Raw genomic sequence first — 138,446 nt, 5'->3', positions numbered from 1 at the left:
CAGAGGTTGCAGTGAGCCAAGATCGTGCCACTGCGCTCCAGCCTGGGTGACAAAGTGAGACTCCATCTCAAAACACAAAAAGAAAAAGAAGTACAAGGGCGACAATTCTGAAAATGCTTTCATGGTAACACTGAACAAGTAAGTGCATGTGTTGTAGATATGAATAACTAGGTTTCATACTGTGGGGGGAAAAAGTGACAAATAAGTCAGGTACTGCTGCACTGAGGTGATCAGTATGAGCTCAAGTTTATTTTAATAAATGGATAAGAAAATAAATACAGATATGTGACCAGGCACTGTGGTTCACATCTGTAATCCCAGCACTTTGAGAGGCCAAGTGGGAGGATCATGAGGTCAGGAGATCGAGACCATCCTGGCCAACATGGTGAACGCTGTCTCTACTAAAAATACAAAAATTAACTGGGCCTGGTGGCACATACCTGTAATCCCATCTACTTGGGAGGCTAAGGCAGGAGAATCGCTTGAACCAGGGAATCAGAGGTTGCAGTGAGCCAAGATCATGCCACTGTACTCCAGCCTGGTGACAGAGTGAGACTCTGTCTCAAAAAAAAAAAAAAAAAGTTGGGCACTATGGCTCACGCCTGTAATCCCAGCACTTTGGGAGGCCAAGGCAGGAGGATCACGAGGTTAGGAGTTGGAGACCAGCCTGGCCAATATGGTGAAACCCCGTCTCTACTAAAAATACAAAAAAAATTAGCCAGGCAAGGTGGTGCATGCCTGTAGTCTCAGCTACTCAGGAGGTTGAGGCAGGAGAATCGCTTGAATCCAGGAGGCAGAGGTTGCAGTCTGCTGAGATCGTGCCATTGACTCCAGCCTGGGCAACAGAGCAAGACTCCGTTTCAAAAAAAATTTCTTTTTTAATTAGAATGTAGTGATGGTTGCACCACTCTGTAAAATACACTAAAAACCGGCCGGACGTGGTGGGTCACGTCTGTAATCCCAGCACTTTGGGAGGCCGAGGTGGGCGGATCATGAGGTCAGGAGATGGAGACCATCCTGGCTAACATGGTGAAACTCCGTCTCTACTAAAAAAAATACAAAAAACTAGCCGGGCGTGGTGGCGGGCGCCTGTAGTCCCAGCTACTTGGAAGGCTGAGACAGTAGAATGGCATAAACCCAGGAGGCGGAGCTTGCAGTGAGCTGAGATCCGGCCACTGCACTCCAGCCTGGGTGACAGAGCGAGACTCCGTCTCAAAAAAAAAAAAAAAAGGCCGGGCGCGGTGGCTCAAGCCTATAATCCCAGCACTTTGGGAGGCCGAGACGGGCGGATCACGAGGTCAGGAGATCGAGACCATCTTGGCTAACACGGTGAAACCCCGTCTCTACTAAAAAATACAAAAAACTAGCCGGGCGAGGTGGCGGGTGCCTGTAGTCCCAGCTACTCCGGAGGCTGAGCCAGGAGAATGGCGTAAACCCGGGAGGTGGAGCTTGCAGTGAGCTGAGATCCGGCCACTGCACTCCAGCCCAGGCTAGAGCGAGACTCCGTCTCAAAAAAAAAAAAAATTTTTCTTAAATTAGAATGTGGTGATGGTTGCACCACTCTGTAAAATACACTAAAAACCACAGTTGTATATTTCAAATGTGTGAATTTGATGACATCTGAATTATACCTCAATAAAGCTGTTAAAATTATATTTGACATTTGTCAAGTGGTTAGTTCAAGGCAGAGCAATGTGCTGATCTTTCTACACCACATTACATTCCCACCCACAACATCATGTGAAAAGGAAAGGGACTTTTATGTCTCCATTTTATAGATGTCCCGGATTGAGATCTGAGAAGTTAAGCAAGTTGTCCACAGTCACAAAGCGATGGGGTGAACAAACTACAAAGGTCTGGCATTGGAGGCCTGAGGCCTGGCCACCTCGGGCTTCCCCTCCAGTCTCTTGCTCCTTCCTTGTCCTAAGCTCAGCTCACGGCACACTGCAATGATTATAGTTTCTGCCACACAAACGTTCTTTCCAGCCTCCAGGCATCTGGATTTGGATTTACTGGTTCAATCCTTCTGCCTGGCTGTTTTCCTTTTTCTTTTTTTTTTTGAGAGGGAGTTTCTCTCTTGTTGCCCAGACTGGAGTGCAATGGTGAGATCTCGGCTCACCACAACCTCCGCCTCTTGGGTTCAAGCAAATCTCCTGCCTCAGCCTCCCAAGTAGCTGGGATTACAGGCGTGTGCCACCACACTTGGCCTGTTTCCCCTTTTCTTCCCATGCAGCCTGTGAAATGAATGTCTAAGTGTGAGGGCACAAGAGAGAGATGCAGAAAGAGACAGAGATAGAGGAAAGGTGCCGAGTCCAGAGCTCCACATCTTGGCCTGGGAGGTGAGGGGTGCCAGGGGCACCTGGAAGGGTTGCTTGGTGGGAACTATCTAGGAAATGCTTGGCCACCGACCCCCATCTATAGCATTTAAAGCCATCTCTCTTCCTTGGCCTGGAATTTGAGCCGAGCTATAATTCAGGACACTCCTAGGAGGATGAGGTCTGATTTTCTCCAGGAGAATTCACCAGGCCTGGGGGTGAGCAGGTGGCAGGAGAGAAGCATGGCCCTGCCAGAGTCCCCTCACCACCTTGGGACAAGGTGGTCCCCTTCCCTCACTACCTTGCTGCTTTCTCTTCCTTTCTCCTTCCCAACTCAGAGCATAATCTCAGAGCCTTTTAGAACTTCTGATAGGCCGGGCACGGTGGCTCATGCCTGTAATCCCAGCAACTTTGTGAGGCTGAGGCGGGCGGATCACCTGAGGTCGGGAGTTTGAAACCAGCCTGGTCAACATGGAGAAACCCCATCTCTACTAAAAAATACAAAATTAGCCAGGCATGGTGGCACACGCCTGTAATCCCAGCTACTCGGGAGGCTGAGGTGGGAGAATTGCTTGAACCTGGGAGGCGGAGGTTGTGGCGAGCCGAGATAACACCATTGCACTCCAGCCTGGGCAAAAAGAGCGAAACTCTGTCTCAAAAAAAAAAGAATCTCTGATAAAACATACACTAGGGGCTGGGTGCAGTGGCTCACACCTGTAATTCTATCACTTTGGGAGGCCAAGGTAGGTGGATTGGTTGAGGCCAGGAGTGCAAGGCCAGTCTGGGCAACATGGCAAGACCCTTTCTCTACAAAATAAAAATAAATATTTTATATATATTCACTCGGCCTCCGAAAGTGCTGGGGTTACATGTGTGAGCCACTGCGCCTGGCCTTTTTTTGTATGTTTAGTAGAGACTGGGTTTCGCCATCTTGTCCAGGCTGGTCTTGAACTCCTGACCTGGTGATCCACCTGCCTCGGTCTCCCAAAGTGCTGGGATTACAGTTGTGACCCAGCACGCCCGGCTATTATTATTATTTTTTAGAGACAGGGTCTTGCCTTGCCGACCAGGCTGGAGTACAGCAGTGTGATCCTAGCTCACTACAGCCTCCAACTCCTGGGCTCAAGCACTCTTCCTCCCTCAGCCCCCTGAGTAGTTGGGACTACTCCCTATGCTTGGCTGGGCACAGCGGCTCATGCCTGTAATCCCACTATTTTGGGAAGCCAGGTGAGAAGATCACTGGAGCCCAGGAATTGGAGACTAGCCTGGGCAACATAGTGGGACCTCATTTCTACAAAAATACTAAAGAATTAGCCAGGCGTGATGGGGAGCGCCTGTGGACCCAGTTACTCAGGGGGATAAGGTGGGAGAATTGCTTGAGCCCGGGAGGCAGAGGCTGCAGTGAGCCAAGATCATACCGCTGTACTCCAGAGTGGCTGACTGAGCAAGACCATGTCTCAAAATAAATAAATAAATAAACAAACAAAGGAAAAAATAAAACCCATACTCGTTTAGCAATCACTCCCATTCCCCCACCTCCCAACTCACGGCAAGTGCGAATCTGCTTTCTGTCTCTATGGATTTGCCATTTTTTTTTTTTTTTTGAGACAGACTCTTTTTTTTTGAGTCAGAGTCTCGCTCTGTCGCCCAGGCTGGAGTACAGTGGCATGATCTCGGCTCACTGCAAGCTCCACCTCCTGGGTTCACGCCATTCTCCTGCCTCAGCCTCCTGGATAGCTGGGACTACAGGTGCCCGCCACCATGCCCAGCTAATTTTTTTTTTTTTTTTTTTTTTTTTTAGTAGAGATAGGGTTTCACCGTGTTAGCCAGGATGGTCTCTATCTCCTGACCTCATGATCCACCTGCCTCGGCCTCCCAAAGTGTTGGGATTACAGGCGTGAGCCACCGCGCCTGGCCGAGACAGACTCTTACTCTGTCCCCCAGGCTGGAGTGCAGTGGTGTGATCTCGGCTCACTGCAACCTCCACCTCCCAGGTTCGAGCAATTTTCCTGCCCCAGCCTCCCGAGTAACTGGGACTACAGGCACCCACCACCATGCCCAGCTAATTTTTGTATTTTTAGTGAAGATGGGGTTTCACCAAGTTGGCCAGGCTAGTCTCGAAAGCCTGGCCTCAAGTGATCTGGCCGCCTCAGCCTCCCAAAGTGCTGGGATTACAGGAGTGAACCACTGCACCCGGCCAAGGATTTGCCTATTTTCGACATTTTATATCAGTGGAATCATATAATTTATTGTATTCTGTGACTAGCTTCTTCCACTAAGCATAATTATTGAAGGTCAACTCACATTGTAGAATGAATCAGTACTTCATTCCTTTTTTTTTTGAGATGGAGTCTCATTCTTGTTGCCCAGGCTGGAGTACAGTGGCACGGCGGGATCTCAGCTCACTGCAACCTCTGCCTCCTAGTTTCAAGTGATTCTCCCTGCCCCAGTCTTCCGAATAGCTGGGACTACAGGCACACACCACCACACCCGGCTAATTTTTGTATTTTTAGTAGAGACAGGGTTTCACCATGTTGGTCAGGCTGGTCTCAAACTCCTGACCTCAGGTGATCCACCCACCTTGGCCTCCCAACGTGCTGGGATTACAGGCATGAGCCACCTTGTCTGGCCCTTTTTATTCTTTCTTTCTTTTTTAAATAGAGATGGGGTCTTGCTATGTTGTCCTGAACTCATGGGCTCAAGTGATTCTCCCACCTGTGCCTCCCAAAGTGCTGGGAGCTCACAGGACTGAGCCACCGTGCCCAGCCCAACTTCATTCCTTTTTATGGCTGAGTAATATTCCATTGCACAGACAAATATAGGACATTTTAGTTGCAGTCAAACTCTAAGTTCCTTCCTTTCTTCCTTCCTTCCTCCATTCCTTCTTTCTTTTCTTCCTTCCTCTCTCTCCCTTTTCTTTTCTTTTTTTTTTTTTTTTTTGAGATAGGGTCTCATTCTGTTGCACAGATTGGAGTGCAGTGGCGTTGTTATCATGGCTCACTGTAACCCCAAACTCCTCAGTTCAAGTGATCCTCCCACCTCAGTCTCCCGAGTAGCTGCAACTACAGGCATGTGCCACCACACCTGGCTAATTATTTATTTATTTTTTTATTTTTGAGATGGAGTCTTTGCTTTGTCACCCAGGCTGGAGTGCAGTGGCCTGATCTCGGCTCACTGCAAGCTCCGCCTCCCGGGTTCACACCATTCTCCTGCCTCAACCTCCTGAGTAACTGGGACTATAGGCGCCCTCCACCATGCTCAGCTAATTGTTTTTGTTTTTGTTTTTGTTTTTGTTTTTTTGAGACGGAGTCTCGCTCTGTTGCCCAGGCTAGAGCGCAGTGGCCGGATCTCAGCTCACTGCAAGCTCCGCCTCCCGGGTTTAGGCCATTCTCCTGCCTCAGCCTCCCAAGTAGCTGGGACTACAGGCGCCTGCCACCTCGCCAGGCTAGTTTTTTTGTATTTTTTAAGTAGAGACGGGGTTTCACTGTGTTAGCCAGGATGGTCTCGATCTCCTGACCTCGTGATCCACCTGTCTCAGCCTCCCAAAGTGCTGGGATTACAGGCTTGAGCCACCGGGCCCGGCCTTGTTTTTGTATTTTTTAATAGAGACGGGGTTTTCTGGCCAGGCGCGGTGGCTCAAGCCTGTAATCCCAGCACTTTGGGAGGCTGAGGCGGGCGGATCACGAGGTCAGGAGATCGAGACCATCCTGGCTAACACGGTGAAACCCCGTCTCTATTAAAAACTACAAAAAACTAGCCGGGCGAGGTGGCGGCGCCTGTAGTCCCAGCTACTCGGGAGGCTGAGGCAGGAGAATGGTGTGAACCCGGGAGGCGGAGCTTGCAGTGAGCTGAGATCCGGCCACTGCACTCCAGCCTGGGTGACAGAGCGAGACTCCGTCTCAAAAAAAAAACAGAGACGGGGTTTCACTGTGTTAGCCAGATAGTCTTGATCTCCTGACCTCGTGATCCGCCCGCCTCAGCCTCCCAAAGTGCTGGGATTACAGATGTGAGCCACCACACCCGGCCTACAACTGGCTAAACTTTTTGTATTTTTTGTAGAGACAGGGTTTCACCATGTTGGCCAGGCTGGTCTCGAACACCTGGGTTCAGGTGATCTACCTGTCTCAGCCTCCGAATTGCTGAGATTACAGGCATGAACCACTGTGCCCAGCCTAGACCGTTTTCTAAAGCAATGGCACACTGGCAGTCATGGTGGCCCATATCTATAACCTAGCACTTTCAGAGGCTGATATGGCGGGATCACTTGCCCCCGGGAATTCTAGAAGAGCCTGAGCAACATAACGAGACCCCCATCTCTACAAAAAATAAAAAGTTAGCCATGGTAATGTGCACCTGTAGTCACAGCTACTCAGGAAGCTGATGTGGAAGGATCACTTAAACCCAGGAGTTCTGGGTTACAGCGAGCCATGATCACACCACTACACTCCAGTCTGTGCAACAAAATGAGACCTTGCCTCTAAAAAAAAAAAAAGACAAAAGAAAAAGAAGGAAGAAACTCATTTAATTTTATTTATTTATTCGAGACGGAGTCTTGGTCTGTTGCCCAGCTGGAGTGCAGTGGCACAATCTCGGCTCACTGCAAGCTCCGCCTCCCAGGTTCAGGCCATTCTCCTGCCTCAGCCTCCAGAGTAGCTGGGACTACAGGCGCCCGCCACCACCCCCGGGTAATTTTTGTATGTTTAGAAGAGACCGAGTTTCACCGTGGTCTCAATCTCCTGACCTCGTGATCCACCCACCTCGGCCTCCCAAAGTGCTGGGATTACCAGCGTGAGCCACCGCGCCCAGCCAGTGAGGCCCCATTTCTAAAAAAAAAAAGGAAAACATTACCCAGGGCTGGTGGTGTGGTGATGGGTGCCTGCAGTCTCAGCTACTCAGAAGGCTGAGGCAGGGAGGATGGCTTGAGCCTAGGAGTTCAAGGCTGCGGTGAGCCATGTTCACCTTACTGCATTCCAGTGTGAGCGACAGAGCGAGATCCTATCTCAAAAAAGGTAGAAACAGGCTGGGCACGGTGGTCATGCCTGTAATTCCAGCACTTTGGGAAGCCAATGTGGGTGGATCACCTGAAGTCAGGAGTTCAAGACCAGCCTGACCAACATGATGAAACCCTGTCTCTACTAAAAATACAAAATTAGCTGGGCGTTGTGGCACATGCCTGTAATCCTAGATACTTGGGAGGCTGAGGCAGGAGAATCGCTTGAACCCAGGAGGCAGAGGTTGCAGTGAGCCGAGATCATGCCACTGCACTCCAGCCTGCGCGACAAGAGCGAAACTCTGTCTGTTGATCATACAGTGATCAATAGATCTGCACCCACAGTGCAGTCCATCTTTCTTTTCTTTCTTTCTTTTTTTTTGGGTTGGGGGGCAGCGGGGGTTAAGGTCTCACTCTGTTGCCCAGGCTAGAGTGCAGTGGAACACAGTTTATTGCAGCCTTGACCTTCTGGGCTCAAGTGATCCTCTTCCGTTAGCCTCCCAAGTAGCTGGGACTACAGGCATGCAACACCATAGCCAGCTAATTTTTTCATTTTTAGTTTTTGTAGAAATGGAATCTCCACGTTACCCAGGCTGGTCTCGATCTCCTGGGTTCAAGTAATTCACCCACCTTGGCCTACCAAAGTGCTGTGATTACCGGCATGAATTCACTATGTTACCCAGGCTGGTCTTGCAAACTCCTGGCTTCAAGGGATCCTCCAACCTCGCCCTCCCAGAATGTTGGGATTACAGGTGTGAGCTATCACGCCTGCCAAACAGCATACATTCTTTTTATTGCTTTAATATAAATGCAATTTTATTTCCCTTTGAAGGATACAATTGAGAAGTATAATTACTATGATGTATAATTTCTCCAACTGGGGGTAATTGCTTTTTTTTTTCTTTACTTGACTTTTTTTTTTTTTTTTTAGCCAGAGTCTCACTGTTGCCCAGGCTGAAGTGCAGTGGCGCAATCTCGCCTCACTGCAACCTCCTCCTCCTGGGCTCAAGCAATCCTCCTGCCTCAGCCTCCCGAGTAGCTGGGACTAGAGGCGCCTGCCACCAGGCCAGACTCATTTTCTTTTCTTTTTTTTTTTGAGACAGATTCTTGCTCTGTCACTCGGGCTCGGTGCAGTGGCACAATCTAGGTGCAACCCCCGCCTCCTGGGTTCAAGCCCTTCTCCTACTTCAGCCTCCCCAGTGCTGGGATTACAGGTGTGTAACACCACGCCCAGCTAATTTTTGTATTTTTAGTAGAGACGAGGTTTCACCATATTGGTCAGGCTGGTCTCGAACTCCTGACCTCATGATCCACCCACCTTCCCCTCCCAAAGTGCTGGGATTACAGATGTGAGCCACTGCACCGGGCCCTAATTTTGTATTTTTAGTAGAGAACAGGTTTCACCCTGTTGGCCAGGCTGGTCTTGAACTCCAGACTTCAAGTGATCTGCCTTCCTTGGCCTCCCAAAGTACTGGGATTACAAGCATGAGCCACTGCACCTAGCCTCCAGTGTCTGGGAATGTGCCGTTTGTCCTACCAGGGGTACATTTCCTTCCTCTCTTTTTTTGGCTCCTACTCATCCATTAGATTCCATGATAGACATTTCCAGCATAGACAACAATCCATTGAATGAAAAACTGCCATTTGCAGATAGCTGGCTCTCCTGACTAATTCTGACCATTGAAGTAGGAGTGAAGTGACATACATTATTCTATATGTCAGTCAGTTCTGAACAGAGGCATCCAAAAACTTATGCATGGCTCTCCTGTCTGCCTCTTGCTCCTCTGTCTGAAGCAGAGCGTTTCAGATAGTGCATCCACAAGATGATGGGAGACTTGTCATCCTGGGCTCCTGAATGACTGTGTGGAGCTGAGCCCCTGCCAGCCCATATATGATGCATTGCCTGAGGAAGAAATCAACTTTGATTGTGTTAAACCACTGAGCTTTGGGCTTGTTACTGCAGCAAATCTTGACCTATTCTGACTAATACAGAACCCAACTTAAATGTGGCTTCCTCAGAGAAGTCCTCCTGGATCACAGCCCCCAGACTCAGTTTCTTTCCCCTTTTGTAAGCTTGTATGTTCCTACTTGATTATTACTGCAAACATAACTGTGTAATTATTTGTGTAATGAGTTCATCAGCTCTATGCTCCACCCCATGTCCAAAACCCCAAGGGGAGACAACAGTGTGGATTTTCCATTGCTGCAGCCCAGACTCAAAATAGTGTCTGGTGCATAATAAGTACCCTGGATACATTTGTTGAATGAAAGTTTTGTGGTGGGGCGTAGTGGCTCATTCCTGTAATCCCAGAACTTTGGGAGGCCAAGGCAGGCAGATCACGAGGTCAGGAGTTCGAGACCAGCCTGGCCAATATGGTGAAACCCCGTCTCTACTAAAAATACAAAAGTTAGCTGGGCATGGTGGCACGCGCCTGTAGTCCCAGCTACTCGGGAGGCTGAGGCAGGATAATCACTTGAACCTGGGAGGTTGAGGTTGCAGTGAGCCGAGATTGTACCACTGTACTCCAGCCTGGGCAACAGAGTAAGACTCTGTCTCAAAAAAAAAAAAAAGAGAGAGAGAGAGTTTTGCATCCTTTCAGCCAAAGGCAGCAAGGCCAGGCACAGTGGCTCATGCCTGTAATCCCAGCACTTTGGGAGGCTGAGGCGGGCCGATCATCTGAGGTGAGGAGTTCAGGACCAGCCTGGCCAACATGGCGAAACCTCGTCTCTACTAATAGTACAAAAATTAGCCTGGGCATGGTGGTGCAAGCCTGTAATCCCAGCTACTCAGGAGGCTGAGGCAGGGGAATCACTTGAATCCTGGAGGTGGAGGTTGCAGTGAGCTGAGATTGCACCACTGTACTCCTGCCTAGGCAACAAAGTGAGACTCCATCTCAAAAAAAAAAAAAAAAAAAGCAGTAATTAGCAGGACTCATTTCTAGAACATCATTCATGTAACCCACAGGGTAATGGATGCGTGAGAGGCGGGACAGGATGACCCCAGAAACAGGGGAAGTTTGACAAGGAACATGATCTATCGTGAGAAAGTGCCTATCCATGTAGTTTTCGTTTTCTTAAAGGCTGTAATTTGTCCCAACAACTGCTCTGCCTGGGAGGGATTTCCAGGCATGATTTATTTCACTAAGAGGCATGGGAACTGGGTGGAGATGCACGGAAACATTTTTTGAATTGTTGAAAGGCCCAGGATAAAATTCATGCACAGACATCACAATGCAGTCAGTAGAAGGAAATGTTATCTTACTGGGTTCTACTCAAGGGCAGTTTTGAGTCAGTGCCCTAATGCCACCATACTGATTTGTTTTCTCAACTCTATTAGGGAATACTTGACATGTAATAAGCTGCACATACTTAAAATATTCCATAGTGGAACATGGGGGCACATGCCTGTAATCCTTGCTGCTCAGGAGGCTGAGGAGGGAGGATCACTTGAGCCCAGGAGTTCGAAGCTGCAATGAGCTGTGGTGGCACCACTGCACTCCAGCCTGGGTGACAGAGTGAGACGATAACAATAATAAAATAAATTAGCTGGCCAGGCGCGATGGCTCATGCCTGTAATCCCAGCACTTTGGGAGGCCAAGGTGGATGGATTACCTGAGCTCAGGAGTTCGAAACCAGCCTGGGCAACATGGTGAAACCCCATCTCTACTAAAAATACAAAAAATTAGCCAGTCGTAGCAGTGTGCTCCTGTAGTCCCAGCTACTTGGGAGGCGGAGGCAGGAGAATTGCTTGAACCCCAGAGGCAGAGGTTGCAGTGAGCGGAGATGGTGCCACTGCCCTCCAGAGTAAGATTCCATCTCAAAAACTAAAAATAGGCCGGGGGCAGTGGCTCACACCTGTAATTCTGGCACTTTGGGAGGCCAAGGCGGGCGGATCATGAGGTCAGGAGATAGAGACCATCTTGGCTAACACAGTGAAACCCTGTCTCTACTAAAAATACAAAAAATTAGCCGGGTGTGGTGGCAGGTGCCTAGTAGTCCCAGCTACTCGGGAGGCTGAGGCAGGAGAATGGCGTGAACCCAGGAGGCGGAGCTTGCAGTGAGCCGAGATCACCCCACTGCACTCCAGCCTGGGCAACAGAGCGAGACTCCATCTCAAAAAATAATAATAATAACAATAATAAATAAATAAATATAAAAAATAAAATAAATTGTCTGGGTGTGGTGGTGCCTGACTGTAATCCCAGCTATTGGGGGAGGCTGAGGCAGGAGAATTGGGAGAATCATTTGAACTGGGAGACGGAGGTTGCAGTGAGCCAAGATCGCAGCACTACACTCCAGCCTGGGTGGCAGAGCAAGACTCCATCTCAAAATAAATAAATAAAATAAAATAGTCTAGTCCCTGTACATCTTCTCCAACACTTGTTAAGATTGGTGTTTCTCATTTTAGAGGTTCTAGAGGATTTTGGGGGGTATCTGATTTCCTTGTTATTTTGAATTTCCCTGATGGCTAATGATGTTCAGATTTTTTTTTTTTTTCCCCCACAGAACCAACAAGTCCAACTTCTTTTTTCTTTTTGTAGAGACAGAGTTTTACTATGCTGTGCAGGCTGGTGTTCAACTCCTGGCCTCAAGCAATCCTCCCACCTCGGCCTCCCAAAGTGCTGGGATTACAGGTGTGAGCTACCAGGCCCAGTCTGTTTTGTTGTTGTTCTTTTTTTTTTTTTTTTTTTTGAGACGGAGTCTTTCTCTGCCACCCAGGCTGGAGTGCAGTGGCTGGATCTCAGCTCACTGCAAGCTCTGCCTCCGGGTTTACGCCATTCTCCTGCCTCAGCCTCCCGAGTAGCTGGGACTACAGGCGCCCACCTCGTCGCCCGGCTAGTTTTTTGTATTTTTAAGTAGAGACAGGGTTTCACCGTATTAGCCAGGATGGTCTCGATCTCCCGACCTCGTGATCCGCCCATCTCAGCCTCCCAAAGTGCTGGGATTACAGGCTTGAGCCACCGTGCCCGGCTGTTGTTGTTCTTAACAGAGACCAGGTCTCACTCTGTCACCCAGGCTGGAGTTAGTGGCATGATCTCAGCTCCTCACAACCTCCGGCTCCTGGGCTGAAATGATCTTCCCACCTCAGCCTCACAAATAGCTAAGACCAGAGACATGTGCCACCAAGCCCGCCTATTTTCTTTTCTATTTTATTTTATTTTTATTTTTTTGAGACGGAGTCTCCCTCTGTCGCCCAGGCTGGAGTGCAGTGGCGCAATCTCGGCTCGCTGCAAGCTCCGCCTCCTGGGTTCACGCCATTCTCCTGCTTCAGCCTCCTGAGTAGCTGGCACTACAGGTGCCCACCACCGCGCCCGGCTAATTTTTTTGTATTTTTAGTAGAGACGGGGTTTCACTGTGTTGGCCAGGATGGTCTCGATCTCCTGACCTTGTGATCCACCCACCTCGGCCTCCCAAAGTGCTGGGATTACAGGCGTGAGCCACCGCGCCTGGCCTATTTTTTTAATTTTTATTTTTGTAGAGACAGGGTCTCCCCATGTTGCCCAGGTTGGTCTCAGACTTGAACTCCTGGGCTCAAGCATTCCTCCTGCCTCAGCATCCCAAGTGCTGGGATTATAGTCATGAGCCACCGTGCCTGGCCATAATGGATATTCTTTTTTTTTTTGAGACAGGGTCTCTCTCTCTCTGGTACCCAGGCTGGAGTGCAGTGGTGCACTCACAGCTCACTGCAGCCTCCACCTCCTGGGCTCAATCCTCCCATCTCAGCCTCTGGAGTAGCTAGGACTACAGATAAGTGCTACCCTGCCCAGCTTTTTTTTTTTTTTTTTTTTTTTTGTAGAGACCACGGTCTCACTATATTGCCCAGGCTGGTCTCAATCTCCTTGGCTCAAGTGATCCTCCTGCCTTGGCCCCCCAAAGTCCTGGGATTACAAGTGTGAGCCATTGCACCCAGCTAAGTTTTGTTCTTACGGCCGACTTAGAGACTCACAAGCAATGACACAGCTGATTAGGAATGACGGTATGTGTGATCAGGTGGACCTGAGAACACACACAGGGTGACTTGCCCAAGCTGGAGGTCAGGACAGGCCTCTGAGCTGTGGGTGGGCAAGCTGAGGCCTGCTGGAGAAGAGGAAGAAACAGACTCCATTCATTTCCAGGCTTGCAGTGATTAATTAGCACAGACTGGGTGGTTTAAAACAGACATGTATTGTCTCACAGCTCTGGAAGCTAGAAGTCCAAAGTCAAGGTGATGGTAGAGCTATGCCCTGTCTGAAGGCTCTGGAGGGGAATTCATACTTGGGTCCTTCCTAGCTTCCCGTGGTTTTTTTGTTTGTTTGTTTGTTTTTGAGATGGAGTTTCGCTCTTGTTGCCCAAGCTGGAGTGCAATGGCACAATCTTGGCTCACTGCAACCTCCACCTCCCGGGTTCAAGCGATTCTCCTGCCTCAGCCTCCCTAGTACAGGCGCCTGCCACCATGTGCAGCTAATTTTTGTATTTTTAGTAGAGACAGGGTTTTGCCATGTTGGCCAGGCTGGTCTCGAATTCCTGGCCTCAAGTGATCCGCCCACTTCAGCCTGCCAAAGTACTGGGATTACAGGTGTAAGCCACCGTGCCTCACCCATTTGACAAAATTTTTTCAAATTAGTTATGCGTGGTGGTGTGCTCCTATAGTCCCAGCTACTCGGGAGGCTGAGGCAGAAGGATAGCTTGATTCTTGTAGTTGGAGGCTGTAGTGAGCTAGGATTACACCACTGCACTCCTGGGCCACAGAGAGAGATCAGGTCTCTAAAAATTAATCAGTTAATCTGCAAAGACCCTATTTCCAAATAAGGGCACATCCACAGATACCTGGGCTTAAGACTTCCGCATGAATATTTGGAGAACAGAGAATTCAACCCACAATCCAGGCTGACCTGTGACAGTGACAGTTATTTGGTATCCAAAGTGTGGCTACAAGTTTGATCTTGGAAAGCCTGGGACAGCCCAGCCAGGGGGTTCCTGAGGTGCAGGTGGCTGGTGACTGGCTTGTTTAAAGGCACAAACCTTGCGGGAGCAGGAGGAGGAAGACAGAAGAGGAAGGGAAGAAATTGTTGAGAGACCTGGGTCAGTCTCACCAGACTGAATGCAGAAGCCGAAGACCCCTGGCCCCTACACTGGGCTCAAAGTGGTCAACTCCACGACCAGGGGCGGTGGCTCACACCTGTAATCCCAGCACTTTGGGAGGCTGAGGCAGGTGGATCACATGAGGTTAGGAGTTCGAGACCAGTCTGCCCAACGTGGTGAAACACTGTCTCTACTAAAAATACAAAAATTGCTGGGTGCGGTGGCTCAAGCCTGTAATCCCAGCACTTTGGGAGGCCGAGACGGGCGGATCACGAGGTCAGGAGATTGAGACCATCCTGGCTAACACGGTGAAACCCCGTCTCTACTAAAAAAAATACAAAAAACTAGCCGGGCGAGGTGGCGGGCGCCTGTAGTCCCAGCTACTCGGGAGGCTGAGGCAGGAGAATGGCGTAAACCCGGGAGGCTGAGCTTGCAGTGAGCTGAGATCCGGCCACTGCACTCCAGCCTGGGCGACAGAGCGAGACTCCGTCTCCAAAAAAAAAAAAATTAGCCAGGTATGGTGGCAGGTGCCTGTAATCCCAACTACTCGGGAGGCTGAGGCAGGAGAATCACTTGAACCCAGGAGGCGGAGGTTGCAATGAGCCGAGATTATGTCACTGCACTCCAGCCTGGGCAACAAGACCAAAACTCCAACTCAAAAAAAAAAAAAAAAGTGCTCAACTCTAAGAGAGTGTGGTGGTGTGTGCCCATGGGAGGCTGAGGCAGGATCGTTTGAGCCCAGGAGGTCAAGGCTGCAGTGAGTACTGATTGCACTATTGCACTCCAGCCTGGGTGACTGAGACTCTGTCTCAAAAATAACACTAGGGCTGGGTGCAGTGGCTTATGCCTGTAATCCCAGCATTTTGGGAGGGTGAGGCAAGCGGATCACTTGAGCTCAGGCATTTGAGACCAGCCTAGGCAACCTGGAGAAATGGTCTCTACTAAAAATACAAAAAATAGCAAGGCATGGTGGTGCACGCCTGTAGTTCCAGCTATTTTAGAGGCTGAGGTGGGAGGATCGCTTGAGGTCAGGAGGTCAAGGCTGCAGTGAGCTGTGACCACACCACTGCACTCCAGTCTGGGTGACAGAGCGAGACCCTGTCTCAATAAAATAAAATAAAATAAAATAAAATAAATTAAAGTAAAGTAAAGTAAAAATACTACATTTTTAAAGTGGTCGGCCAGCCGCAGTGGCTCAAGCCTGTAATCCCAGCACTTTGGGAGGCCGAGACGGGCGGATCACGAGGTCAGGAGATCGTGACCATCTTGGCTAACCCGGTGAAACCCCGTCTCTATTAAAAAATACAAAAAATTAGCTGGGCGAGGTGGCGGGCGCCTGTAGTCCCAGCTACTCGGGAGGCTGAGGCAGGAGAATGGCATAAACCCGGGAGGCGGAGCTTGTAGTGAGCTGAGATCCGGCCACTGCACTCCAGCCTGGGCGACAGAGGGAGACTCCATCTCAAAAAAACAAACAAACAAACAAAATTAACCTAGCATGACGGCACGTGCCTGTAGTGCTACCTACTCAGGAGGCTGAAGAGAGAGGATCCTGGAGCCCAAGAGATTGAGGCTGAAGTAAGCCATGATCGCCCCACTGCACTCCAGCCTGGGCGACAGAGACCTTGTCTCTATTTCATTACATGTTGAGATGATAACGTTTTGGATGCATTGGGATATATGAAAAGAATTATTAAAATTGATATCACCTGTTTCTTTTTACTTTTAAAAAATGTGGCCATAGAACATTGAAAATTATATTTCATGTTATTCTTCTACTGGATTGTACTTCTCCAGTTTTTGGGTTTTTTTTTTGGTCTGTTTGTTTTTGGGTTTTTTGGTTTTTTTTAAAGGAGTCTCAGTCCTGTTGCCCAGGCTGGATTGCAGTGGAGCAATCTCAGCTGATTGCAACCTCCACCTCCTGGGCTCAAGCAATTCTACTGCCTTAGCCCCCCGAATAGCTGGTACTACAGGTAACCACTACACCTGGCTAATTTATGTATTTTTAGTAGAGACAGGGTTTCATCACGTTGTCTAGGCTGGTCTCGAATTCCTGACATCAAGTGATCCGCCTTGGCCTCCCAAAGTGCTGGGATTACAGGCGTGAGCCACAGCCCCCGGACTCTTCTCCAGATGTTTTTTGGCAAGATGGAATTTGTTTATAAAAATACCTTTCTTTTTTTTTTGAGACGGAGTCTCGCTCTGTCACCCAGGCTGGAGCGCAGTGGCCAGATCTCAGCTCACTGCAAGCTCCGCCTCCCGGGTTTAGGCCATCCTCCTGCCTCAGCCTCCCGAGTAGCTGGGACTACAGGCGCCCGCTACCTCACCCAGCTAGTTTTTTGTATTTTTTTAGTAGAGACGGAGTTTCACCGTGTTAGCCAGGATGGTCTCGATCTCCTGACCTCGTGATCCACCCGTCTCGGCCTCCCAAAGTGCTGGGATTAGAGGCTTGAGCCACCGCGCCCGGCCTTAAAAATACCTTTCTAAGCTGAATGTGGTGGTGTGTACCTGTAATCCCAGCTACTCGGGAAGCTGAAGTCGGAGGATTCTTTGAGCTCAGGAGTTGGAGACGAGCCAGGGCAACACAGCAAGATCCTGTCTCAAAAAAAAAAAAAAAAAAAAAAAAAAACCCAGCTAGGTCCTTCTAGCTGTTTGTGGATTTGAGGGGTCAGACGCAGCAGCTAAGAGACCAGGGACTGTGATGATGGATGCTGGACCCAGGAGGACAGTGGTGAGAATGAGAATAACAAGAACAGTCATAATTTACACTGACGTGGTGAAGACCATGTGCCTGGCACTGTTCTAAGCATTTTGCATAATCATTTCATCCTACTCCCAAACACTAGAAGGGAGTCAGTATCCCTACCCCATTTGGGAGATAAAGAAACTAAAGCAGTGGCCGGGCACTGTGACTCACCCCTGTAATCCTAACACTTGGAGAGGCTGAGGCAGGAGGATCACTTGTTCCCAGGGATTCGAGGCTGCAGGGAGCAATGATCACACCATCACACTCCAGCGTGGGCAACAGAGTGAGACCCCATCTCTCAAAGAAAAAGAAACTGAGGCAGAGAGTGGTGAGGTCACTTATCTGAGTAATTTGGCTGCAGAGTCTACACTGAGCGCGGAAGCCAAAGATCCCTGGCCCTACACTGGGCTCAAAGTGGTCAACTCCAGAGGAATGTGGTTGTGTGTGCCCATGGTCCTAGCTACTCAGGAGGCTCAGGCAGGATCACTTGAGCCAGGAGGTCAAGGCTGCCATGAGTCCTGATTGTACCACTGAACTCCAGCCTGGGTGACAGAGTGAGACTCTGTCTCAAAAATAATACAGCTGGTCACAGTGGTTCATGCCTGTAATCCCAGCACTTTGAGAGGCTGAGGAGGGCAGATTCCCTGAGGTCAGGAGTTCGAGACTAGCCTGGCCAACAGGGCAAAACCTGTCTCTACTAAAAATACAAAAAATTAGCTGGGTGTGGTGGCGCACGCCTGTAATCCCAGCTACTCAGGAGGCTGAGGCAGGAGAATCACTTAAATCCATGAGGTTGGCCGGGCGCGGTGGCTCAAGCCTGTAATCCCAGCACTTTGGGAGGCCGAGACGGGCGGATCACGAGGTCAGGAGATCGAGACCATCCTGGCTAACACGGTGAAACCCCATCTCTACTAAAAAAATCTACAAAAATCTAGCCGGGCGAGGTGGCGGGCGCCTGTAGTCCCAGCTACTCGGGAGGCTGAGGCAGGAGAATGGCGTAAACCCGGGAGGCGGAGCTTGCAGTGAGCTGAGATCCGGCCACTGTACTCCAGCCTGGGTGACAGAGCGAGACTCCGTCTCAAAAAAAAAATAAATAAATAAATCCATGAGGTCGAGGTTGCAGTGGGCCGAGATCGCGCCACTGTACTCCAGCCTGGGCAACAGAGTGAGACTCTGTCTCAAAAAAAAAAAAAAAAAGGGAATTGGGGTTGGATGCAGTCTTGAGGGTGGGGCCCTCGTGATGGAATTAATGCCTTGACAAAAAGAAGATACATGAGACCTTTCTGTCTCTCCACGTACCTGCACCAAAAAAAAAAGGTATGTGAGGACTGGGCACAGTGGCTCATGCCTGTAATACAAGCACTTTGGGAGGCCAAGGTGGGAGGATTCCTTGCACTCAGGAGTTTGAGACCAGCCTGGCCAACATGGCAAAAAGATACAAAACTGAGCAGCACATGGTGATATGTGGCTGCGGTCCCAGCTACTTGAAAGGCTGAGGTGGGAGGATCTGCTTGAGATCAGGATGTCTTTTCTTTTTTTTGACAGAGTCTCCTTCTGTTGCCTAGGCTGGAGTGCAGTGGCACAATCTCAGCTCACTGCAAGCTCCGCCTCCCAGGTTCACACCATTCTCTTGCCTCAGCCTCCTGAGTAGCTGTTACTACAGGTGCCTGCCACCACACCTGGGTAATTTTTTGTATTTTTAGTAGAGATGGGGTTTCACCATGTTAGCCAGATGGTCTCAATCTCCTGACCTTATGATCCGCCTGCCTTGGCCTCCCAAAGTGCTGGGATTACAGGCGTGAGCTACCGAGCCCAACCAAGACCAGGATGTCAAGGCTGCAGTGAGCCAAGATCATGCCACTGCACTCCAGTACTGGCAACAGAGTGAGACTGTGAGAAAAAAATAAAAATAAAAGAAGAAAGAAAGGAAGGCATGAGAGAGGATATAAGAAGAGAAAACCAGCTGGGCGCAGTGGCTCACGCCTGTAATCCTAACACTTTGGGAGGCCAAGGCAGGCAGATCACTTGAGGTCAAGAGTTTGAGACCAGCCTGAGCAACATGGAGAAACCCCGTTTCTACCAAAAATACAAAAAATTAGCTAGGTGTGGTAGTGGGCGCTTGTAATCCCAGTTACTTGGGAGGCTGAGGCAGGAGAATTGCTTGAACCTGGGAGGCAGAGGTTGTGGTGAGCCGAGATCGCCCCATTGCACTCCAGTCTAGGCAAAAAGAGCAAAACTCTGTCTAAAAAAAAGAGAAAAGAAAAAAAAAAGAAGAAGAAGAGAATCGCACCAAGAACCATGCTGGCACCCTGATCTGGGACTTTCTAGCCTCTAGAACTGTGAGAAACAAAGGTGTGTTGTTTCAGCCCCCAAGGCTGTGGTATTTGTCAAAGCAGCCCAAGGCGACAAAGACAGTAAGGTTGTGATAACTACTCCCATATGGGTAAAAAAAAAAAAAAAAAAGACAGGAAAGAGAAGGAGGCCAAGGGTGGAGATGGGGGAGAATTTTGAGAGTGGTAATCATCGTGCAAGGGTGATATTTGAATAAAGACTTGCAGCCAGGCACAGTGTCTCACGTCTGTAATCTCAGTACTTTGGGAGGCCGAGGTGGGTGGATCACTTGAGGTCAGGAGTTCGAGACCAGCCTGGCCAACATGGTGAAATCCCATCTCTACTAAAAATACAAAAATTAGCTGGGTGTGGTGGCACGTGCCTGTAATCCCAGCTACTCAGGAGGCAGGAGGATCACTGGTGCCCAGGAGGTCGTGGTTGCAGTAAGTTATGACCGCGCCACTGTACTCCAGCCTGGGCAACAAAGTGAGACCCTGCAAAAAAGAAAAAAAAAAAAAAGAAATAAAGACCTGAAGGAGGTGAAGGAGAGCCATGGTGAGAAACACGGTCCAGGCGGAGGGAACAGCAAGTGCCAAGACTCTGAGGTGGTACTGGATCTGTTGAGTTTGAGAAAGGGCGCACTTGGCTGGTTGCAGTGGCTCACACTTGTAATCCCAGCACTTTGGGAGGCCCAGGCAGGTGGATCACCTGAGGTCAGGAGTTCAAGACCAGCCTGGTCAACATGGTGACATTCCGTCTCTACTAAAAGTACAAAATTAGCTGGGTGTGGTGGCCCACACCTGTAATCCCAGCTACTCCAGAGGCTGAGGCAGGAGAATCGCTTGAACCTGGGAGGCGGAGGTTGCAGTGAGCTGAGATTGTGCCATTGCACTCTAGCCTGGGCTATAGAGTGAGACTGTCTCAAAAAAATAAATCAATAAATTAATAAATTAAGGAAAGAGAAAGGGGTCAATTGTGATTGAAGGGGTCTGGGAGGAGACGGGAAAAGAGGAAAGTCGGAGGTGACTGACCCTTTTGTGCCTTCTTCTTGGATCACACCCTCATTCAAATATTTCTCTTACTTCCTCCTAAGAGCTGAGGACGGAGCCCTGGGGCTGGCCACTAGAGGCCACCCTCTCCATGGCTCACAGGGTCACTGCATTGTCATCATGCAGTTGGCTCTCACTGAGCCCCAACTGTTCCTCAAATACCACTCTAAGCATTTTTCATGGATAAATTCAGCTCATTCCCATACATCTTTAGGAGTTAGATGCATTTAAACTGTTTTCCTGGCTGGGCGAAGTGGCTCATGCCTGTAATCCCAGCACTTTGGGAGGCCGAGACAGGCGGATCACCTGAGTCAGGAGTTTGAGACCAGCCTGGCCAACATGGTGGAACCTTGTCTCTACGAAAAATACAAAAATTAGGCCGGGCGCGGTGGCTCAAGCCTGTAATCCCAGCACTTTGGGAGGCCGAGACGGGCGGATCACGAGGTCAGGAGATCGAGACCATCCTGGCTAACACGGTGAAACCCCGTCTCCATTAAAAATACAAAAAAAACTAGCCGGGCGAGGTGGCGGGCGCCTGTAGTCCCAGCTACTCCGGAGGCTGAGGCAGGAGAATGGCGTAAAACCTGGGAGGCGGAGCTTGCAGTGAGCTGAGATCCGGCCACTGCACTCCAGCCCGGGCGAAAGAGCAAGACTCCGTCTCAAAAAAAAAAAAAAAAAAAAAAAAAAAAAAAGAAAAATACAAAAATTAGCTGGGCGTGGCAGTGTGCGCCCATAATCCCAGCTACTCGGGAGGCTGAGGCAGGAGAATCACTTGAATCTGACAGGTAGTGGTTGCAGTGAGCCGAGATCGCACTACTGCACTCCAGCCTGGGCAACAAGAGCGAAACTCCGTCTCAAAATAAATACATAAATAAATAAAAATAAAATAAAAAATAAAAATTGTCCCTGGCCAGGTGCAGTGGCTCATGTCTGTAATCCTAGAACTTTGGGAGGCTGAGGGTAATCGTTTCAGCCCAGGAGTTCAAGATCAGCCTGAGCAACACAGGAAGACTCTATTTCTACAGAAAAATTTTAAAAATTAGCCAGGGGTGGTGGCACGTGCCTGTAGTCCTGGCTACTCAGGTGGCTGAGGCAGGAGACTTGCTTAAGCCTGGGCAGTTGAGACTGCAGTGAGCCGTGATCAGGCCACTGCACTGTAGCCTGGATGACAGAGCAAGACCCTGTCTCAACAACAACCACCAAAATATGTTTGGGCCTTGCGAGATTAGAGAAAAAAAAAAATTAAACAATAAAAATAAAATAAAATATTTTTCTGTAGTCTCAGCTACTTGGGAGGCTGAGGCAGGAGGATCACTCGAGCTAAGGAGTTACAGGCCAGCCTGGGCAACATAGAGAGAGCTTGTCTCTATAAAAAGTTAATTGAGGCCGGGCGCGGTGGCTCAAGCCTGTAATCCCAGCACTTTGGGAGGCCGAGACGGGCGGATCACGAGGTCAGGAGATCGAGACCATCCTGGCTAACACGGTGAAACTCCGTCTCTACTAAAAATACAAAAAAAAAAAAAAACTAGCCGGGTGAGGTGGCGGGCGCCTGTAGTCCCAGCTACTCGGGAGGCTGAGGCAGGAGAATGGCATAAACCCGGGAGGCGGAGCTTGCAGTGAGCTGAGATCCGGCCACTGCACTCCAGTCCAGTCAGGGCGACAGAGCGAGACTCCGCCTCAAAAAAAAAAAAAAAAAAAAAAGTTAATTGATTACTTTTTAAAATAAAGGTTTTTTTCAGCCTTATTGAGGTATAATAGACATACACAAAACCATGCACATTTTAAGCATACAATCTGATGAGTTTTCACACCTGTGAAGCCACTATTACAGTCAAGATACTGAATTTATCCACAGAATAAATAAATAAATTCTATTTATCCACAGAATAAATAAATAAATAAATTTATTCCTGCCTGAGGTGGTGGCTCATGCCTGTAATCCCAGCATTTGGGAAGCTGAGGTGGGAGGATCTCATGAAGCCAGGAGTTTGAGACCAGCCTGGACAACATAGCGAGACCTCGTATCTACAAATAAAATTTAAAAAATTGACCAGGCATGGTGGCTCCTGTCTGCTGTCCCAGATACTCTGGTGGCTGAGGTTGGAGATCATTGTTGGAGGCTGCAGTGAGCTATGAAAGCACCACTGCACTCCAGTCTGGACAACAGAACCAGATCCTGTCTGGACAAAACGAACACTGAAAAAACCTCCCTGGCGCACTTTATTCATCCCTCCCTCCTGCGCCTGCCTACCCGTGGATTTTTTTCCCTGTGCATAATTCTCATGAAGATTCGTCTATGTTGTTACGTGTATTCCAGCCCTATTTTGCAAATGAGGAAACTGAGGCACAGCGGCGTGACTTGCCCCGGAAGTCACAGTAGTCGATTTGGTCCCAGCCCAGGGCGAGTTCTGGGTCTGCAGCCCGCGCAGGTGCGCTCGGGTGGCGGGGCGGGCGCGGCAGGTGCGCAGTCTCATCTGGACGCCTGCCGGGTCAGTCCTGGACCTAAGGGCGGGGCCAGGGGCGGGGGCTCCCCAGCTCTGCTGCCTCTGATAAGGGCCTGAAGGGACTGTCGCACTCCTGGCGGTGTGATAAGGCGGGCGTGGGGAGGCTGTGGGGAGGCGTCGGGGTTTGAGGTCCGCGCCTGCCGAACCAGGATCGGGGCAGGAAAGGCGGCTGGGGCGGGGAGAGGGCGGGGAGAGGGCGGGGAGGGGCGGGCCGTCTGGCTTGGCCACGCCCACCGTCATCCGGGGTCCTGGCCCGCTAAGATGGCGATGGCTACGGGAGCTGAAGTGGCGGCTGCTGCCGGGCCCGGGACCCTGGGGACGGGGGCCGAGTAGCGCCTTCCCAGGGCCCCGTGAACCGGCCGCGGGTCGCCCTTGGGGGGCAGCGACCACAGGCCACCACCCGGGCCCTCGGTCCGCCCTCCCGGCGCGTCCATGAACTCAGTGTCGCCGGCCGCCGCGCAGTACCGGAGCAGCAGCCCGGAGGACGCGCGCCGCCGGCCCGAGGCCCGCAGGCTGCGGGGTCCCCGAGGCCCAGACCCCAATGGTCTGGGGCCCTCCGGAGCCAGCGGCATCGCTCTTGGCTCTCCCGGGGCTGGCCCGAGTGAGCCGGACGAAGTGGACAAGTTCAAGGCCAAGTTCCTGACAGCCTGGAACAACGTCAAGTACGGTGAGGAAGGGGCCCGGAGATCGTGGAGGTATCGGGGACCTTTGAGGAAAACCAGATCCCGATCCTGCCAGTTATCCCACCCTTGTTCCCATCCTGAGTCACCTGTGGGTCCCCTCCCTGCCCTGCCCAGGGTGGACCTGTGGCAGGTCCAATAGACAGTGTTTTCAAGCTCCGCCCATTCCCCTGTGTGACCTTGGGCAAGATCCTTTCATTCTTGGCGCCTCAGTTTTTGCCCCTCTCTGTAAAATGGGTACAATAATCAGAACTGCCTTCCTTTATCCTGAATTGATGGTGGACACTCCTGTAAGTGTCACTGGGGGCCCCACCTCCGACTTAGAGGGCTGTTGCACGGAGTCCCCAGAGCCACCCCGGAGATAGGAACTAGGATCGTGCCCATTTCACAGATGGGGGAATGGAAGCGCTGTTGCTGTCATGCAAGTGCTTCATCTCGCTGGGCGCTGCCCCTACGTCTCCCCAGGTTGGGCGGTTAAAAGCCGGACCAGCTTTAGCAAGATCTCCAGCATCCACCTCTGTGGCCGCCGCTACCGTTTCGAGGGCGAAGGTGAGCTGGTGGTTGGGACCTGGGTTGGGGGAGGCCTCTCTGCCCGAGTGTCCCTGGTGGCAGCTGACAGACCCGCTCTTGTAGGTGACATACAGCGTTTCCAGCGGGACTTTGTGTCCCGCCTGTGGCTCACTTACCGCCGGGACTTCCCACCCCTTCCTGGGGGCTGCCTGACCTCGGACTGTGGCTGGGGATGCATGTTACGCAGTGGCCAGATGATGCTGGCACAGGGCCTGCTGCTACATTTCCTGCCCAGAGGTGAGCCATGGCAGGGAAGGTGTGCACTCGGAGTACAGGGTCAACCGCCATATCAGCAGTATTAGAATTACTTGCAAACTAAGAGTTCAAAGTCACGTTAGAATTGTGTGTCAAGTAAATTTTGGAGAGATGAGAGTTGTTTATAAGAGTTTCAGCCGAAACGGCGGCTCATGCCTGTAATCCTAGCACTTTGGGAGGCTGAGGCGGGTGGATCCCTTGAGGTCAGAAGTTCAAGACCAGCCTGGCCAATATGATGAAACCCCATCTCTACTAAAAATACAAACATTAGCTGGTTGTGGTGGCTGGCGCCTGTAATCCCAGGAGGCTGAGGTGGGAGAATCGCTTGAACCCAGGAGGCAGAGGTTGCAGCGAGCCGAGATCGCGCCACTGCACTCCAGCCTGGGCAACAAAGGGAGACTCTGTGTTAAAAAAAAAAAAAAAAAAAAAAAGAGTTTCACCGGGCACGGTGGCTCATGCCTGTAATCCCAGCACTTTGGGAGGCTGAGGCGGGTGGATCATGAGGTCAGGAGTTCAAGACCAGCCTGGCCAAGATGGTGAAACCCCATCTCTACTAAAAACACAAAAATTAGCTGGGTGTGGTGGCGGGCACCTGTAATTTGGGAGGCTGAAGCACAGAATTGCTTGAACCAGGAAGGTGGAGGTTGCAGTGAGCCGAGATCCGTGCTACTGTACTCCAGCCTGGGCAGCAGAGCGAGACTCCATCTCAAAAAAAAAAAAAAAAAAAGTGTTTTGGCCGGACACTGTGGTGCATGCTTGTAATCCCAGCTACCTGGGAGGCTGAGGTGGGAAGATTGCTTGTGCCCAGGTGTTCAAGGCTGCAGTGAACTATGATCCTGCCACTGCACTCCAACCTAGGTGACAGAATGAGACTCCAACAACAATAACAGGTCGGGTGTGGTGGCTCATGCCTGTAAGCCCGGCACATTAGTAAGCTGAGGCAGGAGGATCGCTTGAGCACAGGCGTTTGACACAGCCTAGGCAACATGACAAGACTACTGTCTCTACAAAAAAATGTTAAAAATTAGCCAAGTGTGGTGGCATGTGCCTGTGATCCCAATGACTCAGGAGACTGAGGCGGGAAAATCTGTTGAGCTCAGAATTTAAAGGCCATAGTGAGCAGTGATCGTGCCACTGCACTCCAGTCTGGATGACAGTGAGATCTTGTCTTTATTTATTTATTTTATTTATTATTATTTTTATTTTTGAGACTGAGTCTTCCTCCATCATCCTGGATGAAGTGCAGTGGAGAGATCTTGGCTCACTGCAGCCTCTGCCTCCCAAGTTCAAGCAATTTTGCCTCAGCCTCCCGAGTAGCTGGGAGGTGCCTGCCACCATGCTTGGCTACCTTTTGTATTTTTTTTTTTTTATTAGAGAAGGGGTTTCACCATGTTCGCCAGGCTGGTCTTGAACTCCTGGCCTCAAGTGATCCGCCTGCCAAAGTGCTGGGATTACAGGCGTGAGCCACCATGTCTGGCTGAGATCCTGTCTTTAAGTAACAAAAAGTAAATAAATAAATAAGGATAAGTATAAGTTTCAGGAATATGTAAATTCTGTTGAATTACGGGGTTCAGGAGCATTCGCATTGTGTGCGGTGCATGTGTAGATGGGACCTCTGCCCCCGACACACTAGCACTGTTTGACTATGTGCTCCATTCCACCAGACTGGACATGGGCCGAGGGCACGGGCCTGGGCCCCCCTGAGCTGTCAGGGTCAGCCTCACCTAGCCAGTACCGTGGGCCTGCCCGCTGGATGCCCCCACGCTGGGCCCAGGGTGCCCCTGAGCTGGAGCAGGAACGCCGGCACCGGCAGATTGTGTCCTGGTTCGCCGACCACCCCCGGGCCCCCTTTGGCCTACACCGGCTGGTGGAGCTTGGGCAGAGCTCAGGCAAGAAGGCAGGTGACTGGTATGGGCCATCGCTGGTGGCACACATCCTCAGGTGAGGGCTGCTGCAGGGATCACGGGAGTTGCTGGGTACCAGCAGGCACTCAGGCCTTCCCTCCTGCCCCCAGGAAAGCCGTGGAGAGCTGCTCCGAGGTCACCCGCCTGGTGGTGTACGTTTCTCAGGACTGCACAGGTAAGGGGCTGGAGCCAAGATCACGGGGGTCCCACCCTGAGCCAGACTCTGCCTCACCCGATTCTTAGAGTTCATCTTCCTCAGAGGCTGGAACAAGTTCTGGGGCAGAGGGACACTGGGGAAGGATGCAAGGCCCATGCAGTAGGAGATAGTCCCTCTTCTCCATCTCTCCCTCTGGAACAAGAAACTTTAAGGGCTTCTCCTCGAGTGATAGAATAGAGACATAAGGGTAGGTATGGTGGCACACACTGTAGTCCCAGCTACTCAGGAGGCTGAGGTGGGAGGATTGCTTGAGCCCAGGAGTTCGAGGTTACAGTGAGCTGTGATTATGCCATTGCACTCCAGCCTGGGTGACAGAGTAGGATCCTGGCATAAAATTAAAAAAAAAAAAAAAAAAAAAGTGGCCCGGCACAGTGGCTCACACCTATAATCCCACCACTTTGGGATGCCAAGGCGGGTGGATCACCTGAGGTCAGGTCACTCTGTCACCCAGGCTTAAGTGCAGTGGCACGATCTCGGCTCACTGCAACCTCCGCCTCCCGGGTTCAAGCGATTCTCCTGCCTCAGCCTCCCGAGTAGCTGGAACTATAGGCACACACCACCATACCAGGCTAATTTTTTTATTTTTAATAGAGACAGGGTTTTACCATGTTGACAAGGCTGGTCTTGAACTCCTGACCTCAGGTGATCCGCCCACCTCAGCCTCCCAAAGTGCTGGGATTACAAGCTTGAGCCACTGTGCTGAGCCCCTGTAAAATTTTTTTTTTTATTTTTTTGGAGACAAGGTCTCACTCTATCACCCGGGCTAGAGTGTAGTGGCACAATCTTGACTCACTACAACCTCCACCTCCTGGGTTCAAGTGATTCTTCTGCCTCAGCCTCCTGAGTAGCTGGGACTACAGAAGCATGCCACCATGCCCGGCTAATTTCTTTTTTTTTTTTTTTTGTATTTTTAGTAAAGACGGGGTTTCACTATGTTAGCCAGAATGGTCTCGATCCCCTGACCTCGTGATCCACCTGCCTCGGCCTCCCAAAGTGCTGGGATTACAAGCATGAGCCACCATGCCCGGCCACTCCTGTAAATTTTTTATGCAAGATTGTAGGTGTTTGGGACAAGATTCGATTTTCAGAGAACCACATCTCCAAAACGGGTCTAATCTACTTCTCTAGGAGCACGAAATGGGCTTATGTAGCTGCAAGGCAGGGGGCAGGAGAATGGGCCCAAGTAAACGGGACTGGAGGAGGAGGGACACACCAGGATGTTTGGTTTAGGGGCCGAGTGCCCAGTGCTCCAGTTTCTGTATTGGCAAACCAAGGCTGGAGTCACTGAGGACCTGTCAGGCCTGGGGCTGGGGAGGAGCTTGAGAGAATAGTCTCTACCTCTTTCCACTGTATATACTTTTGGTCTACATCCCAGGGCCTCAGTTGCCCATTCTGTAAAATGGGGATGTCCACACCTGCCTGTAGGTCCTGGGATTTTCTGGGGGCGTTTGGGGGGCACTAGAACTATAATTAGTGATGACAGTGTTGCCCACTGAGAAATTGCAAGGGCGAGGTTGAGTCCCTGGGGTTAGAGGGCCACGCTCGGGCTTGAAGGGTGGCAAGAAGGTGACCTGTTGCCGTCCCGTCCCTCCAGTGTACAAGGCGGATGTAGCACGCCTGGTGGCCAGGCCAGACCCCACAGCCGAGTGGAAGTCTGTGGTCATCCTGGTGCCCGTGCGACTGGGTGGCGAGACTCTCAACCCCGTGTATGTGCCCTGTGTGAAGGTAGGTTCAGCTGAATTCTAGTACACCTCCACCTGGGAGCCCTCCAGACTTGTTTAGTTTAGGTTAGGGCTGCTGTTTTATGCAGCCCTCATCCTTCTCTTTTTTTTTTTTTTTGAGACGGAGTTTTGTTCTTGTTGCCCAGGCTGGAATGCAATAACATGATCTCAGCTCACTGCAACCTCCGCCTCCTGGGTTCAAGCGATTCTCTTGCCTCAGCCTCCCAAGTAGTTAGGATTACAGGCGTGCGCCACCACACCCACCTAATTTTGTACTTTTAGTAGAGACGGGGTTTCACCATTTTGGTCAGGCTGATCTTGAACTCCTGACCTCAGGTCATCTACCCTCCTCGGCCTCCCAAAGTGCTGGGATTACAGGCGTGAGCCACGGCACCAGCCATCCCTTTTCTTTTTTTTTTTTTTTTTTTTTTTTTTTTTTTTTTTTTTTAAGACGGAGTCTCGCTCTGTCGCCCAGGCTGGAGTGCAGTGGCGCAATCTCGGCTCACTGCAAGCTCCGCCTCCTGGGTTCCCGCCATTCTCCCGCCTCAGCCTCCGAGTAGCTGGGACTACAGGCGCCCGCCACCGCGCCCGGCTAGTTTTTTGTATTTTTAGTAGAGACGGGGTTTCACCGTGTTAGCCAGGAGGGTCTCGATCTCCTGACCTCGTGATCCACCCGCCTCGGCCTCCCAAAGTGCTGGGATTACAGGCTTGAGCCACCGCGCCCGGCCTTTTTTTTTTTTTTTTTTTTTTTTTTTGAGACAGAGTCTTGCTCTTTCGCCCAGGCTGGAGTGCAGTGGCACAATCTTGGCTCATTGCAACCTCCACCTCCTGAGTTCAAGCAATTCTCCTGCCTCAGTCTCCCAGGTAGCTGGGACTACAGGCACGTGCCACCATGCCCGGCTAACTTTTGTATTTTTAGTAGAGATGGGGTTTCGCCATGTTGGCCAGGCTGGTCTCAAACTCCTGACCTCAGGTGATCCACCTGCCTCAGCCTCCCAAAGTGCTGGGATTACAGGCATGAGCCCCCGCGCCTGGCCCATCCCTTCTTTTTTGATACTATGGAGCACCTGCTATGTGTGCTCCCCACTGTCCCGACTGCTGGGGGTTCAGAAGGGAACAAAACAGGCAGGAATTTGGAGTGTGCCTGCTAGGAGCAGACATTCTGATGGGAGGATGCTCAGCAGTGGCTCTGTAACCAAAGTGGCATCACCACTTGGAATGAAGCCAGGCACAGTGGCTCACACCTGTAATCCCAGCACTTTGGGAGACCGAGGCAGGAGGATCGTTTAAGACTAGCCTGGGCAACATAGTGAGACCCCCATCTCTACACAATTTTTTTTGAAAACAGAGTCTCGCTCTCTTGCCCATACTGGAATACAGTGGCACCATCTCAGCTTACTGCAACCGCCGCCTCCCAGGTTCAAGCAAGTCTCCTGCCTTAGCCTCCCAAGTAGCTGGGATTACAGGCGTGTGCCACCATGCCTGGCTAAATTTTGTATTTTTAGCAGAGATGGGGTTTCCCCATGTTGGCCAGGCTGGTCTCGAACTCCCGACCTCAGGTGATCCACACACCTCGGTCTCCCAAAGCGTTGGGATTACAGGCATGAGCCACCGCGCCCAGCCTCTACACAAAGTTAAAAAAACAGTAACCCAGTGAAGGGCAGATGAGGGTAGCAGCAGAGCCTAGGAAAGCCCCTCTGCAGCCACCAGGCAAATGAGGAGCCAGAGGAGAAGTGCTCCAGGGAAAAGGAACAACAAGACAGAGACCCTGAGGCTGGAAAGTCCCCTGTGTATTTGCCTCCAAATAAAAGCCAGTTTTCCCAGTGGCCCACGGAGCCCGGCACTATGTGTCCCCACCACCTTCTTGAGGTCATCTCCCACCTTGACCTCATATCCTTCTCCCACACTCTGCTCCAGCCACAGAGGCCTTCTCACCTATTTCAGACACTCCTGCCTCAGGGCCTTTGCACTTGCTGCCCCTGCTGCTTGGAGTGCTCTTTCAGCAGTGATGCAGGTGACTTCTTTTGTGTGCGTGTGTGTTTTTTTTGTTTTTTTTTTTTTTGAGACGGAGTCTCGCTCTGTCACTCAGACTGGAGTGCAGTGGCACAATCTCGGCTCACTGCAAGCTCTACCTCCTGCGTTCACACCATTCTCCTGCCTCAGCCTCCCAAGTAGCTGGGACTACAGGCGCCTGCCACCACTCCTGGCTCATTTTTGTATTTTTAGTAGAGATGGGGGTTTCACTGTGTTAACCAGGATGGTCTCAATCTCCTGACCTCGTGATCCTCCCGCCTCGGCCTCCCAAAGTGCTGGGATTACAGGCGTGAGCCACCGCGCCCGGCTCCTTTTGTATTTTTTATTAGTTATTTAAATATTTGTTCGTTTATTTTACTAACACTAACCATCAAAAGAAATCCTTCAGCTCTTTCCATCATCTCTCAGTAGGGCCTATCCTGACTCTCTTGTTTATTTATTTATGATTGATTGATTCAGAGTCTTTGTTAGCCAGGCTGGAGTGCAGTGGTACAGTCTCACCTCATTGCAGCCTTGACCTCCCGGGCTCAAGTGATCCTCTCACTTCAGCTCCTGAGTAGCTGGGACTACAGGTGCACATACCACCACTCTCAGCTCATTTTTTTTTTTTGTAGAGACAGGGTCACACCATGTTGCCCAGGCTGGTCTTGAACTCCTGGGCTCAAGTGATCCTCCTACTTCGGCCTCCCAAAATACTGAGCTTACAGACATGAGCCACTGCTTGGCTCCTGTTTTAAAATATTTTTGCATGGGAGGTTTTCCAGTGAGAACCAGAAAACCTATGAGACAAATTCTAAAAGAGTGATAATGTTTGACCTCCTTACTTAAAATCACAAGGCTCCCTTCCCTCTTTTATTCTTTTCCATATAGTTAGTCACCTCTAACACATGAGATACATCATATAATTGACTGGGCATCGTGGCCCACGCCTGTAATCCCAGCACTTTGGGAGGCCGAGGCAGGTGGATCACCTGAGGTCAGGAGTTCGAGACCAATCTGGCCAACATGGTGAAATTTCGTCTCTACTAAAAATACAAAAATTAGCTGGGCGTGGTGGTGGGTGCCTGTAATCCCAGCTACTCAGGAGGCTGAGGCAGGAGAACTGCTTGAACCCAGGAGGTGGAGGTTGCAGTGAGCCAAGATCGTGCTACCGCAATTCGGCCTGTAATCCCAGCACTTTGGGAGGCCAAGGCGGGCAGATCACCTGAGGTTAGGAGGAGTTCCAGACCACCCTGGCTAACATGGTGAAACCCCGTTTTTATTAAAAATGCAAAAAATTACCCGGGCGTGGTGGCAGGTGTCTATAATCCCAGCTACTTGAGAAGCTGAGGCAGGAGAACTTAGGAGGTGGAGGTTGCAGTGAGCCGATTGGGCCACTGCACTCCAGGGTGGGTAACAGAGTGAGACTCTGTCTCAAAAAAAAAAATCATGTAATCGTCTTCCTTGTTAGTCTCTCACACTAGGATGTCAGCTCCTGAGGGCAAGGGTTTTGTGGTCTTGATCACTGCTGCCCTCCAGAGGCTGGGTTTTCAACGGAGGAGGCGTTTGCTAAGCGTTTGTTGAGTGGCTGCCTGACAGCACCTGCCCACCCTCCTCCCTGCAGGAACTTCTGCGTTGCGAGCTGTGCCTGGGCATCATGGGCGGGAAACCGCGACACTCACTGTACTTCATTGGCTACCAAGGTAGGCCCACCCCCTCCTCACTCCCCCCCACGCCCCACCGCACCCCCACTCACACCTGCACCCCCTGCAGATGACTTCCTGCTGTACCTGGACCCTCACTACTGCCAGCCCACTGTGGATGTCAGTCAGGCTGACTTCCCCCTGGAGGTGAGTGGGAGCCCCAGTGTGTGGTTGGGGCCTTAGCGGGTGGGCGGCAGGGGCCTCTGAGCCTCCCTCATCTGTCTGCCCCAGTCCTTCCACTGCACTTCGCCCCGCAAGATGGCCTTCGCCAAGATGGACCCAAGCTGTACTGTGGGCTTCTATGCTGGAGACAGGAAGGAGTTTGAGACACTCTGCTCAGAGCTGACCAGGGTGAGCAAGAGGAAAGCTGGAGTAGGGTGAGGGGGTCAGTCGGGCAGGGCTGGGGGTGAAAGAGAAACAGAGGCCTCGAGTCCAATAGAGCTGGGGTGCTGTTTCCAGGCTGGGGGTCCACCCCTGAAAAGGTGGGAATGCCAAAGCCAACTGTTAGGTCAAGGCCGTCCTGCGAGTTGAGGGCGTCACCCCTTGGAGGCAGCTGTATCCAGGGGCTCAAGTGGTGGGAAATCTCTGTCTCTTGGCCCTGCTGTCCGACCAGGGCTCTACCCTTATGGGGGCAAGAGATGGCCACCAGCCCTTCTGGGCACCCACCCTCTGGTCACTGGAAGGGGAATGTGGGTTTTGCAGCAAAAATCCCATGACTGTCAGTCTCTGGCCAAGCTGGGTCACATGCTCATGGCTGAGCCAATCACTGGCCAGGGGATGGAGGGTGCTGATTGGCTGCCCTGTCTTGGAGAGGTGGTCCTGAGAAGCACCTGCTAAATAAACCTGGGCTAAGGAACATGGCTTGGCACTGTTTGTGGCTGAGCCTGTCTCCCTCCTCCCGCCAGGTCCTCAGCTCCTCCTCAGCCACGGAGCGGTACCCCATGTTCACCCTGGCCGAGGGCCATGCTCAGGACCACAGCCTGGATGACCTCTGCTCCCAGCTCTCCCAGCCCACACTCCGGCTCCCTCGTACAGGGCGGCTCCTCAGGGCCAAACGCCCCAGCTCTGAGGACTTTGTGTTTTTATAAAGGGAGGGGATGAGGGAAAAGATGCAACACTATTTATTTTTTTATTTATGTCATGTCGAGTGTGGGATCTCGAGCTCTGGTAGTGAGAACTTCCTGTTCTCAGCCCCTCAAGCCCAGCTGCAACCAGTCTGGGGCCATTCAGCCAGGGACAGAGCCCATGCACCTGTCTCCCACCAGCGGCGCCCTCCTGGCAGGGTAGGGAGGGAGGACCCCGGACACCCTCCTCAGGGCCTGACTCACGTACTGTAGTTTGCACTGGACGCCCGGGCCCTCCCTGTCCCAAAGCCCCCTTGGGGGAACTGTGGCTGCTGGGGGCCAATAAAGTTGTGTGACTTGATCGTGGCTGTGGCTGGGCGCAGCGTTCTAAGGGGATGTGGGGTCTGGGAGGTGTCTCGAGATGAGAGTTCCAAGTCACGGGAAGTTTAAGTCAGCCTCAGTTTCCACATCCATAAAATGGGACGACTTCCTTACCCGCAGCTACACGTGTTTAATTTTTTTTTTTTTTTTAAGAGACAGAGTCTTGCTTTGTCGCCCAGGCTGGAGTGCAGTGGTGCAATCATAGTTCACTGCAGCCTCAAATTCCTGGCCTTAAGTGATGATCTTCCTTCCCCAGCCTCCTGAATAGCTGGGACTACAGGCATGTGCCACCACATTTTGTAGAGATGGAGTCTCACTGTGTTGCCCAGGCTGGTCTCCAGTTCCTGGGCTCAAGCAATCCTTTCACCTCAGCCTCCCAAAGTGCTGGGATTACAGGCGTTCCTGGCCACAGATGAGAGGTTCCCTGCAGCAGATGGTACTTGTGGGTGCGAGACCTGTCCAGGGCTTGATTTGAGGGGAGGAGCCTGAGGCCCCTGCCTGCTCCCAGTGCTCAGGAGCTGTTCTTGGGCCCCTGCTTCCTCCGCTGCCGGCCCAGCTGGCGGAAGTACAGCCGTTTGGGGTTGAGGCCAAAGGCCTGCAGTCTCTGGCGGCTGAACTCGCGTCCACCAAGCATCACAGTGGGACCCAGCAGCCGTGCCTTCTTGGCCCTCCTCTGCCTCTGGGGGGCTGGCTTCTTGTGGAGTGATACAGGGGCCTCCTCTTCCTGTGCTGGGGGACTCTCCGGCCGGGGCCGCTTCCCGCCAGCCCCATCAAGCACTGGCAGCTGCCTCTGTGGGCCGGCTTCGTCTCTCTGTGGCTTCCCTGTGGCTTCCGCGGGCGTCTCTGCCCTGAGGGAGAAAAGTCAGGGCTCAGCCCAGGCCTGTCAAGATCAGGCCCATTCCTGAGCACGCATGCCCCATTTTACAGGCAAGGAACAGAGGGGCATAGTGAAGCAGCCGTGCAGCGACCGAGGGCCTGCCTGGGATTCAAACCTGGGTCTTAGGCCACAGCCAGGACTTCTCTACGGAACCCAAAGGCTAGATTGTGAGGCTGAGGATTCTGGTATTTGTGCCTGGGCCTGCCCTAAACTAGTCACATCAATTAACTCATTTTAGCTTTTTTTTCCTTAGAGACAGGGTCTTGCTCTGTCACCCAGGCTGGAGTGCAGTGGCGTTACCATAGCTCACTGCAGCCGCCAACTCCTAGGCTCAAGCAGTCTTCTGCTTGAGTCTCCCAAAGTGCTGGGATTATAGATTGGAGCACAACCTGGCCTCATTTTAGCTTTAAATAAACTGTGCTTCTATCACCCCTGCCTTCTAGACTGGGTGAAAGCAATCTTAATAACAGCTAAGACCTATGGGGCATTTACCATATCTTAATAATTTTACGAGAATTAACTCATTTCATCCTCGGCAACCTGATAAGGCAGAACCGTCTCTATCTCCATCTTATGAGAAAGAGGCCCAGAGAGGGGTAGCGACTTGCCCAAGGTCACACAATGATGGTGCCCATGTAGGATTCTAGCGCAGGTCTCAGAGCGGGGGCGCTGCATTCCCAAAGTCATGTAACAAGAGGCTGACAGAGCCAAGACTCAAGCCTGGGCCTGGCTGGCTCCCACCCACGCTTCCCCAGCCAGCACTGCTTACTCTTCTCGGCAGAGTGACTTGAAGACCTGCCGCTTTTTCCATGAGTTCTGGGCCTTCTGGCTGTATGCCCGCTTGTCCTGCAGCTCCTCCTGCTCTGACCTGCAGTCAGATGCCCCTCCCTGTGTTAGGCGCTCTGGGAAGTACCCGGGGCTGCCCGCGCTGCCCTCAGCACACCTGGCCCCGCCCCGCCCCATCACCTGTACATGCAGGTCTTCTTCAGGGAGCACCACCGGTTCAGCTCCTTATCGTCAGCAGCAAGGATCTGCGTGGGAAGGGAGAGTGGGGACCTGCTGTGATATTCCCCAGGCGGGGTCTTCCCTGAGCCTAAGTCACGTCATTAGTCAAAACGGTAATGCTGCTACCACCCAGCAGGGCTGCCATGATGGCCAGAGACAGCTGATCTCTACAGAGGCCAATGTTTTTTGTAGAGGTCAGCAGATGGGGTAACCGAGGCTCAGAGAACAGATCCTTGCCCTAGGCCACGTGGCTGGGAAGTTGGCTGAATTGATTCCAGTTTGAGCTGTCACCCATACCCAGCCATGGCCTCAGAACGGGCAGGGGTCGCTGCCAACCCCCAGGCTTCCTAGTTACATATGAGGCTGTCATTCCCAGCCTCCAGGCCTGTTTCCAAACCTACTGGAAGGGCATCAGAAAGAGGAAGTGAGTGAATGCCGATGGTATAAGCTCAGTACACATCAGCTATTTTTACTGACCATGAAAACGGTCACGCACCTTCAGTTGTCATCAGTCAGGGATAGTAGGTGCCCGCAGCCTGGCAGTGCCACACACTTTGGTCTCATTTCTGTTCCTTCCATAGTCACCAAAGTTGGGGTGTTATCAATTACTGTCTCATTTTACAGATGGGGAGTTGAGGCACAGATGGGGGAATCACTTGTCCAAAGACACAGCTGGTGAGTAGCCAAGCCAGGGATTGAACCCACCTGGGCCCTCTGGTTCCAGAGGACACCAAGTCTTTTGTTGAGACAGGGTCTCACTATGTCGCCTAGGCTGGAGTGCAGTGGCAGACTCACAGCTCACAGCAGCCTCAACCTCCTGGACTCAAGCAACCTTCCTGCCTCAGCCTCCCATGTTGCCCAGGTTAGTCTCAGAACTACTGGGCTCAAGTGATCCTCCCGCCTCAGCCTCCCAGAGTACTGGGATTACAGGTGTGAGCGAGTGTGCCCAGCCCTGCTACCAAGTCTTACCAGCCAGACTGCTGCTGATACATACTGACAGGAATAAAAGTAATATTGGCTAGGCCTGGTGGCTCACACCTGTATTCCCAGCACTTTGGGAGGCTGAGGCAGGCAGATCACATGAGGCCAGGAATTCGGGATCAGTCTGGCCAATATGGTAAAACTCGTCTGTACTAAAAATACAAAAAGTAATTGGGCATGATGGCACACGCCTGTAGTTCCAGCTACTTGGGGAGGCTGAGGCAGGAGAATCATTTGAACCTGGGAGGCGGACTCCGCAGTGAGCTGAGTTTGCACCACTGCATGCCAGCCTGGGCAACAGAGCAAGACACTGTCTCAATCAACCAATCGATCAAAAAACAAATATAAAAAGTAATATTGGCTGGGTGTGGTGGCTGACACGCAGAATCCCAGCACTTTGGGAGGCCAAAGCAGGAAGCTTGTTTAAGCCCAGGGAGTTCAAGACCAGCCTGCACAACATGGTAAAACATCATCTATACAAAAAATATTTTTCTTAATTAAAAAATAATTAATTGGGCATGGTGGCACATGCCTGTAGTCCCAGCTACTTGGGGGGCTGATGTGGGAGGATCGCTTCAGCCCAGGAGGTTGGCACCACTGCACTCCAGCCTGGGTGACAGAGCGAGACTATGTCTCAAAAAAAAGAAGTAATATTTACGGGGCGTGCCACAGCGAGGCACTGTTTTAAGCCCCCACCTTGTAGGAGGTAGTAATATTACTTTTGAGGCAAGGTAATGTTATTAGTACTGTCATTAGGGCTATTAGCATTTCTTTTCTTTTTTTTTTTTTTTTTTTTTGAGATAGAGTTTTGCTCTGTCACCCAGGCTGGAGTGCAGTGGTGCAATCTCGGCTCACTGCAACCTCTGCCTCCTGAGTTCAAGCGATTCTCCTGCCTCAGCCTCCCAAGTAGCTGCGACTACAGGCGCCTGCCACCATGCTTGGCTAATTTTTTTGTATTTTCAGTAGAGACGAAGTTTCACCATGTTGGCCAGGCTGGTCTCGAACTCCTGACCTCAGGTGATTCACCTGTCCTGGCCTCCCAAAGACGTGAGCCACCACACCCAGCCGAATATTATCATTTTCAAGATGAAGAAAGAGACTGCCACGTGTGGCATTTCTGAGCAACAGAGATGGGGTCAGGGCCAGCTCTCTACCCCTCCGGCATACCAGGTGCCCTCTGCAGTGTCTCTGCCTGCCCAGGGCCCCTACCTCCTCAGTGCTGAGGCCAAAGTCGCAGGGCACCACGGTGCGGTACTTGAAGCGACAGGGCAGGTCATCGATGATGTCCTCGTAGTCCAGCCGGTAATACTCATCCAGGTACTCCTCGAACGTCTTGTTCCCTGCTCGAGACAGAGCCAGGCTGCCGGGCTGTGCCAGGTCCCGTGGAGCCCCCTGCCCACCCACGGCCTGCCCACCTGGGCCTCACCGGGTTCGAACACAGGCTTCTCCTGCCCCACGGCCGTGGCGAAGGGCGACTTGCGCTTCTTCTTGCCCGTCGAGGGGGCTTCACGCTTTTTTCGCAGCTGGCTGGGGTCGTAGTCAGCATCCATCTGCCAGGAGGCACAGGTCAGATCCCACCAGCCCTCCGTCAGGGCCCCTGGGACTCCCCCAACCCGTGACACCTACGTTGAAGTTGGGGTCCTCACAGTGTAGCTCCTGCTGGCTCCAGTCTCCCTCCTGCTCAGGCCCGTCCCACGTGTCCCAGTTCCAGTCATCTGGATGCAGAGAGAACAGACAGGTGGGGCCAGTGTGGGACCTTGGGCTTTAGGCCCAGTCCCCAGTCCCCAATCCCCAGCCCAGTGCCTCAGCTGATCTCGCCTTCAAGCCCTTCCTCTTCCTCAAATTGCGGCTTCTCCTCCTCCACGGCCCCGTAGTACTCGTCCCCAAAGCACTTCTGCAGGGTCAGGGCTGGGGGTTACCAGGGCCCACTCGAGACGGAGGAGCTGAACCCCCACGATGCCAGTGAGCCCCTCTGTGGCAGCTTTATTCCTGCAGCTCGTGGGACTCCCCAGAGCCCTCCCAGGACCTAGCTCCTGAGGTCAGGGAACCCTGCATGTCCAGGACCTTCCGCCAACTGCCCTGCTCTCTACCCTGTGATGTACTGGCTGCCATTCAGTTCCACACATCCACAGTCTGCCTTCCTACAGGCCTTTGCCCCTGCGGTGCCCAACACCTGGTGTACTACTCAGGTCCCGGGTCTTTTTTTTTTTTTTTGAGACAGAATTTCGCTCTTGTTGCCCAGGCTGGAGTGCAATGGCACTATCTTGGCTCACCGCAAACCCCTGCCTCTTGGTTTCAAACAATTCTCCTGCCTCAGCCTCCGGAGTAGCTGGGATTACAGGCACGTGCCACCACACCCGGCTAAGGTCTTTTTTTTTTGAGACGGCGTCTCACCCAGTAGCCCAGGCTGGAGTACAATGGTGCTATCTTGGCTCACTACAACCCCCACCTCCCAGGTTCAAGCAATTCTCTGCCTCAGGCTCCCGAGTAGCTAGGATTAAACGCGCCCGCCACCATACCCCGGCTAATTTTTTATCTTATAGAGATGAGGATTCTCCATGTTGGCCAGGATGGTCTCTATCTCCTGACCTTGTGATCCGCCTGCCTTAGCCTCTCAAAGTGCTGGGATTACAGGCGTGAGCCACCGTGCCCAGTGAGAGCCACGTTTGTGTGAGCTCAGTGTCATGGTGGGCCGGGATGAAGGCCGCACCTGCATGAGCTGGTCGTGCTGGGCAGGGTCAAAGTCGTCTTCAAGGTCCCCCTCCTCGAGGCCCAGCGTCTCATTGCCTGTGACTTTCCGCAGCTTCTCCAGCTTGGCCAGAATCTCCTTCCTCTTCAGGTTCTTCAGCTGCTTGAGCTCTTCCTGCTTCTTTGCTTTCTCCTGAAGGCCCAGGCAGAGGGAGGGAGGACATGGGCTTTCCTGCAGGGCTGGGGGGTCCTCCGCAGCTGGCGGCCCCCACACTCACCCTCTTCTTTCGCTCCCGAGTCTCCTCCCTCTTCTCCTTCCTGCGCTCATCCTTACGGCGCACGGAGGACGCGATGCTGCGTGGGTAGGTCTTGACCTAGGGACAAGCAGAAAAGCCCAGAAGGCCGCAGGGATGGTGTGGAGTTCCCTGGGCCTGGACCCCGGGGCCGAGTCCTCCCCAGCCCCAGCCACACACCGATGCTGAGTCCGGCTCCTCGAAACGAAAATTGTACTTCTGTTCGAAGTCCTCCTGTTTCTTCAGAAACAGCTCCCCCTCGTCTGAGGAGTCGTCCACAGCCAGCTGGACTGGGGGGCCGGGGACCCTGAGGAACAAGATGTGGTGACGCCGGGGACCAGCCAAGCCAGGTCGAGCCCCCCTTTCCTGCACGCCTGGGTACGAAGCGTACGAACTCATTTAATCCTCGCAAGAACCCTACAAGGTGCACGCTGCTATTGTCCTCATTTGACAGATGGGGAAACTGAGGCATGGAAGTCTCAAAGCAGAACCAGGATTTGTGGCAGTGCCACCTGGCTCCAGAGCCTACACTCTGTGGCCCTGCCTTGCAGAAGACTAACTCTGCCACCCTCTGTGAAAAAAAATACACACACAGTGCCCTCTGCCTCCTGGCCAGTGCCACCTGGGGATACGTCAGGAAGCGCACCCAAAATCTAGGCCCTGGGGAGAGGCAGTGGCTCACCCCTCCTCCTCCTCCTCCTCTTCCTCCTCCTCGTAGCGTTTGTTGAGGATGTAATCCCGCAGAAACCGCTCCCCTTCATCCAACTCAGGATCGTTCCAGTATTCCTTGAGATGGGTCTGGGGGTGACAGGAGACAGGACTCTGGTCAATGGGGGACAGGGAAGGAGGGCAGGCGTGGGCACCACGTGACCCTCACAGCCAGCCTCTGGAGTAGGTGACATTAGCCCCATTTTGGTTTTTTATTTTTTTTATTTCAAGACAGGGTCTTGCTCTGCCGTCCAGGTGAGAGTACAGTGGTGTGATCATAGCTCACTGCAGACTCAACCTCCCGGGCTCACAAGATCCTCCCACCTTAGCCTCCCAAGTATCTGAGACTACAGGCGCGTGCCACCATGCCTGGCTAATTTTTTCATTTTTTTGTAGAGTGGTTTTGCTGTTGTTGCCTAGGCTGGTCTCAAACTCCTGGCCTCAAGCAATCCTTCTGCCTTGATTTCCCAAAGCACTGGGATTACAGGTGTGAACCACGGCGCCCAGCCTATCCCCATTTAAAGAGATGTAGGAGCTGAGGCCCAGAGATGTGCACATCCCATCTTCAGAGGGTTACTTTCTGTAAATAGGTTGGACGGATGCAGAACACACGATCTACTCCATCAGCAACCATGCGTGAGAACTCACCAGTTCCTTCAGGGACTCTGGGTTCCGAATCTCTTTCTGTCCCTTCAGCCACTCGATGTAGTCGGCCTCCTCCTGGGCCTGGGGGAAAGCTAGCACTGAGCATCTGCAGATGCCCAACCACCTGCTGCCCTGTCCCCAGCAGTCCAGTCAGGCCCTGGTACCCACCTTCTCCTGCCTGGTTTTGGCACGTTTCTGCAGCAAACTGGAGCCACCCTCCCCAGCGCTGTCCTCGTCTTCACTGTCCTCCACAAATGCCCGGAAGCTGCCCACGAGAGAAAACAAGCCTCAGGACAGGCAGGCTGGCCCCTGTCTGGTGCCCCAACATTTATTTTGTAGAGCTGTGGTCTCACTATGTTGCCCAGGCTGGTCTTGAACTCCTGGGCTAAAGTGATCCTCCCTCCTCTGCCTCCCAAAGCCCTGGGATTACAGGCGTGAGCCACCTCACTGGGCCGGCTGCCCCAAAATTAATCCCATGTACTAAGCCCTGAGCTCTCCTGTCAACAAGCTCAGAGCAGTGCTGTGATGTTATTAACCCCGTTTAACTGATGAGGAAACTGAGGTACATAGAAAGTGACAGAGCTCAATTTGAACCCATCCCTATCCAACCCCTGAGCCTCAACTTTCCTCCATTGGGCCATTCCCACCCCCCCAGCCTCACCTTTCCTTGAGCTGTTTCTGTTCCTCCACATAACTTTGCGACGATGTCTCCTGCAGAGAGGGGCAAAGGTCTCAGGCCAGCCCCGGGCTCCTCAGCCCCCCAAACCAGCCTCCACCCCACCCACCTGGAGTCTATGATTGGAAGTCTCCCCGTCTGAGTTATCCTCGTCGACATATTTGCTGTAAAGGAAAAGTGGGGTCTTCAGAATGTATCTTCCAGGGCCCAGCTGTCCCCACGCCCATGTGGAGCGGCTATTCCAAGCAACAGCTGGCGGGGGTCATCGGAGGGCTATGGAATCACTGAGGCCCCGGCTCTCAGGGGTACCTGCGATTCGGGTGGGTTTCCAGCCTTTTTTTTTTTTTTTTTTAATATTTTCTTTTCCAATCATGGGTGACAGCATTTCTTTTTTGGAGCCAGAGTCTTGCGCTGTCCCCCAGGCTGGAGTGCAGTGGCATGATCTCGGTTCACTGCAACCTCCACCTCCCAGATTCAAGCGGTTCTCCTGCCTCAGCCTCCCCAAGTAGCTGGGACTACAGGCTCCCGCCACCACATCTGGCTAATTTTTATATTTTTAGTAGAGACAGGCTTTTGCCATGTTGGCCAGGCTGGTCTCAAACTCCTGACTTCAGGTGATCTGCCCGCCTCAGCCTCCCAAGGTGCTGGTATTATAGGCATAAGCCACCATGCCTGGCCTTTTTTCTTTTTGAGACAGGGTTTTATTCTGTTGCCCAGGCTGGAGTGTAGTGGCCTGATCATAGCTCACTGCAGCCTCCATCTCCTGGGCTCAATCCTCCCGCCTCAGCCTCCTGAGTAGCTGGGACTACAGGTACACATCATCACGCCCAGCTAATTTTTAATTTTTTTGTAGAGGCGGGGTATGTTGCCCAGGCTGATCTCAAACTTCTGTCCTCAAGCGATCCTATTGCCTCAGCCTACCAGAGTGCTGGGATTATGGGCATGAACCACCATGCCCAGCCCAAGTTGCCAGCTTTTTTCCTCTCCTGCCCCTAAGACCCCCATAGACCTGACAGGGCTGGGAACCAGCGGGTGGGGATGTAGGCCTTCTCCATACCCTGCCTTCTCCAAGATAACCTTCCTCTCGTAGTCCTTCAGGTACATGGGCCGCACTTTCTTCTGCTTCTCCAAGGCTGCTGGCTCCTCCTCGCTGTCCGATGACGATGCTGTGAACCCACCAAAAGACACCTGCCATCACCCACAACCCCCTTCTTTCCCCTGGCAGAGAATCCCACAGGGCAGGGCCAGGATTAGACAAAGGATTCAAATCCTGAATCCACCAATTCCCAGCTGTCTAAGAGTATTGTGCTTCTCACCATCTGGTGGGGTTGGGGTCATTCAGTCCGCAATTCCTGCTTTGATTCTGCCCGCATCGGACTCCCAAAGTGCTGGGATTACAGGCATAAGCCACTGCGCCCAGCCATTATTATTATTTTTTGAGACAGAGTCTCGCTCTGTTGCCCAGTGCATGATGTGATGTCGGCTCACTGCAACCTCCGCCTCCCAGGTTCAAGCGATTCCCCTGCCTCAGCCTCCTGAGTAGCTGGGATTACAGGTGTGCACCACCATGCCCAGCTACTTTTTGTATTTTTAGTAGAGATGGGGTTTCACCATGTTGGCCAGGCTGGTCTCGAATTCCTGACCTCAAGTGATCCTCCTGCCTCAACCTCCCAAAGTGCTAGGATTACAGGCATGAGCCACCATGCCCAGCCTGATTAATTATTATAATTAATTTTTTTTGAGAGTTGGGGTCTTACTCTTGCTCAGGCTGGAGTGCAGTGTAAATATCCTAGCCCACTGCTCACTGCAGCCTCGAACTCATGGGCTTAAGCAATCCTCCCACCTCATCCTCCCGAATACCTGGGACTATAGGCACATATAACCAGCATGCTCAGCTGAGTTCTGAATCTTTTGTAGAGATGGGGTCTTGCCGCCAGGTGCAGTGGCTCATGCCTGTAATCCCAGCAGTTTGGGAGGCCAAGGCGGGTGGATTACCTGAGGTCAGGAGTTCAAGACCAGCCTGGCTAACATGGTGAAACCCCGTTTCTACTAAAAATATAAAAAAGTAGCTGGGCGTGGTGGCATGCACCCATAATCCCAGCTACTCAGGAGGCTGAGGCAGGAGAATCGCTTGAACCCCAGAGGCAGAAGTTGCAGTGAGCCCAAATCGTGCCATTGCACTCCAGCTTGGGCAACAAGAGCAAAACTCTGCCTCAAAAAAAAAAAAAAAAAAAAAAGCTAGGCACAGTGGCTCACGCTTGTAATCACAGCACTTGTAATCACACGCTTGTAATCACGCCCACTTTGAGGTGGGCGGATCACCTGAGGTCAGGAGTTCGAGACCAGCCTGGCCAACATGGAGAACCCCTGTCTCTACTAAAAATACAAAATTAGCTGGGCGTGGTGGCACATGCCTGTAATCCTAGCTACTCAGGAGGCTGAGGCAGGAGAATTGCTTGAACTTGGGAGGCGGAGGTTGCAGTGAGCCGAGATCGCGCCTTTGCAGCCCAGCCTGGGCAACAAGAGTGAAACTCCGTTTCAAAAAAATAAAAAAAGAGATGGGGTCTTGCTATGTCACCCAAACTGGTCTCAAATTCCTGGCCTCAACTGACCCTCCTACCTCAGCCTCCCAAAGTGCTGGGATTAGATGCTTGAACCACCTGCCCAGCCTGGTGGAGTTGAAATCATTCAGTCAGCAGTTCCTAAATTGAACAGTGTCAAGAACACAGTCATTAACCCCACCACCAAGTAATAACCTAGGCTCTGCTAAGGACTTGTGACTTGTGAAGCAATTCATTCAACAGTCAAAACAGATGAATTGTGTAAACTGGGTAAATCCTAATCTATCCTTAAAACAGCCCTGAGGAGCGATGCTACCGTTAGATATACTTTACAGACAGGAAAAGAGGCTCAGAGAAGTCACTTCTCTGAATCCATTCAGGAAAGGACCCCGGATTCCGTTCCTGAGGAAGGAGAGGCTTAGACAGGAGTGGCCCCTGACCTGTTCTGTTATAGAAGGTGGCATCTTTCTGATAAATGCGGGGGTCCTTCTTCTTCAACAAGGAGAGCGTTTTGTAAAAGTCTCGCTCCTGCTGGGGGTCAAATTCCTAGGGCAGGAAAAGGGTTGGGGATAGGTTTCAGAAGGGAGGTAATAAGAGCCCTGGCACCAGCACGTGAGCTCAGCGTAGGGATTAGGATGGAGGGAGCGGGGATCTGGCTGGGGAAGAGAGGCAAGCGGTCAAACAGCAGGAGAGAGAGGGGCCCTCTTGGGGTGGGCAGGGGCAGGCCACAGGTAGATACAGGATATGGGTAGAGGAAAGTGAGGGGCAAGGAGAAGGTAATTCCTGGGGAAGACAAGGACTTGACAAGGGGCAGGTGGGCCGAGGGCACAAGGGAGACAGCGGGGAGGGGCTGGGCCAGGCCGTACAGTGGGGCCAAGATCAGGGCTGCTGTGAGAAGTTGGGCGCCCCACGTGGCGCAAGGAGTACACTAAAAAATGGCTAGACTCTTGAGGATGAAAGGGGAAAGGGGGGTTCTTGGGGGACAGAGTCGCCCCACACATCGGAGTGGACAGGTGGATGTTGGCAGAGGGGGAGAAAATAAGGGGGATTTGGCTCTCCTGGGGAGAGGGAGGGCGCTGTCTGTCCCTCATGGGATGGGGAACGGGGGATGGACGCTCCCGCAGGGCGCTCTGGGGTTGGGGGTTGCCCCCCTGTCTACATCGGGGTCGGAGTGCAGTGGGGGGGCTTGGACGCCTCAGCACGTCCAGGACGGGGCGCGGACGCGCACCACGCGCTCGTCGCTGGAGTCCGACTCGGAGCTGGAGTCGCTGCCGCTGTCCCGGTCCCCGTAGCGATCCTTCACTGCGGGACACAGATGGGACGCCCTCCAGGTCAGCCGGCGGGACCAGCTCGACTCCCCACTTCCCAACTGCCCATCGCGCGCAGGCTCCCGCGCGCATGCGCCCCGGACTCACGCCGCTGCAGTTCCTCGCGCTCCCGGTAGCGGTTGTACCGCGCGGCAAACGCCGTGTTCACCCGCAGCTGCGACGACCCGCGCGGTTCCGGCATGGCGGCTCGGTGGCCCATTGCGCACGCGCATTGAGGACGCCCTGGACGGGGCGGGGCCGCCCTCGGTCCCGCCCATATCCACTTTCAAAAGAGGTGGACCGCGCCTAACCCCGCCCCTTGCTTTTCCGGGATCCCCTTCGCCTCATGACCGCAGTCACCGCCCACCGCTACGCCCCTGCGGGGAAGGCCGCGGCCACCGCCCACCCGCCCCACCCCCTGTGCTCCGGGCACCCAGCTGACATCTGGGGGCCCTTTCTCCACTCGCGGTTTCCTGCTTCCCTTCCGTTCTGACAGCGAAAACCGCTGCCCCACCCAGCTCACTCATCCTGGCGCCCTGGGAATTACTATTCTCTCCCCTCACCCACCGCATCCACGATCCCCGACCCCCGTCCTCATCCCCATCAACATCCGGGATGTGTAACGCTCCATCCCAGACTCAAAAATCTGAAGCCACCCGCGCTGTGATCATGCACAAGTCTTAATTTAATGGGTAAAAACATTAAATTATTACAACATTTTTTTCCAATAAAGCATAATAAATAGAATCCATTTCTTTTAAAACGCTGTACAAGAGACTGGAAAACAAGCTTCCAACAGAATATGAATAACTCATTCTACCTTCTTACTGATTTGGGACTCTCCCCCCACCCCCTATGCCCGAAGCAACGTGCACACTTCAGGTCTCTGAGCACAGCCAGCCAAAGTCACCAGGTTCTAGGCTCCCTGGAGGTGATGACTTCACTCTTAAACGCTCTGCCCTTGGGTCTTGTCTGAGGGCCCAGCAGCCTGGGGCGCAGAAGAAACTGAACCGTTTAGGTGGCTGTGGCCTGCAGGAGCCCTTCTCTGTCCAACACACCAAAAGGAGTGAGAAAAACAAATGAGAAACGTCCCCCAAATACCCACACACCCCGAAAACCAACACCTATAAGTCACAAACTGGTGCTCCTCCCCTACTGCGGCAGTGGGCAGGAGAAACAAGAAGAGAAAGTGTTTCTTCCCCTCTCTTCTGATACATAACCCCACGGGGTTCTCTTCCTGGAGAGAGTGACCCCAGATCACAGCGGGGCCACCATGTGCCCCTGCAGGATGTCCACGAGGTCCTGAGCCCCTCTCTGCAGTGCCAGCTCCAGGGGTGTGAGACCCCTGGCATCCCTGCGATGGAGATCAGATTCAGCTGCCAGAAAGCTGACCACGGCAGTGTGACCCTCTTGCACCGCCAGATGGATGGGAAGTGCCCCGGTGCCATCAGGCGCGTTGACATCAGCCCCGTGCTCCACTAGGACCTTCAGGGTGTCCAGGAATCCAGTGCGGGCTGCGTCATGGACTGGACTGGTGCCGGAGGTGTCCTGGACATTGGGGCTGGCACCTTGCTTCAGCAACTCCAGGGCGATGGCGGTGCTGCCAAACATCATGACCTGTGTGACGGACAGAGGATCAGGAGGTCCTCAAGGGAGGGGGTTCCAAAAAACGGGTTATTGGAGAGAGAAGGGTCATCCAGAAAGAGGCATCTCCCAGGAACAGGAAATGCCAGAGGAGGGGTCCTCTAGTGAACGGAGAAGCTGCATAAGCCCCCAGGGGACTGTTTGAGATGCAGAGAAAAAGTTCTCCTGGGAATAGGGACCCCCCCAAAAGCTGGTCACTCCCTTAAGAATGAGACCCCCCAACCCAGAGAACAGCCCCCATGGAAACTTTCAAGGAACCTAAGACTCTCCCCCAAGGGACCAAAGACGCCCTCCGATACGGGCAATCACCAGGAAATATAAAATCCCCTCCAGGAAATGGGCCCCCACAGATGGAGAACTACCCCCAAAGAATTGATAGTCCTCATAAGGGAAAAGAGATGTCAAAGGAAAGCGAACCCTACCCCCTTCTCCAGGAAATAGCCTCCTCCTATATAATGGTGATGTCACCTCAGAGTACCTGAGAGCTCCCTTCAAGAAGCGGGATTCCAAAAGCAATAATAAGAGAAGAGAAACGAGACTCCCCTGTAAACTGTCTCCCAGGGAATATAGGGATGTCCTGCGATCTGACACTGTTCCTCCACTGGGGCCCCCACACTATAGCTAGGATCCGCATAATCTTTAGGAATGAGGACCCCACCCCCAAGTAACCAGATATGTCTCAGAGAGCCCCCTACAAAATGAGGAACCCCTGGAGACAGGACCTCTCCTTCCAGAGATCGGATCTCCCCATAGAAGCCCCAAGAAACGTGAGCCGTTCCCATGGAAACGGTATCCAAAGGAGCGGAACCCGCACCTACGTAATAAGAACCTCCCCAGGGAAAGCGAATCTTCGGCACTCAGAGAACCAGGACTCCTCCCAGAGAAGATGCTAAAAAGCTTTCCCCTCCCCCCACAACCTAGCCTCAACCACCACCCACCTTCGAAAGGGCACCGTGGGGGAACAATGAAAGCCTAGAGAAGAAAGACTGGTTTCTAGTGGGTCACCACCAGGGCCAGGAGACCAGAGGAGAGGGGCTCTGGGGTCTCGATCCTCACCCCGCCGAGCAGCCCCGCCCCTGACCTGGGCCGGCCCGGCCTCACCTGCAGCGCCGTCTTGCCGAAGCGGTTGAGGGCGTCGGGATGCACCAGCTCGCGGTGCAGAAGGCGGCGCACCTCCTGCACGTCGCCCCGGGCCGCGGCCCCACTCAGCCGGTCGCCGGAGCGGACCTCCTCCAGCAGCATGTCGACACTGACGGCCTGCGAAGCCCCCCGCCCCGTCCCAACCCGGCGCTGTCAGCACGGAACAACCGGCGGGCGCTGGCCCGAGCAGCCCTCCCGGGATGCGGCCGCGGTGCGCCCGGCTGCGCTGCACTCCCGGCCCGGCTTCCCAGCTCAAGACCCCGGCCCTCCCAGCGGGCTCCTCCCCCTGTCAGCCGGAGGCAGGCGAGGGGCTGGGAGCTGGGCCCAACCCTCTGCTGCCCGCCGGGCCCGGCCCGGCGCCCGCCCCTTGGGGGCCGGGTCTCCCCCTAACTCACCCTCCCTCCTCCTTGCCGGGCGGGGTCTGCTCTGAGCCTGCGCCGCCGCCGCCGCCGAGGCAGCAGCCAGGGGGCGGAGCCAACGTGCTCCCGGCCACGCCCCGAACGCCGCGGATTTGTTTTCTTACAAACTCGCTACTGTGTAGCGGATCCGCCTTGCCCGAGGCGCGACCTTACGGCATTCCTCCCGCAGAACCTGCATAACCAATGGCTGCGCGTCGCCGGGGAAATTTCGAGCTCGGCGTGAAACGCGTCGTTCCTGATTGGTCAGAGTTCAGCAACCGATGGACCGCCGGCAATGGCGGGGTTTTCGGTTTTCAAATGAACCCGGCAGGCGGGAAAGACGGCAGCTTTAACTGACCCAGGGAGAAAGGTCAGGGGCAGGGTAGCGCGGGCTGCTCTGGGACCTCGGCGCCTCCTGGGGGAAGGGAGGCAGGGCTGGGGCCACCCAATCCGAGGTCCCACTACTAATAGACATTCATTGGCCCTTACTACGCGCTGGGCGCTTTATTTCATTCATTCATTCATTCACTGTGTGCAGGGGGTGTCCTGGGAGCTGGACGCGCACATTCAAGCAACTAAATAATATTAGATAGTGTCAAGCGCCGTGAAGAAAGGGAAACGGGGAGACGGGGTGGATGAGGAAGGGATCACCCTGACTGGCTCAGACTGAGCCAGGAGGAAAGGAGCCTGCAGCTGCCACGTGGGAAGGCCTGGGAGGGCATAGTGGCAGCCAGACAGGGACTCAGAGATCTTCGCTCAAAGATTTACTTAGTACCTCCTAGAGGTGCCCGAGTGGAGAGCTGGAGAGCACGCCGGCGGCCCCTGCTGCAGGGACACCTATGGTCTGGGGCCAGAGACGATAGTTAATTTTTTTTATTTATGTATTTATTTTTGAGTCAGGGTCTCACTCCCGTCACCCAGGCCGGAGTGCAGTGGTGCGATCACAGCTCACTGCAGCCTCGACTTCCCCGGCTCAAGTGATCCTCCCGCCTCAGCCTCCCGAGTAGCTGGGATTACAGGGCACACTACCACGCCTGGCTAATTTGTATTTTTAGTAGAGACGGGTTTTCACCATGTTGCCCAGGCTAGTGTTTTTTGTTTGTTGTTTGTGTTTTGCTTTTAAATACTTTTTTTTTTTTTAATTTTGGGGTTCTTGCTATGTTGCCCAGGCTGGTCCCGAATTCCTGGGCTCAACGGATCCTTCTGCCTTGGCCTACAAAACTGTTGGGATTACAGGCGTGAGTTCCAGCGCCCCGCCAATAGTTAAATCTTTTTAGAATGGTAGAGGCGACTGACCCAATGAGCCTAGCCGTTGAAAAAGAAAGGCAGGCCGGGCGCGGTGGCTCAAGCCTGTAATCCCAGCACTTTGGGAGGCCGAGACGGGCGGATCACGAGGTCAGGAGATCGAGACCATCCTGGCTAATACGGTGAAACCCTGTCTCTACTTAAAAATACAAAAAACTAGCCGGGCGACGAGGCGGGCGCCTGTAGTCCCAGCTACTCGGAGGCTGAGGCAGGAGAATGGCGTAACCCGGGAGGTGGAGCTTGCAGTGAGCTGAGATCCGGCCACTGCACTCCAGCCTGGGTGGCAGAGCGAGACTCCGTCTCAAAAAAAAAAAAAAAAAAAAAAAAAAAAAAAAGAAAAAGAAAGGCAAAGAGGGCCTCCCTGAGGAGGTGACATTTGATTTGAGACTTAAAGGTGAGGGAGGGAGACTTGTGGTTATATGGGGAAAAGCGCACCAGCTGGGAGGCACAGCAGATGCTGAGGCCCAGAGGTGGGAGTGTGCCTGGTGTGGTACAGAGGAGGGGAGAGCAGGTAGGTGGGGGATCGGGGTGGCAATTGTGCAGATCAAGCCGTGGCTTATTATTATTATTATTATTATTTTTTTTTTTTTGAGACGGAGTTTTGCTCTGTCGCCCAGGCTGGAGTGCAGTGGCGGGATCTCAGCTCACTGCAAGCTCCGCCTCCCAGGTTTACGCCATTCTCCTGCCTCAGCCTCCCAAGAAGCTGGGACTACAGGCGCCGCCACCTCGCCCGGCTAGTTTTTTGTATTTTTTAGTAGAGACGGGGTTTCACCGTGGTAGCCGGGATGGTCTCGATCTCCTGACCTCGTGATCCACCCGTCTCGGCCTCCCAAAGTGCTGGGATTACAGGCTTGAGCCACCGCGCCCGGCCACCCTATTTTTTTTTTTTGAGACAGTCTCGCTCTGTTGCCCAGGCTGGAGTGCAGTGGCGCAATCTTGTCTCACCGCAAGCTCCGCCTCCCGGGTTCACGCCATTCTCCTGCCTCAGCCTCCCGAGTAGCTGGGACTACAGGCGCACACTGTCACGCCCCGCTAATTTTTTTGTATTTTTAGTAGAGACGGGGTTTCACCGTGTTAGCCAGGATGGTTTCAGTGTCCTGACCTTGTGATCCGCCCGCCTCGGCCTCTCCAAAGTGCTGGGATTACAGGCATGAGCCACCGCGCCTGGCCTTTTTTTTTTTTTCTGAGACAGAGTCTCTCTCTGTTGCCCACGCCCGACCAGACCATGACTTTAATAAGATAGAAATGCCGAGCGCAGTGGCTCACGCCTGTAATCCCAACACTTTGGGAGGCTGAGGCAGGTGGATCACCTGAGTTCAGGAGTTCGAGACCAGCATGGCCTACATGGTGAAATCCCGTCTCTATTAAAAAATACTAAAATTGGCCTGGCGCAGTGGCTCACGCCTGTAATCCCAACATTTTGGGAGGCCAAGGAGGGCGGATCATGACGTCAGGAGTTTGAGACCAGCCTGACCAACATGGTAAAACCCCATCTCTACTAAAAATACAAAAATTAGCGGGGCATGGTGGTGCGTGCCTGTAATCCCGCTACTAAGGAGGCTGAGACAGGAGAATCACTTGAACCTGGGAGGTGGAGGTTGCAGGGAGCAGAGATCACACCACTGTACTCCAGCATGAGGGACAGAGCGAGACTTTGTCTCAAAAAAAAAAAAAAAAAAAAGCTGGGCACAGTGGCTGATGCCTATAATCCCAGCACTTTGGGAGGCTGAGGAGGGCAGATCATGAGGTCAGGAGTTCACCAGCCAACATGGTGAAACCCCGTCTCTAATAAAAATACAAAAATTAGGCCGGGCGCGGTGGCTCAAGCCTGTAATCCCAGCACTTTGGGAGGCCGAGACGGGCGGATCACGAGGTCAGGAGATCGAGACCATCCTGGCTAACACTGTGAAACCCCCTCTCTACTAAAAAATACAAAAAAACTAGCCGGGCGAGGTGGCGGGCGCCTGTAGTCCCAGCTACTCAGGAGGCTGAGGCAGGAGAATGGCGTAAACCCGGGAGGCGGAGCTTGCAGTGAGCTGAGATCTGGCCACTGCACTCCAGCCCCGGCGACAGAGTGAGACTCCGTCTCAAAAAAAAAAAAAAAAAAATACAAAAATTAGCTGGGCATGGTATTGGCGCCTGTAATCCCAGCTACTCGGGAGGCTGAGGCAGGGGAATCACTTGAACCCCGGAGGCGGAGGTTGCAGTGAGCCGAGATCGCACCGCACTCCTCCAGCCTGGGTGACAGAGCGAGACTCCGTCTCAAAAAAAAAAAAAAAAATTAGCCAGGCGTGGTGGTGGGTGACTATAATCCCAGCTACTCTGGAGGCTGAGGCAGGAGAATTGCCTGAACCTGGGAGGCAGAGGTTGCAGTGAGCCGAAATCAGGACACTGCACTGCAGCTTGGACTACAGTGAGACTAGCTCAAAAAAAAAAAAAAAAAGAAAAGAAAAGAAAAGAAAGAAAGAAGCGATGCTAACGCACGCCTTCTAGCGGCTTTTGGGGGAACAGACTGGAGGTGGGAAGCAAATCAACAGCAGAGGACCAGGGAGATGACCCGGGACTGAGGAATGGACACGTGTTGCCCACTCCCATTGCAGCACTTCAGTAACGTCCCCATTCAAAAAGCACATAGACAGCTGCTAGATTCATCTTTTTAATGACATCCTAAAATTCAGAGGAGGAGCCAGCGGGGCCTCTGGGCTCAGCAGCTGTGAAGGAGGGACACGCAACACCTGCTAAGGCAGGCCGTTGCAAGAAGGCACTCGCAAGGGGAACTTCAAGCCCCTCTTCTATTTCTTCATGTAAAATCAAGGGGACGGGGAAAGCTCTAAGGGCGAGGGAAGCAGAGAGAGTTTCTCTCCCAACCTATGGAATAAGGAAGATGTGAGGAAGGGGCAGGTGCTGGGAGCAAGAAACTGCCAAATCCAGGACCTGCCTTCACACAGACACACACAGCCCGCACCTTCCCTCCCTCTAAAATCTGCATTTGGGGCTGTAGGGAAGCCCCGTGTTCGAGCCCCCATCTCTTCTCCTAGCTGGTACGAAGTTGGTAATCTGCAGAGAAAGAATGAGGAGGGGCCATCTCAGAAATGGGGAGGGGGGCCAGTCACAGTGACTCACACTTACAATCCTAGCACTTTGGGAAGTCGAGGCGGGCAGATCACTTGAGGTCAGGGGTTTCAGACCAGCCTGGCCAACATGGTGAAACCCCATCTCTATTAAAAATAAAACATTGCCGGGCGCGGTGGCTCAAGCCTGTAATCCCAGCACTTTGGGAGGCCGAGACGGGCGGATCACAAGGTCAGGAGATCGAGACCATCCTGGCTAACACAGTGAAACCCCGTCTCTACTAAAAATACAAAAAACTAGCCGGGCGAGGTGACGGGCGCCTGTAGTCCCAGCTACTTGGGAGGCTGAGGCAGGAGAATGGCGGGAACCCGGGAGGCGGAGCTTGCAGTGAGCTGAGATCCGGCCACTGCACTCCAGCCTGGGCGACAGAGCAAGACTCCGCCTCAAAAAATAAAAAAATAAAACATTAGCTGGGCGCAGTAGTCGGTACCTGTAATCCCAGCTACTTGGGAGGCTGAGGTATAAGAATCGCTTGAACCCAGGAGGTGGAGGTTGCAGTGAGCTGAGATCGTGCCACTGTACTCTAGCCTGGGTGACAGAGTGAGACTCCATCTCGAAAAAGAAAAGAAATGGGGAGGGGGGAAGGAAAAGGGACAGCCTCCCACACCCCCTCAATGTACCCCTATCCCAGCACTTATGATCAACAAGGCTAAGAATGGGGCTAAACACACGCACTGTAACCATAGCAACAAAGTGGTTTCCAGGCAGTAGTTGGGAGTGCTATAGGTTCAGCTCCTTCTCCAAACTCACCACCACCCTAGAGCTGACAACTGCCCCCGCTGTTTTTTCCTTTTTTGAGCCAGGGTCTCACTTTTGCCCAGGCTAGCGTGATCACAGCTCACTGCAGCCTCGACCTCCTGGGCTCAGGCGATCCTCCCACCTCAGCCTCCTGAGTTGCTGGGACTACAGGTGTGCACATCACACCTGGCTAATTTTTTCTTTTTTTTGTGAGAGGGAGTCTCGCTCTGTTGCCCAGGCTGGAGTGCAGTGGCAGAATCTCAGCTCACTGCAAACTCCGCCTCCCGAGCAGCTGGGACTACAGGCACCCGCCACCTCGCCCAGCTAGTTTTTTGTATTGTTTAGTAGAGACGGGATTTCACTGGGTTAGCCAGGATGGTCTCGATCTCCTGACTTTGTGATCTTCCCGTCTCGGCCTCCCAAAGTGCTGGGATTACAGGCTTGAGCCACCACGCCTGGCCCCCGCACCTGGCTAATTTTTATACTTTTTTGTAGTGCAGGGGTTTTGCTGTGTTGCCAAGGCTGGTCTGGAACTCCTGAGCTCAAGCGGTCCTCTCACCTCAGCCTCCCAAAGTGCTGGAATTACAGATGTGAGCCACCACACCCAGCCAACTGCCCCCATTTTAAAGACGTGCAAACCAAGGCCCAGGGTGCCATGACAAGAAGGGGCCGTTTGCTTTTTTTTCCTTTTTTTTTTTGAGACAGGGTCTCTGTCGCCCAGGTGGGAGTGCAGTGGCACGATCTCAACTCACCGCAACCTTTGCCTCCTGGGTTCAAGCAATTCTGCCTCAGCCTCCTGAGTAGCTTGGATTATAGGCACGAGCCACCAGGCCTGGCTAATTTTTGTGTTTTTAGTAGAAACAAGGTTTCACCATGTTGGTCAGGTTGGTCTCCACCCGCCTTGGCCTCCCAAAGTGCTGGGATTACACGCGTGAACCACCACACCTGACCCTCGTTGGTTTTCTGAGCTAGAATGTGGTGGAACCCCCCGAGTCCCTACCCACTGCCTTTGCCTCACCCCATTGTCCCCAGGAGCTGGGCTCCTTACCGCCACTCTGGGTGATATAGCGAACCCAGGGCAGGGCCTGGTAACCACTCTTCTCAATGATCTTCATGTATCGGACCTAGAAGGGAATGAAAAGAAGTGGTCCAGGATTGCAGGAGGGAGGAGGCCAGGGCCAGGGAGAAAGAGATGCTTAGGCCAAGGGGCTACATGGCACAGGCTGGGATCGATGAGGGGACATCACATGGTCTTGGCGGGACAAGGTGGCACAGGCAAGGGAATGGTGAATGGCTTTGGAGGTGGAGAAGGGACAGAAGTGAACAAGCCAGTTGGGAACGAGGTGGCACAGGCCAGGGGAGAGGGAGCTCAGACTGTGGGCAGATAAAGGTAACACTGCTCTAGGGAAAGACCAGGCAACCTTCAGAGGAGTGTTGACACAGGCCAGGGGACTGAGGTGACTTGAGCCAAGGGACAGGAGAGAGGGGAACCCACCAAAGTCAAGGGGAGGAGCCTCCCTGCCCGCTTCTCTCACCTGGATCCCAGAGACAGTGAAGTAGGGGATCTCAAACTTGACCCCGATGGGGGGCCGGCCCTCCACCTCCTCCTTTTCCACGCTGGGGAGGCCAAAGTGGGCTCGCATCAAGTACTCCTTGCCCCCCTGAGGGAACATGGGGGCATTAGGCACACCAGGGCCCCCCTATGCTCCTGAGACCTTCCTTACAGCAACCCCTGGAGCAAGATCTGCTCACAGCCCATTTCACAGACAGGAAAATAAACGCTCTTTAGCCTGGGCAACATAGTGAGATCCCATCTCTACAAAAGTTTAAAAATTAGCTGGGTACAGTGGAACACGCCTGTAGTTTTGGCTACTCGGGAGGGTGAAGCAGGAGGATCCCTTGAGTCTGGGAGTTTGAGGCTGCAGTAAGCCGTGATCGCACCACAACCCCTCCAAGGTGACACTCACGAGGGAAGATTCTGATTGCAAAACCCAGTCAGGGTTTTTTTTCTTTTTTTAACTACCATGTCCTGTTTTACAGGCACTGATGATCCACCTCTCCCAAGATCACGGGGACAAACTAAAACCTCTAGCAGCCAAGGGATGTGGGTCACCTGCCCATTTCACAGATGGGCAAACTGAGCCTCCTTAAGTGAAAATGGGCTTCCCAAACCCACCCAGCTCAGCAAAGCAATAGTGAGGAAGTTGAACCCAGGGCTGGTTTCCTCGAGACATTGGCAGGGGGATATTTAAATCCACTCACTTCCCGTCATGGAAGTTTACCCATCTGTGAAATAGACTGGCCTGGTTTCTAGCTTGATCACTCCCACAGAATAATCACTTGCATACATATGTACCTCCCTGATTTATTTGTATTTCTTTTTTCTTAAATTCTTTTTTTTCTTGAGACAGAGTGTCACTCCGTCACCCAGACTGGAGTGTGGTGGCACGATCTCGGCTCACTGTAACCTCCACCTCCCAGGTTCAAGTGATTCTCCTGCCTCAGCCTCCTGAGTAGCTGGGACTACAGGCACGCACCCCCACGCCCGGCTAATTTTTGTATTTTTAGTAGAGATGGGGTTTCATCATGTTGGTCAGGCTGTTCTTGAACTCCTAACCTCAGGTGATCCACCTGCTTCAGCCTCCCAAAGTGCTAGGATTACAGGTAGGAGCCACCACGCCTGGCCTCTTAATGTTTTTTTTTTTGAGACGGAGTCTCGCTCTGTCACCCAGGCTGGAGTGTGCAGTGGCACGATCTCAACTCACTGCAACCTCTGCCTCCCGGGTTCAAGCAATTCTCCTGCCTCAGTCTCTTGAGTAGCTGGGATTACAGGCATGCACCACCATACCCAGCTAATTTTTTTTTTTTTTTTTTTTTTGAGACGGAGCCTGGCTCTGTCGCCCAGGCTGCAGTGCAGTGGCCGGATCTCAGCTCACTGCAAGCTCCACCTCCCGGGTTTACGCCATTCTCCTGCCTCAGCCTCCCGAGTAGCTGGGACTACAGGCGCCCGCCACCTCGCCCGGCTAGTTTTTTGTATTTTTTAGTAGAAACGAGGTTTCACAGTGTTAGCCAGGATGGTCTCGATCTCCTGACCTCGTGATCCGCCCGTCTCAGCCTCCCAAAGTGCTGGGATTACAGGCTTGAGCCACCGCGCCTGGCCCACCCAGCTAATTTTTATAATTTTAGTAGAGACGGGGTTTCACCATGTTGGTTGGGCTGGTCTCGAACTCCTGACCTCGTGATCTGCCCACCTCTCAACCTCCCAAAGTGCTGGGATTTCAGGCGTGAGCCACTGCGCCCACCTCCTCTTAATATTTTTATGGAGGCAGGGTCTCACTGTGTTCTCCAGGCTGGTTTCCAGCTCCTGGGTTCAAACAATCTGCCATGTCAGCTTCTCAAAGTGCTGGCATTCCAGTCATGAGCCACCACACCTGACTGGGTCTCTGATTTACTCTCTGCCTTGTTCTCATGCCTCCTGGGCAGCCCCTACACTACTCCAGTTCCCTCCACCCCCAGATCCCCCACCGCTCCCTGATGCTTACCGGGAAAGACTTAATACTCCAAATCACGACGTTTCTCTCTGGCACATACTTGGCGCTGCCCACACTGGTCTTGAATTTGGGGGAGTCGGCATCGCTGGGTACAGGCACAGATATCTCCACACCGTTGGCCACTGACTGTTTCTTAAACTGCCCCTTGGCCTGTGAGGGGAGCATGAAGAATTCGCTTGCTCATCCTTCAAATATTCACCAAGCCCTTTTTTTTTTTTTTTTTTTTGAGATGGAGTCTCGCTCTGTCGCCCAAACCGGAATGCAGTGGTGAGATCTCAGTTCACTGAAAGCTCCGCCTCCTGGGTTCACGCCATTCTCCTGCTCAGTCTCCCGAGTAGCTGGACTACAGGCGCCCGCCACCTCGCTCGGCTAATTTTTTTTTTTTTTTTTTTTTTTTGAGACGGAGTCTCGCTCTGCCGCCCAGGCTGGAGTGCAGTGGCCGGCTCTCAGCTCACTGCAACTTCCGCCTCCCGGGTTTACGCCATTCTCCTGCCTCAGCCTCCCGAGTAGCTGGGACTACAGGCGCCTGCCACGTCGCCCGGCTAGTTTTTTGTATTTTCTTAGTAGAGACGGGGTTTCACAGTGTTAGCCAGGATGGTCTCGATCTCCTGACCTCGTGATCCGCCCGTCTCGGCCTCCCAAAGTGCTGGGATTACAGGCTTGAGCACCGCGCCCGGCCTAATTTTTTTTTTATATGTTTAGTAGAGACGGGGTTTCACCATGTTAGCCAGGATGGTCTCGATCTCCTGACCTCATGATCCACCCACCTCGGCCTCCCAAAGTGCTGGGATTACAGGCGTGAGCCACCGCGCCCGGCCAGACTTTGTTTTTTCTTTTTTTTTTTTTTTTTGGAGATGAGGTCTAGCTCTGTCATCCAGGCTAGAGTGCTTGTCTCACTGCACCCTCCTCTTCCTGGGCTCAAGCAATCCTCCCACCTCAGCCTCCCAACTATCTGGAACTACAGGCACTCACCACTGGGCTAATTTTTGTATTTTTTGTAGAAACAGGGTTTCACCATGTTGCCCAGGCTGGTCTCAAAGTCCTGGGTTTAAGTGATCTAATCACCCCAGCCTCCCAAAGTGCTGAGATTACAGGTGTAAGCCACTGCGCCCACCCGAAATCATGCACTGTTAATAAGCGTTCCCCCAAGGCCCACCTTGACCATGATCTCCACGCGGCTGTGGGAGAACTTCTCAATGACAGACTCAATCCAGATCAGTGGCTTGACCTGTGAGAAGAAGGGGGGAGTTCTTAGAGACTCCAGGGTCACTCTCTTTTTTTTTTTTTTTGAGATAGAGTCTCGCTTCTTCACCCAGGCTGGAGTGCCATGGCGTGATCTTGGCTCACTGCAACCTCCACCTCCCGGACTCAAGCAATTCTCCTGCCTCAGCCTCCCCAGTAGCTGGGATTACAGGCATGTGCCACCATGCCCGGCTAATTTTTGTATTTTTAGTAGAGACAGGGCTTCACCCTGTTGGCCAGGCTGGTCTCGAACTCCTGTCCTCAAGTGATCCACCCGACTCAGCCTCCAAAAGTGTTGGGATTACAGGCGTGAGCCACCGCGCTGGGCCCAGCGTCACTCTCCAGCCTACCCCATCCTACCCTACCCACACGTGGCTGGACCCCGCCTCACCTGGGTGCTGAGGCGGTAGGACATGAGCTCAAAGTCACCATCAGGCGGGATGAAGGAGATGGTGCGGTCATTGTCAAAGCGGGAGAGCCGCACGCACTGGTGGAATTTTACATCCTCCAGCTCTACGGATTTATTCTTGCCACCTGAAACTCAGAGTGGAGAGTGCAGAGTGACCCTGGGGACCAGGAAAGCATCCCTATCCCTACCTTCCCTGCCCACCACTATCACCGATTTCACATATGGGGAAACTGGGGCCCAGAGAGGATGAACAAAAACTGGGAGAGTAGAGCTGGAATCTAAACCTAGCATCTGTACCCACAGGGCCTGGCCTTTTTTTTTTTTTTGAGACGGAGTTTCACTCTTGTTGCCCAGACTGGAGTGCAATGGCACGATCTTGGCTCACCGCAACCTCCACTTCCCGAATTCAAGCAATTCTCTTGCCTCAGCCTCCTGAGTAGCTGGAATTACAGGCATGTGCCACCACACCCGGCTAATTTTGTATTTTTTGTAGAGACAGAGTTTCTCCACGTTAGTCAGGCTGGTCTCAAACTCCCGACCTCAGGTGATCCTCCCGCCTCGGCCTCCCAAAGTGTGGAGAAAAGAAAGAGAGATCAGCCTGTTACTGTGTCTATATAGAAGGAAGCAGACATAAGAGACTCCATTTTGTTCTGTATTTGAGATGCTGTTAATCTGTGACCCTACCCCCAACCTTGTTCTTGCAAGAGACATGTGCTGTGGTGACTTAAGGTTTAAAGGATTTTGGGCTGTGCAGGATGTGCTTTGTTAAACAAGTACCTGAAGGCAGCTTGCTGGTTAAAAAGTCATCACCATTCTCTTAATCTCAACTACCCAGAGACACGTACACGGCCAAAGGTCGCAGGGACCTCTGCCTAGAAAAGCTAGGTATTGTCCAAGGTTTCTCCCCATGTGATAGTCTGGAACAATGCTGTTAAAAGGTTTATGGAGATGTTTGCATATGTATATCAAGGCACAGCATTTTCCTTTGAACTTATTCATGTCACAGAGATCTTTATCCATATGTCTTACTGCTAATTTTCTACCTACAATGATCCTATTATCCTGCTACTTCCTTTTCTTTAAGATGGTAAAGATAATTATCAATAAATACTAAGGGAACTCAGAGACCGGTGCAGGCGTGGGTCCTCTGTAAGCTGAGCGCCGGTCCCCTGGGCCCCACTTTTCTTTCTCTATACTTTGTCTCTGTGTCTTATTTCTTTTCTCAAGTATCTTGTTCCACCTAACGAGAAACACCCACAGGCGTGGAGGGGCAGGCCACCCCTTCACCAAAGTGCTGGGATTACAGGCATGAGCCACTGTATCTGGCAGTGTCTGACTTTTAAATATGATGCTGAGGCCGGGCGTGGTGGCTCACACCTGTAATCCCAGCACTTTGGGAGGCCGAGACAGGTGGATCACAGGGTAAAGAGACCGAGACCATCCTGGCCAAAGTGGTAAAACCCCGTCTCTTCTAAAAATACAAAAAAAAATTAGCAGGGCGTGGTGGCACTTGCCTGTAGTCCCAGCTACTCGGGAGGCTGAGGCAGGAGAATCGCTTGAACCCAGAAGGCAGAGGTTGCAGTGAGCCAAGATCATGCCACTGCACTCCAGCCTGGTGACAGAGCGAGACTCCATCTCAAATAAACAAATAAATAAGATGCTGAGCCAGGCACAGTAGTTCACACCTGTACTCCTAGCACTTTGGGAGGCCAAGGCAGGAGGATCGCTTGAGGGCAGGATATTAGACCAGCCTGGGCAACAAAGCGAGACCTCCGTCTCTATAAAAAATTTAAAAAGTAGGTGGTCCATGCCTGTGGTCCCAGCTATTCGAGAGGCTGTGGTGGGAGGATCACATGAGCCTCGGAGGTCAAGCCTGCAGTGAGCTATGATTACACCACTGCACTCCAGCCTGAGCGACACAGCAAGACCCCATCTCTAAATAAATAAATAAATAAATAAGATGCTATTATGTCTCCTCCTCCCAGTAGGATGTCATCTCTGTAAGAACGAGAGTTTGTCTTATTCTTCACTGCTGTGTCCTCAGAGCCTAAAACTGCAACTGGCACCCAGCAGTCGCTCAATGATGAAACAGCCTTTGCAAAGTCAACCGCTGGCTGCAATACTGGCCGTGACCAGCAGATGGAGAGGGAGCGCTTATTTCAAAACCGGCCGCGATTCTATCTAAGTCCCCACGTGGGCCGGGTTTGCGACTCCCCTGTGCACTTCTCAGAAGAAAGGTCCCCTAAATACTTACGGCCAGTGAGCTCGAAGAGCACGCGGTCATTGAGGCCCAGCCGTAGCTCTGGCATTCCCGACAGAAACACCTTGAGCTTGATGGTACCAACGATCTCGCTCAGCAGGACGCTGCCGTTGGCGTTGACCTGAGGATGGATGTGGGGGGTGGTCAGCAGGCATCCAGCTCCCTCTCCCGCAGCCAGGCCCTGGAAGGGGTGCGGGGGAGGTATGCGGGCTCACCAGCAGGTTGACAGACTCTATGACATCAATGAAGACCTCGTTCTTCTTATACTTGATACCCTCAGAGCGCCAGGACACAGCGTTAGTGACAGTGGGTGGCACCCGTGACTTGCCTGTCTCCAGCTTGTTGCTCTGCTGAGTGATGTACCTGGAGTGAGGGTGGTAGGGACAAGCAGCTGGACACAGGGACACCTCTGTGGACCTCCTCCAGTTACTTATATCCACAGTCCAGCCTGCCCCCAGGGGTCCACTCACTCCTGCAGGATCTTGCTGTCAGTGGTCTGCGGGAAGCCAAAGTCCATGAGCTCATCCAGCAACTCATAGACGATGACAAAGTTGTCCCGGATGCTCTCCTCCTCCAGCTCCTTGAAGTATTCGCAGAATACCTGGGGGTCAGGGTAGAGAGACACCCACAAAAGTGTGGCTAAGGGCTGAGCACAGTAGCTCATGCCTGTAACCCCAGCACCTTGGGAAGCCAAGGCACAAGGATCACTTGAGGTGAGTTCAAGACCAGCCTGGGCAACATAGTGAGCCCCTATCTCTAACAACAAAAATTGTATTAGGAGGTCGAGGCCTCAGTGGGCCATGAGGATGCCACTGCACTCCAGCCTGGGCAACAGAATAAGATCCTGTCTCAAAAACAAAAAAGGCCGGGCATGGTGGCTCATGCCTGTAATCCCAATAATGGGAGGCCAAGGCAGGCAGATCACTTGAGGTCAGGAGTTTGAGACCAGCCTAGCTAACATGGTAAAACCCCGTCTCTACTAAAAATACAAAAATTAGCCAGGCATGGTGGCACCTGCCTGTAATTGCAGCAACTAGGGAGGCTGAAGCAGGAGAATTGCTTGAACTCAGGAGGTAGAGCTTACAGTGAGCTGAGATTGTGCCACTACACTCCAGCCTGGGCAACAAAGCGAGACCCTATCTCAAAAAAAAAAAAAAAAAAAAGAAAAGAAAAGAAAAAGTGTGCTGAATGCTTGAAAAAGTAGGCAAAAAAGGCTGGGTGTGGTGGCTTTTTTTTTGAGACTAAGTCTCACAGTGTTGCCCAGGCTAGCGTGCAGTGGTGAGATCTCGGCTCACTACAACCTCCGCCTTCCAGGTTCAGGTGATTCTACTGCTTCAGCCTCCCCAGTAGCTGGGATTACAGGTGCATGCCAGCATGCCCGGCTAATTTTTGTATTTTTAGTAGAGACAGGATTTCTCCATGTTGGCCAGGCTGGTCTCAAACTCCTGACCTCAAGTGATTTACCTGCTTCAGCCTCCAAAAGTGCTTTGATAGAGGCGTGAGCCACCGCGCCCAGCCTCTACTAAAAAATTTTTTTTAATTAGTGGGGCATGGTGTCTCAAAAAAAAAAGAAAATAAAGAAACAAGCCAGGCATGGTGGCTCACACCTGTACTCACAGCACTTTAGGAGGTGGGTGGATCACCTGAGGTTAGGAGTGTGGGTGGATCACCTGAGGTCAGGAGTTTGAGACCAGCCTGGCCAAATACAAAAAATTAGCTGGGCATGGTGGCACATGCCTGTAATCCCAGGTACTCAGGAGGCTGAGTCAGGAGAATCCCTTGAACCCAGCAGGCAGAGGTTGAGGTGAGCCAAGATTGTGCCATTGCAGCCTGGGCAACAAGAGCAAAACTCTGTCTCAAAAGAAGGGAGGGGTCCAGGTGCGGTGGCTCATGCCTGTAATCCCAGCACTTTGGGAGGCCAAGGCAGGAGGATTACTTCAATCCAGAAGTTCTAGAACAGCCTGGGCAATATAGCAAGACCCCGTCTCTACCAGAAAAAAAAAAAAAAAAAAGAAGGCCCAGAGAGATCTGGGAAGGCTTCCTATCAGAAAAGGATCTTGAAAGAAGCTGGCAAGAGGGGTAGACAGACAGACCAGTCAGCCAATGGGAGGCTAGTACCTACCTCTATTGTCTTATACAGGAAAGAGTACACCAGGGAGGCATTGGCATTCTTCGATGTGGTGGCCACCACTGGGGGCAGCAAGGTTAAGGAAAAGGTGCCATTTATGGAGGAGTAAATGGAATACCGACCCCGAACCTCCACCCTGTCCCTTGCCACCACCCTCATCTCTACCTGCCCCTGCCCCCTAGCCTGAGCCACAGAGATGTGCTGGGCAACGCCTGTCCTCAGCCCACCCTCTCTCAGCCTGAGCTGCCACCATCGCCGATACCCCCCACACCCACCCCCAGGGACACCACGTGAGGTGGATACAGTAGAGGTTGCTGTGTTTGATCCATAGGAAGTGGACCTGGCCATGGCTCAGCAGCGGGGCCAGGGCACCTTCCTCCTCCCTCTGTACCAGCAGAGGCATGAAGTGCTCAATCTTGCTCATGGCCACATCGCCCTTGTAATTGCGGCTGATCAACGGCTGAGGGTGGGAGGAAACGACCCGGTCACCACCAGCATCTAGGAGCCTACCACGCTGCGGAGGCACAGTGCCTGGTTCTGACCCTACTTCCTAGCTGAGGGGCTTGGGCAAGGCTCTGCCTCCTTGTGCCTGTTTCCCGCTCTGTAAGATGGGAGTGTGATGACAACAGCTAAATGGGTCTAGGACCCTCACTAAGCGCCAGGCTGTGTTTTAGTAAAGAGTAGGCGACGGCTGGACACAGTGGCTCATGCCTGTAATCCCAGCATTTTGGGAGGCTGAGGTGGGTGGATCATTAGGTCAAGAGATCAAGACCATCCTGGCCAACATGGTGAAACCCCGTCTTTACTAAAAATACAAAAAATTAGTCAGATGTGGTGACGCGCGCCTATAGTCCTAGTTACTCGGGAGGCTGAGGCAGGAGGATCACTTGAACCTGGGAGGCGGAGGTTGCCATGAGTCGAGATCGCGGCACTGCGCTCCAGCCTGGCGACAGAGCAAGACTCCGTCTCAAAAGAAGAAAGAGAAAGAGGCCGGGCGCGGTGGCTCAAGCCTGTAATCCCAGCACTTTGGGAGGCCGAGACGGGCGGATCACGAGGTCAGGAGATCGAGACCATCCTGGCTAACACGGTGAAACCCCGTCTCTACTAAAAATACAAAAACTAGCCGGGCGAGGTGGCGGGCGCCTGTAGTCCCAGCTCCTCGGGAGGCTGAGGCAGGAGAATGGCGTAAACCCGGGAGGCGGAGCTTGCAGTGAGCTGAGATCTGGCCACTGCACTCCAGTCCGGGGGCGACAGAGCGAGACTCCGTCTCAAAAAGAAAAAAAAAAAAAAAAAGAAAGAGAAAGAAAGGAGAGAAAGCGAGGGAGGGGGGGAGAAGGGCAGGCAGGCAGGCAGGAAGACAGGCAACTAAACAAGAGTAGATGTTGCTTAACTTAGTTCTTTTTTTTTTTTTTTTTTTTTTTTGAGGCGGAGTCTCGCTCTGTCTCCGGGACTGGAGTGCAGTGGCCAGATCTCAGCTCACTGCAAGCTCCGCCTCCCGGGTTTATGCCATTCTCCTGCCTCAGCCTCCTGAGTAGCTGGGACTACAGGCGCCCGCCACCTCGCCCGGCTCATTTTTGTATTTTTAGTAGAGACGGGGTTTCACCGTGTTAGCCAGGATGGTCTCGATCTCCTGACCTCGTGATCCGCCCATCTCGGCCTCCCAAAGTGCTGGGATTACAGGCTTGAGCCACCGCGCCCGGCCCTCTAACTTAGTTCTTGCCACAACCCTGTGGGGTAGATGTTATCATCATCTCAATTTATTTTTTTTTATTTTATTTTTTTTTTTTTTGAGACGGAGTCTCGCTCTGTCGCCCAAGCTGGAGTGCAGTGGCCAGATCTCAGCTCACTGCAAGCTCCGCCTCCCGGGTTCACGCCATTCTCCTGCCTCAGCCTCCCGAGTAGCTGGGACTACAGGCGCCCGCCACCTCGCCCGGCTAGTTTTTTGTACTTTTTTTAGTAGAGACGGGGTTTCACTGTGTTAGCCAGGATGGTCTACGATCTCCTGACCTTGTGATCCGCCCGCCTCGGCCTCCCAAAGTGCTGGGATTACAGGCTTGAGCCACCGCGCCCGGCCCATCATCTCAATTTAACATAGGAGAAGTGAGATTAGAAACCATGTCGGTTGGAAGCATATGGAAACTGGGGATTGATCTAAGGCATCCTGGGTCCAGAATCCCTGCTGTTGCCCCAGACTTCATTTGCACCAAAGTGGGATTATTTTTTTAAAAAAAGAAAGAAAAAGAAAGAAAGAAAAGTCCAGGTGCAATGACTCACTCATGTAATCCCACTGCTTCGGGAGACCGAGGCAGGAGAATCGCTTGAGGCCAGGAGTTTGAGACCAGTTTTGGCAACATAGCAGGATCCCCCTACAAAAAATTTCAAGAATTAGCTGAGCATGGTGGCCTGCACCTGTGTAGTCACAGCTACTCTGGAGTCTGAGGCAGGAAGATCGATTGAACCTAGGAGGTTGAGGCTGCAGTGAAGTGTGATCATACTACTGCACTCCAGCCTGGGCAACAGAGTGAGACCCTGAAGAAAAGAAAGAAAGAAGAAAGAAAGAAGAAAGAAGAAGGAAGGAAGGAAGGAAGGAAGGAAGGAAGGAAGAAGGAAGGAAGGAAGGAAGGAAGGAAGGAGAGAGAGAGAGGAGAGAGAGAGAAAAGGAAAGGAAGGAAAGGAAGGAAGGAAAGGAAGAAGGATAAAAAAAGGAAAAAGAAAAATGATTGTTCATATGATCGTGCCTGGTAGTCAGGAAGCCATCCATAATAGTGAACACTTCTGGCCGGGTGCGGTGGCTCACACCTTTAATCCCCGTACTTTAGGAGGCTGAGGCAGGCGGATCATGAGGTCAAGAGATCAAGATCATCCTGGCCAACATGGTGAAACCCCGTCTCTACTAAAAAAATAAAAATTATGCCGGGCGCGGTGGCTCAAGCCTGTAATCCCAGCACTTTGGGAGGCTGAGACGGGCGGATCACGAGGTCAGGAGATCGAGACCATCCTGGCTAACACGGTGAAACCCCGTCTCTACTAAAAAAATACAAAAAAAATTTAGCCGGGCGAAGTGGCGGGCGCCTGTAGTCCCAGCTACTCGGGAGGCTGAGGCAGGAGAACGGCGTGAACCCGGGAGGCGGAGCTTGTAATGAGCTGAGATCCGGCAACTGCACTCCAGTCTGGGCTACAGAGCGAGATTCTGTCTCAAAAAAAAAAAAAAAAAATTAGCTGGGTATGGTGGCACGTGCCTGTAATCCCAGCTACTCGGGAGGCTGAGGCATGAGAATCACTTGAACCCAGGAGGTGAAGGTTGCAGTGAGCTGAGATCACACCAGCCTGGTGACAGAGCGAGACTCCATCTCAAAAAAAAAAAAAAAAAAAAAAAGAGTTACTACTTCCAAGGTTGTTTCGTCCAGCGTCTGAACAGGGAGGACCCGTGACAGATTCTCAAACATCTTAGTTCTCACTATTAATATTAACGGGGGCCGGGTGCGATGGCTCAAGCCTGTAATCCCAGCACTTTGGGAGGCCGACATGGGCGGATCACGAGGTCAGGAGATCGAAACCATCCTGGCTAACACGGTGAAACCCCGTCTCTACTAAAAATACAAAACACTAGCCGGGTGAGGTGGCGGGCGCCTGTAGTCCCAGCCACTTGGCAGGCTGAGGCAGGAGAATGGCGTAAACCGGGAGGAGGAGCTTGCAGTGAGCTGAGATCCGGCCACTGCACTCTAGCCTGGGCGACAGAGCGAGACTCTGTCTCAAAAAAAAAAAAAAAAAAAAAATTAACGGGAGGCCAGGTGCGGTGGCTCACACCTGTAATCCCAGCACTTTGGGAGGCCGAGACGGTAGGATCACGAGGTCAGGAGATCGAGACCATCCTGGCTAACATGGTGAAACCCTGTCTCTACTAAAAATACAAAAAAATTAGCCGGGCGCAGTGGCAGGCACCTGTAGTCCCAGATACATGGGAGGCTGAGGCAGGAGAATGGTGTGAACCCGGGAGGCAGAGCTTGCAGTGAGTGGAGATCATGCCACTGCACTCCAGCCTGGGCAACAGAGAGAGACTCCATCTCAAAATAAATAAATAAAAAATAAATAAATAAATAAATAAATAAATAAATAAATATTAACGGGAATATTATTTTCTTTTTTTTATTTTTTATTTTTTATTTTTTATTTTTTATTTTTTTTTTTTTGAGATGGAGTCTCGCTCTGTCACCCAAGCTGGAGTGCAGTGGCCAGATCTCAGCTCACTGCAAGCTCCGCCTCCCGGTTCCCGCCATTCTCCTGCCTCAGCCTCCCAAGTAGCTGGGACTACAGGCGCCCGCCACCTCGCCCGCTAGTTTTTTGTATTTTTAGTAGAGACGGGGTTTCACCGTGTTAGCCAGGATGGTCTCGATCTCCTGACCTCGTGATCCGCCGCCTCGGCCTCCCAAAGTGCTGGGATTACAGGCTTGAGCCACCGCGCCCGGCCGGGAATATTATTTTCACCGCCACTCTTATTTTGGCTATTAAATGACAAGACAGGCTGACTGCTGTGGCTGACACCTGTCATCCCAGCACTTTGGGAGGCTGAAGCAGGGGATAGCTGGGGCCCAGGAGTTCAAGACCATCCTGGGCAACATAGCAAGACCCCATCTCTACAAAAAAATAAAAAATATAAATAGGCCAGATGTAGCCGGGCGCAGGGGCTCGCGTCTGTAATCCCAGCACTTTGGGAGGCCGAGGTGGGCGGATCACGAGGTCAAGAGATTGAGACCATCCTGGCCAACATGGTGAAACCCCATCTCTACTAAATATACAAAAAATTAGCTGGGCGTGATGGCACGCGCCTGTAATCCCAGCTACTCAGGAGGCTGAGGCAGGAGAATCACTTCAACTCGAGAGGTGGAGGTTGCAGTGAGCCAATATCATGCCATTGCACTCCAGCTTGGGCGACAAGGTGAGACTCCGTCTCAAAAAAATAAAAAATAAAAATACAAAAATTAGCCAGGCATGGTGGCACACACCTGTAGTCCCAGCTACTCGGGAAGCTGAGGCAGGAGAGCTGCTTGAACCTGGGAGATGGAGGTTGCAGTGAGCCAAGATGGAGCCACTGCACTCCAGCCTGAGTGACAGAGCAAGACTCCATTAAAAAAAAAAAAAAAAAGGCCGGGCGCGGTGGCTCAAGCCTGTAATCCCAGCACTTTGGGAGGCTGAGACGGGCGGATCACGAGGTCAGGAGATCGAGACCATCCTGGCTAATGTGGTGAAACCCCGTCTCTACTAAAAATACAAAAAACTAGCCGGGCGAGGTGGCGGCGCCTGTAGCTACTCGGGAGGCTGAGGCAGGAGAATGGCGTGAACCCGGGAGGCAGAGCTTGCAGTGAGCTGAGATCTGGCCACTGCACTCCAGCCTGGGTGACAGAGCAAGACTCCGTCTCAAAAAAAAAAAAAAAAATTAAAAATAGCCGGGCATGGCTGGGCGCGGTGGCTCACGCCTGTAATCCCAGCACTTTGGGGGGCCAAGGCAGGTGGACCACCTGTGGTCAGGAGTTCGAGACCAGCCTGCCCAAGATGGTGAAACCCCATCTCTACTAAAAATACAAAAAAATTAGCCTGGTGTGGTGGTGGGCACCTGTAATCCCAGCTACTCGGGAGGCTAAGGCAGTAGAATCGCTTGAACCTGGGAGGCAGAGGTTGCAGTGAGTCAGATAGCACCACTGCACTCCCGCCTGAGTAACAAGAGTGAAACTCCATCTCAAAAAAAAAAAAAAAAAAAAAGCCGGGCATAGAGGAGTCAGCCAGCAGCCCCAGCTACTCAGGAGTTTGAGACCAGCTTTGGCAACATAGCGGGATCCCTCTGCAAAAAAATGTCAAGAATTAGCCAGGCATGGTGGCCTGCACCTGTGTAGTCACAGCTACTCCAGAGACTGAGGCAGGAGGATCGCTTGAGCCCAGAAATTTCAGGATGCAGTGAGCTATGATTGCACCACTACACTCAAGCCTGGCAGACAGCAAGAGACCCTATCTCCAAATTAAAAAAAGACAAGAGGAATAAAAGGACTTCAGGAAGAGGCAAGGCAGCCACAGATCGAGGGAGTTAAGAGGCCCCTGTTCCAGTTGCCTTCCCCAGGTATTAACACTGTGGATGCCGACGGTGACGGAGATAATTTCAAGTTGCTGAGTCCCTAATATTTCCAGAAAAGCCACTGTGCTAAGTAGTTTACACGCAGTGAGTTGTATTAATTCTCATTGGGTGGGGACCTCTGTTGCTCCCATTTTTATATACAGAGAAACTGAGGCCCTGGGAGGCGAACGCCTTGGCCTCAGGCACAAAGCGAGTGAATGCTGGAGGTGGGATTTGACCCGGGATTTCCAGGGATTGCGGGGACGGTGGGGGGGGGGGGGGTGTTCCCAGGCCCATTGCTGGGGCCTCCGTGGCCTGCGCGGAGGGGTCGCCCCTGAATCCCCGGGAGCGAGACCTCACCTGTCCGTCTCCCAACTCCTCATGCCCAGCCTCACCTTGCCCTTGACGTCGAGAATGAAGACAGCCGAGGCGGACATGGTGGCGGTTGAGGGACCTAGCAGGCGGGGAGGGAGCACCAGGAGGCGACGGCGGCGTCGCTTCCTTCTTCCTGCGGAAGCGCCTGCGCCCAGGTGAGAGCCCAGGTGTGTGCGTCTTAAAGGGGAGGCGGCCAGGTGAGCAGCGCTGTCGGCCAACGTGAAGACCGCTGCGGGGCCGGGAGAGGTACTGCGACTTCAGATGCGTCTGCTGCCCCCCTTCACTTTCCCTAGCCACCCAGCAGTAATGACGGGTGGAGACCCCAGACCAGTCATCCATCCTTCCATCCATTCATTCATCCTTCCTTTCATTCATCTATCCATTCATCCATCCATCCATCCATCCTTCCATTCTTGCATTCATTAATCCATCCATTCATTAATCCATCCATGCATCTACTCATTTAGCCATTCATTAATCAATATTCCATCGATTTATTGATCCATCTATCGATTCGTCATCCATTTATTCATCCATTTTTGCATTCATTTATTTATTCATCTATCCATTATCCATCCATCCATCCATTAATTTATTCATCCATTCATTCATCCATTCTAACATTCATCAATTTATTCATCTATCCATCCATCCATCCGTTCATCCATTCTTGCATTAATTTATTCATCTAAACATTCATCAATCCATCCATCCATCCATTCATCCATTCTTGCATTCATTAATTCATATATCCATTCATCCATTCTTGCATTAATGTATTCATCTAAACATTCATCAGTCCATCCATCCATCCATCCATCCATCCATTCATCCATTCTTGCATTCATTAATTCATCTATCCATTCATCCACCCATCTATCCATCCATTCATTCATCCTCTCATTAATTCATCCATCCATTCATCTTGTTTCTCCTCTGTCTCACCCACACATGTCAGCCCCAATACAACAGGGACTTTGTCTTGTTCATGTTTATGTCCCTAGTGCTCAGCACTGAGTGCTCAAAATTTGTCCAATTCATTCATTCACTCATTCATATAATAAATTTTACTAGTGAATTTTACTGAGTGAATTTGAAGTACTAATTCATTCAGTAACAGGAACTGTGGACCAGGACAAATGTACTTGCTTTTATTATTCTTACAAATTACTCTTATTCATTCCAAAAAACCTTTTTTTTTTTGAGATGGAGTCTCGCTCTGTTGTCCATGCTGGAGTGCAGTGGTGTGATTTTGGCTCACTGCAACCTCTGCCTCCCAGGTTCAAGCAATCCTCCTGCCTCTAGTAGCTGTCATTACAGGCAAGTGCCGCCACACCCGGCTAATTTTTTTTTTTTTCCTTTTTTTTTGAGACGGAGTCTAGCTCTGTTGCCCAGGCTGGAGTGCAGTGGGGTGATCTCGGCTCACTACAAGCTCCGCCTCCCGGGTTCACACCATTTTCCTGACTCAGCCTCCGGAGTAGCTGGGAATACAGGCACCCGCCACCGCGCCCGGCCAATTTTTTGTATTTTTAGTACAGATGGGGTTTCACCGTGTTAGCCAGGATGATCTTGATCTCCTGACCTCAGGTGATCCACCTGCCGTAGCCTCCCAAAGTGCTGGGATTACAGGTGTGAGCTACTGCACCCAGCCAAAAAACCGTTTTTTGTAGAGGCGGAGTCTCACTCTGTACCCTAGACTGGAGTGCAGTGATGCAATCATGGCTCACTGCAGCCTCGACTTCCTGGGCTCAAGCCATCCTCCTACCTCAGTCTCCCTAGTAACTAGAACTACAGGCACAAACCGCCACACCTAGTTTTTTTTTTGAGACAGAGTTTTGCTCTTGTTGCCCAGGCTGGAGTGCAATGACAAGATCTCGGCTCACTGAAACCTCCACCACCCAGGTTCAAGCAATTCTCCTGCCTCAGCCTCCCACGTAACTGGGATTACTGGCATGAGCCACTACGCCCAACTAATTTTTTTTTTTATTTTTGGTAGAGATGGGGTTTCTCCATGTTAGTCAGGCTGGTCTCGAACTCATGACCTCAGGTGATCCACCCGCCTTGGCCTCCCAAAGTGCTGGGATGACAGGCATGAACCACCATGCCTGGTCACATTTAGCTTTTTTTTTTTTTTTTTTGAGATGGAGTCTCGTCCTGTCACCGAGGCTGGAGTGCAATGATGTGATCTCTGCTCACTGCAACCTCTGCCTCCTAGGTTCAAGCGATTCTCCTGCCTCAGCCTCCCGAGTAACTGGGATTACAGGCGTGCGCCACCATGCCCAGCTAATTTTTTCTATCTTTAGTAGAGATGGGGTTTCACTATGTTGCCCAGGCTGGTCGTGAACTCCTGACCTCGTGATCCACCTGCTTTGGCCTCCCAAAGTGCTGGGATTACAGGCGCGAGCCACTGTGCCTGGCCCACACCTAGCTAACTGTTTTTTGGTTGTTTTTGTTTTTTGTTTTAGATGGAGTCTGGCTTTGTCACCCAGGCTGGAGTGCAATGGCTCAATCTCTGGTCACTGCAACCTCTGCCTCCCAGCTTCAAGCAATTCTCTGCCTCAGCCTCCCAAGTGGCTGCGATTACAGGTGCCTGCTACCACACCCAGCTAATTTTTTTTTTTTTTTTTTTTTTTATTTTTAGTAGAGACGGGGTTTCATCATCTTGGCCAGGCTGGTCTTGAACTCCTGACCTTATGATCCACCCACCTCAGCTTCCCAAAGTGCTGGGATTACAGGCATGAGCCACCGCGCCCGGCCCACCTAGCTAATTTTTTAATTTTTTGTAGAGATGGGGTCTCTGTATGTTGCCCAGGCTAGTCTCAAACTCCTGGGCTCAAGCGATCCTCCCACCTTAGCCCTCCAAAGTACTGGGATTACAGATGTAGTCTGAGCCACTGTACCTGGTTTGTGCAGATTAAATGAGTTATTCTGTGCAACGTGGTGTTGGAAGGGAACTTGGAAGCTGACTGTCAACCATGTCGCTGAGAAGGAGGAGGATGAAGATGATGATCTGGATGATGATGTAGCAGTTGAGAGCACAGATGCTGGGTTTAATTCTTGACACCACCACACACTGGCTGTAAGGCATGGGCTGGTGATTGCACCTGCTGTGCCTCAGTCTCCCCTTCTGTTAAATGGGTATAACAGCCATGGTGCCCTCTCCTGCAATTGCATAGCCAAATGCTTGGCACAACCCCTAGCTCCATGCATGTTTCGTGCACACCAGCTACTGCAGACCCAGATTCCACCCCTTGACTTTCCTTTTTTTTTTTTTTTTTTTTTTTCTGAAATAGAGTCTTGCTCTGTCACCCGGCTGGAGTGCAGTGGTTCAGTCTCAGCTCACTGCAACCTCCCAGGTTCAAGCCATTCTCCTGCCTCAGCCTCCTGAGTAGCTGGGACTACAGGTGCACACCACCACGCCTGGCTAATTTTTGTGTTTTTATTAGAGACAGGGTTTCACCATGTTGGCCAGGATGGTCTCAAACTCTTGCCCTCGTGATCCACCCACCTTGGCGTCCCAAAGTGCGGTAGTTTCGAGGACAGGGCAGAAGGAAAGGGAAAGTAAACCTCAGCCTTGCTCAGAACCACCTTGTTTGGCTGAGGGAAGGAGATGTCCTTCAGGGCCTCCAAGGAGCAAGACTCAGCCTACCCAGACCTCACCTGTCCTTTCCCCAAACACTGCCCCCAGCCCTTTATCAGCCGCTGGAGGTGGGGACTTACAGAACAGCAGCTATCAGGATCATCCATTTGCCTCTCCACCTGAAATTAACATCAACATTGACAGCAGCAGTGCACTTTAATGAAAACATTATCATCCTGGCCAGAAGCAGTGTTTTTCATGCCTGTATCCCAGCACTTTGGGAGGCCAAGGTGGACAGATCACCCAAGGCCAGGAGTTTGAGACAAGCCTGGCCAACATGGTGAAATCCCGTCTCCACTAAAAACACAAAAATTAGCCAGGTTTGGTGACGCACGCCTGTAATCCCAGCTACTTGGGATGCTGAGGCAGGAGAATCACTTGAACCAGGAGGCGGAGGTTATAGTGAGCCGAGATCGCACCACTGCACTCCAGTCTGGGTGACAGAGTGAGACCCCATCTCAAAAAATAAATAAATAAAATGAAAAATAAAAAGTTATCATCTGGCACAGGTCTCCTTTGTGCCATCTTAGAAAGTCAGAAGCAGGGACACAGAGAGGTGAAGGCACCTGCCCAAGCCCGCGGCCACACAGCCAGGAGGGAGTTGAGCCAGAATTCAAATCTGAGTCCCGGGATTTAACAGTCTGGTCCCAGCCTGCTTCCGCCTACTTTGCTATATTGCTGGATGCAAATATTACTGTTAGTAACACTAACTCTGGCTTAAAGGGTGCTCACCCTAAGTGAGGGTGGCCCTAAATGTCTCCCATATAGGAATCCTCAAGACAATCCCTTGAATTAGGGAAGCCTATTATCTTTTATTTATTTATTTATTTGTTTATTTATGACAAGGACTTGCTTTGTCATCCAGGCTGTAGTACAGTGGTGCAATCACGGCTCACTGCAGCCTCAATCTTCTGAACTCAAGAGATCCTCCCATCTAGGCCTCTCCAGTAGCTGGGACTGCAGGTGAGCATCACCATTCCCAGCTAATCTTTAAATTTTTTGTAGAGATGGGGTCTCACTACGTTGCTCAAGCTGGTCTTGAGCTCCTGGCCTCAAGCCGTCCTCCCACCTCAGCCTTCCAGAACACTGGGATTACAGATGTGAGTCACCTCCCCCAACTCTATTATATTCATTTGACAGATAGGGAAACTGAGACCCTGAGAGGGTAAGTGATTTTTACAATGTCATCCAGTCAGAAGAAGCAGAGCTGGGATTTAAGCGCTGGAAAGCACAAGATTTTTTTTTTTTTTTTTCTGAGACGGAGTCTCGCTCTGTCGTCCAGGCTGGAGTGCAATGATGCAATCTCGACTCACTGCAACCTCCGCCTTACAGGTTCAAGTGATTCTTCCGTCTCAGCCTCCCAAGTAGCTGGGACCACAGGTTTGTGCCACCATGCCCAGCTAATTTTTATATTTTTAGTAGAGATGGGATTTCGCCATATTGGCCAGGCTGGTCTCGAACCCCTGACCTTGTGATCGGCCCACGTTGCACGTTGGCATCCCAAAGTGCTGGGATTACAGGCTTGAGCCACTGCGCCCGGCCATTTTTTTTTTTTTTTTTTTTGAGACAGAGTTTTGCTCTTGTTGCCCAGGCTGGAGGCCAATGGTGCAACCTTGGCTCACCATAACCTCCGCCTCCCAGGTTCAAGCGATTCTCCTGCCTCAGCCTCCCTAGTAGCTGGGATTACAGGCATGCACCAACATGCCCGGCTAACTTTGTGTTTTTAGTAGAGACAAGGTTTCTCCATGTTGGTCAGGCTGGTCTCAAACTCCCAACTTCAGGTGACCCACCCACCTCAGCCTCCCAAATTGCTGGGATTACAGGGGTGAGCCACTGCATCTGGCCTTGATTTTTTTTTTTTTTTTTTTTTTTTTTTTTTTTGAGGCAGGGTCTCTGTCACCCAGGCTGGAGTGCAGTGGTGTGATCTCAGCTCACTGCAACCTCCACTTCCCTGGGTTCAAACAATCAAGCAATTCTCCTACCCCAGCCTCCTGCACAGCTAGGACCACAGGTGCGTGGCCACCACACTCAGCTCATTTTTATACTTTTCGGTACAGACAGGTTTCACAGTGTCGCCCAGGCTGGTCTCCAACTCGTGGACTTAAGTGGTCCACCTGTCTCGGCCTCCCAAAGTGCTGGGATTACAGGTGTGAGCCATCTCGCCCAGCCTAAAGCCCAAGACTTTATGTTGCTTCTGTCCAAAGGAGGGGGGCGGTCCTTCATGCTCCCAGCAGCTGTCTGCTGAGGTCACCTAGGGGGATGCAGTCACTGCTAGGTCCTCACCCCAGCCTAGACATTGCTGAACCTCAAAATAACTCGTCTCCTGGCGACCAGGCGCGGTGGCTCACACCTGTAATCCCAGCATTTCGGGAGGCTGAGGCAGGTGGATCACCTGAGGTCAGGGGTTTGAGACCAGCTTGGCCAAAATGGTGAAACCCTGTCTGGACTAAAAATACAGAATTAGCCAGGTATGGGGGCGCATGCCTGTATTCCCAGCTACTCGGGAGACTGAGGCAGGAGAATCACTTGAAACCGGGAGGCAGAGGTTGCAGTGAGCCAAGATTGCGCCATTGCACTCCAGCCTGGGCAGTAGAGTGAGACTCTGTCTCAAAAACAACAACAACAACAACAAAATAAAGAACTCATCTTCTGGGTCTCTGAGATGTTTTCAGGCAGTAAACAGAACCCGAAAGCCTGGGCCCAGTGCCCTGGAATCTGAAGCTCCAGGCCTGTTTGGCATGAAAAATTCATGAGCCCAAAAGCTTCCTTGGGGTCAGAGAACAGAGCAGCTCTGTGTGCAGGCTCTGCCTGCCCCGCCTGCCCCACCTCAGTGGTGACCTCCCCCATCCCCCTGAGGCTGTGGCCTTGTCCTAGTTCCTTCTGGATGCCTGGAGCCTCCCCCAGCCTCTCCCAGGGACCATGCCTCTAGGCCCTGTCCACAATCCCTTCTCCATACCACCAAAGGGATCTCTCTGAAACTCAATTATTTTTTGACTCTCACTCACTCTCACATCCTCTATGGCCCCCCCATTGCCCTCCAACCACCCCCACCTGGCACAGTCAGCTGCTGACCTCTGCCACAGGACACCACCTGAACCTGCTGCCCCAGACACCCTAACTTCCCGAAGTTCAGTTCCTCTTCTGCTGTTTCAAGCCGTCCTCCCACCTCAGCCTCCCAAGTAGCTGAGACTACAGACATGTGCCACCACAGCTGGCTGGCCACTTTAGCCATTTTGAAGTACACAGTTTGGTGGCATTAAGCACTTTAATGGTCATGCAAACATCACTACCATCCATCTCCAGAACTTTCTCATCTTCCCAAAAGAAAACTTGTCCCCATGGAACACTCCTCCTCCCCCTCCCAACCCCTGGCACCCACCATTCTTCTTCTCCTTCTTTTTTTTTTTTTTTAATTATTTTGAGATGGAGTCTCGCCCTGTTGCCCAGGCTGGAGTGCAGTGGCGCGCTCTCAGCTCACTGCAGCCTCTATGTCCTGGGTTCAAGCAATTCTTCTGCCTCAGCTTCCTGAGTAGCTGGGATTACAGGCGCCCATCACCACACCTGGCTCATTTTATTTTATTGTTTATATTTTATTTATTTATATATTTATTTTATTATTATTACTATTATTTTTTGAGACAGAGTCTTGCTCTGTCACCCAGGCTGGAGTGCAGTGGTGTGATCTTGGCTCACTGCAAGCTCCGCCTCCTGAGTTCACACCATTCTCCTGCCTCAGCCTCCCGAGTAGTTGGGACTACAGGTGCCCACCATCATGCCTGGCTAATTTTTGTATTTTTAGTAGAGACAGGGTTTTGCCATATTGGCCAGGCTGGTCTCAAACTCCTGACCTTAAGTGATCCACCCACCTCGGCCTCCCAAAGTGTTGGGATTACAGGTGTAAACCACTGCACGCAGCTACTCAGGAGTTTGAGGTGGGAGGATCACTGGAGCATGGAAGATCGAGGCTGCAGTGAGCAATGGTTGCACCACTGCACTCCAGCCTGGGTGACAAAGCAAGATCACATCTTAAGAAAAGATTGTGCTGAGCCAGTTCCTGAGAAAACAACAAAACACAAAACACAAAAAAAAAAAAAAAAAAGAAAACACAAAGTTCCTTCCAGCAGAGATATGAGAGGAAAAGAAAAAAAAAGTCCCCTGTGACATCCCCATACCCCAATCTTCGCCCCTTTCATAACCACTGGCTCATTCAGATCTTTTTCAGCTGGGTTACCTGCAGGCCTGTGTGTGTGTGTGTGTGTGTGTGTGTGTGTGTGTGATAGTGTACCCTCTTTCTCTCTCTCTTTCTCCCAAACCATATAAGACTATACAACTTGTGGACAGGCACAGTGGCTCTCGCCTGTAATCCCAGAACTTTGGGAAGCAGAAAGGGATGGAGAACTTAAGGCCAAGAGCTCGAGACCAGCCTGGGCAACATGGCAAAAAAAATCTGTCTCTACTAAAAATATAAAAACTGGCCAGGCTTGGTGGCTCACATCTGTAATCCCAGCACTTTGGGAGGCTAAGGCAAGTGGATTACCTGAAGTCAGGAGTTTGAGACCAGCCTGGCCAACATGATGAAATCCTGTCTCTATTAAAAATACAAAAGATTAGCTGGGTATGCTGGTGGACGCCTGTAATCCCAGCTACTCGGGAGGCTGAGGCAGGAGAATTGCTTGAACCCGGGAGGCAGAGGTTGCAGTGAGGTGAGATCTCGCCACTGCACTCCAGCCTGGGTGACAGAGCGAGACTAAAACAAAACAAAACAAACAAACAACAACAAAATATGTATATAGAGAGATTAAGCTGAGCATGGTAGTGTACACTTGAAATCCCAGCTACTCCGGAGGCTGAGGCACATAATCGCTTGAACCCAAGAGAAGGAGATTGCAGTGAACTGAGATCGCGCCACTGCACTCCAGCCTGGGCAACAGAGAGAGACTCTGTCTTAAATAAAAAAATAAATACTACTTGCTATTATCACTCAACAATATGACCTGGACGCTACTCCGGAAAGCATGTGGTTGAAGGGGAAGGAAGTGTGTCTGGGGTGTAAAGTCGAACTCCCTGGGTTCAGATCCTTGCAGAGTCACAGGCTCATTATGTTACTATCGGTAAATTATTTCATCTCTCTGGGTCACTTTCTCCAATTGGAAAATTGTTATAATGATTTCATATAGAGTGCTTGGGCCAGATGCGGCAGCTCACGCCTATAATCCCAGCACTCTGGGAGGCCGAGGTGGTGGATCATGAGGTCAGGAGATTGAGACCATCCTGGCTAACACGGTGAAACCCCTTCTCTACTACAAATACAAAAAATTAGCTTGGCGTGGTGGCTGGCGCCTGCAGTCCCAGCTACTCAGGAAGCTGAGGCAGGAGAATTGCTTGAACCCGGGAGGCAGAGGTTGCAGTGAGCTGAGAGCACGCCACTGCACTCCAGCCTGGCTACAGAGTGAGACTCCATCTCAAAAACAAAAACAAACAAACAAACAAAACAAAATATATATATATACACAGAGAGAGAGAGCGCTTTACTGGGGGAGCCAAGATCGCGCCACTGCCCTCCAGCAGCCTGAGTGACAGAGTGAGACCTTCGCTCAAAAAAAAAAGGGTGCTTGGCCAGTGTGGTGGCTCATGCTTGTAATCCCAGCACTTCAAGAGGCCAAGATGGGCAGATCAATTGAGGCTAATGAGACCTGGTCTCTATTTCGAAAAAGAGAAAAAGAGTTTAAAAAATAATAATAATCGCCGGGCGCGGTGGCTCAAGCCTGTAATCCCAGCACTTTGGGAGGCCGAGACGGGCGGATCACGAGGTCAGGATATCGAAACCATCCTGGCTAACACAGTGAAACCCCGTCTCTACTAAAAAATACAAAAAACTAGCCCGACGAGGTGGCGGGCACCTGTAGTCCCAGCTACTCGGGAGGCTAAGGCAGGAGAATGGCGTGAACCCGGGAGGCGGAGTTTGCAGTGAGCCGAGATTCGGCCACTGCACTCCAGCCTGGGCTACAGAGCGAGACTCTGCCTCAAAAAAAAAAAAAATAATAATAATAATCTAAAGCACAGGCCGGGCACGGTGCCTCACGCCGGTAATCCCAGCACTTTGGGAGGCCGAGGCACGTGGATCACAAGGTCAGGAGATCAAGACCATCCTGGACAACTGGTGAAACCCTGTCTCTACTAAAAAATACAAAAAACTAGCCCGACGAGGTGGCGGGCACCTGTAGTCCCAGCTACTCGGGAGGCTAAGGCAGGAGAATGGCGTGAACCCGGGAGGCGGAGTTTGCAGTGAGCCGAGATTCGGCCACTGCACTCCAGCCTGGGCTACAGAGCGAGACTCTGCCTCAAAAAAAAAAAAAATAATAATAATAATAATCTAAAGCACAGGCCGGGCACGGTGCCTCACGCCGGTAATCCCAGCACTTTGGGAGGCCGAGGCACGTGGATCACAAGGTCAGGAGATCAAGACCATCCTGGACAACCTGGTGAAACCCTGTCTCTACTAAAAATACAAAAAATTAACCGGACGTGTTGGCGGGTGCCTGTAGTCCCAGCTACTCGGGAGGCTGAGGCAGGAGAATGGCATGAACCCGGGAGGCAGAGCTTGCAGTGAGCCGAGATAGCGCCACAGCACTCCAGCCTGGATGACAGAGCGAGACTCCGTCTCAAAAAAACAACAAAAAAAAAAACACCTAATTCCTTGTCTGACACTGACTAAGCTTTCTATAAACATTTACTCTCTTTCCTTTCTTTTTTTTTTTTTGAGACCGAGTCTCGTTCTGTCGCCCAAGTTGGTGTGCAGTGGTGTAATCTTGGCTCACTGCAACCTCCAATTCCCAGGTTCAAGTGATTCTCCTGCTTCAGCCTCCCAAGTAGCTGGCATTACAGGCATGTGCCACCACACCTGGCTAATTTTGTATTTTTAATAAAGACAGGATTTCTCCATGTTGGTTACGCTGGTCTCGAACTCCCAACCTCAGGTGATCCTCCCACCTCGGCCTCCCAAAGTGCTAGGATTACAGGTGTGAGCCACTGTGCCTGGCCTTAGAGACAGGTTTTCATCGTGTTATCCAGGCTAGTCTTGAACTCCTGACCTCAAGTGACCCTCCTGCCTCCCAAAGTGCTGGGATCACAGGTGTGAGTCGCCACTCCTGACTGTAAACATTCACTCTTATTATAATCTGTAGGCCCACCTCCTTGTTTCTTAAACGATTTAAAAAATTCTCATTTTGAAATGTAACATATATTTATTTATTATTATGATGATTTATTTATTTATTTATTTTTTGAGACAGTGTCTCACTCTGTCACCCAGGCTGGAGTGCAGTGGTGTGATCTTGGCTCACTGCAACCTCCGCCTCCTGGGTTCAAGCAATTCTTCTGCCTCAGCCTCCCAAATAGCTGGGATTACAGGTGCACACCACCACGCCTGGCTATGTTTTTTTTTTTTTTTTTTGTATTTTTAGTAGAGACGGGGGTTTCACCATATTGGCCAGGCTGGTGTTGAACTCCTGACCTTGTGATCTGCCCACCTCGGCCTCCCAAAGTACTGGGATTACAGGTGTAAGCCACCGCGCCCAGCCTGTTTATTAAGGTCTCACTTTATTGCCCAAGCTGGTCTGGAACCCCTGGGCTCAAGCAGTCCTCCTGCCTCAGACTCCCAATGTGTGTGAGACACTGCACCCATGAAAATGTAACATACGTATATGTTATATACGTATGTTACATTATATATATATAGTGTGTGTATATGTGTGTGTATACATACACGTATATATTTGCATCATAAATGTTATTCCCGACGTGGGACAGATTCCTTTCATGCCCCTAGGTGAATCACGTGGTACCCTGGAAAGACCTAGGAAGCCCTCCCTCTCACCATCTCCAGGGAGGTAGTGAAAACGGCAGGTGCTGTGGACTGGGAAGGCTTTGGAGTTTCCCAGCCTACCTCTGAGTCTCCCTTTCTCAACCAAGGATATCTGTTCCCTATTATTCCTCTTATCCAGTCTTCCCTTTTTTAAAAAAACCCACAAAACCATCATCAGTAAAAAATACAAAGAAAACCTCTTCAAGTATTGGGAGTTAGGGGTCCTGGGCTGGGACTTGGGGTTACAGGTCACCAAGGAAGAGGGAGGGGAAGAGAAGGAGGGGCTGTCCCTACTGCTGGCTTTCTTGTTTGCTGCATGCTATGGCAAATGTGTGTCGACCTCCTCTGCTGACAACTGCACATACAGGACCACTGAGCCTGGAATGAAGCAGTCCTTTTTTAAAATGTTTTTTGAGACAGAGTCTCACTCTGTCGCCCAGGCTGAAGTGCAGTGGCATGATTTCAGCTCACTGCAGCCTCCGCCTCCTGGGTTCCAGCAATCCTCCTGTCTCAGCCTCCCAAGTAGCTGGGATTACAGGCGCCCGCCACCATGTCCAGCTAAGTTTTGTATTTTAGTGGAGATGGGGTTTTGCCATGTTGGCCAAGCTGGTCTCAAACTCCTGACCTCAGGTGATCCACCTGCCTTGGCCTCCCAAAGTGCTGGGATGACAGATGTGAGCCACTGCGCCCAGCCTAGACATTCTTCACTGATAAAATGTGAGGCTGTTTCTCAAGGTGTGTAGCCCTGATGTCAGCCCATTTGATGTTGAGATACTCATCCACCAAATAGAGGGTGCCCCAGACATTCAGGTCATCCTTGAGTTCCACGACCACATTCTTGCCCACAAGGGACTTGAAAAATGAATAGGAGAGCATGATGCTGGTGACCTGACCAGGAAAAGCAACACATATTTTATTTTATTTATTTATTTTGAGATGCTGTCTCACTCTTTCACCCAGGCCGGAGTGCAGTGGCACAATCTTGGCTCACTGCAACCTCTGCCTCCCGGGTTCAGGCAATTCTCTGCCTCAGCCTCCTGAGTAGCTGGGATTACAGGTGCCCGCTGCTGTGCCTAATTTTTTTTTTTTTTGGCATTTTTAGTAGAGATGGGGTTTCACCAAGTTGGCCAGGCTGGTCTTGAACTCCTGACCTTGTGATCCACCCACCTCGGCCTCTCAAAGTGCTGGGATTACAGGCACGAGCCATCGTGCCCGGCCAGCAACACATATTTTAAAAGGGCAGACGTTGGTTGGGCACAGTGACTTATGCCTATAATCCCAGCACTTTGGGAGGTTGAGGTTGGTGCATCACCTGAGGTCAGGAGTTCGAGACCACCCTGGGCAACATGGCAAAACCCTGTCTCTACTAAATACAAAAATTGCCACTGCACTCCAACTTGGGCAACAGAGCAAGATTCTGTCTCAAAAAAAAAAAAAAAAAAGGCGGAGGGGAGTGGGGGTGAGAAGGTCAAGTATTCACAAACTGAACTAAGGTATGAAACTGAACTGCAATTCTGTTTCCATTGCCCAGAAGCTGCTCCTGTCATCCCAGTAGTTATTACCGTTCCAAAAGTCAACCATTGATCTATGTTCCGTTACTATAGGTTGATTAGCAATGCCTGTTCTAGAACTTCAGAAAAAAGTGTGTGGCTTCTTTCACACAGCATTATGCTTTTTGGGGAGAGATTTATCCATATTTTTGCCTGTATCAATAGTTTATTCCTGGACCAGGCGCTGTGGCTCACACCTGTAATCTCAGCACTTTAGGAGGCTGAGGCAGAAGGATCACTTGAGACCAGCCTGGGCACCCATAGGGAGACCCTCCTCTCTATAAAAATTTAAAAAATTAGCTGGGTATGGTCAGGTGCGGTGGCTCACGCCTAAAATCCCAGCACTTTTGGAGGCCGAGGTGGGCGGATCACCGGAGGTCGGGAGTTCCAGACCAGCCTGACCAACATGGAGAAACCCCGTCTCTACTAAATACAAAATTAGCCGGGCTTGGTGGCACACACCTGTAATCCTAGCTACTCAGAGGCGAAGGCAGGAGAATCATTTGAACTTGGGAGGCGGAGGTTGTGGTGAACTGAGATGACGCCATTGCACCACTGCAATCCAGCCCGAGCAACAAGAGTAAAACTCTGTCAAAAAAAAAAAAAAAAAAATTAGTCAGGCATGATGGTGTGTGCCCGTAGGCCCAGCAACTTGGGAGACTGAGGCAGGAGGATCACTTGAACTGAGGAGGTCAGGGCTTCAGTCAGCTATGACTGCACCATCACACTCCAGCCTGGGCAACAGAGCAAGATCCTGTCTCTAAAGAAAAGAAAGAATAAAATGTTCATTCCTCATCCCTAAGGAGAATCCCACGGTACAGGTGAAACTCACGACGGTTTGCTTCACCATTAATCAGTTAATGGGTATTTGGGCTGCTCCTAGTTTTTCTGCCCATTATGAATAAGGATACTATAAAGCTGCCATGAACATTTATATGAATGTCTCTGTGGGTTTTTTCTTTTCTTCGCTTATACTTTTCTTGGGCATATACCTAGGAATGCAATTTCTAGGGCATTAACTTTGCAAGAAACTGCCAGATCGTTTTCCAACTGGTTGTGGCATTTTATATTCTCACCAACAGTGTAGGAGAGCCCCCATATGCTTCCCATCTTCCTCAGCACTTGGTTCGACCAGTCTTTTTAATTTTAGCTATTCAGGTGGGAGTGCAATGGTATCTCATCGACATTTCAATTTACATTTCCCTGATGACTTTGTGCATTATTATTATTATTATTATTATTATTATTATTTTGAGACAGGGTCTCACTCTCTCACCCAGGCTGGAGTGCAGTGATATTTTCACACATTTTTCTTTCTTTCTTTTTTTCTTTTTGAGACAGAGTTTCACTTTTTGCCCAGTTCTGTTGCCCAGGCTGGAGTGCAATAGCGTCATCTCAGCTCACCACAACTTCCACCTCATTGGTTCAAGTGATTCTCCTGCCTCAGCCTACTGAGTAGCTAGGATTACAGGCATGCGCCACCATGCCAGGCTAATTTTTTGTATATGTAATAGAGACGGGGATTCTCCATGTTGGTCAGGCTGGTCTAGAACTCCTGAGTTCAGGTGGTCCGCCTACCTCGGCCTCTCAAAGTGCTGGAATTACAGGCGTGAGCCTCCGCGCTCGGTCTGTTTTCACCCATTTTTTCCACAACAGCTGTCGAGGCTACAGGGAACACCTCTTGGTTACTACATCCCGTGCACACACACCTGCAGTGGTTTGTCCAGGGTCAGTGCCAGACAGGAATCGCACCGGGTGAACATGACTTGGATTTACTCTTTCTGCCAGAAAACACTCTGCTTCAAAGCGTTTACTCCCCTGATTTTGTGTTGTCAAACTCTAAAATTCTTACCAATCTGATGAATGAAAATGGCATCTTTTGGTATGTTCAGTGGTACACCGTGATCAATATTTACCTATCAATTATTTATCTATCCATCATTTATTATTATTATTAATTATTATTATTATTTTGAGACAGGGTTGCCCAGGCAGTGGAACAATCATAGCTCACTGCAGCCTCAAACTGCTGGACCCAAGTGATCCTCCTACCTTAGCCTCCCGAGTAGCTGAATTACAAGTGTGCATTACCAAACCCGGCTAATTTTTTTTTTTTTGAAACGGAGTCTCGCTCTGTCGCCCAGGCTGGAGTGCAGTGGCGCGATCTCGGCTCACTGCAAGCTGCGCCTCCCGGATTCACGCCATTCTCCTGCCTCAGCCTCCCGAGTAGCTAGGACTACAGGTGCCGGCCACGCCTGGCTATTTTTTTTGTATTTTTAGTAGATACGGGGTTTCACTGTGTTAGCCAGGATGATCTTTTTTTTTTTTTTTTTTTTTGAGGCGGAGTCTTGCTCTGTCGCCCAGGCTGGAGTGCAGTGGCCGGATCTCAGCTCACTGCAAGCTCCGCCTCCCGGGTTCCCGCCATTCTCCTGCCTCAGCCTCCCAAGTAGCTGGGACTACAGGCGCCCGCCACTCGCCCGGCTAGTTTTTTGTATTTTTAGTAGAGACGGGGTTTCACTGTGTTCGCCAGGATGGTCTCGATCTCCTGACCTTGTGATCCGCCCGTCTCGGCCTCCCAAAGTGCTGGGATTACAGGCTTGAGCCACCGCGCCCGGCCGCCAGGATAATCTTGATCTCCTGACCTCGTGATCCGCCCGCCTCTGCCTCCCAAAGTGCTGGGATTACAGGCGTGAGCCACCGCGCCTGGCTAATTTTTTAAATTTTTTTGTACAGACGAGAGTCTTCCTATGTTGCCCAGGCTGATCTGGAACTCTTTGGCCCAAGCTATCCTCCCGCCTCAGCCTCCGGAGTGGCTGGGATTACAGGCCCGCGCCACCACGCACAGCCTCAATATCTCCTTGACGATGAAATGCATAGATGAGTGAATGAATGAATGAATGAATGACCTCTCTTTGCTCACGGTGCACACCCTCAAAAGGGTTACTTGAGAGCCAAGACTGGAAACAAAGGTTGGGGCCCCACCCATCCCGGGCCAGGACCCGCCCCCGGGACCCGCCCTCGCCCGCTCGAGGCTCCCATTGGAAGAGGCGCGCGGGGGCTGGCCCGGCGGGCGGGGCGGGGCCGGGGCCCGGGGCGGGGCGCTGCAGCCCGCGGAGCCTCCCGCCCGCCCGGGCTGGGGTCGCGCTGGCTCGGACTCCGCTCCCCGCCCCGCCGCGGCCATGGAGGACGAGCGGAAAAACGGAGCCTACGGTAGGAGCTGCCTCCAGTCAGGGGCCGCCTCTGCTGACTTGGGGGTGGGAGGACCTTGAGCCAGGGGGACATCTGAGACCCTAGGCACCCGCACTGCCGCTGGAGGGCCCTCCGCGCTCGGGCCCCCGCATCCCACACTGCGCGGATCCCACGCCCCCTGCTCCAGCCGGGTCGCCGCGCGTCCCCTCCCCGGGAGCCCCAGCTCCCCCTCCGGCTGATGGGCCGATGCTCACGGCGCATGCTCCGCCCGGGGAGGTCCCGTTATCTGGGTGGCTCAGATGGCGGGCGGGGGAGGGGAGGCGCGGCGATCCGGGCTCAGAAAAGAGACAGGGCCCTGACCTCCTCAAATCCCCCTCCTCTTCCAAACCCCTTTGTCCACTTCTTCCTCCTGCCCCTTTCCACCAGAAGTAGCTGTCCAGGGCTTTTAGCCAGATGGGGAAACTGAGGCAAGACTGGGCAGACCGAATACCCAGCTGACAGCCCACCAGGTCTGGCTAGCCGCCTGGAAACGGCGGAAAGAAGGGCATCTTTGGTGAGGGGGCAGGAAGGAAGCAGGAAACAATTGAGAAACTTTCCCCTCCCTGTGCAAGGGGCTAGGGGCCCCCACCTCCCGTTTCCAGAGGTGCTGGCGGCTGGAACTTCCTCCGGCGAACCTCTTGGGGCGGCCTCCGGCATTTGGCCCTGGGGATGGGCCCAGGATGTGGGCTTCTCTATCACCAGCGCCCTGTGGTGCCACCCTCCCCTGAATTCCCACGGTGGGGGGAGTTGCCATCCTTAGTTTCTCCTTTCTCTTCTCCATTTTGGGTCCCCAAGACCCATCTCAGCCCCAGCCCCACGTGGTACATCCTGGGGGCAAAGAAGCACTGTCGCGCCCCTCTTTGTGTGACAAGAACTTCCTGGAAACTGTGACACTGAAGGGCCTTGGGGAGGGGGCCGGAAACTGCTCGAAAATATTCAAGAAAAACAAGTTGGGTAGAGCTGTGCCTCTCTGCCCCCAGGGACTGTATGGCCTCAGGAGGCTACCGGGAGAGATAGATCGGGGAGGCTGGGACCTTCCCTGCAGAGCCCAGTCAAGGGGAGGCAGCAGTACCTGGCCACCTCCCAGCACCCCCTTCTCGATTGAAGCTGCCAGCCCAGTCCTCTGGAGGGACCCCCTTGGTCTTGATTTGGGCTCAAATCCCAGCCCCAGCGGCTGCGGGTGCTGTGTGTCCCTTGGGTGTGGCAGGCTGTCTCTCACTTGAGAGTCTAAGCCTGAGGTTCCAGCCAGGTCTTGCCTGCTTGCGGGCAGCATCTGAAGGGGGTCTTGGGTCTCTATGAAGTTTGGCTGGGACAGGGACGAGGGGCAGAGTGGACAATGATATGATTCACCCAGCCTTGAATTTGGCCAAAGGATGGAATTGAGCTGTGGACGGAGCTGGGCAGACCTCCCAGGCCCACACAGGAGACAGGGGACCCCGCCAGACAGAGCTTGTTCTGGGCTTAAGGGAGTACCTTAAATCAACAAATATTTGTCGAGCACAATTTAGGCAGGGGTCTAGACACTGGAAACTCAGCAGTGAATAGAGCGGTGAAATCCTTGACCGCAGGGAGTAGTCAAGGGAAGGAATGTGTAATTTTAGGTTGTAAGTTGTGAAGCAAAGAACGGGACATCTTGTGATCTTGTGTGGCAGAAACAGCAGCGATTATTTTAGGTTACTAAGGGTTGGAGGTTGAGCCAGCCGTGGGAAGATTTAGGGGAAGTGTGTTGCACGCAGAAAGAACAGCAAACAAACCGCAAAGTTACTTAGTTATATTTTGCCGTGGAGCCAGAGGGGGCACCTGGTTTGATTGCTTGAAGTAGGGATTTTGCTTAGCTTGGAGTAGTCCCTTCACATCAGAACCAAAAACCTGGGGGCCTTGGACTGGCCCATGAAGTCCCTGATAGATGAAGGGAGCTTTAGCGAGCTTTCCCCTAGGGATGGTGTGGAAGAGTGACTCACTTATCCTACCCTCCTGCCCCCGTGGCTTCCCATCCATCGTGAGTTTAGGGACTGACATCAGACAAACCCAGGCTCAAATCCTGGCTCTGACACTTAGGAGCCGTGTGGCCCTGGGTGAGTCCGTGACCTCTCTGAAGGTCTGTGTCTTCGTCTACAGGACTCGGTGGACCACACTCACTGGTAGAGGAAGCATTTTGCATAGGCTGGCAAGCTCGATGTGCTCAGGAGGCCTCTGGGGCTGGTATTACTGAGGACATGGCTTTCCCCTGAGCTGATGGAGAAGCAACCTCAAGGCATTGACTTGGGTGAGACCAGGTTGGGCAGGAAGTACATTCCTCAGCAGAGATCGTATCTAAAGGAAGGCAGCAGTTCCGAGGGAAATGGGGAAATGGCTCTGGGCCCCGGCGGATGTCAGCAATGGGCACTGCCATCCTTTCCAGCCAGCCCGCCCTTGGCAAGAGCAGTGCAGAAAAAGATTCTGGAATCTAAAACAATAAACTCTGAACATGGAGAAATAAAACTAGAGTCGGCAGGGGGACAGTACTGATGCTTATTTAAAAAACGGACTCTTGCCAAGTGCGGTGGCTCACACCTGTAATCCCAGCAGTTTGGGAGGCCAAGGCGGGTAGATCACTGGAGGCCGGGAGTTCGAGACCAGCCTGAGCAACATGGTGAAACCCCATCTCTACTAAAAATACAAAGTTAGCCAGGTGTGGTGCATGCCTGTAATCCCAGCTACTTGGGAGGCTGAGACAGGAGAATCGCTTGAACTTGGGAGGCGGAGGTTGTGGTGGCCACAATCTCAGTTGTAGCCAAGATTGCGCCATTGCACTACAGCCTGGGCAAAAAGAGTGAAATTCAGTCTCGAAATGAATAAATGAATAAGAAAAACACAAAAAATTAGCATGTCTGTAGTCCCAGCTACTTGAGAGGTTGAGGCAGGAGAATCGCTTTAACCTGGGAGGCAGAGGTTGCAGTGAGCGAAGATGGCGCCACTGTACTCCATCCTGGATGACAGAGCGAAATTCCATCTCAAAAAAAAAAAAAAAAAAAAAAAGGACTCTTGGCCAGGCAAGGATTACAGGCTCATGCCTGTAATCCCAACACTTTGGGAGGCTGAGGTGGGTGGGTCACTTGAGGTTGGGAGATCGAGGTCATCCTGGCCAACATGGTGAAACCCCGTCTCTATTAAAAATATAAAAATTAGTCAAGCATGGTGGTGCACATATGTAATCCTAGCTACTTGGGAGGCTGAGACAGGAGAATTGATTGAACCTGGGAGGCAGAGGTTGCAGTTAGCTGAGATGGTGCCACTGCACTCCAGCCTAGGCTATGGAGCGAGACTCTGTCTCAAAAAACAACAAAAACCAGACTCTGGCTGGACAGTCGCTGATGCCTGTAATTCCAGCACTTTGGGAGTCCCAGGTGGGAGGATCGCTTGAGCCCATGAGTTTGAGACCAGCCTGGGCAATACAGTGAGACCCTGTCTCTACAAAAAATTTAAAAATTAACAATGTGGTGGTGCTCACCTGTGGTCCCAGCTACTTGGGAGGCTGAGGTGGGAGGATTGTTTGAGCCCAGGAGGCAGAGGTTGCAGTGAGCAAAGATAGTGCCATTGCACTCCGGCCTGGATGACAGAGGAAGGCCCTGTCTCAAAATAAAAAACAGATTCCAGCTGGGTGCGGTGGCTCATGCCTGTAATCCCAGCACTTTGGGAGGCCGAGGCAGGCGGATCACGAGATCAGGAGATCAAAGTCAGGAGATCCTGGCTAAAATGGTGAAACCCCGTCTCTACTAAAAATACAAAAAATTAGCTGGGCGTGGTGGCGGGCACCTGTAGTCCCAGCTACTCGGGAGGCTGAGGCAGGAGAGTGGCGTGAACCCGGGAGGCGGAGCTTGCAGTGAGCTGAGATCACGCCACTGCACTCCAGCCTGGGCGACAGAGCGAGACTCCGTCTCAAAAAAAACAAACCTCCCCCCCAAAAAACAAAACAAAACAAAAAAGCAGATTCCCTTGTCCCATTTGCCAGAATACAATTCAACCTGCAGTGAGGCCCTGGCACCTGATTTAAATATATATACATATGGCCATGTGTGGTCGCTCACGCCTGTAATCTCAGCACTTTGGGAGTCCGAGGCAGGTGGATCACCTGAAGTCAGGAGTTCAAGACCAGCCTGACCAACATGGTGAAACCCTGTCTCTACTAAAAATACAAAAATTGGCCAGGCACAGTGGCTCACGCCTCTAATATTAGAACTTTGGGAGGCTGAGGCGGGTGGATCACCTGAGGTCTGGAGTTCGAGATCAGCCTTACCAATATGGTGAAACCCTGTCTCTACTAAAAATACAAAAATTAGCTTGGCATGGTGATGTGCACCTGTAGTCCCAGCTATATGGGAGGCTGAGACAGGAGAATTGCTTGAACCCAGGAGGCAGAGGTTGCAATGAGCTGAGATTGTGCCATTGCACTCCAGCCTGGGTGACAAGAGTGAAACTCTGTCTGAAAAAAAAAATTATATATATATTAAAATATATCGGCCGGGCGCGGTGGCTCAAGCCTGTAATCCTAGCACTTTGGGAGGCCGAGACGGGTGGATCACGAGGCCAGGAGATCAAGACCATCCTGGCTAACACGGTGAAACCCCGTCTCTACTAAAAAATACAAAAATCTAGCCGGGCGAGGTGGCGGGCGCCTGTAGTCCCAGCTACTCAGGAGGCTGAGGCAGGAGAATGGAGTAAACCTGGGAGGCAGAGCTTGCAGTGAGCTGAGATCCGGCCACTGCACTCCAGCCTGGGCGACAGAGCGAGACTCTGTCTCAAAAAAAAAAAAAATATATATATATATATATACACATACACATATATATGTATGTATGAAAAGGTTGTTACTTGCCGCTATTTTCTTTGAAAGGGATAATACAGTCACTTGCTTTAAATACAAAAGATGCTATGGTTTTATGATGAAAGTTTCCTTCTTGCTGTCTTACCCTGGACCATACTTTATTCTTTGTTGTTGTTGTTTATACGCAGGGTCTCACTCTGTCGCCCAGGCTAGGCTAGAGTGCAGTGGTATGATCATAGCTTACTGCAGCCTCAAATCCTGGGCTCAAGTGATCCTCCTGCTTCTGCCTCCTGTGTAGTTCAGACTATAGGTGTGTGCCGTGATACTCAATTAATGTTTTTTTTTTTTTTTTTTTTTTTAGAGGCAGGGTCTCACCATGTTGCCCAGGCTGGTCGTGAACTCCTGGGCTCAAGCAATCCTCCTGTATTGGCCTCCCAAAGTGCTAGCATTATAGGCATGAGTCACCACACTCAGAGTTTTATTCGTTTATTTGTTTTGCCTAATATATATTGGAGATGATCTCATGTCAAAACCTCCAAAGCTTCCTCAATCATTTATTGTTATTATTATTTTATTTTTTTAAGAGACAGGGTCGCCTAGCGTGGTGGCTCACTCCTGTAATCCCAGCACTTTGGGAGGCCAAGGCGGGCAGATCATGGGGTCAGGAGATGGAGACCATCCTGGCCAACATGGTGAAACCCTGCTTTTTTTTTTTTTTTGAGACAGAGTCTTGCTCTGTCTGCACACCCATGTGACATCTGTCTCCCTCCAACACATGTGGGCATCTCATACTCGGTGCAGCGGCATCCAAGCTTTTTTTTTTTTTGAGACACAGTCTCACTGTGTCGCCCAGGCTGGAGTGCAGTGGCGCAGTCTCGGCTCACTCCAAGCTCCACCTCCCGGGTTCATGCCATTCTCCTGCCTCAGCCTCCCAAGTAGCTGGGACTACAGGTGCCTGCCACCACACTCGGCTAATTTTTTGTATTTTTAGTAGAGATGGGGTTTCACCATGTTAGCCAGGATGATCTCAAACTCCTGACCTCGCCATCCACCCGCCTCGGCCTCCCAATGTGCTGGGATTACAGGCGTAAGCCACTGCGCCCAGCCACCCCGTTTCTACTAAAAATAAAAAAATTAGCCGGGCATAGTGGCGTGCACCTCTAGTCCCAGCTACTTGGGAGGCTGAGGCCGGAGAATCACTTGAACCCAGGAGGTGGAGGTTGCAGTGAGCCGAGATTGCGCCACTGCACTCCAGCCTCGGCGACAGAGCGAAACCCTGTCTCAATAAATAAATAAACAAACATACAAACAAACAAACAAACAAACAGACAGACAGACAGGGTCTTGCTATGTTGCCTTGGCTAGCCTGGAACTCCTGAGTTGAAGGGATCCTCCCGCCTCAGCCTCCTGAGTAGCTGGGACTGATTACAGGTGTGTGCCCTGGGTCCCAGCACAATCTTTTTTCACAGTATCATAGAATAGTACATTTGTGGATGGACTGTCTTTTATTTAGCCAATCAAAGGGAATGTTTATTTTAAACATTTTTTTTTTTTTTGAGACAGAGTCTCGCTCTGTCGCCCAGGCTGAAGTGTAGTGGCCGGATCTCAGCTCACTGAAAGCTCCGCCTCCCGGGTTCCCGCCATTCTCCTGCCTCAGCCTCCCGAGTAGCTGGGACTACAGGCACCCGCCACCTCGCCCGGCTAGTTTTTTGTATTTTTAGTAGAGACAGGGTTTCACCGTGTTAGCCAGGATGGTCTCGATCTCCTGACCTTGTGATCCGCCTGTCTCGGCCTCCCAAAGTGCTGGGATTACAGGCTTGAGCCACCGCGCCCGGCCTTAAACATTTTTTTGAAGTTGGAAATACATACATAAAAGGGCATAGATCTTAAATATATGAGGCTGAAGGAGCTTTCACAAGGTGAACACCTCATCTGGCCAGCACCCAGATGAGGAAAAAAGAACATTTCCAGGGCCCTGTCATGTTCAAGAAGGGCCTCTCTGTATTAGTTTTATTTTATTAGTACACACACACACACACACACACACACACACATATATATATATATTTTTTATTTGAGACAAGGTCTCACTCTGTCACCCAGGGTGAAGTGCAGTGGTGCAATCTCAGCTCACTGAAACCTCTGCCTCCTAGTTTTAAGCAATTCTCCTGCCTCAGCCTACCAAGGATCTGGGACTACAAGGTTCAAGTTACCATGCCTGATTAATTTTTGTATTTTTTGTAGAGACCAGGTTTTGCCATGTTGCCCAGGGTGGTCTGGAACTCCTGGGCTCAAGCTATCCACCTGCTTCAGCCTGCCAGAGTGCTGGAGCTAGAGGCTTGAGCCACTGCACCCAGCCTACCTTTTTTTTTTTTTTTTTTTCTGAGATGGAGTCTTGCCCTGTCGCCCAGGCTAGAGTGCAGTGGCGTGATCTCGGCTCCTGCAACCTCCGCCTCCTGGGTTCAAGCAATTCTTCTGCTTCAGCCTCCCCAGTAGCTTGGACTACAGGCACGTGCCACCATGCCCGGCTAATTTTTGTATTTTTGGTAGAGACAGGGTTTCACCATATTGGCCAGGCTGGTCTTGAACTCCTGCCCTCATGATCTGCCCGCCTTGGCCTCCCAAAGTGCTGAGATTACAGGCATGAGCAACTGCGCCTGGTCCAGCCTACATTTTAAATTGAAGTGTAATTTGGTGTTTTTTATTATTGTTGTTGCTTTTTTCTTTTTTTTCAAGACAGACTCTTGCTCTGTCGCCCAGGCTGGAGTGCAGTGGCATGATCTCAGCTCACTGCAACCTCTGCCTCCTGGGTTCAAGCGATTCTCCTGCCTCAGGCTCCTGAGTAGCTGGGATTACAGGTGCACCTCACCACGTCCAGCTACTTTTTGTATTTTTAGTAGAGACAGGGTTTTGCCATGTTGGTCAGGCTGGTCTCAAACTCCTGACCTCAAGTGATCCACCCGCCTTAGCCTCCCAAAGTACTAGGATTACAGGCATGAACCATTGCGCCTGGTAAAGTATAATTTACATACTAAAAAACCACACATTATTGTTTTTTTTGTAGAGATGGAGTCTCGCTATGTTGTCCAGGCTGGTCTTGAACTCCTGGGCTCAAGTGATCCTCCCATCTCAGCCTCTTAAAGTACTGAGAATACTGGTATAAGCCACTATGCCCAGTCCGTAACTCTTTTTAAATGTACAGATCTATGATGTTACATTTATTTATTTATTTATTGAGAGAGTCTCGCTTTGTTACCCAGGCTGAAGGACAGGGCACGATCTCGGCTCACTGCAGCCTCTGCCTCCTGGGTTCAAGTGATTCTCGTGCATGAGCCTCACAAAAAGCTGGGATTATAGGCACGCACCACCATGCCTGGCTAATTTTTGTATTTTTAGTAGAGACAGGGTTTCACCATGTTGGCCAGGCTGGTCTTGAACTCCCAACCTCAAATGATTCTCCCGCCTTGGCCTCCCAAAGTGCTGGGATTACAGGCGTGAGCCACCAAGCCTGGCTAATGTTACTTATATTTAGATTGTTGGGTGGTGGCCTGTTTTTCTAAGGCTGGTGGGCTAAGAATGGCTCCTTTATTTTTAAATGGTTGTAAAAAAAGAAAAAATATATATATGACAGAGATGATATGTGAACCACAAAGCTTAAAATCTTTAATATCTGGTCCTTAACAGAAAACATTTGCAGAGCCCTGGTAGAGAATTCTCCCTAGAGACTTTTCTTTTCCTTATTATTATTATTTTTTTTGAGATGGAGTTTTGCTCTTGTTGCCCAGGCTGGAGTGCAATGGCGTGATCTCAGCTCACTGCAGCCTCTGCCTCCTGGGTTCAAGTGATTCTTCTGCCTCAGCCTCCTGAGTAGCTGCGATTACAGGCTCCTGCCACCACGCCTGGATCATTTTTGTATTTTTAGTAGAGACGGGGGTTTCACCATGTTGGCCAGGCTGGTCTGGAACTCCTGCCCTCAAGTGATCCACTCGCCTCGGCCTCCCAAAGTGCTGGGATTACAATTGAGAGCCACCGCACCCCGCCAAGACTTTTCTTTTTTCTTTTGCCATTTCCCATTCAATACCCAAAGTGAGCATTTTATTTATTTATTTATTTACTTACTTACTTACTTACTGGTTGAATTTCTGGGCTCAAGCAATCCTTCCCCTTCAACCTCCTGAGTAGCTGGGACTATAGGCATGTGCCTCTATGCCGGGCTAGAGAGCATTATTTTAAAATATGATTTTAGTTTGGGCACGGTGCCTCATGCCTGTAATCCCAGCACTTTGTGAGGCCCAGGCAGGCAGATCACGTGAGGTCAGGAGTTCAAAACCAGCCTGGCCAACAGGGAGAAACCCTGTCTCTACTAAAAATACAAAAATTAGCCGGGCCTGGTGGCGCGTGCCTGTAATCCCAGCTACTTGGGAGGCTGAGGCAGGAGAATCACTTGAACTTGGCAGGCGGAGGCTGCAGTGAACTGAGATGGCGCCACTCTTCTCCAGCCTGGGGGATAGAGTGAGACTCCATTTCAAATAAATAAATAAATATGATTTTATAAAAATGAAATAAAATATGATTTTTAAACTCTTGGTCAGGCCCGTGAGCTGGAGTGCAGCCTGGGCAACATAGCAAAACCCTCATTTTACTATAAAAATAAACAAGGCTGGGCGCGGTGGCTCACCCCTGTAATCTCAGCACACTGGGAGGCTGAGGTGGGTGGATCACGACATCAGGAGCTTAAAACCAGCCTGGCCAAGATGGTGAAACCCCATCTCTGCTAAAACTACAAAAATTAGCCAGGCGTGGTGGCAGGTGCCTGTAATCTCAGCTACTCAGGGGGCTGAAGCAGGAGAATCGCTTGAATCTGGGCAGCAGAGGTTGCAGTGAGCCGAGATTGTGCCACTGCACTCCAGCCTGGGCAAGAGAGTGAGACTCCATCTCAAAAAATAATAAACAAACAAACAAGAGACCTGGTGCAATGGTTCACTCCTGTAATCCCAGCTGTTTGTGAGGCCAAGGTGGGTGGATCGCTTGAGTCCAGGAGTTTGAGACTAGCCTGGGCAACATTGCAAAACCCCTTCTTCCCAAAAATATACAAAAAATTAGCTAGGCATGGTGGTTCATGCCTGTGGTCTGAGCCACTCTGAAGGCTAAGGTGGGAGGATTTCTTGAGCCTGGGAGGCAGAAGTTGCAGTGAACCGACATTGTGCCACTGCACTCCAACCTAGATAACAGAATGAGACCCTGTCTCAAATATGCAAGTAAACAAATAAACTCTTACATAATAAAATTAATAAATTCCCTCTGTTCTGGCAGGGGGACTAAAATCTAATTATAAGTAAGTCCTCAAGTCCATGGAAGATTTTAGCTTTCCACGTGAAAGAATCTTCTACAAATCTTTGGTTAACTGTTTTCACCTCAGAGGTAGCTCAGCCAAGAAGTCGCCTTCCAGATTGTGACCTATTAATTTCTGTTTGTGTGTGGCATCTGGATCTTTTTAAAGCTTCTTAGGCTGAGCTGGGTGTGGTGGCTCACTCCTATAATCCCAGCACTTTGGGATGCCAGGGCGGAAGGATCACTTGAGCCCAGGAATTTTATACCAGCCTGGGCAACATAGTGAGACCCTGTCTCTACAAAAAAAAATTAAAAATTAGCAGGGCGTAGTGATGCATGCCCGTAGTCCCATCCACTAGGGAGTCTGAGGTGGAAGGATCACTTGAGCCCAGGCGGTCAAGGCTGCAGTGAGCTATGATTGTGCCCCTGCACTTCAGCCTGGGCAACAAAGGAGACCCTGTCTCAAAAAAAATAAAAAACGTTAAATGTTTCTAGAAGCAAATCTCTGGTTTTGTGCCTAGCACAGTCTAGCATACAGTAGGAGCTCTATCTTTTGCCCTTAACCCTTCTGAGCCTCCCCACCCAGATGCTGTCCTCAAACCCTTTGTCAACAGGAGGTGTCTGGGCAGCTGGTAATGCTCATTCCTCAGGCACAGACTTCTGGGAAGGCAGAGGCCAGCGGCTGGCTGTGTGGGTGAGGCTTTGGGTTGCTGCAGCCCCTGGGGACTTGGCCAGTGTCCGGAAGCTGTGGGGGCTGGGTGGCATTTGATGTCCTGGCACCAGCACTGTGACTGGGCAGGCTGCAGCAGTTCTCTTATCACCCACGCCCACTGCACTGGGTGGGTCAGTCGTCACAGCCAGCAAGGCTGGCACCCGAAGGCTGCCTCCCCCAATCCTGGCCTTGTCCAACAGCTCGATTTTCCCAATTTTTCTTCCACACCATTGCTGCAAGATTATCTCTGCTTCTCCTAGTACCTGCCGAGGAAAAGGCCTGGGTGGGCTCCAGCAGGGCGTGGGTTTGATTCCTGGCTGTGTTCCTCACCAGCTGTGTGGTCCGAGCAAGCAGCCTCAGCATGCCCGTCGTGAAATGGGATCACACTATTGGTTAGTGGGGATAGGATGAGTTGTTTTTGTTTTGTTATTTTTATTTGTTTGGTTTATTTTTATTTATTTATTCATTTATTTTTGAGATGGAATCTTGCTCTGTCGCCCAGGCTGGAGTGCAGTGGTGAGATCTCGGCTCACTGTAAGCTGTGCCTCCTGGGTTCACGCCATTCTCCTGCCTCAGCCTCCCGAGTAGCTGGGACTATAGGCACCCGCCGCCACGCCCGGCTAATTTTTTGTTTTGTTGTGTTTTGTTTTGTTTTTGAAAGGAGTCTCGCTCTGTTGCCAGGCTGGAGTGCAGTGGCGCAGTCTCGGCTCACTGCAACCTCTGCCTCCTGGGTTCAAGCGATTCTCCTGCCTCAGCCTCCCAAGTAGCTGAGATTACAGGCACCTGCCACCACGCCCAGCTAATTTTTGTATTTTTGGTAGAGATGGGGTTTCACCACATTGGCCAGGCTGGTCTTGAACTCCTGACCTCGTGATCACCCACCTCGGCCTCCCAAAGTGCTGGGATTACAGGCATGAGCCACCGCGCTCGGCCAGTTTCATTTTTTTTAGAGACAGGGTTTTTGTCATCCAGGCTGGAGTGCAGTGGCATGATCACAGCTCACTGCAGTCTCTGCCTCCCAGGCTCAAGCAATTCTCCCACCTCAGCCTCCTGAGTAGCTCGTACCACAGGCACGCACCACCATACCCAGCTAATATAGTTTTTTTTTTGTTTTTTCTTTTCTTTTCTTTTTTTTTTGAGATGGAGTCTCGCTCTGTCATCCAGGCTAGAGTACAGTGGCACGATCTTGGCTCACTACAACCTCTGCCTCCTGGGTTCAAGTGATTTTCCTGCCTCAGTCTCCCGAGTAGCTGGGACTATAGGCGCCCACCACTACGCCCGGCTAATTTTTTGTATTTTTGGTAGACATGGGGTTTTACCACGTTGGCCAGGCGGGTCTCGAGCTCCTGACCTCAAGTGATCTGCCTGCCTTGGCTTCCCAAAGTGTTGGGATTACAGGCGTAAGCAACTGCACCTGGCCAACTTGAAGACTTTGGCAGGGTGTAGTGGCTCATGCCTGTAGTTCAAGCACTTTGGGAGGCCAAGGCAGGAGGACTGCTTGAACCCAGGAGTTTGAGACCAGCCTAGGCAACATAGCGAGACCCCATCTCTTTAAGAAACATGGAAGAGGGAGGTAGCAGAGTCAGAGGAGGACATGGAACAACGGAAGCGAGGTGAGTTTGATGTGATTGCTGGCTTTAAAAATGGAAGAAGCGCCCAGAAGCCAAGGAATGTGGGTGGCCTCTAGAAGGTGAAACAGGCAAGGAAACAGATTTTCCCCTAGAATCTCCGAAAGAAACACAGCCCTGCCTATACCTCGATTGTAGCCCAGTGAGACGCATTTTGTACTTCTGCCCTCCAGAGCTGTGAGATAATAAATTTGTGTTTTTAATTTATTATTATTATTACTATTGTTATTATTTTGAGACGAGTTTTGTTCTTGTTGCCCAGGCTAGAGTGCAGTGGTGCGATCTCGGCTCGCTGCAACCTCTGCCTCCTGATTTCAAGCGATTCTCCTGCCTCAGCCTCCTGAGTAGCTGGGATTACAGGCACATGCCACCACGCCCAGCTAATGTTTTGTAGTTTTAGTAGAGATGGGGTTTCACCACGTTGGCCAGGCTGGTCTCAAGTTCCTGACCTTAGTTGATCCACTTGCCTCGGCCTCCCAAAGTGCAGGGATTACAGGCATGAGCCACCATGCCCAGCCATAAATTTGTGTTTTTTAAGCCACCAAGGCATTGGTGTCTTGTTACAGCAACCATAGGAAATAATGCAGTTGACCCTCAAACCACATGGGTGTGAGGGGCACTGACCCCCTGTGAAATTAGAAATCTATGTATGCCTTAAATTTTTGTAGAGATAGGGTTGTGATCTGTTGATCAGGCTGGTCTCGAACTCCTGGCCTCAAGAGATCCTCAAGAGATCCTCCCACCTTAGCCTCTCAAAATGCTGGGATTGCAGGTGTGAGCCACCATGCCCGGCCTGCATATAACTCCCTAAAAACTTAATTAGTGATAGCCTACTGTTGATTCTTAGCCTTACTGGTAACATGGAGGTCAGGAGTTTGACACCAACCTGGCCAACATGGTGAAACCACGTCTCTATTAAAAATACAAAAATTGGCCGGGCGCGGTGGCTCAAGCCTGTAATCCCAGCACTTTGGGAGGCCGAGACGGGCGGATCACGAGGTCAGGAGATCGAGACCATCCTGGCTAACACGGTGAAACCCTGTCTCTACTAAAAAAAAAATACAAAAAACTAGCCGGGCGAGGTGGCGGGCGCCTGTAGTCCCAGCTACTCGGGAGGCTGAGGCGAGAGAATGGCGTAAACACAGGAGGCGGAGCTTGCAGTGAGCTGAGATCCGGCACTGCACTCCAGCCTGGGCGACAGAGCGAGACTCCGTCTCAAAAAAAAAAAAAAAAAAAAAATTAGCCAAGCATAGTGGTACGCACCTGTAATCCCAACTACTTGGGAAGCTGAGGCAGGAGAATCGCTTGAACCCGGGAGGTAGAGGTTGCAGTGAGCCAAGATTGCGCCACTGCACTCCAACCTGGGCGACAGAATGAGACTCTGTCTCAAAAAAAAAGAAGAAAAGAAAATGTTACAAAGTTGGTGCAAAAGTAACTGCTTTTTTTGCCATTCCTTTTAATGGAAAAAATATTAAAATGTAAGGAAAAGAAAATACATTTATTATTCATTAAGTGGAAGCGGATCATCAAAAAGGTTTTCAGAGGCTAGGCGTGGTGGCTCACACCTGTAATCCCAGCACTTTGGGAGGCCAAGGCAGGTGGATCATTTGAGGTCAGGACTTCAAGACCAGCCTGCCCAACATGGTGAAAACCCTGTCTCTACTAAAAAAAAAAATTAGGGGCCAGGTGCAGTGGCTCATGCCACCTGTAATCCCAGCACTTTGGGAGGCCAAGGTGGGAGGATCACTTGAGGTCAGGAGTTTGAGACCAGCCTGGCCCACATGGTGAAACTCCATTTCTACTAAAAACACAAAAGTTAACTGGGCATGGTGGCTCACACCCGTAGTCCCCGCTACTCAGGAGGCCGAGGCACAAGAATCGCTTAAACCCGGCCGGGCGCGGTGGCTCAAGCCTGTAATCCCAGCACTTTGGGAGGCCACGAGGTCAGGAGATCGAGACCATCCTGGCTAACACGGTGAAACCCCGTCTCTACTAAAAAATACAAAAACCTAGCCGGGCGACGTGGCGGGCGCCTGTAGCCCCAGCTACTCAGGAGACTGAGGCAGGAGAATGGCGGGAACCCGGGAGGCGGAGCTTGCAGTGAGCTGAGATGCGGCCACTGCACTCCAGCCTGGGCGACAGAGCGAGACTCCGTCTCAAAAAAAAAAAAAAAAAAGAATCGCTTAAACCCAGGAGGCAGAAGTTGCAGGGAGCTGAGGTCACACCAGTGTACTCTAGCCTGGGCAACAGAGGGAGACTCTGTCTCAAAAAAAAAAAAAAAATGGTCTTCACATTGAGTGAGCTGAGGAGGAGGAAGAAGGGAAGGTGTTGGTCTTGCTGTCTCAGGGGTAACAGAAGCAGAAGAAAATTGTGTTTAAGGGGATCCATGAAGCTCAAACCTGTGTTGTTCGAAGGTTAAGTGTCCATTGACTTGGGAGCTTGGGTCTGCTGATTGCAATCTTTCACACCATGGGCATCTTCTTTCTCTCTAGACCTCAGTTGATCTGTCTGTCAAATGGGGATAATGATAGAAGTTGCTGTAAAGATGAAATGAGGTGGGCTGGACATGGTGGTTCACACCTCTGATCCCAGCACTTTGGGCAGCCAAAGCGGGATTGCCTGAGCCCAGGATTTAGAGACCAGCCTGGGCAACATAGCAAAACCCTGTCTCTACCAAAAGTACAAAAATTAGCCGAGCATGGTGGCGTGTGCCTGTAGTCCCAGCTGAGGTGAAGGATCACTTGAGCCTGGGAGGTCGAGGCTGCAGTGAGCTACGATGGTGCCACTGCTTTCCAGCCTGGGTGACAGTGAGACCCTATCTCCAAAGGAAAAAAACAAAAACAAAAACGGATGAAATGAAGTGAACCATGTAACATTTTGTTATTTTATTGAGATCGATTGATTGAAACAGAGTGAAACTCTGTTTCAACATACACAGTGAAAAAGACAGGGTCTCATTCTGCTTCCCAGGCTGGAGTGCAGTGGTGCAATCTGAGCCCTCTGCAACCTCTGTCTCCTCAAGCTCAGAGATTCTCTCACCTCAGCCTCCCAAGTAGCTGGAACTACAAAGGTATGCCACCACGTCCTGTTAATTTTTGTTTTTGTTGTTGTTGTTGTTGTTGTTTTGTTTTGTTGTTTTGTAGAGACGAACTTTTGCCTGTTGCTTAGTCTAGTCTTGATCTCCTGGACTCAAGCAATCCACCCCCCTTGGCCTCCCAAAGTGCTAGAATTACAGGATTCAGTCACCATGCCCTGTCTCTATTTTTACTTTTTTTTTTTTTTTTTTTTGAGGCAGAATCTCACTCTGTTGCCCAGGCTCGAGTGCAGTGGCCAGATCTCAGCTCACTGCAAGCTCTGCCTCCTGGGTTTACGCCATTCTCCTGCCTCAGCCTCCCGAGTAGCTGGGACTACAGGCGCCCGCCACCTCACCCGGCTAGTTTTTTGTATTTTTTAGTAGAGACGGGGTTTCACTGTGTTAGGCAGGATGGTCTCGACTTCCTGACCTTGTGATCTGCCCGTCTCGGCCTCCCAAAGTGCTGGGATTACAGGCTTGAGCCACTGCGCCTGGCCATATTTTTACTTTTATTTTTAGAGACCGGGGCCGGGCGCGGTAGCTCACGCCTGTAATCCTAGCACGTTGGGAGGCTGAGGTGGGCAGATCACCTGAGGTCAGGAGTTCAAGACCAGCCTGGCCAATATGGTGAAACCACGTCTCTACTAAAACTACAAAAACTAGTCAAGCATGGTGGTGGGCTCCTGTAGTCCCAGCTACTCAGGAGGCTGAGGCTGGAGAATCGCTTGAACCCGGGAGGCAGAGGTTGCAGTGAACCGAGATCCTACCACTGCACTCCAGCATGGGAGACAGAGTGAGACTCTGTCTCAAAAAAAAAAAAACAAAAAAACAGAGACCGGGTCTTGCTCTGTTGCCAAGACTGTACTGCAATGGTGCCATCACAGCTCACTGCAGCCTGTAACTCCTGGGCTCCAGTCACCCTCCCACCTCAGTCCCCCTGGCAGCTGGGACTACAGGCATGGACCACCATGCCCAGCTTGTTCTTCTTCTGCTTCTTCTTTTTTTTTTTTTTGAGATAGATTCTCTCTCTTGCCCAGACTGGAGTGTAGTGGTGCGATCTTGACTCACTGCAAGCTCCACCTCCCGAGTTCACACCATTCTCCTGCCTCAGCCTTCTGAGTAGCTGGAACTACAGGCGCCCGCCACCACGCCTGGCTAATTTTTATATTTTTAGTAGAGACGGGCTTTCACCATGTTAGCCAGGATGGTCTCCATCTCCTGACCTCATGATCCGCCTGACTCGGCCTTCCAAAGTGCTGGGATCACAGGCATGAGCCACCATGCCCAGCCGCACCTGGCTAATTTTTTTTGTGTATTTTAGTAGAAACAGGGTTTCACCGCGTTGCCCAGGCTGGTCTCGAACTCCTGAGCTCAGGCAATCCACCCACTTCGGCCTCCCAAAGTAATAGAATCACAGGCTTGAGCCAACGTGCCTGGCCTTTTCTTCCTAGTATACATTCAGGGCTACTGAGTAAAGAATTTATCCTTTCCCTGCAAATTCTACATGTATCATGTATACAATTCTTTTTTTTTTTTTTTTTTTTTTTGAGACAGTGTCACACTCTTGTTACCCAGGCTGGAGGGCAGTGGCACAGTCACAGCACCCTGAAACCTGAACCTGAACCTCCTGGGCTGAAGTGATCCTCCCACCCTAGGCTTCCCCAGTAGCTGGGACTACAGGTACATCATACCCAGCTAATTTTAAAAAATTCTGGCCAGGCACAGTGGCTCATACCTGTAATCCTAGCACTTTGGGAAGTCGAGGCGGGTGGATCGCTGGAACTCATGAGTTCGAGACCAGCCTGGGCAACATGGCAAAGCCCAGTCCCTACAAAAAATACAAAAAATTAGCCGGATGTGGTGTTATGTGTCTGTAGTCTCAGCCACTTGGGAGGCTGAGGGAGACTGGCTTGAGCCCAGTGGGTAGAGGTTGCAGTGAGCCGAGATTGTGACACTGTACTCCAGCCTGGGGGGCAATAGAACCAGACCATGTTTCAAAAAAATATATATATATATATATATATTTTGGCGCCTCAGAGCCTACTTTGGCTTGGGAGGCTGCTCGATTTGCAATACAAAAAAAAAAAATTTTTTTTGTAGAGATGAGGTCTCAATATATTGCCCAGGCTAGTGTTGAACTCCTGGACCCAAGCAATTCTCTTGCCAAATGTTGGGATTACAGGCGTCAGTCACTACACCTGGCCTGAGATTCATTTAAGTATAAAATTAGCAAATCTCCGTTGGACGCAGTGGCTCACACCTGTAATCCCAGCACTTCCGGAGGCCGAAGCAGGTGGATTACCTGAGCTCAGGAGTTCACGACTAGCCTCGGCAACACATTGAAACCCCGTCTCTACTAAAATACAAAAAATTAGCTGGGCATGGCGGCGTGTGCCTGTAGTCCCAGCTACTTGGGAGGCTGATGCAGAAGAATCGCTTGAACCCAGGAGGCAGAGATTGCAGTGAGCCGAGATCACGCCACTACACTACTCTGCGCTGGGTGACAGAGCGAGACTCCATCTCAAAAAAAAAAAAAAAAAAAAAATTGCAAATCTCCAGCCTGGGCAACATAGTGAAATCCTATCTCTACAGAAAAATCCAAAAAATATTAGCTGGTGCAGTAGTGTGTGCCTGTAGTCCTAGCTACTTGAGAGGCTGAGGTGGGAGGATAACTTGAGCCCAGGAGGTGGAGGTTGCAGTGAGCCAAGATTGTGCCACCACACTCAGCCTGGGCAACAGAGTGTGAGGCTTTGTCTAAAAAAAAAAAAGAATTCCCAGGCACTGTGGCTCATGCCTGTAATCCCAGCACCTTGGGAAGCTGAGGTGGGCAGATCACCTGAGGTCGGGAGTTTGAGACCAGCCTAGTGAACATAGTGAAACCGTGTCTCTACTAAAAATACAAAAATTAGCCTGGCATAGTGGTGTGTGCCTGTAATCCCAGTTACTCGGGGGGGGCTGAGGCAGAAGAATCACTTGAACCTGGGAGGCAGAGGTTGCGGTGAGCCAAGATCAGGCAACAGAGCAAGACTCCATCTCAAAAAAAACAAAAACCAAAAAAACACACAAATTAATTTTTAAAATACGTACCTTTGGGAAATTCTAGGCTGCGTTTTTCTTTTCAGTGTTCACTCTATATACATGGATTATATCTTGTGGCTATTCATTCAACAAACACTTATTAAATGTCTGTTTTACGCCAGGTGCTATGCTGTATACTGGGGACGCAGCCTGAATGAAAGACACACAAGTCCCTGTCCTTATGCAGGCAATAGGCAAGAGGGTAGATAATTAACAATCAATAAGCAAATGTGTAACGTGTCAGATGGTGATAAGAAGCAAAATTTATTACATCTGTAATCCCAGGGCTTTGGGCGGCCAAGGTGGGAGGAAGGCTTGAGCCCAGGAGTTTGAGACCAGTCTTGGGCAACATAGCGAGACCTTGTTCTACAAAAAATTTTAAAATTAGGCAGGCGGCCGGGCGCGGTGGCTCAAGCCTGTAATCCCAGCACTTTGGGAGGCCGAGACGGGTGGGTAACGAGGTCAGGAGATCGAGACCATCCTGGCTAACACGATGAAACCCCATCTCTACTAAAAAATACAAAAATCTAGCTGGGCGAGGTGGCGGGTGCCTGTAGTCCCAGCTACTCGGGAAGCTGAGGCAGGAGAATGGCGTAAACCCGGGAGGCGGAGCTTGCAGTGAGCTGAGATCCGGCCACTGCACTCCAGCCTGGGCTACAGAGCGAGACTCCGTCTCAAAAAAAAAAAAAAAAAAAAATTAGGCAGGCATGGTGGTGCGTGCCTATAGTCACAGCTACTTGGGAGGCTGAGTGAGAAAATCACTTGAGCCCAGGACGTTTAAGCTTCAGTGAGCTATGATTGCTCCACTGCATTCCAGGCTGAGTGACAAAGCAAGACTCTATTTGATAATAACAACAAGCAGAAAGTCATAGGGACCAGGTATAGTGGCTCACACCTGTAATCCCAGCACTTTGGGAGGCCCAGGTGGGCAGATCACTTGAGGTCAGGAGTTCGAGACCAGCCTCGCCAACGTGGTGAAAGCCCGTCTCTACTACTAAAAATACAAAAATTAGCCAGGCACGGTGGTATGTGCCTGTAGTCCCAGCTACTTGGGAGCCTGAGGCAGGAGAACCGCTTGAACCTGGGAGGCAGAGGTTGTAGTGAGCTGAGATGGCACCACTGCACTCCAGCCTGGGCAACAGAGCGAGACTCTGTCTCAAAAAAGAAAAAAAAGAAAGAAAAAAAAATGAAAGAAAAGAAAAGGTCATAGGACTGAGAGGAAAGGGATGGTGGGCTTTTTGTGTGTGCGTGGGTTTATTTATTTATTTATTTATTTTTGAGACAGAGTCTCGTGCAGTGGCGCAATCTCGGTTCACTGCAAGCTCCATCTCCCGGGTTCACGCCATTCTCCTGCCTCAGCCTCCCGAGTGGCTGAAACTACAGGCACCCACCACCACGCCCGGCTAATTTTTTTTGTATTTTTAGTAGAGACGGGGTTTCACCGTGTTAGCCAGGATGATCTCGATCTCCTGACCTCGTGATCCGCCCGCCTCGGCCTCCCAAAGTGCTGGGATTACAGGTGTGAGCCACCGCGCCTGGACGTGGGTTTTTTTTTTTTTAGATGGAGTCTTGCTTTGTCACCCTGGCTGGAGTGCAGTGCCAGAATCTTGGCTCACTGCAGCCTCGACCTCTTGGTCTCAGGTGATCCTCCCACCTCCACCTCCCAAGTTGCTGGGAGTACAGGTATGTGTCACCACACCTGGCTAATTTTTTATTTTATTTATTTATTTATTTTTGAGACAGAGTTTAGCTCTTGTTGCCCAGACTGGAGTGCAATGGCGCGATCTCGATTCACCTCAACCTCCGCCTCCACCTCCGCCTCCCAGGTTCAAGTGATTCTTGTGCCTCAGCCTCCCGAGTAGCTGGGATTACAGGCATGTGCCATCTTGCCTGGCTAATTTTTATATTAGTGGAAATGGGGTTTCTCCATGTTGGTCAGGCTGGTCTCGACCTCAGGTGATCTGCCCACCTGGGCCTCCCAAAGTGCTGGAATTATCGGCGTGAGCCACTGCACCTGGCCTCACCCGGCTCATTTTTGTACTTTTAGTAGAGATGGGGTTTCACAGTGTTGCCCAGGCTGGTCTCGAACTACTGGCCTCCAGTGATCTGCTTGTCTTAGCCTCCCAAAGTGCTAGGATGACAGGTGTGAGCCACCAGGCTCTGTCAAGGTGATATTTCAGGTGAGGCCTGAAGGCAGTGGAGTTGTATGGACGTCTGGGAGAAGAGAATTCTAAGCAGAGGGACCGAGCAGCTAGTGCAAAGGCCCTGAGGTCGGACCATGCCTGCTGAGTGTGGGACGTACCCAGGAGGCCAGTGAGGCTGGAACAGAGTGAGCCATGAAAAGAGAGAGGAAGCGGGTGAGGGCAGGAAGGTGACAGGGCAGATCACGCAGGGCCTTGTGGGCTGTGGCGAAGAGTTGGGCTTTTTCCTCGGAATGAGGTGGGAACCATGGAGGTTTCTGAGCAGAGCAGGGATGTGCCCTGGCTTACGTGTGCACGGATGTCTCTGGCTGCTATAGGGAGAATAGAAAGTGTCTGTATTGGTCCAGGCAGGAGATCACAGGGCTGTGTGAAAGGGTGGGTGCTTGAGGAGCAGGTGAGAAGAGGTTGGATTCTGGATAGCTATGAAGGCAAAACTGATCTCAAGCAGAGAGGTAGCCCAGGTTCCTGGCCGGAGCACGTGGGAGGATGGAGCTGAGTCACTGGATAATCAGAGGCTTGGGCAGGCCAGGCGCGGTGGCTCACACCTATAATTACAGCATTTTGGGAGGCTCAGTTGGAAGTATCCCTGAGGCCAGGAGTTCCAGACCAGCCTGGGCAACATTGTGAGACCCCGTCTCCACTAAAAATACAAAAAATTACCTGTGTGTGGTGGTGCATGCCTGTGGTCCCAGCTACCCAGGAGGCTGAGGTGGGAGGATCACTTGAGCCCAGGAGGTCAAAGCCACAGTGAGCTGTGATTGTGCCACTGCACTCCAGCCTGGGCGACAGAGTGAGACCCTGTCTCAAAAACAAAACAGTGGCCGGGTGCGGTGGCTCACGCCTATAATCCCAGCACTTTGGGAGGCTGAGGCGGGCAGATCATGAGGTCAGGAGATCAAGACCATCCTGGCTAACACGGTGAAACCCCGTCTCTACTAAAAATACAAAAAATTAGCTGGGCGTGGTGGCGGGCGCCTGTAGTCCCAGCTACACAGGAGGCTGAGGCAGGAGAATGGCGTGAACCTGGGAGGCGGAGCTTGCAGTGAGCTGAGATTGCCCTGCTATACTCCAGCCTGGGCGACAGAGTGAGACTGCGTCTCAAAAAAAAAAAAAAAAAGCTGGGATGCCGCAGCACTGAGTATGAGATGCCCTCATGTGTTGGGGGGAGACAGATGTCATATGGGTGTGCAGCTCAGAGACAAGGGTTTCCTGAGGGCTCAATTTTTGGGATTCCTCAGTGTGAAACTGGTGGGTGGGGCCTGAATAAAATGTCCCCAGGGCACCCCGTGTAGTTGGGAACGGAAGAGGCCTGTGGCTCGCTCTCTTTGTCCGCTGCTTGGAATGGGTAGGGTGGGACCAGCTAGCCTTTGGGCTGCCAGAGACTTCTAGAACCACAGGGCTTCTTTTGGAGTCTGGGTCACCCCAGGGCATGACTTGGTGCCTCGGACCTCGCTTGTGGTCCAGGTGTTTAGACAGGGCCCCTCTGCTGGAGGCAACTAGGAGGAAGGCGCCTTTTTTTTTTTTTTTTTTTTTTTGAGACTGAGTCTTGCTCTGTCGCCCAGGCTGGAGTGCAGTGGTGCGATCTCGGCTTACTGCAAGCTCCGCCTCCCGGATTCACGCCATTCTCCTGCCTCAGCCTCCCGAGTAGCTGGGACTACAGGCTCCCGCCAATACGCCCAGCTAATTTTTTGTATTTTTAGTAGAGACAGGGTTTCACCGTGTTAGCCAGGATGGTCTCGATCTCCTGACCTCGTGATCCGTCCGTCTTGGCCTCCCAAAGTGCTGGAATTACAGGCGTGAGCTACTATGCCCGGCTGAGAGGGAGCCTTTTTAAGGATAAGCTGAGTTAGTGACCAGAATCCTGCCTGCGAGTCCTAGAGTCTAAGGCAGCAGCAACAAGTATTGGACACCAACTGTATATGATCACGCTGACTGTATAACCTCATGCTGTCTGTGTACTCCCAACACTAAATGTATATTCCTGCTGAGGATACCTCCACACCACCTATATAACGCATGTTAACCAAATAATCAGCTGCACTATAAATATCTATAAATATTCAAGTAGGGGCAGGTAGCGGCATGGTGGCTCATGCCTGCAATCCCAGCACTTTGGGAGGCTGAGGTGGGAGGATTGCTTAAGGCCAGGAGTTTGAGACCAGTCTGGGTAACACAGTGAGATCCTGTCTCTATTTTTATTGTATTGTATTTTATGTTTTTTGAGACAGAGTCTCGCTCTGTCGCCCAGGCTGGAGTACAGTGGCATAATCTCGGCTCATTGCAAGCTCCACCTCCCAGGTTCAAACAATTCTCCTACTTCAGCCTCCCCAGTATCCGGGATTACAGATGCCCACCACCACGCCTGGCTAATTTTTGTATTTTTAGTAGAGACAGGGTTTCCCATGTTGGCCAGATGGGTCTCGAACTCTTAACCTCAGGCAGTCTGTCCACCTTGGCCTCCCTAAGTGCTGGGATTACAGGCATGAGCCATAGCACCCAACCAGTGAGACCAGTTTTAGTATGCAAAGGAATATATAATCGGCATGTGGGTGGATAGTTGGTGTGGGGGTATACAGTAGGCATAGGGGTATACAGTAGGCATGGGGGGTGCGGCCAGCTGTACCTTGCTGGTATACTCCCATAGTATACACCCATGATGGCTGTATACCTCACACAAGCTGTATACCCTTCACCTCTACTATACACCCACAAACAGATTACGTGCCTCTGATAATTATATACATCCATGTTACCTGTGGCTTCACTGACCATATGCCCCATACTTGCGGCACCCCATACCTGCTCTGTACCCCTATATTGATTGAACACCGTTACAGTGATCATACAGTATACCCATCGCCAACTGTGAACCCTGATACTAAGTATATACCCCTGGTAAGCAATGCCTGATCTATGCAGTGTTTTTCTTTTTTTAGATTGTTTTTAAATTTAATTAATTAATTAATTAATTTGTTTATTTTTTGAGACAGAGTCTCGCTCTGTCGCCCAGGCTGGAGTGCAGTGGCACAATCTTGGCTCATTGCAACATCCACCTCCTGGGTTCAAGCGATTCTGCTGCCTCAGCCTCCCAAGTAGTTGGGGCTACAGGTGCGCACCACCATGCCCAGCTAATTTTTGCATTTTTCGTAGAGTTGGGGTTTCACCAAGTTAGCCAGGATGGTCTCGATCTCTTGACCTCATGATCTGCCCACCTTGGCCTCCCAAATTGCTGGGATTACAGGAGTGAGCCACCACACCCAGCCTATTTTCTTTTTTCTTTCTTCTTTTTTTTTTTTGTTTTTGAGACAGAATATCACTCTGTCCCCCAGGCTGGAGTGCATTGAGGCAATCTTGGCTCATTACAACCTCCACCTCCTGGGTTTAAGCGATTATCCTGCCTCAGTTTCCCAAGTAGCTGGGATTACAGGCATATGCCACCACACTGGCTAATGTTTGTATTTTTAGTAGAGAAGGGGTTTTGCCATGTTGGCCGGGTTGGTTTCAAACTCCTGATTGCCGGTGATCCACTCACCTCAGCCTCCCAGAGTGCTGGGATTACAGGCGTGAGCCACCGTGCCTGGCCTATGCCTGCTCTTTGAGGTCAGTTTTGGTTTCATACTTTAGCCTCATTTTGCAGTTGAGGAAACTGAGGCTTAGGGAAAATAAGGCCTTTGTAAGCATCTTCTAGTTCAGAGGGTGCAGAAGGAGCATTTGAATTAAGGGCAACCCAGGAGGATGTGGGCTTCAGAAGGGTGGAGATTGGATCTCTCTGGTTCCTCACTGTACGTGGTGCCCTGCCCAAGGCCTGTACCCACTAAGGGCTGAATAAATGCTTGCTCTAAGGCCAGGCCCAGTAGTGCAATTTGGGGGACCACGGCGGGAGGAGCCCATGAGTCCAGGAGTTAGAGATGAGCCTGGGCAACATAGCAAGATCCCATCTCTACAAAAAAATTAAAAATTAGCCGAGTGCAGTAGAGCACCTGTAGCCCCAGCTACTTGGGAGGCTGAGTCAGGAGGATGGCTTGAGACGGGAGGTTTACACTGCGATGAGCTGTGATTGCACCACTGCACTCCAGCCTGGGCAACAGAGGGAGATCCTGTCTCATTAAAAAAAAAAAAAAAAAAAAAGCAGACAAAAAGAAAACTCATTTCTGCACAGGTTGGAGAAGTTTTCAGCTCCAACACTCCACAGTTGGTTGTCTGGGTTTGGGCCGTGGTCCGTTTTCCCGCCCAGTGCCTCAGTTTCCACACCTGCAAAACGGAGCCACAGAAACTCTCTTTCAGGGTGGCTAGGGGTTCTGGGCGGTGTTGCCCGGTGGCGGGGTGTTCCCAGGGTGAAGCCGCAGGGTTCTCGGGTGGGGGCGGGGAGGGCTAAATTCGGCCGGCCGGTGAGTGGCGGGAGCAGCTGCCGCCCCGCCCGCGCCCTCCCGGGTCCCACAGTCTGGGCAGCTGCCCAGCTTGGGCCGGTCTGACCGGTTTGGGCCGCCCCGCCTGGCGCTGTGCTGGGAGGAGCCGCCGCCAGTCGCGCGGTCAGTGCCTCCCTCCAGACTCCGGAGGGCCGAGGGGGCGCGGGAGAGAGCGCGGGCGGCCGCCAGGGCTGGTCGCCTGCAGGGATGGGTGACGAGCGGCCCCACTACTACGGGAAACACGGTAGGCAGCGACCCCCGCCCGCAGCCCCGGGCCGTCCCCTCGGCCCCTCGGAGGGGGCCTCGAGAGGACATGGGGCGCAGGGAAGGGGGCTGGAGGGGGAGCGCAATTGCAAATCTGCGCCTGGAGCCTCCCTACCATCAGCCAGCCTCCCTCACCGCACTTTTCCCCCGGAGCCTCGCAGATGACCCTCCTTACTCTCCCCCACCCAAAGGACCTGCCCCTGTACCCCCCTCTGCCTGGCACTGCTGCCAGCGCCCCCTTCCCCCATCCCATCTCAGACCTTCCCCGTCTCCACCTGGTTCCCTGGTGGCGACCATTTCAGCCCTCTTCCCAGTGGGTGGCCGCCAGTTAATAAATTTGTTCACAATTAGTGATTCCTCCTTCCTCCCCTGTCCTGGCCTGCCAGGACTGGGGGCTTGGGTGTGGTCACCTGGAGGTGGGTGAGGCAGAAAATTCCACAGGTCTCTGAATTTTATTCTTGCCGAGGCAAAGACACCCCTAGAGGCTTTTGGGAGGGGGGCTCTCCCAGCCCTGTCTTGGTTCAGGTCTCCAACCCCATCCATCTTAATCTTTTTGACTTTCAGGAACGCCGCAGAAGTATGATCCCACTTTCAAAGGACCTATTTACAACAGGTAAGGGCTTTGGGTTTTGGAGGGTTCTCCTGCTAATACTACCCCAATCCCTGTCTCTTCACACACCCCCACCCCCGTTCTGTTCTCCAACAGACTGGTGACAAATACTTGAAACTTGTTTTGTTTGTTTGAGACGGAGTCTTGCTCTGTCGCCAGGCTGGAGTGCAGTGGCCGGATCTCCACTCACTGCAACTTTCACCTCCCAGGTTTAAGCAATCCTACCACCTCATTCTCCCGAGTAGCTGGGATTACAGGCGTGCGCCCGGCTAATTTTTTGTTGTTGTTGTAATTTTAGCAGAGATGTTTCGCTGTGTTGCCCATGCTGTTCTCGATCTTTTGAGCTCAAAGCGATCCACCTGCCTTGGCCTCCCAAAGTGCTGGGATTACAGGTGTGAGTCACCACATCTGGCCTGGACTTAATTTTTACCATGTTCGTATTTTTTATTTATTTATTTATTTTTGAGATGGAGTCTCACTCTATCACCCAGAGTGGAGTGGTGCAAACTCAGCTCACTGCAACCTTCCCCTCCCAGTTCAAGCGCTTCTCCTGTCTCAGCCTCCCAAGTAGCTGTGACTACTCAGAGGCTACTCAGGAGACTGAGGCAGGAGAATTGCTTGAACCTGGGAGGTGGAGGTTGCAGTAAACTGAGACTGCTCTACAGTACTCCAGCCTGGACGACAAGAGTGAGACTCTGTCTCGAAAAAATAATAATGAAAAAATAAACTGCAGCCAGGCACGGTGGCTCACACCTGTAATACCAGCACTTTGGGAGGCCAAGGTAGGTGGATCACTTGAGGTCAGGAGTTCAAGACCAGCCTGACCAACATGGTGAAACCCTGTCTCTACTAAAAATACAAGAATTAGCCGGGCGTGGTGGTGGGCACCTATAATCCCAGCTACTTGGGAGACTGAGGCAGGAGAATCGCTTGAACCTGGGAGGTAGAGGTTGAAGTAAGCTGAGATCGTGCCACTGCACTCCAGCCTGGGCGACAGAGTGAGACTCCCTTTCAAAAAAAAAAAAAAAGACTGGCTTGGGCAACATAGCGAGACCTTATCTCTACAGAATATATATAAATTTAAAAAAATGTATGGTGGTGTGCACCTGTAGTCTCAACTACTTGGGAAGCTGAGGCAGGAGCATCACTTGAGCCCAGGAGTTCGAGGCTGTAGTGAGCTATGATCGTGCCACTGTCCTCCAGCCTGGATGACAGAGTGAGACTCTGTTGCACAAAATTAAAAAATGAAATGAAATAAAAATAAAAATGCATGTGCCTTTGGTACGGCATTCAAACCACTCAGGAAAATTTGTCCAAATAATACATGGATGAGGGTGTTTGCAGAGGACAGATGGGCCCATGGTGCACACGGCACCAAGGCTTCTCCAAACGCTGCCCCTCTGCTCCCCAGGGGCTGCACGGACGTCATATGCTGTATATTCCTGCTCCTGGCCATTGTGGGCTACGTGGCTGTGGGCATTATAGGTGAGTAGAGAACGGGGCAGGACTTGGAGTTCCAGGGTGGGCGGAGGCAGCCATAGCTCTGGAGTGGGAACACGGCTGGATCTCAGGAGTGGTAGTGTCTCAGTATCCCTGGATCTTTCCACAGCCTGGACTCATGGAGACCCTCGGAAGGTGATCTACCCTACTGATAGCCGGGGCGAGTTCTGTGGGCAGAAGGGCACAAAAAATGAGTGAGTTGACTCCTTGGGGCCTGGAGGGGCTGGGGAGGAGGGGGCAGAAGGTTCTAGGCATTCCCCATCTCCCTAAGTCTAGTTAACAAGTGCTGCCGGGCGCGGTGGCTCAAGCCTGTAATCCCAGCACTTTGGGAGGCCGAGACGGGCGGATCACGAGGTCAGGAGATCGAGACCATCCTGGCTAACACGGTGAAACCCCATCTCTACTAAAAAAATACAAGAAATTAGCCGGGCGAGATGGCGGGCGCCTGTAGTCCCAGCTACTCGGGAGGCTGAGGCAGGAGAATGGGGTAAACCTGGGAGGCGGAGCTTGCAGTGAGCTGAGATCCGGCCACTGCACTCCAGCCTGGGCGACAGAGCGAGACTCCGTCTCAAAAAAAAAACAAACAAAAAAAACCAAGTGCTTACAGGCTGGGCGCAGTGACTCACGCCCGAAATTCCAACACTTTGGGAGGCTGAGGCAGGAGTATTGCTTTAGGCCAGGAGTTCGAGACCAGCCTGGTCAACATGGTGAAATCCTGTCTCCACTAAAAATACAAAAATTAGCCGAGCATGGTGGCACACGCCTGTAATCCCAGCTACTTGGGAGGCTGAGGCAGGAGAATCACTTGAACCCAGGAGGCAGAGGTTGCAGTGAGCCGAGATCACTCCACTGCACTTTAGCCTGGGGGACAGAGCGAGACTCAGTCTCAAAACAGACAAATAGCCGGGTGAGGTGGCTTACACCTGTAATCCCAGCACTTTGGGAGGCCAAGGCAGGCGGATCACGAGGTCAGGATATCGAGACCATCCTGGCCAACACGGTGAAACCCCGTTTCTACTAAAAAAAAAAAATACAAAAAACTAGCCGGGCGAGGTGGCGGGTGCCTGTAATCCCAGCTACTCAGGAGGCTGAGGCAGGAGAATGGCGTGAACCCGGGAGGCGGAGCTTGCAGTGAGTGAGATCGTGCCACTGTACTACAGCCTGGGCGATGGAGCGAGACTCTGTCTCAAAAAAAAAGCAAACAAAAATTAGGTGGACGTGGTGGGGGCGCCCCTCTGGTCCCAGCTACCCAGCAGGCTGAGGTGGGAGGATCGCTTGAACTGGGAAGCCAAGGCTACAGTAAGGTTTGATTGTACCATTGCACTCCAGCCTGGATGACAGAGCGAGACCTGGTTTCAACAAAACAACAAGAAAACAAGTGCTGATAAAAGTTCCATCACCCTCAGCCACTAGTCTAGTCCTTGGGGACACACAGCTCTAAATGAGATAGTAAGCATCCTGTTCTCTGGCAGTGCACATTTTAAGGGCAAGAGAGACTGAGAGGGGACAGTCCTGGATCAGACGTCAGGTGGTGATGAACAGGTGAGACAGCAGAGCAAGCACAGCCTGAGTGGCGTCACTTCTTGGCTCTGTGACCTAGGGCAGGTGTCTCAATCTCTCTGAACCTCATTTTCCTCATCTCTAAAATGAGGATCATAATAGTCCCACCCTCATGGGGCTATTTTGATGGTTAGATGTACCAATACATGTACAGAGCTTAGAATGCCACCTGGCATCGCTGGGCACGGTGGCTCACACCTATAATCCCAGTACTTTGGGAGGCTGAGGTGGGAGGATCAATACCAGCCTGGCCAACATGGTGAAACCCCGTCTCTACTAAATATACAAAAAAAGACCGGGCGCAGTGGCTCAAGCCTGTAATCCCAGCACTTTGGGAGGCCGAGACGGGCGGATCACGAGGTCAGGAGATCGAGACCATCCTGGCTAACACGGTGAAACCCTGTCTCTACTAAAAATACAAAAAAAAAAAAAAAAAAACTAGCCGGGCGAGGTGGCGGGCGCCTGTAGTCCCAGCTACTCGGGAGGCTGAGGCAGGAGAATGGTGTAAACCCGAGAGGTGGAGCTTGCAGTGAGCTGAGATCCGGCCACTGCACTCCAGCCTGGGCGACAGAGCGAGACTCCGTCTCAACAACAACAACAAAAAAATACAAAAAAATTAGCTGGGCACTGTGGTATGTGCCTGTAATCCTGGCTACTCGGGAGGCTGAGGCAGGAGAATTGCTTGAACCTGGGAGGCAGAGGTTGTAATGAGCCGAGATCATGCCACTGCACTCCAGTCTGGGCAACAGAGCAAGACTCCATCTCAAAAAAAAAAAAAAAAAGAATGGCACCTGGCATAGAGTTGCTGCTGCTGCAGTTTTTAATTATTATTATTATTATTATTGTGAAACAGATTTTGCTCTTATTACCCAGGCTGGAGTGCAATGGCGCAATCTCGGCTCACTGCAACCTCCATCTCCCGGGTTCAAGTGATTCTCCTGTCTCAGCCTCCCGAGTAGCTGGGATTACAGGCATATGCCACCATGCCTGGCTAATTTTTGTGTTTTTAGTAGAGATAGGGTTTTAGCATATTGGTCAGGCTGGTCTCGAACTCCTGACCTCAGGTTATCTGCCTGCCTTGGCTTCCCAAACTGCTGGGATTATAGGTGTGAACAACCACACCCAGCCTATTATTATTATTACTCTTATTATTATTATTTTGACACAGTATCTCACTCTGTCAGCCAGCTTGCTACAGCCTGGAACTCCTGGGCTCAAGCAGTCTTGCCACCTGGGCCTTCGAAAGTGCTGGCACAAGACAGGCCTAAGCCACCCTGCCTGGCCCTATATAAAACACCTTTTTTTTTTTTTTTGAGACAGAGTCTTGCTCTGTCACCCAGGCTGGAGTGCAGTGGCGCCATCTCGGCTCACTGCAAGCTCCACCTCCCGGGTTCATGCCATTCTCCTGCCTCAGCCTCCCAAGTAGCTGGGACTACAGGTGCCCGCCAACACCTGGCTAATTTTTTTTGTATTTTTGTAGAGATGGGGTTTCACTGTGTTAGCCAAAATGATCTCAATCTCCTGACCTCATGATCCGCCCGCCTCGGCCTCCCAAAGTGCTGGGATTACAGGTGTGAGCCACCGTGCCCAGCCCATCTTTTTTTTTTTTCTTTTTGAGACAGAGTCTCACTCTGTCACCCAGGCTGGAGTGCAATGGTGCGATCTTGGCTCACTGGAACCTCCGCCACCCAGGTTCAAGCAATTCTGCTGCCTCAGCCTCCTAAGTAGCTAGGATTACAGGTGCCCGCCACCACACCCGGCTAATTTTTTTGTATTTTTAGCAGAGACGTGGTTTCTCTATGTTGGCCAGGCTGGTCTCGAACTCCTGACCTCAGGTGATCCACCTGCCTTGGCCTCCCAAAGTGCTGGGATTACAGGCATGAGCTAACATGCCCAGCCACAGAAAATATCTTAAAGGAAACAACAGTCCAGGCACAGTGGCTCATGCCTGTAATCCCAGTACTTAGGGAGGAGGATTGCTTGATGCCACTCTGGGCAACATGGTAAAACTCTGTCGCTACCAAAAATACAAAAAATTAGCCAGATATGGTTGCACACGTCTGTAGTCCCAGGGGCTCAGGAGGATGAGGTGGAGGATCACTTGAGCCCAGGATCACTACAGGCTGCCGTGAGCCAAGATTGTGCCACTGCTCACCAGCCTGGGCAACAGAGAAAGACTCTGTCTCAAAAAAAAAAAAAAAAAAGAGGCCGGGGGCAGTGGCTCACCCATATAAACCCAATACTTTGGGAGGTCGAGACGGGTGGATCACCTGAGGTCAGGAGTTCGAGAACGTCCTGGCTAACATAGAGAAACCCCGTCTCTACTAAAAATACAAAAATTAGCCGGGCATCATGGCAGGCACCTGTAGTCCCAGCTACTTGGGAGGCTGAGGCAGGAGAATTGCTTGAACCCGGGAGGCAGAGCTTGCAGTGAGCCAAGATCGCACCATTGCACTCCAGCCTGGGCGACAGAGCGAGACTCTGTCTAAAAAAAAAAAAAGGCCGGGTGCGGTGGCTCAAGCCTGTAATCCCAGCACTTTGGGAGGCCGAGATGGGTGGATCACGAGGTCAGGAGATCGAGACCATCCTGGCTAACCCGGTGAAACCCCGTCTCTACTAAAAAATACAAAAAACTAGGCAGGCGAGGTGGCGGGCGCCTGTAGTCCCAGCTACTCAGGAGGTTGAGGCAGGAGAATGGCGTAAACCCGGGAGGCGGAGATTGCAGTGAGCTGAGATTCGGCCACTGCACTCCAGCCTGGGCGACAGAGCGAAACTCCGTCTCAAAAAAAAAAAAAAAAAAGTTTACTATAGGGTGGTTAAGAAGTCTTAACGGGTTGGGTGTGGTGGCTCACACCTATAATCCCAACACTTTGGGAGGCCAAGGCAGGTGGATCACCTGAGGTCAGGAGTTTGAGACCAGCCTGGCCAACATGGTTGAAACCCCATCTCTACTAAAAATACAGAATTAGCCAGGCTTGGAAGCGGGCACCTGTAATCCCAGCTACTTGGGAGGCTGAGGCAGGAGAATCGTTTGAACCCAGGAGGCGGAGGTTGCAGTGAGCCAAGATCGTGCCATTGCACTCCAGCCTGGGCAACAAGAACGAGACTTCGTCAAAAAAAAAAAAAAAAGAAGAAGAAGAAGAAGAAGTCTTAACAGTTTCCATTCTCCCTTCTCCAACTCCAGGAACAAACCCTACTTGTTTTATTTCAACATTGTGAAATGTGCCAGCCCCCTGGTTCTGCTGGAATTCCAATGTCCCACTCCCCAGGTAACCTGTCCCCACCATTCCCTTTTTCCTCTCCCCACTTTCCATGCTTTTCTCCCTGTGAATGTGGGCTGGGACCTCTGTCCTAAGCGGTCTGTCCCAACCCCACCCAATCCCTTCCCAATCTCCCCTCCCAGATCTGCGTGGAAAAATGCCCCGACCGCTACCTCACGTACCTGAATGCTCGCAGCTCCCGGGACTTTGAGTACTATAAGCAGTTCTGTGTTCCTGGCTTCAAGGACAATAAAGTGAGTTGTAGACTGTCCTGAGAGCCCAGGTATGGGCAGCGGCAGTGTACTAGCCTTGGGGACCCACCTGCCTCCATCTCTCTTGGCAGGGAGTGGCTGAGGTGCTTCGAGATGGTGACTGCCCTGCTGTCCTCATCCCCAGCAAACCCTGTGAGTCAGGGGATCCCAGGAGACTCAGGTGGGGACGGGGAGGCTGTGCAGAGGCTCAGCCTGACTGGTCCCATCCTCTGCTCCATTCAGTGGCCCGGAGATGCTTCCCCGCCATCCACGCCCACAAGGGTGTCCTGATGGTGGGCAATGAGACGACTTATGAGGATGGGCATGGCTCCCGGAAAAACATCACAGACCTGGTGGAGGGCGCTAAGTGAGGAGATTGGCGCACCACACCGGGGTCGCACTTTCCTGGGTGGGACAGGCATCCCTTGGGGTTGACCTGATCATGGAAGAGGGTCTGACCTGAGCCTTGGTCTCCTTCCCCCAGGAAAGCCAATGGAGTCCTAGAGGCGCGGCAACTTGCCATGCGCATATTTGAAGATTACACCGTCTCTTGGTATTGGATTATCATGTAAGTCAGGAGGGAAGGGGCCTCTCCCCTGGCTGCCCCTTCTAAGCCTGGCTGGGGATGGAGTCTGTTCATGACTATTTTCTTTTCCCCAGAGGCCTGGTCATTGCTATGGCAATGAGCCTCCTGTTCATCATCCTGCTCCGCTTCCTGGCTGGTATTATGGTCTGGGTGATGATCATTATGGTGATTCTGGTGCTGGGCTATGGTACGTTACCCCCTCTCCGTGACTCCTCTTTCCTGAATCTGCACACTGCCCTGCCCTTTCCCGTGGAAATGGCCCATCAGGGAAAAAAAAAATGTCAGGCTGGGTGCAGTGGCTCACACCTGTAATCCCAGCACTTTGGGAAGCCAAGGCGGGCAGATCACCTGAGGTCAGGAGTTTGAGACCAGCCTGACCAACATGGAGAAACCCCATCTCTACTTAAAATACAAAATTAGCTGGGCGTGGTGGTATATACCTCTAATCCCAGCTACTAGGGAGGCTGAGGCAGGAGAATCGCTGGGAGGCGGAGGTTGCGGTGAGCCGAGTTCACGCCATTGCACTCCAACCTGGGCAACAAAAGCGAAACTCTGTCTCAAAAAATAAAAGAAAAAGAAAAAATGTCTCAGCACTGTAATTAAGGATGCATACTATGATACCAGAATAGCAGAAGTTCAAATCCTGGCTTTGCCAATTCCTTGGGCAAGTGCCTCAACCTAACTGTGCTGCAATTTCTTTTTTTTTTTTGAGACCTAGTCTCACTCTATCGCCCAGGCTGGAGTGTAGTGGCGCAATCTCTGCTCACTGCAAGCTCTGCCTCCTGGGCTCACACCATTCCCCTGCCTCAGCCTCCCAAGTGGCTGGGACTACAAGCACCCACCACCATGCCTGGCTAATTTTTTGAATTTTTAGTAGAGACGGGGTTTCACCGGGTTAGCCAGGATGGTCTCGATCTCCTGACCTCGTGATCCACCTGCCTCTGCCTCCCAAAGTGCTGGGATTACAGGCATGAGCCACCACGCCCGGCCTCTTTCTTTTTTTTTTGAGATGGAGTTTCGTTCTTGTTGCCCAAGCTGGAGTACAATGGCGCGATCTTGGTTCACCGCAACCTCCGCCTCCTGGGTTCAAGCGATTCTCCTGCCGCAGCCTACTGAGTAGCTGGGATTACAGGCATGCACCTCCACACCCGGCTAATTTTGTATTTTTAGTAGAGACAGGGTTTCTCCATGTTGGTCAGGCTGGTCTCGAACTCCCGACCTCAGGACATCTGCCCGCTTCAGCCCCGCAAAGTGCTAGGATTATAGGCGTGAACCACCGTTCCTGGCCTGCTTCAGTTTCTTTCTCTGTAAAATCCGGGTAATTTATATTTCTAGTTGGTACACTAAATGACAAGGAGGTAATGTGCAGATAAAATATGTGTAGGGGCCTGTTTAGTTCAGGCCTATGGAATCCAGAGGCACAATATTGTGCTCAACAAAACAATGCTTCATATTTTGGATTTTTGTTGTTTTTGAGTTGTTGTTTTTTGTTTTTTTTGAGACAGAGTCTTGGTCGCCCAGGCTGGAGTGGAGCGGCGCAGCCTTGGCTCACTGCAACCTCCACCTCCCGGGTTCAAGCAATTTTCCTGCCTTCGCCTCCTGAGTATCTGGGATTACAGGTGCCCACCACCATGCCTGGCTAATTTTTTTGTATTTTTAGTAGAGACAGGGTTTTACCATGTTGGCCAAGCTGGTCTCAACTTCCTTGTGATCTGCGTGCCTTGGCCTCCCAAAGTGCTGGGATTACAGACATGAGCCACCATGCCCAGCCTTGATTTGTTTTTTGGGACAGAGTCTCACTCTGTCACCCAGGCTGGAGTTCAGTGGCATAATCACAGCTCACTGCAGCCTTGACCTCCTGGGCTCAAGTGATCCTCCCATCTTGGCCTCCCGAGTAGCTGAAACCACAGGCATGCACCATCATGCCTGGCTAAATTTTAAATATTTTTGTAGAGACAGGCTCTCCCTATGTGGCCCAGGCTAGTCTTGAACTCCCTGAGCTTGAGCAATCCTCCCACCTTGGCCTCCCTAAGTGTTGGGATTACAGGCATGAGCCACTGTGCCCGGCCCATATTTTGATTATTCCTTGAACTTTCCTGGAAGAAAAATGCTTGGTAATCCAATCTGAGGACACTCATAGTAAAATATTCATATTAATAGTGGTTTCTAGCCTGGTGCAGTGGCTCACGCCTATAATCCCAGCAATTTGGGAGGCTGAGGTGGGTGGATCACCTGAAGTCGGGAGTTCAAGACCAGCCTGACCAACATGTAGAAACCCCATCTCTATTATTATTATTATTATTTTTTTTTTTCTTGACATAGAGTCTCGCTCTATCACCCAGGCTGGAGTGCAGTGGCGCAATCTTGGCTCACTGCAAGCTCCGCCTCCTGGGTTCACGCCATTCTCCTGCCTCAGCCTCCCAAGTATCTGGGACTACAGACGCCTGCCACCATGCTCGGCTAATTTTTTTTTTTCTTTGAGACGGAGTCTCGCTTTGTCACCCAGGCTGGAGTGCAGTGGCGTGATTTCAGCTCACTGCAAGCTCTGCCTCTTGGGTTCATGCCATTCTCCTGCCTCAGCCTCCCTTGTAGCTGGGACTACAGGCGCCTGCCACCACACCTGGTTAACTTTTTGTATTTTTAGTAGAGACGGGGTTTCACCGTGTTAGCCAGGATGGTCTCGATCTTCTGACCTCATGATCTGCCTGCCTCGGCCTCCCAAAGTGCTGGGATTACAGGTGTGAGCCACTGCGCCCGGCCTTATTATTTTTTTTTTGAGATGGAGTCTCGCACTGTTGTCCAGGCTGGAGTGCAGTGGCACAATCTCAGCTCACTGCAACCTCCGCCTCCCGGGTTCAAGCAATTCTCCTGCCTCGGTCTCCTGAGTAGCTGAGATTACTGGCCCCCACCACCATGCCCAGCTAATTTTTTTTTTTTTTTTGTATTTTTAGTAGAGATGGAGTTTCACCATGTTGGTCAGGCTGGTCTCGAACTCCTGACTTCATGATCTGCCCACCTTGGCCTCCCAAAGTGCTGGGATTACAGTTGTGAGCCACCACACTCAGCCAACCCCATCTCTATTAAAAATACAAAATTAGCTGGGCATGGTGGCGCATGCCTATGATCCCAGCTACTTGGGAAGCTGAGGCAGAAGAATCACTTGAACTCGAGAGTTGGAGGTTTCCGTAAGCTGAGATTGTGCCATTGGACTCCAGCCTGGGCAACGACAGTGAAACTCCATCTTAAAAAAAAAAGAAAATAGTGGTTTCTAGGCAGGTCTTGGTGGTTTATGCCTGTAATCCCAGCACTTTGGGAGGCTGAAGCAGGAGATTCACTTGAGCCCAGGAGTTTGAGGATGCAGTAAGCCATGATCAAGCAACTGCATTCCACCCTGGGCAACATGGTGAGATCCCATTGCCAAAAATAAATTTAAGGCCAGGCACTGTGCCTCACACCTGTAATGCCAGCACTTTGGGAGGCTGAGGTGGGTGGATCACTTAAGGTGGAATTCGAGACCAGGCTGAACAACATGGTGAAACCCCATCTCTAACAAAAATACAAAATTAGATGGGCATGGTGGCACACGCCTGTAATCCCAGCTACTTGGGGGGCTGAGGCGGGAGAATCTCTTGAATCTGAGAGGCAGAGGTTGCAGCAAGCTGAGATCGTGCCATGGCACTCTAGCCTGGGCGACAGAGTGAGACACTGTCTCAAAAAAAAAAATAATAAATAAATAATAACAATAATTTTTAAATTATCTGGGGGCTGGGCACAGTGGCTCCCGCCTATCATCCCAGCACTTTGGGAGGCCAAGGCGGGCAGATCATGAGGTCAGGGGATTGAGACCATCCTGTCTAACAGGATGAAACTGCGTCTGTAGTCAAAATACAAAAAATTGGCCAGGCTTGGTGGTACGTGCCTATAGTCCCAGCTACTTGGGAGGCTGAGGCAGGAGAATCACTTGGACCTGGGAGGCAGAGATAGCAATGAGCCACGATCACGCCACTGCACTCCAGCCTGGGTGACAGAGAGAGACTCCGTCTCAAAAAAAAAAAAAGAAAAAAAATTAGCTGTATGCACCTATAGTCTCAGCAACCTGGGAGGCTGAGGTGGGAGAAAAGCTTGAGCCCAGGAAGCTGAGGCTGCAATGAGCTATGATGGCCCCACTGCAGTCCAGCATGTATGACAGAGGTAGACCCTGTCTTAAAGTAATAGTAATATACTCAATACAACGAAAAAAATAGTGGTTTCTAGCTGGGTGTTAGCATTTCAGGTAGCTTGATTTTTTTTTTTTTTTTTTTTTTGAGACGGAGTCTCGCTGTGTCGCCCAGGCTGGAGTGCAGTGGTGCGATCTCAGCTCACTGCAAGCTCCGCCTCCCGGGTTCCTGCCATTCTCCCGCCTCAGCCTCCGAGTAGCTGGGACTACAGGCGCCCGCCACCGCGCCCGGCTAGTTTTTTGTATTTTTAGTAGAGACGGGGTTTCACCGTGTTAGCCAGGAGGGTCTCGATCTCCTGACCTCGTGATCCGCCCGCCTCGGCCTCCCAAAGTGCTGGGATTACAGGCTTGAGCCACCGCGCCCGGCCCTCAGCTTGATTTTTTTTTTTACTTTATCTCCCAAAGTGCTCCGATTACAAGCATGAGCCACCACACCATGCCTGTCTTTTTTTTTTTTTTCGAAACGGAGTCTCACCCTGTCGCCCAGGCTGGAGTGCAGTGCAGTGGCGCAATCTTGGCTCACTGCAACTTCTCCTTCCCAGGTTGGAGTGATTCTCTTGCCTCAGCCTCCCGAGTAGCTGGGACTCAGGCATGTGCCCCCATGCCCAGCTAATTTTTTGTATGTTTAGTAGAGACGGGGTTTCATGGTGTTAGCCAGGATTGTCTCGATCTCCTGACCTTGTGATCCACCTGCCTTGGCCTTCCAAAGTACTGGGATTATAGGTGTGAGCCACTGCGCCCGGCCAAGCCTGTCTTTATTTTATAATTATAGTTTGCAAGCTAAGAAGAATGCTGAAAATTTCTAATGCTGCTCTACATATTAATACCCAGGCCACTCCCGTGAATCACTGTTATAAGGTGGCGAGGGGGTCAGAGAGAGGTCTTAGCCATGCAGCATCCTGACACCTGCTCATTCACTCATTCATTAAACAGCTATCCTGGCTGGGCATGGTGGCTCACGCCTGTAATCTCAGCACTTTGGGAGGCTGAGGTGGGCGGATCACCTGAGGTCAGGAGCTGGAGACCATCCTGGCCAACATGGCAAAACCCTGTCTCTACTAAAAATACAAAAATTAGCTGGGCATGGTAGCAGGCACCTGTAATCCCAGCTACTTAGGAGGCTGAGGCAGGGAGAATCTCTTGAACTCTGGAGGTGGAGGTTGCAGTGAGCCCAGATCGTGTTGCTGCACTCCAGCCTGGGTGACAGAGTGAGCCTCCGTCTCAAAAAAGAGAAGTTGCCGGGCATGGTGGCTCAAGCCTGTAATCCCAGCACTTTAGGAGGCCAAGACGGGTGGATCACGAGGTCAGGAGATCGAGACCATCCTGGCTAACCTGGTGAAACCCCGTCTCTACTAAAAAATACAAAAAACTAGCCGGGCGAGGTGGCGAGCGCCTGTAGTCCCAGCTACTCGGGAGGCTGAGGCAGGAGAATGGCGTGAACCCGGGAGGCGGAGCTTGCAGTGAGCTGAGATCCGGCCACTGCACTCCAGCCTGGGTGACAGAGCGAGACTCCGTCTCAAAAAAAAAAAAAAAAGAGAGAAGTTAGACCATGGCAGCACATGATTATGATTCCAAGTAGGGGGAAAGGGTTCTTGGAAGGTCTGTGAAGGTGACACTTGAGCAGAGACCTAAAGATATGTGGGATCCAGCCATGGGGAGAGAATGCACCTGGCGGTGGAAACTGCAAGTGTAAAGTCCCTGAGGCAGGGGCTGGAAAAGGCAGCCTCTCAGCCTCGATGTTTGCTTCTGTTAAATGCGGGCAGTTGTAGCGCTTTGCAAAGTTGCAGGAGGCATTGGTGGACTGAGCTTGTGGTTTCCCCCACGCAGGAATATTTCACTGCTACATGGAGTACTCCCGACTGCGTGGTGAGGCTGGCTCTGATGTCTCTTTGGTGGACCTCGGCTTTCAGACGGATTTCCGGGTGTACCTGCACTTACGGCAGACCTGGTTGGCCTTTAGTGAGTCACAGTCTCCCAATCCTGCCCCCACATGAGGCCTTGGAGGGAGTGGGGAGCCCAGGCGGCTCAGCCTTTGCCCTTTGCAGTGATCATTCTGAGTATCCTTGAAGTCATTATCATCTTGCTGCTCATCTTTCTCCGGAAGAGAATTCTCATCGCGATTGCACTCATCAAAGAAGCCAGCAGGTGGGGGCCAGGGGGCCAGGGGTCAGGATGGAGCCGTCCCTAGAGTTGTGTCTTTTGCCCTGATGCCTGTGTCTCTGCTCCTCCCTAGGGCTGTGGGATATGTCATGTGCTCCTTGCTCTACCCACTGGTCACCTTCTTCTTGCTGTGCCTCTGCATCGCCTACTGGGCCAGCACTGCTGTGTATCCACCCCCAGACACCAATCTCCGACCCTGGGGATGGCTAAAGACCAACTTTGCCCAGAAGTGACCTGCATCTTAGGGACAGGGCTGGAAACTGGTGGGATAATGGATTCTTTCCCACGAAAGTCCCTGGGGTCCTCAGTCCTAAACCTCTGCTTCCTTAATGAACCTCCAGCTTCCTGTCCACTTCTAATGAAGCGGTCTATAAGATCTTTGATGATAGCTCCTGCTCACTTACTGCAAAAACCTGCAACCCAGAGGTGGGCGTCCCCAGGGTGGGGAGGGCAGGTATTGCCCAGAAGGCCCCGGATGATTTTAAACCTCTCATGTCCCCTTGGAGGTTCAGCAAGCAATTGGCTCCTGTTGCATGTCCTGTGCTGGGTGTGGGGGAGGACGCACGGTGGGGAAGAGACTCTCTAACTGGATTGAACAACTTCCCAGGACAGCCTGGCTTCCTCTCTTCAACTTGCCCTGGCCTTCACCCTGGGTGCTAAATCACCCATTTTTCCTGCCTTCCTTTTTTTTTTTATGAGACAGAGTCTCACTCTGTTGCCAGGCTGGAGTGCAGTGGCATGATCTCAGCTCCCTGCAACTTCCAACTCCCTGGTTCAAGCAATTCTCCTGCCTCAGCCTCCCGAGTAGCTGGGATTATAGGCACACACCAGCACGCCAGGCTAATTTTTGTATTTTTAGTAGAGACAGCGTTTCACCATGTTGGTCAGGATGGTCTCGATCTCCTAACCTTGTGATCCACCCGCCTCTGCCTCTCAAAGTGCTGGGATTACAGGCGTGAGCCACCTCGCCCGGCCCATTTTTCCCCATTTCATTTCCTGTCTCCATTCCCTCTTCTTGACCCCAGTCATGGCCACTTCTTGTTTCTAGAATTCCTTCCTTTGCACAAGCTGTGTTCTAAACCCTTAGTGCCTTCACTTAACTCTGATCCTTATGTCTCCTGTCCTACCTCATGGTTTTCCTGGCCCCACACCTGATGCTCAGAGCCCACTGTGAACCCCTGGCACCTCTTTTGGGACTCGGTTCTCCCTTCTCTCCCACAGACCTTCCCCTCCTCCAATGAGTCCCGCCTATGCCCCAATGCCCGTTGCCAGTTCGCCTTCTACGGTGGTGAGTCGGGCTACCACCGGGCCCTGCTGGGCCTGCAGATCTTCAATGCCTTCATGTTCTTCTGGTTGGCCAACTTCGTGCTGGCTCTGGGTCAGGTCACACTGGCCGGGGCCTTTGCCTCCTACTACTGGGCCCTGCGCAAGCCGGACGACCTGCCGGCCTTCCCGCTCTTCTCTGCCTTTGGCCGGGCGCTCAGGTAGGCTGGCGTTGCGGGCAGGATGGGGTGGAGGACAAGGCCTGGCCCAGCCACCGACCACCCCCTCGGCCCGCAGGTACCACACGGGCTCCCTGGCCTTTGGCGCGCTCATCCTGGCCATTGTGCAGATCATTCGTGTGATACTCGAGTACCTGGATCAGAGGCTGAAAGGTACGGCCCACCCACGGCTCGCATTAGCTCCTGTTGGGGGACAAGGCTGAATAGCAAACCAGGATTGGTTCTTGCTTGGAGGTGGGCGGTGCCAAGATCATAGAGCAGTGATGGGTTTCTGTCTATGCGGCGGGGGAGCTCAGGAGTTGGCGTGATTGGGTCCTGCGATGGAGGAGCAAACCAGAGAACCTACTGGGTGGAATTCTTGCTGTTGAGGGGACAGGCCCAAGAGGCCTGGCCCACCATTGGTTATTGCTAGAGTGAATTGGAGTGGGATATATTTGCGCTGAAGGAAGCAGGAATAAAACTGGTTTATTAGCTGAGCGCCGTGACTCACGCCTATAATCCCAGCACTTTGGGAGGCTGAGGCCAGCGGATCACCTGAGGTCAGGAGACCAGCCTGGCCAACATGGTGAAACCCCATCTCTACTACAAATACAAAAATTAGCCAGCCATGGTGGTATGCGTGTCTGTAGTCCCAGCTACACGGGAGGCTGAGAGAGGAGAATCACTTGAACCCCAGAGGTGGAGGTTGCAGTGAGCGGAGATCGAGCGACTGCACTTCAGCCTGGGAAACAGAGCGAGACTCCATTTCAAAAAAAAGAAAAAAAAACAAAACTGGTTTATTTTTCTTAGAGGAAGGGCTGTGGGGCTGGGATTGATTGTACTTTGCTTTAGAGACAGGATCTCCTTTGGGAGGCCGAGACGGGCGGATCACGAGGTTAGGAGATCAAGACCATCCTGGCCAACACGGTGAAACCCCGTCTGTACTAAAAAAAATACAAAAAACTAGCCGGGCGAGGTGGTGGGCACCTGTAGTCCCAGCTACTCGGGAGGCTGAGGCAGGAGAATGGTGCAAACCCAGGAGGCGGAGTTTGCAGTGAGTTGAGGTCTGGCCACTGCACTCCAGCCTGGGCGACAGAGCGAGACTCCGTCTCAAAAAAAAAAAAAAAAAAAAAAAATAGAGACAGGATCTCTCTCTGTCGTCCAGGCTGGAGTGCAGTGGCACCATCATGGCTCACTGTGGTCTCAAACTCCTGGGCTCAAGTCCCTGTCTCTTTGACAGCATGGACTCAGGAGACCTGGACATTGGCAAGTGTGTGTGATAGGGAAGAGGGGATCCCTTCCAAGTCAGGCGGTGTCCCCTCACTTCTGCATCCTTTCCCTTGTCTTCCAGCTGCAGAGAACAAGTTTGCCAAGTGCCTCATGACCTGTCTCAAATGCTGCTTCTGGTGTCTGGAGAAGTTCATCAAATTCCTCAATAGGAATGCCTACATCATGGTGAGTGGGCCTGGGACCCCCAACCAACCCACCAGCTCCTGCTGGGTGAGAGGACCACCCCCCATGCCCACCCAGTGGGTCTGATCTCTCCCTCCCACTCTCCTCCAGATTGCTATCTACGGCACCAATTTCTGCACCTCGGCCAGGAATGCCTTCTTCCTGCTCATGAGAAATATCATCAGGTCAGGACTCAGCACCATCTTCCTCGTGCCACCTCCCTCTTCCCCTAGTCCCTGAAGCCAGCATTAACACCTGCCCCTCACTGTCCCCTGCAGAGTGGCTGTCCTGGACAAAGTTACTGACTTCCTCTTCCTGTTGGGCAAACTTTTGATCGTTGGCAGTGTGGGTGAGTGCCGCCTACCTCGCCTCTCAGAGTGTGGGAGCCTGATTTCTGTCTTCTGTGATGGGTGTCATCTTCTTAGAAGGCTGTTTCCTATATCCAGAACCCTTCACCGTCTTGCTTTCTTCTCCTTCTTCAGGGATCCTGGCTTTCTTCTTCTTCACCCACCGTATCAGGATCGTGCAGGATACAGCACCACCCCTCAATTATTACTGGGTTCCTATACTGGTATGGACCTCTGGGGAGAGATGGGGGTTTGGGAAGAAAGAGGTGTTGGGATTTGCTTGGTCTTCTTTGACTAGACAAATGTGGATAGAGGTCAGAGGTGGGGAATTGATTATTTATTCAGACCACAAACTTTTTGTTAGTTTTTGCATCAGAGTCTTGCCCTGTTGTCCTGACTGGAGTGCAGTTGTGCAATCTTGGCTCACTGCAACCTTTGCCTGCTGGGTTCAAGCGAATTCCCAAGCTTCTGCCTCCCAAGTAGCTGGGATTACAGGCGCCTGCCCCGACACCTGGCTAATTTTTGTATATTTATTTTTTAATTTTAATTTAATATATATATTTTTTTCTTTTTTGAGACAGACTCACTCTGTTGCCCAGGTTGGAGTGCAGTGAAACGATCTTGGCTCACTGAAACCTCTACCTCCCTAGTTCAAGCGATTCTCGTGCCTCAGCCTGTTGATTAGCTGGGATTACAGGCACACGCCACCACACCTGGCTAATTTTTTTTGTTTTTTTGAGACAGAGTTTCACTCTTGTTGCCCAGGCTGGAGTGCAATGGGGTGATCTCGGGTCACTACAACCTCCACCTCCCGGATTCAAGCAATTCTCCTGCCTCAGCCTCCTGAGTAGCTGGGATTACAGGCATGTGCCACCACATGTGACTAATTTTATATTTTTAGTAGAGACGGGGTTTCTCCATGTTGGTCAGGCTGGTCTCGTACTCCCAACCTCAGGTGATCTGTCCGCCTGGGCCTCCCACAGTGCTGGGATTATGGGCATGAGCCATCACACCCAGCTAATTTTTGTATATTTAATAGAGATGGGGTTTCACCATGTTGGCTGGGATGGTCTCAAACTCCTGACCTCAAGTGATCCGCCCGCCTCGGGCTCACGGAGTGCTGGGATTGCAGGTGTGACCCACCACCCCCGACCTCGGACCACAGACATTATTGAGCACCTGCTGTGTATTTGGCATTGAGATGGAGGGCTTCGCTCTAAAGGCCTTAGAGTTTGGGGGTAAACATATTCTTCCATAATGATATTGGTGAATGTATGATTGCAGGCTGGGATACGCCACTAGTATGTATAGCACAGGGAACTGTTTGAACCTGTGGTGGAGGATCTGGGCAGGTGTGGGGGTCCAGGTGGTGCCATGCAGGTGATGTTGGATCCGAGATCTGAAGCTGTAGGCAATATCTAGGCAGAGGGAGTGGCAAGTACAGTGGCCCTGAGGTGCGAGTGTGCCAGGAACAGTAAGGAAAGCAGTGGGTCTGATGTGGAAGGAGTAAAGAAGTGGAGATAGGGACCGGGTACGGTGGCTCACACCTGTAATCCCAGCACTTTGGGAGGCTGAGACAGGTGGATCACTTGAGGTCAGGAGTTTGAGACTAGCCTGGCCAGCATGGCGAAACCCCATCTCTATAAAAAAAATACAAAAATTAGCCAGGTGTGGTTGCAGGCGCCTGTAATCCCAGCTACTCGGGAGGCTGAGGCAGGAGAATTGCTTGAACCTGGGAGGCAGAGGTTGCAGTGAGCCGAGACCACGACACTGCACTCCAGCCTCAGTGACATAGTGAGACTCTGTCTCAAAAAAAAAAAAAAAAGGTGGAGATACGGCCAAGGAGGTAATAAGGCTGTGGAGTGATTGAGCCTTCATTGCAAGGGCAGTATTGTATCTCAGTGTAGGTCTTGAAGCCCAGAGACCTAGTTTCTTATCTTAGATCCTCTATTTGCTAGTTCTAAGATGAGGAAGAGTAATCTTGGGCACGTTATTTAATCCTTCTAAGGTCCACTGACTTTTTTTTTTTTTTTTTTTTTTGAGATGGAGCCTTGCTTTGTTGCCCAGGCTGCAGTGCAATGGAGTGATCTCTGCTCACCACAACCTCCACCTCCTGTGTTCAAGCGATTCTCCTGCCTCAGTTCCCCTAGTAGCTGGGATTACAGGCACATGCCACTGTGTCCGGCTAATTTTTGTATTTTTAGTAGAGATGGGGTTTCACCCTGTTGGTCAGGCTGGTCTCGAACTCCTGACTTCAGGTGATCCACCCACCTCGGTCTTCCAAAGTGTTGGGATTACAGGCACGACCCCCTGTGCCTGGCTATGATTTCATTGTATTGAATTTGTATTTTATTTTATTTTCATTTATTTTTTTTTTTGAGATGGAGTCTCGCTGTGTCGCCCAGGCTGGAGTGCTGTAGCATGATCTTGGCTCACTGCAAGTTCCGCCTCCTGGGTTCACGCCATTCTCCTGCCTCAGCCTCCCGAGTAGCTGGGACCACAGGTGCCTGCCACCATGCCTGGCTAATTTTTTGCTTTTTTTTTTTTTTTTTTTTGAGACGGAGTCTCGCTCTGCCACCCAGGCTGGAGTGCAGTGGCCGGGTCTCAGCTCACTGCAAGCTCTGCCTCCTGGGTTTACGCCATTCTCCTGCCTCAGCCTCCCAAGCAGCTGGGACTACAGGCGCCCGCCACGTCGCCCGGCTAGTTTTTTGTATTTTTTAGTAGAGACGGGGTTTCATCATGTTAGCCAGGATGGTCTCGATCTCCTGACCTCGTGATCCGCCCGTCTCGGCCTCCCAAAGTGCTGGGATTACAGGCTTGAGCCACCGCGCCCGGCATTTTTTTGCATTTTTAGTAGAGACAGGGTTTCACTGTGTTAGCCAGGATGGTCTTGAACTCCTGACCTCGTGATCCACCTGCCTCAGCCTCCCAAAGTGCTGGGATTACAGGCATGACCCACCACGCCTGGCGAATTTTTATTTTAATATAATAGAGATAGGCCGGGTGTGGTAGCTCACACTCTACTATAATAATAATAATAATAATAATAATAATAATAATAATAATAGAGGCAGGGTCTCCCTCTATTGCCTAGGCTGGTCTCGAGCTCTGGGCTCAAGGGATCCTTCTGCCTCAGCCTCCCGAAGTGCAAGAACTACAGGTATAAGCCATCACACCCAGCCAGGTCCACTGACTTCAGTCAACAAATGTTTATCTAGCAGCTACTAAGGCCCTGTGAGTCTTCAGATTGCTAGGGATGTAGCAGTAAATGGGACTGAGTCTAGTGAGGATGTGGGCATTAAACCCGGAAAGCCCTCAACATGCATAAAATTGCAGCTGCACCAAGAGCTCAGGAGGGGTGCCCAGTGCTAGGAGGACATAAAATAGGCTCTAGAGGCTGGGCATGGTGGCCCACACCTGTAATCCAGCACTTTGGGAGGCCAAGGTGGGCGGATCATGAACGTCGTGAGATCGAGACCATCCTGGCTAACACAGTGAAACCCCGTCTCTACTAAAAATACAAAAAAATGAGTCAGGTGTGCTGGCATGTACCTGTCGTCCCAGCTACTCAGGAGGCTGAGGCAAGAGAATCACTTGAACCCGGGAGGTGGAGGTTGCAGTGAGCCGAGATCGTACCACTGCACTCTAGCCTGGACGACACAGCAAGATTCCATCTCAGGAAAAAAAAAAAAAAAAGGCTCTCAGTCAGACGCACGGGCTCACATGTATAATCCCAGCACTTTGGGAGGCCAAGGCAGGCAGATCGCTTGAGCTCAGGAGTTTGAAACCAGCCTGGGCAACATGGCAAAACCTCATCTCTACAAAAAACAAAACACAAAAAACAAAAATTAGCTGGGTATGGTGGCACATGCCTATAGTCCCAGCTACTTGTAAGCCTGAGGTGTGAGTATCAGTTGAGCCTGAGAGGTCAAGGCTGCAGTGAGCTGAGATGGTGCCACTGCACTCCAGCCTGAGCAACACAGTGAGACCCTGTCTCAAAAAAAATAAAAATAAAAATAGAAAAGCCCACTGTATGTGTCATAGGTGGTTTGCTGGAGGAGGTGGGACTTGAGAATTTGCTCTTTGAGCTGAAAGCAGAAGATTGATGAGGCATAAATTAGATTTAAGTCAGGGCAATAGCACATGCAGAGGCCCAGGGGTTAAATAAAGCAAGGATGAGAGTGGGTGCCGTGGCTCATACCTGTAGTCCCAGCACTTTGGGAGGCCAAGGTGGGCGAAACTCTTAAGCCCAGGAAGGGTAATAGATAATGTGGCAGAAACCCATCTCTACAAAAAATACAAAGGTTAGCTGGGCATGGTGGTGCACATCTGTAATCCCAGCTACTCCGGAGGCTGAGGTGGGAGGATCACTTGAGCCCAGGAGGCAGAGTTTGCAGTGAGCCGAGATCATAGCACTACACTCTATCCTGGGCTACAGAGTGAGATCGTGAGACCCTGTCTCAAAAAAAAAAAGGCCAGATGCGGTGGCTCACGCCTGTAATCCCAGCACTTTGGGAGGCCAAGGCAGGTGGATCACCTGAGGTCAGGAGTTTGAGACCAGCCTGGCCAACATGGTGAAACCCCATCTCTACTAAAAATACAAAAATGAGCCTGGTGTGGTGGCGCATGCCTGTAGTCCCAGCTCCTCAGGAGGCTGAGGCAGAACTGCTTGAACTTGGGAGACGGAGGTTGCAGTGAGCCGAGATCACACCATGGCACTCCAACCTAGGCGACAGAGTGAGACTCCGTCTCAAAAAAAAAAAAAGAGGGAGAGAGAGAAAGAGGGCTTTGTATGGATCGCAGGGCCCTGCCAGCGGGCGTGAGGGGTTGGGATGTCATTAATCCAAAGAGGGTTTCTCAGAAGGGGAAGGACGTGGTCCCAGCGTACGAGAGACACAGTGGGTGGGGGCTGCTCGGGGAAGGATGCAGAGCGGGGACGGCTTGTTTCTCCTTGCCCAGACGGTGATCGTTGGCTCCTACCTGATTGCACATGGTTTCTTCAGTGTCTATGGCATGTGTGTGGACACGCTGTTCCTCTGCTTCTGTGAGTGACCCCTCACCCCAAACCTTGCTGGGCCCTGAATCCCTTCTTCCCACTGGGCATCACATCACCCTCCAACGGGGCAACACGGTCGCCTGCCCCCAGCTTCCCCGGGGCTTGGCTGTCCCTCGTCCTGGGTCCCCAGCCTGTCTTCCTGGTTTCCTTTTGCGCTTAGAAGCAACTCCAACTTCCTGTCCACTTGCCCAGGCTGCAGCCTGGACGCTGCCCTGGAGCCCACCCGCGCTTCGCAGTTTCTGGCTTTGATGGGGGAGGATCTGTGGCTGCCACTAACTCTGGTTTCTCCAACTGTTTTTTTGGTTTGTTTGTTTGTTTCGTCTGTCTTCCTCTCCTCCATGCCTGCTGGCTTCCCTGTTCTTCCCTGCCTCCCTCTTTCCCTCCCTTCCTGACCACCCCATTTGCCCCCTGCCGGTTCCCGGGGGGAGCCCAGGTGAGGACCTGGAAAGGAATGACGGCTCTCAGGAGCGACCCTACTTCATGTCGCCCGAGCTGAGAGACATCCTGTTGAAGGGGAGTGCGGAGGAGGGGAAGCGGGCGGAAGCCGAGGAGTAGAGAGTGAGGGAGGCTGGCGTGGGGGCCAGGTTTCCTCCATGTAGATTGGGGGTGCATGAAGCGGGGGGGGCTTCCTGGCCTGGGAGTGTGGGGATCCTGTGTGTTCCTCGGAGCCCACTACAGTCTGCCCCTCTCTGGTCCCAGTGTGTCTGCTTTCTAACCCTCTGAGGCTTCTCTGTGACCCTTGTCCACCTACCCTGTCCCTGGAGGCCCCTGCCCGTGGGCTCCCCTCATGCCTCCTGCTCTGGGACCTCTCTCCGCAGTGGAGGACCTGGAGAGGAATGACGGCTCGGCCGAGAGGCCTTACTTCATGTCTTCCACCCTCAAGAAACTCTTGAACAAGACGAACAAGAAGGCAACGGAGTCCTGAAGGCCCCGCGCTCCCCACCTCTCAAGGAGCCTCACGCCGCAGGGTGCTCAGTAGCTGGGTCTGTTCCCCCAGCCCCTTGGGCTCACCCGACGTCCTATCACTGCCGCTCTGCCCCCTCCCCATGAGCCAGATCCCACCAGTTTCTGGACCTGGAGAGTCTGGGGTATCTTCTTCTTACGCCAAGGGGCGCTTGGAGTTTTCATGGTTGCCCCTCAAGACTACGAGAAATGAGTAAAAACCCAGTGGGGCCTCTTGCTGTCTGGGACGGCATGTGGCCCGACCTCCGCAAGCTCCCTCATGCTTCCTGCCCCCCGCTTACACGACAACGGGCCAGACCACAGGAAGGATGGTGTTTGTGTCTGAGGGAGCTGCTGGCCGCAGTGAACACCCACGTTTATTCCCGCCTGCTCTGGCCAGGGCTGAACCCCTTCTCCATACCTGAACAGTTGGCTCAAGGGCCACCAGAAGCATTTCTTTATTATTATTTTTTTTTAACCTGGACATGCATTAAAGGGTCTATTAGCTTTTTTCCATCTGTCTCAACAGCTGAGATGGGGCCGCCAAGGAGTGCCTTCCTTTTGCTCCCTCCTAGCTAGGAGTGACTGGGGTGGGAGTGTGTGTGCCCAGGTGGGGGTATCTCCTGGCTGGGAAGGAGGGAGAGGGAAGGAGACTTTTGCTTGCAGGGGTTGGCAGTGGAGAGCGGGCTGGAGAGGAGATCGCTAATAGCTGTTTAATGGAAACCTGCTGGGCTGGAGGGAGTTAGGCTGAATTTCCCGACTTCCTCTGCCAGTTATTGACACAGCTCTCTTTGTAAGAGAGGAAAGAAACTGAACCCACGCAAGGGATGATTTCAGGGGGAGAGGTGGAGGGCAGATGCCCTGGGCAAACCGGGCCCCCCTGCCCACACACCTCACTTGATGATCCTTTTGCCAAACTTGTCGAACTCAGGGGACCTGGCTTCCCGGTTGCCCCTCTGCCATATTCCAAGGCCCCCTCAGACTTCACGTCTCTGCTCATCAGCACTGTCCCAGGATCCTGAAGAGGGAGAACCCCCGGCCCCAGGGGAAAGAAGGGGGGGTCTCCCATTTCCTGTGTCTGCGCCAGCCCTGCCCCCATTGCGTCTGCACACCCCTGCGTGTAACTGCATTCCAACCACTAATAAAGTGCCTATTGTACAGGTCCAGGCCTGGTGTGTTTGTGGGGGGCAGTGAGCCAGTGGGCAGCTGGTAGGGGGAACCCCAGCTTCCAAGGCCCTAGGAGTCTGAGCTGTGGCGATTCTCTCAAAAGGCAGGAGGAGAGGGCAGGAAACCCACTGGCTGCTGGCTCTGCCTGAATTCCAACCTTCAGGCAGCTCAGATTTCCCCTGATTAGGCCCTAATCCCTGGATGCCAGAAGGCAGAGGGAGCCTGTCCACCTCCTCATCACCCATCCTGGACACGTGTCCCCAGGGCCCAGGCACCTGAGGTCCTGCAGTCTATGCTCTCCAGCTACTTTGGATCTGCGAAGGGACCGCCCTTGGGGTGGGCTCTGCTGCCTGGAAGCTCGCTGCTGCCCCCTCGTGCCAGCTGCCTGTGTCAGTCACCTCCAGACAATACGCCCCAATATTTCAACTGTTTTTGCTCTCCACTCCCCCTTCTCGGGGAATTTTTGTTCAATATCCACTTTTTTTTTTTTTTTTTCAGACAGTCTCGCCCTGTCACCCAGGTTGGAGTGCAGTGGTGCAATCTCAGCTCACTGCAACCTCCACCTCCTGGGTTCAAGCGACTCTCCTGCTTCAGCCTCCCAAGTAATTGGGATTATAGGTGCATGCCACCACGCCTGGCTAATTTTTTTGTGATTTTAGTAGAAACGGGGTTTCACCATGTTGGGCAGGCTAGTCTCGAATTCCTCACTTCAGGTGATCTGCTCGCCTTGGCCTCCCAAAGTGCTGGGATTACAGGTGTGAGCCACCTCACCCAGCCTTTTCTTTTTTTTTTTTTTTGAGACAGGGTCTCACTCTGTGGACGAAGCTTAAGTGCAGTGGTGCAATCATGGCTCACCGCAGCCTCAGGTGATCCTCCCACCTTAGCCTCCCGAGTAGCTGGGATGGCAGGTACACACCACACCTAAGTTTTGTATTTTTTGTAGAGATTGGGTTTTACCATATTGCCTGTGCTGGGTTTTTTTTGTTTTTGAGACAGAGTCTCCCTTTGTGGCCCAGGCTGGAGTGCAGTGGCACAGTCTCAGCTCACTAAACCTCTCGGGTTCAAGTGATTCTTGTGCTTCAGCCTCCCGAGTAGCTGGTATTACAGGCACTCACCACCACATCCAACTAATTCGTTTTTTTTTTTTTTTTTTTTTGAGACGGAGTCTTGCTCTGTTGCCCAGGCTGGAGTGCAGTGGCGTGATCTCGGCTCACTGTAAGCTCCGCCTCCTGGGTTCACACCACTCTCCTGCCTCAGCCTCCCAAGTAGCTGGGACTACAGGCACCCATCACCACGCCTGGCTAATTTTTTGTATTTTTAGTAGAGACCGTGCCACTGCACTCCAGTCTGGGCGACAGGGCGAGACTCCACTAAAAAAAAAAAAAAAAAAATAGCTCCTGGCAGCCAGGCGCAGTGGCTCACGCCTGTAATCCCAGCACTTTGGGAGGCTGAGGAGGGCGAATCACGAGGTGAGGAGTTCAAGACCAGCCTGGCCAACATGGTGAAAACCTACCACTACTAAAAATACAAAAATTAGCCAGGCATGGTGGCACACACCTGTAATCCCAGCTACTTGGGAGGCTGAAGCAAGAGAATTGCTTGAACCCAGGAGGCAGAGTTTGTGGTGAACTGAGATGACACCATAGAACTCCAGCCTGGGCAACAGAGCGAAACTGTCTCAGAAAAAAAAAAAAAGAATGGTGGTACGATACATATAGCATAAAATTTGCCATCTCCATCTCTTTTTTATTAAGCGACTGGGTCTCACTATGTTACCTAGGTTGGCCTTGAACTCCTGGACTGAAGGGATCATCCCGCCTCAGCCTTCCGAGTAGCTGGGATGACAGGCACTCACCACAGTGCCTGGTTTCTGTTTAATTTTTCGAGGAACCACCATAGTGTTTTCTGGCTTCATGCTTTGGCTCCACTTTCTTCTAGGTTGGCTTCACTGTCTGCCAAGTTCCTTTATCTGGGTATATTCCCTGCCTCCAATCACACTGTGCTGTGATAGTTAATTTTAGGTGTGAACTTGGCTGGATTAGAAAATACCCAGATTTGAGCTGTGATGTAAAAATAAGACAAAGAAAAAAAAACAGTGGCTGGGCTCGGTGGCTTGCACCTACAATCAGCATTTTGGGAGGCCGAGGTGGGCAGATGGCTTGAGCTTGAGTTTGATGGAGACAAGCCTGGGCAACACGTGGAAAGCTTGTCTCAACAAAAAATATGAAAATTAGCAGGGTGTGGTGGTCACGCGCATGTTGTCCCAGCTACTCAGGAGGATGAAGTGAGAGGGTCACTTTAGCCCAAGAGGGGCACTGAGCTTAGATCACACTGCTGTGCTCCAGCCTGGGTGACAGAGCAACACCTTCTCTGATAAAGCATTACTTCTGGGTGAGCATCATCCAATCTGT

At 51.6% G+C, this 138,446-nt stretch overlaps 5 protein-coding genes and 1 non-coding gene across 13 annotated transcripts; 2 read left to right on the top strand and 4 right to left on the bottom strand.

Annotated features, from left to right (window-relative positions):
- The first annotated feature begins 23,230 nt into the window (after window positions 1-23,230).
- On the top strand, window positions 23,231-33,482 carry ATG4D (autophagy related 4D cysteine peptidase). 2 transcript variants are annotated; one of them, XM_033199832.1, is made up of 10 exons: window positions 23,231-23,661; window positions 24,140-24,223; window positions 24,308-24,481; window positions 26,164-26,440; window positions 26,514-26,578; window positions 28,215-28,345; window positions 31,979-32,057; window positions 32,128-32,204; window positions 32,289-32,408; window positions 32,963-33,482. In XM_033199832.1, the coding sequence occupies exons 1-10, from the start codon at window positions 23,427-23,429 to the stop codon at window positions 33,143-33,145; spliced, it is 1,425 nt and encodes a 474-aa protein (XP_033055723.1). In that variant the 5' UTR covers window positions 23,231-23,426; the 3' UTR covers window positions 33,146-33,482. The 2 variants fall into 2 exon arrangements, with proteins under 2 accessions (XP_033055723.1, XP_033055724.1); XM_033199833.1 differs by having other exon boundaries at window positions 24,066-24,223; window positions 32,963-33,237.
- LOC117077013 lies at window positions 31,127-31,188 on the bottom strand. The gene has a single exon (XR_004434611.1). It is a non-coding gene; the product is annotated as a U7 small nuclear RNA (small nuclear RNA).
- Window positions 33,156-45,500, bottom strand: KRI1 (KRI1 homolog). Of its 3 annotated transcripts, none has more exons than XM_033199829.1 (19): window positions 45,352-45,500; window positions 45,165-45,238; window positions 44,377-44,482; window positions 42,433-42,541; window positions 41,485-41,539; window positions 41,361-41,410; window positions 40,868-40,964; window positions 40,703-40,780; window positions 40,029-40,144; window positions 39,527-39,653; window positions 39,332-39,427; window positions 39,076-39,246; window positions 38,184-38,259; window positions 37,992-38,080; window positions 37,792-37,915; window positions 37,575-37,705; window positions 35,346-35,410; window positions 35,149-35,247; window positions 33,156-34,350 (listed from the first exon to the last, which is right to left on the bottom strand). In XM_033199829.1, exons 1-19 carry the CDS (start codon window positions 45,461-45,463, stop codon window positions 34,014-34,016), a joined length of 2,112 nt encoding a protein of 703 aa, XP_033055720.1. In that variant the 5' UTR covers window positions 45,464-45,500; the 3' UTR covers window positions 33,156-34,013. The 3 variants fall into 3 exon arrangements, with proteins under 3 accessions (XP_033055720.1, XP_033055721.1, XP_033055722.1); XM_033199830.1 differs by having other exon boundaries at window positions 39,527-39,654; window positions 40,033-40,144; XM_033199831.1 differs by lacking the exons at window positions 44,377-44,482; window positions 45,165-45,238; window positions 45,352-45,500 and adding an exon at window positions 42,692-42,853.
- A 407-nt stretch (window positions 45,501-45,907) lies between these two features.
- On the bottom strand, window positions 45,908-48,548 carry CDKN2D (cyclin dependent kinase inhibitor 2D). Its single transcript, XM_033199834.1, has 3 exons — window positions 48,423-48,548; window positions 47,989-48,144; window positions 45,908-46,860 (listed from the first exon to the last, which is right to left on the bottom strand). Exons 2-3 carry the CDS (start codon window positions 48,127-48,129, stop codon window positions 46,501-46,503), a joined length of 501 nt encoding a protein of 166 aa, XP_033055725.1. The 5' UTR covers window positions 48,130-48,144; window positions 48,423-48,548; the 3' UTR covers window positions 45,908-46,500.
- Window positions 48,549-52,373: 3,825 nt separating this feature from the next.
- Window positions 52,374-69,808, bottom strand: AP1M2 (adaptor related protein complex 1 subunit mu 2). The gene is made up of 12 exons (XM_033197347.1): window positions 69,689-69,808; window positions 63,494-63,650; window positions 63,185-63,252; window positions 61,533-61,663; window positions 61,278-61,425; window positions 61,057-61,183; window positions 58,785-58,927; window positions 58,308-58,379; window positions 57,143-57,301; window positions 55,136-55,261; window positions 54,649-54,724; window positions 52,374-52,787 (listed from the first exon to the last, which is right to left on the bottom strand). The coding sequence occupies exons 1-12, from the start codon at window positions 69,728-69,730 to the stop codon at window positions 52,765-52,767; spliced, it is 1,272 nt and encodes a 423-aa protein (XP_033053238.1). The 5' UTR covers window positions 69,731-69,808; the 3' UTR covers window positions 52,374-52,764.
- A 15,977-nt stretch (window positions 69,809-85,785) lies between these two features.
- SLC44A2 (solute carrier family 44 member 2) lies at window positions 85,786-136,032 on the top strand. Of its 5 annotated transcripts, none has more exons than XM_033197797.1 (23): window positions 85,786-85,932; window positions 112,012-112,060; window positions 113,469-113,542; window positions 113,667-113,751; window positions 118,302-118,386; window positions 118,521-118,631; window positions 118,721-118,781; window positions 118,872-118,995; window positions 119,113-119,196; window positions 119,289-119,401; window positions 125,258-125,389; window positions 125,476-125,575; window positions 125,664-125,756; window positions 125,932-126,016; window positions 126,812-127,074; window positions 127,151-127,245; window positions 128,423-128,526; window positions 128,635-128,708; window positions 128,802-128,872; window positions 129,006-129,094; window positions 133,830-133,914; window positions 134,360-134,484; window positions 134,745-136,032. In XM_033197797.1, exons 1-22 carry the CDS (start codon window positions 85,902-85,904, stop codon window positions 134,479-134,481), a joined length of 2,130 nt encoding a protein of 709 aa, XP_033053688.1. In that variant the 5' UTR covers window positions 85,786-85,901; the 3' UTR covers window positions 134,482-134,484; window positions 134,745-136,032. The 5 variants fall into 5 exon arrangements, with proteins under 5 accessions (XP_033053688.1, XP_033053690.1, XP_033053689.1 ...); XM_033197795.1 differs by lacking the exon at window positions 85,786-85,932 and adding an exon at window positions 111,316-111,427; XM_033197799.1 differs by lacking the exon at window positions 134,360-134,484 and having other exon boundaries at window positions 85,832-85,932.
- The last annotated feature ends 2,414 nt before the right edge of the window (window positions 136,033-138,446 follow it).

This window comes from Trachypithecus francoisi, unplaced genomic scaffold (genome assembly GCF_009764315.1).
Source record: "Trachypithecus francoisi isolate TF-2019V2 unplaced genomic scaffold, Tfra_2.0 Lachesis_group5, whole genome shotgun sequence".
Taxonomy (NCBI): Eukaryota; Metazoa; Chordata; class Mammalia; order Primates; family Cercopithecidae; genus Trachypithecus; species Trachypithecus francoisi.
The sequence above is the reverse complement of the archived record's forward strand: the minus strand, read 5'-3'. Positions and strand labels throughout refer to the sequence as shown.

Excerpts from the sequence above, each read along its gene's own strand:
- ATG4D (XM_033199832.1), top strand. The coding sequence starts at position 23,427 with ATGAACTCAGTGTCGCCGGCCGCCGCGCAGTACCGGAGCAGCAGCCCG. Across the intron at positions 24,482-26,163 it reads GCTACATTTCCTGCCCAGAG|ACTGGACATGGGCCGAGGGC; the intron begins GTGAGCCATGGC and ends CCATTCCACCAG. Across the intron at positions 32,409-32,962 it reads TCTGCTCAGAGCTGACCAGG|GTCCTCAGCTCCTCCTCAGC; the intron begins GTGAGCAAGAGG and ends TCCTCCCGCCAG.
- KRI1 (XM_033199829.1), bottom strand. The coding sequence starts at position 45,463 with ATGGGCCACCGAGCCGCCATGCCGGAACCGCGCGGGTCGTCGCAGCTG. Across the intron at positions 39,428-39,526 it reads AGGAGCCGGACTCAGCATCG|GTCAAGACCTACCCACGCAG; the intron begins GTGTGTGGCTGG and ends GCTTGTCCCTAG. Across the intron at positions 38,260-39,075 it reads AGCACGACCAGCTCATGCAG|AAGTGCTTTGGGGACGAGTA; the intron begins GTGCGGCCTTCA and ends CTGACCCTGCAG.
- CDKN2D (XM_033199834.1), bottom strand. The coding sequence starts at position 48,129 with ATGCTGCTGGAGGAGGTCCGCTCCGGCGACCGGCTGAGTGGGGCCGCG. Across the intron at positions 46,861-47,988 it reads TCGGCAAGACGGCGCTGCAG|GTCATGATGTTTGGCAGCAC; the intron begins GTGAGGCCGGGC and ends TCCGTCACACAG.
- AP1M2 (XM_033197347.1), bottom strand. The coding sequence starts at position 69,730 with ATGTCCGCCTCGGCTGTCTTCATTCTCGACGTCAAGGGCAAG. Across the intron at positions 61,426-61,532 it reads GACAGCAAGATCCTGCAGGA|GTACATCACTCAGCAGAGCA; the intron begins GTGAGTGGACCC and ends CCCTCACTCCAG. Across the intron at positions 58,928-61,056 it reads GCTCTTCGAGCTCACTGGCC|GTGGCAAGAATAAATCCGTA; the intron begins GTAAGTATTTAG and ends TCTGAGTTTCAG.
- SLC44A2 (XM_033197795.1), top strand. The coding sequence starts at position 111,391 with ATGGGTGACGAGCGGCCCCACTACTACGGGAAACACG. Across the intron at positions 112,061-113,468 it reads AAAGGACCTATTTACAACAG|GGGCTGCACGGACGTCATAT; the intron begins GTAAGGGCTTTG and ends TCTGCTCCCCAG. Across the intron at positions 118,632-118,720 it reads CTGGCTTCAAGGACAATAAA|GGAGTGGCTGAGGTGCTTCG; the intron begins GTGAGTTGTAGA and ends CTCTCTTGGCAG.